This window comes from Suncus etruscus, chromosome 11 (assembly GCF_024139225.1).
Source record: "Suncus etruscus isolate mSunEtr1 chromosome 11, mSunEtr1.pri.cur, whole genome shotgun sequence".
Lineage (NCBI taxonomy): Eukaryota > Metazoa > Chordata > Mammalia > Eulipotyphla > Soricidae > Suncus > Suncus etruscus.
The window spans coordinates 11,334,732-11,454,910 of NC_064858.1; the positions used below are offsets into that span (position 1 = coordinate 11,334,732).

The window sequence follows — 120,179 nt, forward strand, 5'->3', positions numbered from 1 at the left end:
TTGTTCCAGGACCATGATTTTTACCCTGTTTAACTGTCAGTGACATTCCCAAAGACTCTGGGCTCTAAGAGCATATCCATCAAGCTGTCGGTGAGGAATGTTTCATGATGTGGGGTCGCTGGAAATTCTGCAACCTCTTTCTAGCCCCCTTTGTCAGAGCTGTTTGGAATGACTTGGTTCTCCTCATTCCCTCCTGGCAGCACCAGGTTGACCCGCGTGGCTCATTGCGGCCTGGCCTTCTGTTGCGCCAAGCCCTCAGCAAAGCATATGAGGGAAGCACAGAGCTACTGCGGGCTAAGGCCAAGCATGGGCAAGTTGACATGCAGGCCTTGATGCAGGGCTCTGAAACTGTCCCCAGACTTCATGTTCAAGCTGCTTCTCTCACTCACTGTATCAAGGAAACTCAAACAGAAGTCCAAGTCAATAGGGCCACGTTTTTCCGCAGATCTGACTGGTTCAGAAAGCCATCTAGAGCCACAGAGGTCAGGGCTGGGCCACAGCACCCGGGGCCCTTCCACGTGAATTGTGCCATGGCCTTGCATTTCTCCCCCTGGGAGGCAGCGACCGCCTCGTGAGTCACAGGCTGTTTCCAGTTAGCAGGTAACTGCATGGCGAAGTGGAGGGTGGCAGAGTGTATGAGAGACAGCCAGCACACCAGAGCAAATGCTGCCTCACAGCCTTGGGATTTGGGGGTGGGGGGGTTTCTCCCAGAAATGGGCTAGAGGGGCTGGTTTCAGGGAGCTGAGCCCAGAGGAATCTTCTAGTATTGGGGAGTTCCCCGTCCTCTGCTGATGAACCTGCAGGTGTTCCTGATAAGCAGTGAGCAAACATGCCCAGTAAAATGCTGAGGATGAGCCCGGGCCTTAGCCACCTCGTCAGCCTGTGCTGCATCCTGGCCTCCAGCATCACTGTGTGCACATGGCATGGGATGTGAGTGCAGTGATAGATGTGTGTGAGGAATGAGGCAGATAAATGTGCAGGGGTGAGGAGTGCCAGTGGAAGCGCAAATATGGTGAGCAAATGTGATGGTGCAGGGGAGATGGTGCAGGTGTGATGATAAAGATGCGTGGGTGTGATAATGCAGATGTGCAGGTGTGGTGGTGCCTGCATGATGATTGCAGGTGTCGTGCAGATGTACAGGTTTGGTGGTCCAGATGTGATGCAGGAGTGTTGCTGCAGGTGTGTGCATGATGATTGCTGATGCATCTGCAGGTGGGATTTCCAAGAATTTTGGATTGTAGACTTGCTGGAGTCAGTGTTTGTTAAGATGAGTCTACTCATGGGCCAGTCATCTAAAAGGCTGTAAGACAGGGCCAGAACTTAAGGCACCTGTCTGGTTCCCTCACCACACTATGCAGTCTTAACCCCCTATTGTCAGTCCTGCATTGTAAAGTGATACATCTGGAGGTCCCCTTCTGATCTGTGAGAGGGGCAGATCCAACTCATGTCTGCACTGGGAGCTCTGACCTCTGCAGGGACAAATCCTCTCTGCTGATGATGGGACCTTTGAATGGTGAGAATCAAAGCCATTAGCATTTCAAATCACGGATTTAACTGAATTTCTCTTCATCTGTTGAGTTCTGTGTAATAAAACACCACCAAGCGTGAGACTGGGTGTGATTAGCATTAGTGGAATTGAGCTTTAAATCCCAGCCAGCTGATTTCCGGGGAGAACATGGGCCTTAGAGGGCGCCATTCTCACTGATCCTTTGTCTTCGCAGAACCCTGTATCACTCCAGTTTCTTTATAGGACATAGGTACATGCCATACACACACAAATGATCACCAGCAAACACCAAAGTCATGTCTGGAACTGTCAATTGGAGAGAATCGGGGGGGGGGGGGGAGAGAGAGAGAACTAAGTAGCGCCAACCAACCAGGTTGGCCCAAGAGAGAAAGGACTAAGTATCTTTTATCCCAGTCTGAAGGCTGCAGCTGCAGAGGGTCTATAGGTCCTATAGATCCAGGCTTTGAGAGAGAATAGGGATAGAGATGGACCAAGCAACATCTCCTGATGCTTTATTTCTGGCCCCCTGCAGACTGGCAGGCTCATCTCCAGAATCTACCCTGCCCCCTCCCAATAACTGTCAGATTCTTTTTATACTTCTTTTTATACTCTTTAAACTTCAAGGGCTGTTGTCGGTTTCAGAGGGGCTTGTCCCAGTTCAACAGCCACTACAAGGGGTGCTGTCATGTACCCCGTTAGGTACATTGACTAATTGCCTTAAATACATCCACAGTCTCTACTAGGTAAGAATAAGTGGTCCACTGTAAAGAAAGAGCCAAAATGTTCTGCCTGCCCCCTCACCAGGCCTCCTCACTCCCCTAGTTGATTGTTCTTTTGGGTTGTTAGACACCAACACCAACAGCACCAAACCATCTGTTAGGGTCCAGAAATCGAGGGACAAGACCACACAAATTGGAGTAAAGTTTAAACTTTATTCTGCCTGTCAACAGCTCCTAACTGACTGGTCAGGGTTCTCTACCACGAGAGATGAAAGAACCCCGCCCAAGGTCGTGAATGGGATTATATAGGATAGGGATATAGGGAGGTTCTAGCTTTCTGATGATCTTTAAAATAATTGGCTCTTGTCTAGGGGTACCTTCCTATTGCTCCCTTGTCCTTCCCTGATAGGCTACCTAGTTTGGCCAGGTAGACTGAGGCGGGTCTTTGAGTTCCAAATAAATCACCCAGTCTCAAGGAGAAACTAGTTACAGTTTTCCACTACTGAGCCATCTGCTGGTCCCTGTGCTAGGAGCAGAAGGCTTACGCTGGAAGTTCCTGAACCTGTTTTATCTCCTTAACTATGTATGGATTCTTTCCTGTGTTGGCATTTGCTTCCAGATCCATGTCTCCTCCATTCCCTAGATATGAGACTGCCACTTCACCTATTCCTGAACAGGAACCCCATCTACGACTGGTGAGAGTAGTCTCATGATTGCTCTGGTGGATTGTTCCCCCATGAATTTTTAATTTAGCTCCTATTTGGTTCAAAGTTATGATAACAGCTTGACTTTGGGTTGAGGGACCCTAGTCTCTCCTCACATATATTGTTACCTTATTTATTCCAATAGTCAAGTTGATGCATACTCTGGTATTTATTTTTGCCATACCAATGATGCTCAAGGGTTACTCCTGGCTATGCGCTCAGAAATTGCTCCTAGCTTGGGGGACCATATGGGGCACCAGGGATCAAACCGAGGTCCATCCTGGGTCAGCTGCATGCAAGGCAAACATGCTATTGCTCTGGCCCCATCTGGTAGTGATGCTTATGAACAGTATAGTTTATATGTATTATGAGATGCAAAAAAAAAAAAAAATTGGGCCAGGCATTCTGAAACCACACCAACTGTTTCTGAAACACTTTCAACTGTTTCTGAAGCACCCCTGACTGTTTCTGAAAAGTCTCCAACCTCAAAAAACAGAAGTGTTTTCCCAGTAGTCACATGTGCTCAAGCCAAAATTCCTGAGGCAGCTGATAATTTACCACCACCCCCCCCACCACCCCCACTGATGCTAGGCCAGAGGAGCTGCTAGCTGCTCACATTGATTTACTAAATAGAGTGAATACCAAAAATGAGATAGTAGCAGCCTAATCAGAAGCTGAGTCAGGAAGCAGATCTGTACGGGTACCACTCACCGTGCCCCACTCCCCTGACCACAAATCTTTGGGCTTTGAGAGAGAGTAGGGATAGATAGATACAGAACCAGCTTCCTTCCTTCAGGAAGACTATCAAACCCCAACCTATGTGGGTTTAAGTTTGGAATATCTCAGTCCATTTAAGAAAGTGTGCTTGGAGTCTGGTCCACTTTCTCCCTTTCGTGTTGAATGCCTTGCTACCTGGAGTGACGGTGGGTGGTAGACCCATCGGGACTTTAATAATGTGGCTCAAACCTGCCTGAGTGCTTCTCAGCATTTGCAGTTGAAAATATGCTTTGCTCCTCCCCCATGCGTAAACAAACTGGAGAGGCTAGCGCTGGTCTCAGAAGACCCCACATGCCAGGACTTCTCTGTTCCTCTTCCACTGGTATGGCGGGGCCTCTGGGCAGGGCAGCTAGCCAATGGCCCCCCTGTGCTGACCATTAGTACGCCAGACTGGCCTTCAGGGCCAGGCCTGGTAATTGGGGCCCTGGGGGGAGGGGTGGAGAGAAACTCCTCCCCCATGCATACTGGGCCCCCTGCAGGAGTGTCTTTTCTTACTAGTACTCATTTTCAAAAGCGCATGGCAAATTACTTTTTAACCATTATCCAGCAATATTCTTAATTCTAGACTGTTTCTAGGAAAAGAAACAGAATGCCCAAGATTTGGAGGATAACACTCAAATAGATCTCTAAAGTCAGTCTTTATGTGGACAGGACTTTGTATACAGTGGTCCTCTCTGACTGCCAAGCCTAAACCATAAACAATTCATCTATATAATGTATATAGCCCCTCTTATATATTGCCCCTCCCCCACCCAGAGTCCCTTCTACCCCCTCATCCCCCACCCGGATCCGTTATCTTCCCCTTATTTAACCCTTTTTACCCTCAGTTCTTAAGTTGTTAGGTACCAAGACCGACCTCCTGCCTCAACAGACCACCATCCAGCTCCTCAATGAAAGATACCCTCTCAGTCCCACATCTCGTTCCTAGGCAAGAAACCTCAACCAACACACCTTCTGATTCATGTTTTGTGGCCCCTCTCACCCCCATCAAATCATGGACTGTTGCATGATACCAGAATCAGCTTCAACAAAACCCCCAGCTCAAGGACACTACATAATTTCATAAAGCTGCAAATCATGTCTCAAACTCAAGACCAAGGTCTGTGATACGAAAAAGTGCCTTGGCTTTCACTCCCCACAGAATATCTCAAAAGCCCTAATTGGGAGGCCTATATTGCCTATGTAAGCTTAATACCTTTATAATAATGCATCTTAAGATGTGTATTCCTAAATATACAGGTAGCCTCCTCCATCACTTGTTTTCTTCAAATACCTTTTTATTAAAACTCAGTTTTATTTATTCTATTTTTTTACGGGGGATCACACCTGGCAGTGCTCAGGGGTTACTCCTGGCTCTATACTCAGAAATCGATCCTGGCAGGCTTGGGGGACCATATAGGATACCGGGATTCGAACCACCATCCTTCTGCATCTAAGGCAAACACCTTACCACTGTGCTATCTCTCCGGCCCCTATTTGTTTTATACACACACACACACACACACACACACACACACACACACACACACACACACACACACACATTTTCTCTATCCTCACCAGTTTTGGTGCTTCTTGGTATAAAAACCAAGAAAACATCTTGCCTGGGATAAAAGCTCAAAGATCAGAAACAGACCAAAGAGATTGTGTAGCCTGTCATCCTTATCCAGAATAGCACCAGCAGTACAATATGAAACCATATGTTTTTGTATAGGCACAGTAAAAAGGGGGAAACCATAGACACAGAAACAAGATCTTATCTTCTAGGGATAAGAACTCACACTTTTTATAACACAAGGGTGCCTCCCATCCTGGACATGTGTCATATGGATACAACTGTCTCCATGAGATTGGACAGTGTTAGTTTAATCCCAAACCCCAGATCCCAGATGTAGAACTGATCCAGCTCCCTGCAACAAAACCAGGAACTAAGCTCCGTTGGGAGATTTCTAACATCGCTCTGGCACCAACATGAGCCAGTTTTGATATGACGAGGACAACAATCAAATGACAACTTGACCTAAGACCAGGTTGTCCTATTACATCACCTAACAGTAAGTGGAAATCAGAAGATGTATTGTGAAAAATAAGAGCACTAACTACAGAAAACTGACTTTGACAACCGTGACTGGGCAGAACTTACCTTGGGACCAATAAGGAAAACCCTACCCTAGGCTGTAGCCCAGGACTCTTATAAAAATCAAGATTTCTTTTTTTTTTTTTTTTTTTTTTTTTTTGGTTTTTGGGCCACACCCAGCGTTGCTCAGGGGTTACTCCTGGCTATCTGCTCAGGAATAGCTCCTGGCAGACTGGCAGACACGGGGGACCATATGGGACACCGGGATTCGAACCAACCACCTTTGGTCCTGGATCGGCTGCTTGCAAGGCAAACGCCGCTGTGCTATCTCTCAGGGCCCAAAAAATCAAGATTTCTAATTACAGAGGCCCAACTTTGACAACAGAGACTGAGCAGAACCTTTGGAACCATAATATCCTAGGCTTCAGCTTAGGGACTGAGCAAAATCAGGGAGCACTTGTTACAGAAGACTGAACACAACAACAATGATGAAACAGAACCGCTAGCACCATTAAGAGTCTATCCTAGACCTTGTCCTATGACCTCCACAAATACCAAGATCGCTAGCTACAGTGGCCTGATTTTGTCATCCACAACAGAGAAAAGTTTCCTGGCACCACAAAAAAGCCCTTGGGATGTGGTAATGAGTATGTATGGAGCCAGTGGTTGTTCCCATGATGGTATGCTTTAAGGGTGGAGAAACCCTGAATCTCTTAGACCATGGGAATTCCCTTTCTACCCCAATACTTACTGTGCCTATGGGGAAAAAAAGCTAGGGGAACACCAAACCCTGCCACTCTAGCACTCCTTTTTCTTGTTTTGCTTTGTTTTGTTTGTTTTTGATATTATTTTCCTTCTCTTTTTTCCTCCACTTTTTTCTTTTTCACTCTTGTGGTTATTTGGTGATTTTTTTTTTTTTTGGCTAGGTGCATTTTTTTTTATAGTTGCTACCAATTTTTTTCTTCTCTTTTTCTTATCCTTTTTTTTTTTATCTCCAACAGAATTACATAACTTGAATCATTCAGCCTCATAAATTGAGGTGGGGAAAGGATAATACCAGGGCCAGTCATATGAACAGGTAGTGGAAATAAAAAATGATCAGACTTGAACACCAAATACAAAGTCAATGACAACAGAATAGATACCCAATCTACAACAAGCTGTAAAGTGGAGACCAGTTACACTAGCATTCTGGGGGTAAAGGAGGAAGATATGGGATACATGCTGGGAATAGGGGTGGAGGGAGGACAACACTGGTGGTGGGAATGCCCCTCATTCATTGTCACTATGTACTGTAAATAATTTTGTGAAAGATTTGTAATGCACTTTGGTCACAATAAAAATTCATAAAAATAAATTTAAAAAAAGAATTTAGTAGGAAGATAAAAAAAAAGAAAATATGGTTGCTGAAGGAGCTAAAGCTAAGCTTACTGACATCTCTCTGGAAGGATGGTTGCAGGAGTTCTGTTGTCTTATGAGCTGTTCATAGGGGGATGGAACTTCTCAAATACAAACAAGCTGGCAAAATTACCCCATGCTGTTTTGGGACTCTTGAAAGCTCACATTGAAAGCTTGGGGAAAAAAAATTGATGCTGATGCCAAACTTAAAGGTAGTTATACAAAGATTTTCTAAGCCATACGCAGAATTTATGGGGAAAGGCAGATCAAAGACAAGTTAGTACAATAGGTCCTGACAACAGTGTTAGCCTTTAAAAATGTCATTGAAAATTGTCAGGGTATATTAAATCCTTTTAGGGAGAGAAAAAGATGTCATGGGATTTCTACATGCTTGTAGAAATATTGGGGCATGCAGTTCTACTGCCCATTTCCCAACCTGTGCAATAAAAAGGCAAACTCTGGGGGACCAAAATGGACAAAATTATCCTGTTTAAGGACACTGTGGACTTCACCCAACGAGGCCACCGGGACATTGCCTGAGGTCTGACAAAGGATTCCATTGGGCTAGAGCAGTGCTCCTCAAATAGTGGGGCTTTTTTAATTGGGGCCACTGGGTTATAGCACCTGGCACCCATTCCAATTGAATGGTGATCTAATGTTCCAATCTGGGTTCCCCAGTTGACTATGAATACCATAAAATTAGAGGTGCTGAAAAACTTAGTTGATAAGCAGTTAAGACTGGAGTACATTGAAGCCTCCTTTTCTGAACGGAATTCCCCTATATTTGTAATACAAAAGAAATCAGGTAGCTGAAAACTGTTATCTGATTTAAAAGCTGTCAATTCATCCATAGTTCCTATAGGGAAATTACATAATGGCTTACCTACACCAGTAGCCATTCCAAAAGATTGATCTTTCTTAGCAATGGACTTAAAAGACTTTTTGTAATATTCTATTTACCGAAAAGACAGAAAGTGCTTTGCCTTTTCAATTCCTTCTCAACAATAGAGCCCCCATGCAGTGGTTTCAGTAGACTGTATTGCCTCAGGGCATGGCATGCTCACAGTGTGTCAATATATTTGTTTGTTTGTTTGTTTTGGGTCACACCCAGCGGTGCTCAGGGGTTATTCCTGTACTCAAAATCGCTCCTGGTAGGCTCGGGGACTATCTGGGATATTCAAACCACCATCCATCCTGGATTGGCTGGGAGCAAGGCAAATGCCCTACCACTATGCTATCTCTCTGGCCCCATGCGTCAATATATTTTGATGTGGTTCTACATCCTTACCTGCAAAATTTCCTAATGCTTATATTACTACATGGATAATATCCTATTAGTTGCTATACTAACAAAGAATTGCAATGCTTGTATGAATATGCCATCACATACCTGCAGGCTGCTTGTTCAAAAATAGCCACAGAAAAATTCAGAATTTGACCTCATTTCAATACTTGGGTTTTGTATTGGGAGTTTTGTATTGGATGTATGCGGCCCCCCAGGGACCTCAATCCCAACCCGCAGGAGAGGCTGGAGACCACAACAGTTATTCACGATTCACGAAGGGGATCCCAGCCTGAAAGAAAAGAGGGATCGGGAAGACAAGGAGACTCAAGGCAAAAAGTTCCGATCAAGAGTCCGTTTATTTGGGGAGGGGGATAGCCTTTTATAGTCAGGCCAAACAAAGAGAAAGGGGCAAGGCATTCTTGGAATAATTGTAACTTTCCACAGGCACATCATGGTTTTTCAAAATTATCAAGGCTGTACATCACGAAGCTGGCATTCATTAATCATGAGGCCCATACTGTCTTAGAGCAACAAAGTATAAGATCTAATCTCTGCCCAGGCCCACCAGCCTCTATCTTTATGGGAACATCTTGGTGCCTGTGGTTGACTCCCCTAGCTCTGAGGAATGCAATGACTCCCCTTTTCTTTAGGTCCAAGGGCAAAGGCCACATCTTGCTAAGCAGCTCAGGCTGGCAGCCTCTGGTAAATTGTCACGTAGGCACTTTTGCTCAGACTTTCAGAGACTCCATTTTGATTTTAGTATAAAGGGCTTTTAGTTATGCCAAACAGTCTCCAACAGATGTACTTCAGTGTGTCCCCAAAAGATCTCTATTATCAGAAAAATCTAAGCGATTCTAAATCTTAATGATTTTCAAAAACTCTTAGGGGGCATCAATTGGATCTTTTTCTTCCTTGGGTTTTCAAACTCTGAACTCTGCAACTTATTTAGCACACTGGAGGGAAGTCAAGATTAGTTCTGGATGTTTTGTTCAAAAGGCCACAAAACAATTGGATTTTTTCATTTTTCATTTTTCAAACCAGCTCTAAAAGCCCTATTTTTCCAGGTACACACCTGGAGAGGTGTGGCTTTTAGTTTTTATAACTCATTCTATGGGTGCCATTCTCAGCTGTCTGGGTCTTTAGAATAGGTTTATTTACACAATAATTAACCTTGCACATATTTGCCCTACTTAGAATTGATCACTGTTCTTATCATCAAATTAAGGTTCAGAGTGGCTTCTTTGTTAGGTTTTGATCCTTAAATAATAGAATAGTCATACCAATTCCAAAATGTGAAGTAGAATGCATATTATCTATCAGTGAGCCCTTTCCATGAGCCCTATCAGATTTTCCAGAAGTTTCCTCCCATTAACCTGCCTGAAAAGGCCTGGGATTTTTCCAGAATGATGCATTTTGTAATTTCTTCAATTATATATTCCTCACCTATACCTGACATCTCTATGTTTTACAATGGCATGTCATCATCAGGAAAAGGCGGTATCACTGGCCCTTCACTGACCACAGCAATGCCTACAAATTATAAGTCTGCTCAACATGTAGAACTTTCTACCTTACTATAACATGTTTCAGAGCTATGAAATGTAGTAAGCAATTCAGCCTATGTTGTTGACCTTTTTCTCTGAGATTGTTACTGCTTACATAAATGCCATTCAGGAACTGCTTCAGCAATTACAAGCTCTTCTAAAAAACATTCTGAGCCAATCTTCGTCACTCATCATAAGAGACCATTCTTGCCTACCATGGCCAATGGTTCAAGGAAATGAAACTGCTGACTCTTAGCCTGTTCATATTTAAATCACCTACAGAAGAACATGCAGTACTACATACAAACACTTGCCTGCATGTGAACTATATCATATTCCATGGAGGCAAGCAATGCAGATTGTCAGTAAATGTACCATTTGTGAACCTTTGAATAAAAGGACACATGTAGCTGGGGAAAACCCTGTGTTTTACAGGCTAATAAAGTATGGAAAATGAGATTACATGTGTCAACTTCTTTCCAAAGAAACCCATCTCTATGTGATTGTTGATACATTTTCTCAGGGGAACACCAATGACTTCTGAAAGAGCTAAAGCTATTTCTACTTTCATACTATGATGTTTTTCTGTCATAGGTTTCCCCAACCCATAAAAATGGACAATGACCCCACCTATACCAGAATAACTTTTCAATTGTTTTGCAAAGAATGGCAAATCAAACATCACTGGAATCTCCTATAATCCATAAGGACAAGGCATAATTCAAAGAGCTGTATTTCCTCTATTAAGATACAGCAAAGAGGGGCCGGAGAGATAGCATAGAGGTAAGGTGTTTGCCTTTCATGCAGAGGGTCATCAGTTCGAATCCCAGGCGTCCCATATGGTCTCCCGTGCTGGCCAGGAGCAATTTCTGAGCATGGAGCCAGGAATAACCCCTGAGTACTGCTGGGTGTGACCCAAAAACAAACAAACAAAAAAAGATACAGCAAAGAGGGCATGTCACTGACAGACCTTTTATTCTTAACACTATTTTCACTTAACTTCTTGATTTACCCCCAAGGAGAGCCCTACACTGCTGCAGAAAGACATTTTATAGGGGATGCTGGTGGGTGGATCACTTATTTAGATAAAATTTGATAATGAATGGATTGCTGGTTATCTCATTCTAGGAAAATACTATGCTCATGTTTCCACAGATGGCAACCCTGACAAGAAACTCTGGGTCCCGCTATATCTTGTCAGAAGTAGGACTCTCATAAATGAAAAAACTCAAATACCAGTACATGATAAGACTTCAAGCCTCTCCAACACAGTCTACTCGAGAGGTTGAAAGCAAGAAACAAATCATGATCCCTAACTAGTAACTGGGATAATAAGCTGACACCTCACACTGAAGCAGAGACTATTGGGAGTAAAAATGATCAGTTCCAGATCCTCAGTTCTGTAGATAAAGAAACTGATCTTGCTCTCACTGGACTTCTATTATCCCAACTTTTACTGTACCTATGCGAAAAACTGTCACCCCTATATTTTTTGTCTTTTATATAGGGACTTTCACCATTTTCATAGAACCTTGGGACACAAATTATTTTGTTTTACCTCATATTTCTGCATTTTCTATAAAATTAAGGGGGAGATGTTGGAATAACCGGTTTTTATTTTATTCAAGATAATTCTTTGCTAGAAATACATCTGGATTTGTCCCTTACCTTACCTGTTCTCCACCCTTGGGAGTGGTCTTTTGCTTTCCAATAAAGACCTTAGTTCTCAGGGAGGTTTCAGTTTTCGTTTCCACAGCTGGTCAATCCACTACTAGTACATCTTGCTAGAATCAGAAGATTTGTGGTGGAAATTACCTGAGCCTGATTTATTCCTTTCAATCTTGTGAATTAATCCTGTGTCAGTGTTTGCTCCCACACTCGTGTCTCTCCAATTTTTTAGGGCATGAGGCTTCTGTTTTATCTGACCAGAAAGTATATTATTGTTGCAAGTCAGCCCCTAAAGAGGTTGACTGATGGAGGGATGGAGGATGAGGTCTTTCCCCTTCAGCTCGAAGCACGCATCTGCCACCCTGTCTAGCCGACGGTTCTGAGGTGAAACGGCGGGTAAAGAGCTCGCAGAAAGTCAGGCTTGTGGAAATATTAGCTTTATTCAGTGGACAAGACTGAAGTCCAAAGCCTCAGCATCAGTTCCTGCCAAAAAGCCCCTCGCCTTCCACAGACCCTTGTTTTTATCCCCCAGAATCAGGTACCACCCAATGGTGGGATCAGATACCAACCAATGGTGGAAGCAGAATCAGGTACTACCCTAGGGTGGGGGCAGAAGGCCAGGTCACACCGTAGGGTAGGGCACAATCACTGATCAGGTTAGGGTCAGTAACATAATAATCCCCTAAAATATTTACATACACAACATATTATAATAAAAGATATAATAAAATTAAATATATTACTTATATGTGAATTGATCAACCTGTTGGTGTTATCTTGGGCAATGATTAAATTTTACTACAGACTTGCAAGAATTGAATATTCCCCTGTCTTAACAGTATCCTGAAGAATAACCTCCTCATCTCTAGCTAAACACTTTGGGTCCTAAGTTGCTCTCTTGGCCTTTTGGGTCTCTTTTCATAGATGAAGTATCAATGAAGTCTACTTTTTTGGCTTTGACCTAAGAGGGTTTGGGGATGAGCGCAAATTGAATCCCAGATGGTTCAGAAACTGTTCTGAAGGGCTGACTTCAGGGGAGAACAGACCACCTTTGACTAAGGACATACACAGAACCAGAAGTTGACACCTGCATCTCCTAATGGAACAAGGTGCATCCATCAACCATTGTGATTATTCAATGACAATTCACTGCAGTTACAAGGAATTTTTTTCTCCAAGATTCTTAATGGTGAGAAATCTGGAAGAGAAAGAGACGATAGCATTGCACTTTAAGCCTGTGGCACCTCTGGCCCATTTGTGTTAGTGGCAGTAATTGTCCACACAGTTCATGACAGAGTGGACTCAATTCTGGCAATTAGCTTCAGCCCTAAAGAAAACAGTAAATGATCATACTCAGTCCAGTTTTCCAGCTACAGGATTCACAGTAAATGTCAGATGAGGAGCTTTTGAATAGCAACGCTATGTATTGGGAAGGATACAGGAGCTCAGTTTTTCTCAGGGAATTGAAAGAATAATGGAAGGCTCTGTTGTTGGTTCTTGTACTCTCTCCACAGTATTTTTTTCTAAAAAAGTAGGGATAAGAAATAGATTGGTTGGAGTTTTTCAAAGATGGGGATCATATTTCTGGGGGTGGAGGTCAAGTCTTCTCAGGTCCAGCTGGAAGACTGGAAGACTGGTGACCTTTAAGCAGATTTGATAAACACTGATTAGTTGCCAGAAAGTATTAGGGGTGGCTCATAAGTTCAGGTTGACCAATATTTCTTAGGCCACCTGAGGCAGACAGCAAACCCTTTTTACAACTTTTATTTTACAACTTTTTATAACTTCCTTTTTATAAGTTTTTACAACTTCCAATGAGGAAAGAGGACAAATATTTGTATTTCTAAGTTAAGGAAAAATAATTAAAAAATTGATTATACTATTCTTTACATATAAAACTTTGATTCTGTATTCAGTATTCACTATACAGTGAATATTTAAATAGCATGATAAATACAATATTCAAATGAATGAACTTATACATATTTTAAAAAGAAAGTATCATTAGTCAAAGTATTTAATAATTAAACTTTCTTGGAAAAAATTAGTTAATATTATCTATAAAAATATCTACAGAGTTGATATTTTATCAATTTAATTTCATATTTTTGCTTAGCTTCTTTTCACATATATCATATATCCATTACATATATATTACTTATGAAGCTGAAAATATTGCAAAAGAAATTTTACAAAATGCAGAAAGAAAAAAAATCAATTTTATCTACTACTCTAGATGGATTAACGTTTGTTTGAAAATTCTGCCGAGTGTCTCTCATGGATATAACTGTGATTGACTTTCATCAGCAGATTTTCTATCATAAAACAGTTTTGCACTTCCAACTTCTCATTAGAACTCAGAGCAGGGTCCTAAACTCAATTGCATGCAAACTGGGAGCAAAGTACATTTTTAAAATTTTTATCTGTGTCTGTGAGAGAAAGCTCTTCCTTGAAGGCACCGACCATATACTAATCCTACATAAAAGTCACTTCTACATCCTTCTGCCCTCTGAAAAGAGAGTACCAATCACCTGGTACTTTTCTTATTTTTTCTGGGATAATTCCACAGACAAACCATTTTATTTTTTGGTCACACCCAGTGATGCTCAGGACTTACTCCTTGCTCTGTACTCAGGGACTACTGCTGGGATATGGGTGCCGGAGGTTGAACCCCAGTCTGTCACATGAAATGCATCTCTATAGTCACCATTTAACATTCTTTCACTGCTCGCTTGCTTCCCAATGGCAGCTCAGAGCATCTCTTGGGTATGGCTGGTGCCCCATACTGTTCTTGTGTCCGTAGTAAAGTAACAGATATCCCACGCTTGATGGAAAAGGGTCCAATGAAGCTCCATTCTGGGCACTTCCATTGCAAAGGCTGCAGAGGAGATGCTAACCCTGGAAAGAGTCTAACCTGCTGTGTATTTTCTGTGCCCACAGAACAGAATGAAGAGATGTCTGGCCACGGGCAACCACTTCCTCCTGGCATGGGGACACTCAGCAATATTAAATTCCAACACTAGGCGATTTCCTTTGGAATATTCCTTCAGAGACAGTTATTTCCTCACCAATTAGTCATCACTGTGGATATTCCCCCTTTCCTTGCTGATGTCCAACAGTTCACATTTACATCTTTACAAGATGCTTGTAGCTGGTGCACAGAAAAACAATGCTAATTTTAGTCTGAATTCTGGTTATTTATTAATTGCTTATTTTTAGTTGGCTATGTCCTAAGAAGAGGTAAAAATTAAGAAATAAAGTGAAATAATATAGTCCCTATTATGAAAAGTAGAGAATTTCAACTGCCTCTTTTTCTGGTGACATCATTACATTTTATCTGTCATTTTCTTTGTTGTGTTTGTCTGAATGTGTTTGTGTGTGTTCATGACTATGTGTGTGAGTGTGTGTGTTGCGTGGAAGCCTCAATCATGGATGTTGGAGAGATCCAGGTCTCTCTGGTACAGAGTCTTGGACACTTTTGGCCTGTGGTTCAGTGCAAGGATCAAGATTACTGGGCTATTCTGGTCACTTGATACTTGGAAGTACCCGCCTCTTCTTGCAAAGACCACGTGGTGCTGGGATGAGCCAGGAGCAGCTGCAGGCAAGTCACACGCCTCACCCCCGCTCTACCCCTCCAGCCCCTTCAATGGTTTCCAGTTAATGTTTTAAAAACATGTGTTTTGGGGGCTGGCACGATAGCACAGTGGAGAGAGCATTTGACTTTATGTGGTCAACTTGGGTTCTATACCCAGAATCCTATATGACCCCCCACTCTGCCAGGAGTAATTTCTGAGTGCAGAGCCAGGAGTAACCCTTAGCACTGCCAGATGTGGCCCAAAGACGACAGCATCATCATTATCAACAACAACAACAACAACAACACTCTATACTTTGCACCTAGCTGACCCAGGTTTAGCTCCCAGCACAGCAAAGGGTCCCCAGAGAACTACAAAGTGTGTTCTATGAGCCCAGCACCAGGTGTGACCCAAAAACTTAATAAAATAAAGAAAAATAAAGCCTGTGCTTTTCATAATCTTTAAGTTTGACATATTGACTTGACTTAAGCTTCAGTTGCTCTGAACTGAAAAAGTTATTTTTTTTTGAACTGAATAAAGTTTGAACATCCCTAAACTTTGGGTCCCATCACCAGAACCAAGGACAGATTCTGAGTCATCCTGATGAAGAGAAATCCAGGGAATGTATCCAAGAACTTTAATTATAGAGCCTGATTACAACAACCACCTTGAAAAGAACTTTTACTGGGACCTAGAAGAAAGACTCTCTGGGGTTAGGCATACTTAGACTGTCTGAAACCTATAGTTGGAAATATGATCAGATGCTTCCTGGGAAAGGTCACCCTGCTCTTAGGCTAAGTTTTTTTATTTCCCCAGTTTTTACTATGCCAATGCAAAATACTCCTATAGCTCCTCTTTCATATTTAGTAATCACAGTAGGGGAAGATTCTGGATTAATCAGCCTTCACCCTAAACTGTTATAGCACGTCAGCCTTTACTCTTAACCTCGATGGCTTCTTCTTTTACATGTCAAAAACCCACCTAGGCAGGAGGAACTTTACCTTAACCTATTCTTTCATGAAGATGTTCCTATTTTCCCAATAAATACTGTGGTCCCACCAGTTCTTCCTCTTCCTCTTCGTGATGGATAGGTCTTAGGACCCATGGTTCATCTCTCTCCAGCCTGGTTTGGATTATCTCCTGAAGTGACCCTGCTCTAGATCTGCTTCACTCTTCCCTGTGAGATTATTCCATATTATTTACATTGGTGCTCAAACAGGGATCTGAGAAGACCCCAATAATGGTAAGTCATGTGACTTACCATGGATCATCACCATGAGGCTTACTCAAACTGGACAAAATGTGCTGTGCCTTTGACCAGTACATTAGTGCACATTATCCCTTCTGACTTGCTTCATGTTGCTCTGTACATCTACCTACATTTCTCACATTTCTAGTTTGTGTATGCCAGGCTCCTTAGAGCTTCTTTCATGCACATGCACCAAGAGGGGAGGGGTGCCTTCCCAGTGGTGATGTGTTTTCAATCTAAAAGCCTTCCCCGGGTTGATAATTTATCATTAACTATTGGCTTCAAACCAGTGTCTTCACTGGTTTCATATTCAGTGTCTAAAAATTGCTCAACCAGAGATACCCTCTGTGCCCCAAGCCTGGAGTCAGGATGTCAAGCTGGTGCTGGCAATCCAAGTGAAATGGTTCAACGTCCAGAATGGTTACAGATTAATCAACAAGATTGACACCAAAGAGGATGTCCTTGTTCACTGAACCTCTGTGAATAGAAATAATCCCAAGAATTTTCTGTGTAGTGTTGGAGATGTGAAAACTGTGGAGTGTGATGTCATGGAAGGAGAGAACAACACAGAAGGTACTAATGTAACTAGTCCTGGGGGTGCCAATGAAGGGCAACCTCTATGCTTCCAATCAACATAGGTCTTGCTGATTCATTCCCCAGCCTTGCTTAGCTGCCCCACCACCCATGCTGGTAGAGGCCAACTCAGGCAGGACAGAAGCAGGTGAAAGGGAGAGAGCTAAAGACTCTGGGCAGTGTCCCATATACCAATGCCCATCGTCTTTCATCTTTGTTGTTGTTGTTGTTGGGTTTGGGGCCACACCTGATGAAGTTCAGGTGTTACTCCTGGCTATGCACTCAGAAATTGCTCCTGGCTAAGGGGGCCATATGGGACACTGGGGATAGAACTAGGTTTATCCTGAGTCAGCCACATACCAGGCAAACACCCTACCACTGTGCTATCACTCCAGCCTCCCTCCATTGCCTTTCTTATATAAAAGGCATTTTGTGCACAGACCTTGGCCCCTCAACCTGCAGCAGCTTATCCACATCACTGATGGGGTAAAAGTCAAAGAGACCACTCCATTGGAGGAGGACTGACAGCAGGGAGATGAGCTGATCCAACCCCCCAGATTCTAGCTCAGGTACCAAAGGCCTTTCCATCACAGGTGACCTCAGCAGTAAAGATGAAGAAACCAAGCCCAGCCAAAGACCAATGAAAAGAATATTCTTTCAGAACTTCCTGCACTTGGGTCACCTCTAAAAATTAACTTTCCTCAAGGTTAAGCTCCTGATCCTATTTGCATTGATTAAACTGTGTGTTAAACTGTGGTTAAATTGGTTGCTGGTTAAGTTGTGTGTTCTACCTGAATAGATCTTAATAGCTACTCTTTTGTTCTATGCCCCACTGCAAACAAATCCAACTCTAGTGGATATTAGCTTGCACAGTTCTGGAGAAGTGCATAATGTTAGATATTTTTTTATAATGTTAGATTTTTAATGTTTCTTGGTTATCATAGTGAATGTTTCCGAATTGCTATGATACTTGATTGTGTATATCATTTAGCAACATATTCTCAAATTAAGTATGTCTTCAGAAATGTTCTAATATTTTTGTCCACAGAAGTCTATGGAAAAAGAACTTGAATACTATTGACTCTTATTAGAGCACTCATTATGAAGAATACTTCAGCAAGTTTATTTTAAAATTATGTATATCTTCAGAAATGTTCTAATTAAATTTTAGAGAAATCTATGAAAAAAGAACTTGGCTACTCTGGACTCATATTACAGAACTCAATGTAAGAATGTTTAACAATTTGTTTAAAAACTAAGTATATCTGGGGCCAGAGTGGTGGTGCAGAGGTAGGGCATTTGCCTGGCACATGGCTGACTTAGGACAGACCGCAGTTTTATCCCTTGGCAGCCCATATGGTCCTCCAAGCCAGGAGCAGTTTCTGAGTACAGAGCCAGGAGTAACCCCTGAGCGGCACTGGTTGTGACCTAGAAAAAAAACAAAAACAAAAACAAAAATTAAGTATACTGGCAGAAAGGATCTAATGTTTATGTTCACGGGAGTCTATTGGATTTTTTTGTGATATGTATAAGATAAGAATATGGAAAAAATGGTTGCTTTGAGAATAATGTATGCATAATATAACCTATGATGCTTTACAGCCAAGTCTACACTCTTTAACAGTGATTCCTAGAAATTAGCTACTACAGGAATTGCCTTAAAATTCCCTCACCACCTTACTTGCTGCTAAAATTATTTATTTTTATTTTATTTCCCCAACTTTTACTGTGTCTATGCAAATTAATAGCCACTTTTCTAGCTCCTTTTTTGGGGGTTCTTGCTTCTTACAGAGCACATTATAACAAGATTTATGTAACCTTTCTCAATTTTTTGAACAGAAAAGAGTTGTTGAAACACCCGTTTTTCTCAAAACAGCACAGTTCTCCAGCCTCCTCTTCCTTTTCTACCATCCCTTTGACATGTAAAAGTCCACCTAGACGCCCTGTGTGTGACACCAGGCGGGGAAAACCCACGAAAGTACACCGGCCCAGTGGGGCCCAACTGTGAAAAACTGTGAGTTTGACCTGTATATGTCTGTCTACTGTCCTCTTGCGTGAAACTCTTGCGAGTGGGGCAAAAAGAGGCTCCAGCGGAGCACGGCCGCTCCGCTTCGCTACACGGCTGTGCACTCTTTCTAAGGAAAGAACACCATTGCAACAAGAAGGAAAAATTACACTAAGAACGGTGCTATATCACAGAAGCAAACATTTCTCTCCGGACTGTCTTCTCTGTTGCATGCTCGGGCCTAAGATTTGACCCAGTGTGAGGCTTCATCCACGGAGGACTCCCCTCCCTTAGAGGCAAGTCAGCCCATCCAGAAAGGGAGGAGCCAGAGGAGTGTGCTGCCTGCATCATATAGACAATGAATACCACCACAACACGTAGAAAAACCCACAATACAAGTGTGACAATGGGGAAACAACGCAGGCCAGCATCAGACATAGAGAATGAAGGTGACAATTCTGAGGACCAGATAATGACCAACCAACTAATCAACCTCTCAGATAAGGACCTTAGACTAGCAATATGGAAGATGCTCAACGGACTCCAAGAAACCATGGATCGAGTTGAACAGAACACTAATAAGAACCAAGAAAATATGAAGACAGAAATCACAAAACTCCAAACTGAAATAACATGTCAACTAACAGGACTGAAAAAGTCAGTAAACGAAGTGAATGACAAAATGGATAAGCTCTGGGACAGGGTATCAGAAGCTGAGAATAGACTTGGTGCTGTGGAAGATGAGATACATAACAATTCCATACAGCAGGAGAGATTGGACAAAAAATTTAAAGCAAATGAGCAGACAATGGAAAAATTAGTCAAAGAATGGGAACAGATGAAAATAGAAGTCTATGATAAGATCAACAGAAACAACTTAAGAATCATTGGAGTCCCAGAGACCCAGGAAGAAAATTTCCAGGAAGAATCAATGGTCAAGAACATCATTAAAGAGAAACTTCCAGAGCTAAAGAATATATGTGATCAAATCCTGCATGCCCGAAGAGTACCAACCAAAAGAGACCCCAGAAAAACCACCCCAAGACACATCCTAGTCACAATAACAAATCCCACAGATAGAGACAGAATTCTGAAAACAGCAAGATCAAAAGGGGAAATCACGTTCAAGCAAGCTTCCCTGAGATTTACAGCAGACCTGTCACCAGAAACACTCAATGCCAGAAAGCAGTGGTGGGATATTGTGACAAGACTGAATGAAATGAATGCTTCACCCAGAATACTATACCCAGCAAAACTCACTTTCCGGTTTGACGGAAGAATACGTGGTTTCACAGAGAGACAACAGCTCAGAAACTTCACAGACACAAAACCAGTCTTAAGAGAAAAACTGAAAGACCTAATCTAAGACAAGACTACCCAAAAGACACACCAAATTCCGAAATAAAGATGGCGTTAAATCTCAGGACAATTCTTTCTCTCAACGTCAATGGACTAAATGCACCATTAAGAGACACAGAGTGGCTAAATGGATCAAAAAACTCAATCCAACCTTCTGCTGCCTACAAGAAACGCACCTGAATAGTCAGAACAAACATAGACTCAAAATAAAAGGCTGGAGAAAAATTATCCAAGCAAACAACACCCATAAAAAAGCTGGAGTGGCCATACTAATATCAGATAATGCAAACTTTATACTCAGGAAGGTTGTAAGGGACAAAGATGGACATTTTATATTAATCAAGGGGTACGTAGAGCAGGAAGAATTCACTCTCCTAAACATATATGCACCGAATGAGGGGCCACCAAAATATTTAATACAACTGTTGACAAATCTGAAAAATAATATCAACAACAACACAATAATTGTGGGGGACCTTAACACGGCTTTGTCAACACTGGATAGGTCAACCAGACTGAAACCCAACAAGAATATACTAGACCTGAGGAGAGAAATGGAAGAAAGAGGCCTAGTGGATATATATAGGACACTCCATCCCCAGAAACCTGGATACACATTCTTCTCCAATGTACATGGGACATTCTCCAGGATAGACTACATGCTGGCACATAAAACATACCTCCATAAGATCAAGAGGATAGAAATTTTGCAGACTACCTTCGCTGACCACAAGGCTCTGAAATTATTTGTGAACTCCAAAGGGACTCAGAAGAAACACTTTAACACCTGGAAGTTAAACAGCCTCATGCTCAATAACCAGTGGGTCCGAGATGAAATCAAGGAGGAAATCAAAAGGTTCCTGGAAACAAATGACAATAAAGACACAAACTATCAGAACTTATGGGACACAGCAAAAGCAGTACTGAGAGGAAAATTTATAGCTTTGCAAGCCCACATCAGGAAGGAAGAAGGAGCTTACCTGAGTAGCTTAATGACACAGCTAATAGAACTAGAAAATGCTCAACAAAAGGACCCAAGAATAGGAAGACAGAAGGAAATAACAAAGCTGAGAGCAGAAATCAACGAAGTGGAAACCCAAAAAACAATCCGAAAGATCAACGAAAGCAGAAGTTGGTTCTTTGAAAAAATAAACAAGATTGATAGACCACTGGCAAACCTAACAAAGAAAGAGAGAGAGAGAGAGAAACTTGATAACTCGTATCAGGAATGAAAAAGGAGAGATCACTACTGATATGACAGAGATTCAAAGGGTAATCAGAAACTACTTTGAAAAACTCTACGCCACTAAAAATGAGAACCTGGAAGAAATGGATAAATTCTTGGACTCTTATAATCTTCCACGGTTGAAGGAAGAGGATGTAGCATATCTAAACACCCCCATCACCATTGATGAAATTAAAACAGTAATCAAATGTCTGCCGAAAAACAAAAGCCCAGGTCCAGATGGATTCACTAATGAATTCTATCAAACTTTCCAAGAGAACTCTTGCCAATCTTGGCAAGACTCTTTCATGAAATTGAACAAGCAGAAACACTTCCAAATAGCTTTTATGAAGCCAACATCACCTTGATACCTAAACCAGACAGAGATGCTACAAAAAAAGAAAATTACAGACCAATATCGCTGATGAATGCAGATGCAAAGATCCTCAACAAAATCCTGGCAAATAGGATTCAATGCCTCGTTAAGAAGATCATCCACTACGATCAAGTAGGTTTCATCCCAGGAATGCAAGGCTGGTTTAACATCCGTAAATCTATCAACATAATACACAACATCAATAACAAGAAAAATAAAAACCACATGATCATATCAATAGATGCAGAGAAAGCATTTGATAAGGTCCAACACCCATTCTTGATCAAAACTCTCAACAAGATGGGAATGGAGGGAACCTTTCTCAATATAGTGAAGGCCATCTACCACAAGCCAGTGGCAAATATTATCCTCAATGGAGAAAAACTAAAAGCCTTCCCTCTAAATTCTGGCACAAGACAAGGCTGTCCTCTCTCACCACTCCTATTCAACATAACACTGGAAGTACTTGCTATAGCGATTAGGCAAGAAAAGGATATCAAGGGAATCCAGATAGGAAAGGAAGAAGTCAAGCTCTCACTGTTTGCAGATGACATGATACTCTACTTAGAAAACCCTAAAGACTCTATCAAAAAGCTTCTAGAAACAATAGACTCATATAGCAAGGTGGCAGGCTACAAAATTAACACACAAAAATCAATGGCCTTTCTGTACACCAATAGTAATAAGGATGAAATGGACATTAAGAAAACAACCCCATTCACAATAGTGCCACACAAACTCAAATATCTTGGAATCAACTTGACTAAATATGTGAAGGACCTATTCAAGGAAAACTATAAAACTCTGCTCCAAGAAATAAGAGAGGACACACGGAAATGGAAACACATACCCTGCTCATGGATTGGCAGGATTAACATCATCAAAATGGCAATACTCCCCAAGGCATTATACAGATTTAATGCCATCCCTCTAAAGATACCCATGACATTCTTCAAAGAAGTGGATCAGACACTTTTGAAATTCATTTGGAACAATAAACACCCTCGAATAGCTAAAGCAATCATTGGGAAAAAGAATATGGGAGGGATTACTTTCCCCAACTTTAAACTGTACTACAAAGCAATAGTTATCAAAACAGCATGGTATTGGAATAAGGACAGGTCCTCAGATCAGTGGAATAGGCTTGAATACTCAGAAAATGTTCCCCAGACATACAATAACCTAATTTTTGATAAAGGAGCAGGAAATCCTAAATGGAGCAGGGAAAGCCTCTTCAACAAGTGGTTGGCACAATTGGATAGCCACTTGCAAAAAATTGAACTTAGACCCCCAGCTAACATCATGTACGAAGGTAAAATCCAAATGGATTAAAGACCTCGATATCAGCCCCCAAACCATAAGATATATAGAACAGCACATAGGCAAAACACTCCAGGACATTACAGGCATCTTCAAGGAGGAAACTGCACTCTCCAAGCAAGTGAAAGCAGAGATTAACAGATGGGAATATATTAAGCTGAGAAGCTTCTGCACCTCAAAGGAAATAGTGCCCAGGATACAAGAGCCCCCCACTGAGTGGGAGAAACTATTCACCCAATACCCATCAGATAAGGGGCTAATCTCCAAAATATACAAGGCACTGACAGAACTTTACAAGAAAAAAACATCTAACCCCATCAAAAAATGGGGAGAAGAAATGAACAGACACTTTGACAAAGAAGAAATACACATGGCCAAAAGACACATGAAAAAATGTTCCACATCACTAATCATCAGGGAGATGCAAATCAAAACAACGATGAGATACCACCTCACACCCCAGAGAATGGCACACATCACAAAGAATGAGAATAAACAGTGTTGGCGGGGATGTGGAGAGAAAGGAACTCTTATCCACTGCTGGTGGGAATGCCATCTAGTTCAACCTTTATGGAAAGCGATATGGAGATTCCTCCAAAACTGGAAATCAAGCTCCCATACGATCCAGCTATACCACTTCTAGGAATATACCCTAGGAACACAAAAATACAATACAAAAACCCCTTCCTTACACCTATATTTATTGCAGCACTATTTACCATAGCAAGACTCTGGAAACAACCAAGATGCCCTTCAACAGACGAATGGCTAAAGAAACTGTGGTACATATACACAATGGAATATTATGCAGCTGTCAGGAGAGATGAAGTCATGAAATTTTCCTATACATGGATGTACACGGAATCTATTATGCTGAGTGAAATAAGTCAGAGAGAGAGAGAAAAACGCAGAATGGTCTCACTGATCTATGGGTTTTAAGAAAAATGAAAGACACCCTTGTAATAATAAGTTTCAGACACAAAAGAGAAAAGAGCTGGAAGTTCCAGCTCACCTCAGGAAGGTCACCACAAATAGTGATGAGTTTAGTTAGGGAAATAACTACATTTTGAACTGTCCTAATAACGAGAATGTATGAGGAAAATGGAGAGCCTGTCTAGAGTACAGGCGGGGGTCGGGTGGGGAGGAGGGAGACTTGGGACATTGGTGATGGGAATGTTGCACTGGTGATGGGTGGTGTTCTTTACATGACTGAAACCCAAACACAATCATGTATGTAATTAAGGTGTTTAAATAAATTAAAAAAAAAAGTCCACCTAGACTAGATTAGCTAGATAGGTACTTTTGTCTCTCACTCAACTCTTCCCTTCCCAGTTGGATTTGAGCTGGTTAATAAAGAGAGGCTTGGTTTGAGGGTCTGAGAGACCATGAGGCTAGAAACCACCCAACTCCATGCTTTTCTCCCTCATAACTGTCACAGTTTATTAATTTATGCAAATACCCTGCTTCAGACCCACTCACCCAGGGTTAGAAATATAATGTGTGGGACATTTTCATACTTGGTCAATGCTATTTAGTTACTTTCTTTTCTGTTTCTCAAAGATGTAAGTTTTATTGAGATGTAAGATAACATGTTACACTCTTTTGCATTTCTTCTCAAAGAAACAAGGCAAGAGTCTATGGATACAAAGGCACTTGTCTTGTCACTGTCTATTGACCCTGATTCAATCCCCAAATACTTGTGGAGTAATCCGAAGCACAAAGCCAGGAGTGAGTATAACAGACATGACCACTACCCCCCTCATATAAAACAAAAAAGAGAATAAATGCACAAAATCCAATGATTTCTGGTACCCGCTTTACCCAGACTTCCCTTTTCAAAACCTCTGTTCTTGGACAAAGAAGACTTATGCAGTGACATTCTCTGAAGCACTGAGTAAGAATAAAGCTGGGGAAAAATATAAAATGCCACCCAGAATGGAAATGGGCTTAATATTTGTATCCTAAAGTCCTATTTTTATTAATGAATCAGAATCTTTAAAGGAAATTTTATGAAACATGAACACCCAGGAGCACTCTGTCCTATTCATGTGGCCTATGGGTGGATAAATGGCCATGCAGCCCACACAGGCAGGTGCCCACATTCCCCTCAGATGAGAAATTACTTCCCCACCTTCACACCAGCAGAAGCCCATGTTCGTTCTTGAGCACTTGTCTTTATTTGTTGTTATTTTTATTTATTTTTTTTACCATATCCAGTGGTGCTCAGAGGTTACTCCTGGCTCTTGCCTCAGAAATTACTCCTGGCAGGCTTGGGGGACCATGTGGGATGCTGGGGATCAAACCTGGGTCAGCCACATGCAAGGCAAATGTCCTCCCTGCTGTGCTATTTCTCTGGTCCCGTCAGCACTTACCTTAACCTACTTCTCTCCTTTCCTTCCTACCATTGTGCTAGCACTCCAGCCCTCTCTTTTCTTTATCTCACCAATTAACTTGTTTTATATATATAATTTATATATATGAATGTTATACATATTTTATATATATGCCTTGAGCTTAGGGGCATGGGTGCATCTTCTTTGGTGGGAAATTAATGCCCAGGAGAACATAAGGAAGAGTAGAAGGCCAAGGGGTGAGCACCTTTGATATCCTTAGCTTCAATATTCCTAAGGAATAGAAACCCTCTGAAACATTCTGCTTATAGTTTATAGTAAGTAATCCGGCATTTTAAAAAGTTGCCATTTGAACAATACCTATTTCATTCTCATTTCTGATAGGAAAAATATTCAGAAAGACATAGTAGATATGACCAGTGCTCATAGTCTGACTCTGAGCCCAGGTTTCTCCAATCACAATATGCAGACACTTGTAAGGATCACCACAGCGAAATGCCCTCCTGATTTCAGAAGGTGATCAATGATGACACGTGTCATTATTAAATTAAATTAGTTAATAAGTAATATTTCTCTGAGCTAATTCTGAGACATTAGTAGTTTTCTTTTCTACAGATAACAATACTGTCAAGAAAGTTTTTTTTACCTGATATTCACTTCACCACTATTTACAAATAGGAAAGGTATGGACGTGACCCAAGTACTCACTGGCAGATGAAAGCATAGAGCCAGTGTGGTGTAGAGATACAAAATTGAATACTTCTCAGCACTAAGAAAAAAATCTTGCCTTTTGCAGCTACATGGAAAGAACTGGAGGTACATTTCAAGCTACATGAATTAAGTCAGAAGGACAAAGACTAATGTTGGGTGGTGTCATTGGAGAAGTAGAGAAAGGGAAGAGACAAAACCAAATGGAAGCAAATCAGAGGACTGAGACTGCCAACTAGAGACGGCAGAGAGAAGAGTGAAATAGAGAGGAACACAAACCGTGGTGGAGGGATATAGTACAATATTGTGAAAGAAGGAAAATTGTGCCCTTAAATAGACATAACTGTAAACATTACCACTATATTTTTTTATGTGTTGCGAGTACATGAATAATAGAATTGGATCCTGCAATGATGTTGAAGGAAGTTTGTAGTAACAATATCTAGATTGGAATTGGGTTGAGGTGTATATGGGGTACATTTACTGTACCTCCTCTTTCTATACAGTCAGTGTAAAGAACACAGCTTGTGGTAAGACTTGGGAGGCTTTATCTTTTCTTTTTATTATATATATATATATATATATATATATATATATATATATATATATATAATCCTTCACCAGTGCAACATTCCCATGACCCATATCCCAAGTGTCCTTCCTCCCCACCCCACACAGGCCTGTACTCTAGACAGGCTTTCTACTTCCCTCATTCAGTCACATTTTGTTATGATAGTTTTCAGTGTACTTATTTCTGTGACTGCACTAAACATTATTTTTGTTATTTTGAGGCCATACCTGGCAGTTCTCAGGGCTTACTTCTGGCTCTGCACTCAGGGATCACTCCTGGTAGGGTTTAGAAGATCATATGGGCTCTGGGATAGGACCTGATATGCTGTTGCAAGAAGATTTTTAAGTGTCTTTCCTAATGAGGCATAAATAGTTTTAGAGAACTAAATAATTTTAAAACATATGTTTCTTTTTAACCTTATATATTTACTACTATATATCTACTTTCCTAATATTCTGATACTGATATGTCCATAGCATGGTGAGAACGATCCAAGAGAAAAGTTAGCCAGTCTCTAGTTTATCACAGAGGAAGTTTCAATGAAATAAATTATGAAGCACTTTTTAGCTAAAAGATGTCACAGAATGTGGGCAGAATTTGAAAAAGAGAACACAGTTTGAAAGGGCAATTATTTTCCTTTGTGGTGCTGTAGATTCTGATGCATTTGTTACAAATGAGAGCATTTGTTGTATGGTAATAATATGGAAAAGAACCATGCTATTTTGCAGGAGTACTCCATAGTATAAAAGAAGTAATTGGCTGTGATCTCTCCTTGAGCTCAGGTTTATAAAGGAAAATGACCAATGGGCAATCCAGAGAGAAAACTGGGAGAAAACTAGTGGGATAGAATGGGCAGTACAGGGTAGAGAATGAAATTTCTTACAGTCTAGACCAGGGTTTCTTGGACTTTTCCCACTGGAAACCTCTTCATAGCTGAAAACTAGAACTTTGGTAGAAAAACCTCCAATTTATCAGGCCTTGGAGTTGGAATTTATTTTTGGTCATTTAAACCTTTTGTTATTCCCAAATGGCTTTTTTTTTTTCAACCTCCATGTGGAGTGGTGTTTTACCTTTCAAGAATGTAAAGTTTACATTCTTGAGGGGTCCTCAAACTACAGACCATGGGCCACATGAAGCCCATGGGGGACATTTATTTGGCCTGCCCAGTGATTTTGCCACCGCTACCTGTTCTGCTTAGCCTTCAACTAGGCCAGGCTGCAGTACACATTGTGGAGTGTGTGCCTCATTCTCTGCTTCTCTCCTCTCTGACTCTCAGTTATTACTCTCACTCTCAGGCAGGGCTCCTCAAACGGTGGCTCATGGCTCACTATTGTTCTGAGTGATTTTTAAGCTATATTCCAGCCCTTCAATGGTCTGAGGAACAGTGAACTGGCCCCCTGTTTAAAAAGTTTGAGAACCCCTGGTAGACTTTTGGCATCAGTACGAGAGCAAGAAAGCTCAGCTATCTATAGTGCATGCTTTGCAAGCACAACAGTCAGGTTCCATTCCCAGCACTGCATAGACCTTAGAGCTCTAAAAATGAAGCACTTTGGGACCTGAGCAATAGCACATTGGGGTGGGCTGTGAATAACTCCACATGCCATAATCCCATGTGAAAGGGGGTAATGGGTCTGGAGCAGGGCCACTGCTAGAATAATCCAAACCAGGCTAAAGAGAGATGAAACACGAGTCAGGGGACCTTTCCATCATAAGGAGCAAGAGGAAGAGGGTGACCAGAATAGCAGTATTTATTGGAAAGTTAGGAACACCCCCAATGGGTACAGGGAACTAAGCTAAAGAGCCTATCTAAAAGTTCTTTCTACCTAGGCAGGTCTTTGACATGTAACAGAGGAAGCCATCATAGTTCAGGGTGAAGGCTGGTTAACATGACCATCACCCCCTTCTGTGTTTAATAAAATGCAGAAATATGAGATAGAAGCTCAAAAGGTGATGCATTTTTTATAGACACAGTAAAAACTCAGGAAATATCAGAAAAAATTTAGCCTAAGAGTAGGGTGGCCTTTCCCAGGAAGCATCTGATCACATTTTAAACTGTAGGCTTCAGATAGTTTGCCTAACCCCACAGAGTCTTTCTTCTAGGTCCCAGAAAAAGTTTTTTTCATGGTGGTTGTTGTAATCAGGCATAGTACTAAAATCCGTGGGTTCTCACATTGCCAGGGCATCATTATGAAGCATGCCCCTAGAGTCCTTGTTGCAGGATGGCTCAGAACCTGTCCTTATTTTCAGTGATGGGACTCAAAACTCCTGGAGTGTTCAAACATTTTAAGCTCAGAGCAACTGGAACTTAAGTCAATATGAAAAATGTTCAGGTAAAGGCCCACCTGCAACACCTACATTTTGGAGTTCCTATTCCTAATAAAAAAAAAGAGCCCCTCCCTTACATAAGATGTCCCTATGTTATTGGGTCTATGCAGAAGGGAAAAGATATTGCTATAAGGTAATAGTATGGGGGAACCAGGGAATTATAGGTGATATGTATCCCTCAGAAGATGTCATGCTCTATAATTCCTGATACATAGGTATAGTAACAACACTGTTCCCCAGGTAATACATATAAAGACATACACATATCCCAATATTTTCTACTGAATAAGTCCAAAAGAACAATACTGCATCCCAATAAATAAATACACAAATACACATATCTACCCCCTTTGTCTGTTGAATAAACCCAAGGTGGATAATTTGTTGATTGTACAAGGTAATTTGTTGCTTGATGGCAGTCAGGGGGTAGTGGAAATGTCCTGAAGCTGCTGGTGGAATCACAGGCTGATTCTTGAGCTGAGTCTGGTTGCAGGCGGCAGTCCACAGTGATGAGTTGTGGAAAGGCTATGGGGAAGGGGGATGAGCAGTGTTTCATAGCAAAAGAGTTGTGGAGCTGTAGAAGTAAAGGGTTTAATAGGGAAATAAGCAAATCTGGGATAAGTGTGTGTAGGGAAACAAAACAAAAGGTTTTTCAGAGTGGAAGGTGGGGTAGGGGAAAGGTAGACTATGTACAATACGGACATTTTGTACGACACAGATGGACATTAAACTACCATAGATACTACCACACACACAAACACGCATTCACACGCACGTAGTAGACTGATCAATGTTTTACAGCTGTAAAAATTGACCCATCTAGGGAGGTAAATTATAATGGCTCTAAGCACTTCAGAAGTATAAAGCCAGCATGTAAGGAAATGAGGAAAGGGGTTAGAGAGATAGCCTGGAGGTAAGGTGTTTGCCTTGCATGTAGAAGGATGGTGGTTTGAATCCCAGCATCCCATATGGTCCCCCGAGCCTGCCAGGAAATGAGGAAATTTTAAGCTAGTTGCTGTAATGACTAATTTCTAGGAATCACTGCTAATAAAGGTAGATTTGGCTGTAAAAGTGTTGTAGATTAGATTATGCATATAATCATCTTAAATCAATTCTTTTTTATATCCTGTCTTAAACATATCACAAAAGCTTATTTCATCAGTTGCTAAACATCCTAATAATGAGCACTGTAATAAGAGTTAAGAACACTGAGCACTGCAGATCAAATCCAGACCATTCCGTTCCTTTCCCATAGACTCCTGTAAATAAAAATATTAGAACATTTTTGCAAATGTATTTACATTGAAAATGGTGCTAAAACATTCTTATAATAAGCACTATAATGAGAGTTTAGAGTATAGAGCATTGTAATGCATGTCCAGGGCATCCAACTCTTTTATATAGACTTTTAATAGACTTCTGTGAACAAAAACTTTAGAACATTATTGCAGACTTACTTAGATTGAAAATAAGTTACTAAAATAGTCTTACAATAAGCACTGTGATGGGAGTCCATGGCATCTAACTTTCTTCTTCAGAGATTTATGTGGATAGAAACATTAAAACATTAGCTGTCAGGAGAGATGAAGTCATGAAATTTTCCAATACATGGATGTACATGGAATCTATTATGCTGAGTGAAATAAGTCAGAGAGAGAGAGAGAGAGAGAGAGAGAGAAAGAGAGAGAGAGAGATGCAGAATGGTCTCACTCATTTATGGGTTTTAAGAAAAATGAAAGACATTCTTGCAATAATAACTTTCAGACACAAAAGAGAAAAGAGCTGGAAGTTACAGCTCACCTCATGAAGCTCACCACAAACAGGGATGAGTTTAGTTAGAGAAATAACTACGTTTTGAACTATCCTAATAATGAGAATGTACAAGGGAAATAGAAAGCCTGTCTAGAGTACAGGCAGGGATTGGGTGGGGAGGAGGGAGATTTGGGGCATTGCTGATGGAAATGTTGCACTGGTGGTGGGTGGTGTTCTTTACATGACTGAAACCCAAACACAATCATGTATGTAATAAAGTTGTTTAAATAAAAAAATGAGAAAAAAAAACATTACTGCAGACATCTTTTAAAAGGCAACTAGCTGATCACCTGTTTTAATTAATGCATCTGTATCCATTGCTATTGATTCCTTTGAAGTATAAAAGAGGATAGAAGATGCTGAAGATGTCACAGACAAGGTAGGAATATCTGAAATTTTATATTATCTAACTTAAACCAGTGTTGCCTTGCTGCATTTTTACAGTAGGCAGTACAATTGCCTTTGTCTATTTCACCATAATGATTCAAAACAAAAAATAAGTTATATTTTCTCAAGTTGATTTTAGAAACAATAGCCTACTGTGACAAGTCAAGGATTTCTAAGGGGGAAGCCCATATAGGTCTGTAATTTTTGCTTCCGCCTGCCTAGGAAAGTATTTTAGATGTACTAAAGCGCAGGGGGTAGTTTCCAAATTTTTATCTTTTTTAGTGAATCCAACTGAGCTTTGCAGTGCTGCAGTGACTGCAATAAAACCTGTTGTTGTCTGTCAGTTTTTTTTCTTTGGAAAATAACTTGAGGCAATTTATAAAGCGCATTTGCTTGTGGAATCTAGTAGCAGAGATAGATGCATAAATGTCTTAAATGTCTGGGACTGTGTATGAACTGGACTGTGAGTTTGAACTGACCTTGAAAAAGTGTGACAATAATAGACTCATTGAGCTGCTTGTGTCTCTGCCAGGCATGCTCTGTGGATTTCAAGTCATCGAGATGATCATTATTTTCCTCTTTAGGTCTTTTTTGGCTATCAGATTTATTCAGGTCTTCATGGAGACCATTCATCAGATATAGTAGTTGGTGTGAATTTTGTTGGTTTGCCAGAGTCTGTGTGGGGACTGTTGGTACTGTAGGGACTGGGGACCTGGGAGGACTGTGAAGGAATACTGGGGACTGACTGTAGGGGACTTGGAGTGGGACTGTTGGGGATATGGTAATGTTGGGAACTGTGGGCACTGTTGAGGGGCTGTGGGGGACTGATGAGGGGATGTGAGGATATGTGAGACTGTCAGGGACTATGGTGACTGTGACTGCTGTGGGACTTTTTGGGGGGCTTTAGGGGATGGGAGACTGTGGGGCCTGTGAAGGACGGTGGGGCCTGTAGGGGCTGTGGGGGTGTTGGGGCTATGGGGATTCTGGGGGGCTGTTCGGACTGAGGATTGTGGGGTCTGTGGGGACCTTAGGGACTGTGGGGGCACTGGGTGTTGTAGAGATTGTGGGGCCTATGGGGGACTCTGGAGGCTGTGGTGATTGGTGGAACTCTGAGTTACTATGGGTACTAGGGGATGGTGGGGAATATGGAGGACTATGGGACTGTTGGGAAGGCTATGGGATACTGTCTAGCTGCGGGAAATTATGTTCAGAGAAGTCTGAAAATCTTTGTGATATATAGACAAATATATGGAAAAAGCTGAATGTTTTGAGCATGACATCTGCAATTTAACCTTTGACACTATTACAGTCAACTTTTACGGTGCCTATATAAAATAACAATTAATTTTATAAATTTGGATTTGGAGTTCCTGCCTCTGGCAGAGAACAATGGAACAAAACTTTTGTAGGCTTTCTCAATTATTTTGTTTTGTTTTGAACAGAAAGGGTGGGATTGTAAAATAACTCCTGATAAGGTCAGGAATTCCACACGCACCCACTAATGACTTCAAGAGGCAGAGACCATGCAAAAGCAAAAGTTTTATTGTCAAGCATATGCTAGGGCTCTCCACTTGATTAGTGGCTGACCAGAGACTAAGGGTCCCAAGTAAAGCGGTTTTATTTCTTTTATAGCACTCTGGTAACAGTGCAAAATTACAGACCATCATGTGACAGTAAATTTTAGGAAGTTTAACAACAGTTTTATTTCTGAGAACATTAACCTTACCCTAGTTTGAGCAACAGGATATACATTGGGGAGGGGAGTTTGTTGTCTTTTAGCCACAGGGCTGGGGTGGGGACCAGCCTAGGGTGGGGATGAGCTGGGCAGCACAACACATTTGTTCCCATTTTTAAATATTTAAGATGAATTTTATTGTTCCCATATTTTTTTATTAAGATGAATTTTACTGTTCCTATATTTTTCACTCCCATCTATTAACCCCAAACAAAGGCGGTCCCCCAGTTTTCTCTTTCCTTTCACCTAGCACTTTGATATTTAAAAGTACAAATGGATCTTTTTCCACCCTTCTCCACCCAGTTGGATTTTGTACTGAGAACTAAAAAAAAAAAAGTCAGTCTGGCTTTGGCACGAAGAGAAACACCATGAGGTGAGAAGCAAACTGACTTCATGACTCTTTCCTGACTGGCTTGTTTTATTAATTCTTCACAGCTACCCTACATGCATCTGATCCATTCTCCTAGGGGTGGAATAACCATGTAGGATGATTTCACAACGTGGGGATATATTTTACAGAGGGGTACTTTTCTTCCCTCTAACAGGAACCGCTTGGGTTGTATACTGAAAATTGGAATTTCAGTAATGAATGGCAATGATCAGTTCCCTGGCATCAGTAAGTTGCTAAGTCTCTCTCTCTCTCTCTCTCTCTCTCTCTCTCTCTCTCTCTCTCTCTCTCTCTCTCTCTCTCTCTCATCTATGAACTGAGAGGAACAATTTCCAATGCACAATACCTCAGGGAAACATCCTACCTTTGGGACCAAAGAGATTGGAATCCAATTCCAGCTCAGCTCATATTGCCAGCGTAAGTTTCTCTCAGGACTTTGGGGGTTTGGGATCCCTCTGGAAGTCTTAAGTGGGATGACACTAAAGCAGCCTTTAGCAGCATTTAGTCATTCATTCCTTGTCTCCCCATGTGCATGGTTTCAGTTAGATCTAAGGAACTGGCAGGGGACACAGGGGGGAAAGAAGTGATCCTCTGGCTTCTGTGATGAGTGTAGAGGGAGCTAGGGGTCCCTTCCTCTCCAGTAGCAATGTCAGGGGTCAGGAAGGCATTGCTGCGTGGGGATAGTATGCTCCCCTGAGGACCTAGAGATATGTGCTGTTTCATGAGGTCTGTTTGTGCCATGACACAGGACCCGTTGTGAGAATCCACAGACCAGGCTCTCAGGCTGCCCCTGTGGAACAAGGGACTGGGATCAGCTTTGGACTCTCTCCTTTGAACCTGACTCAGAGGGTTTCCTTGTTCTGAGGCCCCTCTACTATTGTGGTACCTGGGTGTGTCATGCCCAGCCAGCCCCCCTCTCTCCCACACGTGCTGGCTCTCCAAAGCCCTTTAATGTGGAATTTCTTCATCCAGCTGAAACATGTTTCTGTGATCATAACTTTGTTCTTTCCCCCTTCATCTTTTCCATTTGCAGAGGAAGAGGCTACAAAGAAAAATCTTACTTGTTTGTTTGTTTTTGGTCTGGGCTGGGGGATGTTGGAATAATTGCATTGTATTTTAGAAGAATAACCCTGTTGGGTTATTTATTATTTAGGATTGGTTTGCCTTTTTGCTATTCCTTTGGGGGGAGGTGTCTAAGCTGTGTTCAGGTGGTGGTCCAGGACTCCTTCGATGATTTTCAACCAACTAGGCTCCTGGTTCAATGCAAGGACCCAAGGACATGCTGGTCTGGCCCTGCAGTGTGGGGTCACCTCTACTCTGGGGGCCCCAAATGCTGCCACAGTCATTCTGGGAGGACCTGGTAGTTTGCACATTGACCACTGTACCATCTCCCTGTCCTGGGACTTGGCCTTGTATTAGAGAAACATTTGGGGGGGGGGATAGGAAGTATCTGGGTAAGCCAATCAGTGCAGCCTCTGGGCAGAGCATTCATATAGAGATGCCTGTCATGGAACATTCTAGGAATGTCTCTATGTAGTGACAGAACGTTCCTGAGGAGATGAGACACAGAAAAGCCTATGAAATATGGACAACAGTTGTATATCACAAGGTTCTTGTTCCAGCATCACTCAATATAGTTGTAAAATGTCTGTTGTATTGTGTACATGTTTGCGCATGTGCATATGTGTATATGTGTCTGCATGCACATGCATGCCTGTAGTAGGAAGGGGAGACAGCGACAGCCCCAGGAATTGCATCAGGGCACAATCCCTGTGTGCTAACCTCAGGCTACTATGGAATCAGTAACCAAGTCATCATTAGAACAATCTGTCCGGTAAAGTGGAGAGATCCTTTAATCCAACTCCATCACCTCCAAGTCACCACGAGAGGTGCAGGAGGCACCAGAGTGTTGGGGACTGTGACTTGTTTGAGGCCATTTTGCTATTCTTTCTGCCATAGTCCAGCTTTTCACCTAAAAGCTGTTTGCAGTCTTGCTGTGAGTTTTTGAGCTAAAGAGAAAGGAATGTGCAGCTGCAGGATATAATCAACTCTAGCCCGGAGGAGAGCAAAACTGTCTGGTACCGTTATCAGAAACTAGGCCTCACTCCTTAAGACCACATTCCGGAGTGAACTAGGCTGTTATCAATAAGTGTATGCTACATTGTCTGTTCAAGATCACTGAGGCAAGCACATCTTGCACCAGCTCCTGATAGTCAAGCAATTAGGAATGCAGCTAGAAGGTCACTAGAAATTTCCATAGAAACAGCACGTTCATCATAACTTGAAGGTCATCCAGCCCCTAGCCCATTGCCCACTTCCTTATTTAGAGCATGATTTACTTTCTTTGTTCCTTGAAACCTGAAATATATCCTTGCCTTGTATGGGCCTTCGCGCCAAAAAGTATGACTGACATCACCTTTGTACTGCCCCCTTCTCCTTCACTATATAAGAAGGAGCTATAGACAAATAAAGTTGCCTTTGAGCAGTGAGATATTGCCTTAGGTCTTTATTATTAACCTCTCTCAGATTTTTTACAGGTGTGGTTGTTCTTCTACCCAGCAAAATAGGAGTGCGGTTGTCTGAGAAGTCCTCCCAGCTAATTCCTGCTGGCCGGGCCCCCCTGGGGGGCTTCAGGACCCCGCACCAGAGGGAAGTCCTCTGGCTCTGTGGTCTAAGTCCTGGGCCCTGAGGAGTGTCTGGAGCACTGTGAGTGAAAGTCCTAAAGCAGGTGCAGGTGTAGAACTTTGAGCACTGATGGGACAGGGAGAGCCTTGGGTAGTAAGTGCACTCAGCAGCAGGTGTAGACCTTTGAGCATTGTGCAATCACCTATATACCCTGCAGCTTAATTCTGTGTTTGCTGAGTCTAGTCATAGGCCCCCAAACTATTTTGGCCCCGCCATCTTGCAGAACCACCCTGCACCCCTAAACTCTAAGCAAACAAACAAGAAGTGCCCCTCAGTGATGCCTAAGGCTATATCATTCTAGTACCCTTAGTACTCATCCTATTATTTATAGTGCCCTGCAGGGTCTACCCCCCCTCCTTTGGAAACACTTGAGTTTAAAGACTTCCTCAGACTTCCTCAGACTCTGAATATTGGAGCAGGAAATGGTTCCATTCCACCCAGTGTGCACTCAAATAACTAGCCAGACATTACCAATCCAGCACTGTTGGTTGAACTGATAAGCAGCGTTACAGGACTAATCAGAGATTTTCTGGAGAACTGGGTGCCGAGGGGTTGTGGGACCAGCCCTACCCTTGTTGGAAATGTGCCTGTGCCCCTCTCAGGCTTCTGGCAACCTTCATGGGCCCTGAGAATACCCCACATCTGCTGGAGGGGCGGGACATACCTGCCAGCCTCAAGGGAAGCAGACTTGCAATTAGGAGCTCAGAGAAACATGCACATGTCTCCAGTTCATGTGACACAGAGCAACTTCACTGAGCCACTCCCAGCATAGCCACCTGCAAGCTGCTTGCTACTTGAAATCACTAGAACAACCCTGCATTCATTGACTGGAATGTCCCCACACTCCCCCCCAAAACGTCTCTGTGGTTGCCCTTTTTTTTGGTCACCAGTTGACTTAGAAAGCAGAAAGTGGGTCAGTAACTAAAAATGGAAGGACCGATTTAAAGAAGCTTGTGCACAAAGCTAAATAAATACACAGGCACTGAGGAAGAGTGTGAAGCCCAGAGCCGGTTTAGGGGTGGCTCTTTCTCACATGCACAGCCCAGTGCATGTGCCGCCCAGTGCGACCAGTGCAAGTCACACCCAAGAAGACCAAATTCACACCATGCAGGTCACACTGGGGAAGGCAAACACATCATGCAGGTCACACTTGGGAGGACCAAACTCACATCATGCAGCAAACCCTCATTTCTGCCATCATGGGATCTTGCCCTTCTTGCTGGTTCCTGTCGGCAAGTGCAGGTCTCCCAGCTGACTACTGACTATTATGTTCCATTCCCACTGGCGCACCAACAATTGTATTCTGGGTGAGCTCAGACCTACCTTTCCAGGCCCCTCTTGCCTCCCTCACTCTGTCTCACAGGCTGCTCTGTGATTCATCTTCCCTGCAGCCTGGGAATACCCCGCTGGGATCTTGGGAAACTCATCTTGTAAGGGTTAAGAATAAGATGGAATAAGTTAGGTGTAATAGGTATAATTTATTAGGACTAACCATATGCTTTCTGGCTTCTGTTTTTGCTTGCTTTTAGAGATTCTTGAGTTAACTCCTACTTGACATAAATTCTGCCATTACAAGCCCTCTGCCATTATGGGCCCTAACAAGGGAGCAGTGAACAACTCACTGACCGGGGTGGCCCCAGCTAGCTACCAGCTGGCTCAGGGAGAAAGGGATGACTGCATGTGTTTATACTAAAAGAGCAGCTACCAGCTGGAAAACATGATTTAAAGTTAAGCATTGGAGAACAATATGGGCACTGTGAGAATTAACAACCCAAGAACACATAGGATGGTGTAATAGGTATAGAATAAGAGTGCGATTGAGATTAATGCTACTTTGCTTCTGTTACTGGCTTGCTCTGAGCTATAGTATGAGACCAGACTCCCTTCCCCTGCTAGGCCTTGTAACTTTGTTATCTCCAAAACAAGGCCTCCACGCTGCCAGAGCAAGACCCTCCCAAGGACCATCTGGAGGGTATAGGCCATATCTTTACAGACTATCAGGATGTGGGCTAGGGTGGCAGACGTCAAAGGGGGGTTGGGATAGTTAAGTTATGCCTTTTTCAGCTTGCATTATTGGATGTTTTTTCATTGTAACAGTTGTGTGAAACAATGAAATGTTTGAAGTTTGAAACCTTATTAGCAGATGGTTTACTAGAAAGGCCCTGGGTTTCTAAGGCTCCGGGTTCCACTAGCAAACCTGCTGTGTCATGAGTCGGTGGACCCCAGGGCTCTGGATCAATAAACTTCACTTTGCTGATTGCATTCTCTGAAGGTTTGTGGTCTTTATTTGAGGCTGTGGGCTTTCCCAGACCCAATAACGGACCAATTTTAACAATCTAAGGGAAGAGGCTGATATACATATGTCGCTGCCACTTTTTCAGCCAGGTTCTTGCTGTCTGAGTGTCAGACATAGGTCAGCATTGGGTGATAGCCTTTGTTGTTGTTGTTGTTTGTTTGTTTGTTTGTTTGGGGGCCACCCCTGGTGGCACTCAGGGGTTACTCCTGGCTCTGTGTTCATAAATCATTCCTGACAGGCTTGGGGGACCATAGGGGATGCCAGGGATAGAACCTGGATCTGGCCCACGTTGTCTGCATGCAAGGAAAATGCCCTACTACTGTGCTATTACTCTGGCCCCTTTGATTTGCTCAATTCATCCAAGCACCATACCCCTTTCCTCTCCACACCTAATGGGCCCTCTGTGAAGAGAGCAGCAGCTGCATGGGTCTGGGACAGCCACACCAGGCCACACACACACTCCCCCAGGGAACTAAACTCACTGGGACAAACATATCTCCTGGGGAATGCTGGAGTCCAACCCCAGGTGAATGGGCTTGAAGTAGAAGCAGGTGGCAAGGATTAAGAAAACAAGACAGACATGCAAGAGAAAAATCATGGGGCCAGAGGCTTCCCAGCCTAATGAACTGAGAGCCCTAACTGTTCTTCACATCCTGTATTTATTGTGCAGGGACAATCAACATGGGAGGAAGGGCAGAAGCCAACAGGCACATGCCTATCTAATACTAATCAAATCTAAGCATATCTTTACATCTCAAAATGGGGGTGTGAAGGGAAGAGGAAGCTAATGCGAAGACTCTGTAGATTGTCTTTGTCCCGGGTGGGGGCAGGACAAAAAAGTGGATACAGAATCCCCCCACCCAGCTGAGCTGTTTCTGCTCTCCTTATATTATCTGCTCCTCTCCTCATATTGTCAACTATCTAGGTAAACTTACTCATTTCTTGGTTGTCTTCATATCTGACAGGGAAGGCTTCTGGGGCTTACTCACAACCTTGTGGGTATCATAGCCCTCAGCTGTGCTGTCTGCTGATTGATCAGACCCTGTTCTGTGCACTGTGCAATGTACCAGAGCATGCCAGGCTGCCCACGAGGTGCCAAGAAGGTCAGAGACAGAGGGAGATGGAGATGGAGTATACTTACAGCATCTCCTGGTAGCCCATCATGCTTGATGGGGACCCCGGGTAGGCCAGGCCACCAAGGACCATGAGTGTGCAGGAAACTGAGGCCTCAGGAACTGGGCTGGCACCTAGGTGGCCTGCAAAGGCCAAGTGTGGCAGCTCACTGCATCCATGGCCCACTCATCCTCTCACAGCAATGCCACCCTATGTGACCCAGGGCTCCCACATCCTTGGAAGATGGTGATATCGTCTCCTAGGCCATCAGCAGTGACATGCATTAATTTGTAAACACAAAGCTACAGCTGTGTATAGCACCACAAGCTTCAGAACATGCTGGGTGCAAATGCTGGTCCTCACGAGCCACAGAGAAGCAATGCCAGGAAATGGCATTTGGATCGGGCAAACTGACAGTCCTACAAGCTATGCTCATTGGCATCTCTTCCTCCTGGGGCTCCTGTATGACATGAGGCACTGATGGAGACACTTTGCACAGTGAGGAAGAGCATTTCTGCTAGTCAATAATGCATCTCTGAGCCCCTGTTTGCTTTCTCCAGGGCTGCTCCCATGGGGAACCCAAAGGCAGTGGGGTGTTGGCCCTCACATGGTGGCCCCAATTCCATCTTCTTCACACACCCACATGCTTTCAACCTGCCCTCAGAGAATAGTATCTGCGCAGCTATTTCTGGAATGAGGGGAGGAGATGGGGAGGGAGTTCTGGGAAGGGGCATTTAGTGAATGTGCAACAGGGAAAGGTCACCCCTTCCACCACACCATGGGGGCAGCCATTCTCTGGCTCTGAGATGGATGAGGGAGCAGTCAGCTTCAGAAACCTCTGCAGGCTAGGCCCACATGGGATCAGCCTGGGATGGCTCCCAGGAAACTCTTAATGACTGTGTTTAAAGTGTCGAAGAAGCACAAAGGCAAAAAATAACCCGTTCAGCAGACAGTGCGCGTCACCGGGAGCCTGTCTGGGCAGAGCTGACTGTGTCAGTGGGGTTTCTTTGGTGGGGTTCCTTCCTGAGCAGTGGTCTGGGGTTCCTTCCTGAGCAGTGGTCTGCCTGGCAGGTACTCAGTGTCCATTTCTGTTTAGAGGCACAATGGCATCTTTCTCGTAATACTGTACACCGGCCCAGTGCTTCAGCAGCTCAACGTGCTGAAATTTCATTCATCGTATGGAAATAGAAATAGTTCCCAGATGGTCAATGAGTCATAAACCAATGAACACTTAGAAAGAAACCTTGAGACAAGAATCCTAAAACACTCAATTTTCTAGACTAATGACAGAAGTTATTGGCAACTAAGACCTCATTTTGAAGAACATCGTAGTCATTTACGGACATATCCACTCAACACGTTTGTGAGGTTCAACTCTGGGTCTGATTAGCCAGAGAAACAGTAATAGAAGCATGAGTAACCTGTGTTCTCGAAGCATCAGACACGCACTCAGGAGGGAACAGGGCTGAATGTGGGGCAGAATTACTGATGAGCTTGCTCTCAGGGTGTGAGAAATGGTGGTGAGGGTGAGATCATAGTAAGGATTTGAAGAGGTGAAGCATTGGTGAGGTATTGGAGAAGGTGAAGTACTGATGAAGTGTTGAAAATGAAGCATTGACGAGGTCTTGAGAAGACTGAAGTATTGAGATATTGAGAATGAAGCATTAGTGATGGTGAGGTATTGAGGTAGTGAGGAGGCTAAAGTGCAGCTGAGGTATTGTTGAGGGTGAGGTGTTGATGAGGTACGGAGGGGGCTGAGGCATTGCTGAGGTATTGATGCAGGTAAAGTACTGACGAAGGGTTGAGGAGGCTGAAGCATTGCTGAGTTTTTGGTGCGGGTGAGTTGTTGAGGCACTGAGGAGGCTGAAGCATTGTTGAGGTATTGGTGCAGGTGAAGTGCTGAAGGTGTGATGAAGTACTGAGGGTACTGAGGAAGGTGATTTTTTTTTTGTTTTTCGGGCCACACCCATTTGATGCTCAGGGGTTACTCCCGGTTAAGCGCTCAGAAATTACCCCTGGCTTGGGGGGACCATATAGGATGCTGGGGGATCAAACCGCGGTCCTTCCTTGGCTAGCGCTTGCAAGGCAGACACCTTACCTCTAGCGCCACCTCGCCAGTCCCGGAAGGTGATTATTAATTCAGTGTTATTGAGAGTCAGTTCTGAGCACTGCAGAGAAGGATGGCCGAGGGCAGCAGCCTTTGCCCCATGCTCAAGTGTCCCAGCTCTGCCCTGCTCTGGCCTCGGGTAGGTTCTGATTCCTCCTTCATCTCATCAGGTGAGCAGAACTGTGTCCCTCCAACTCCTCAAGAGCCCCGTGGAAGCCCCTACTGCCCTGCTGCTCCAGACACTGAGCACTGCGGCCAGGCAGTTCTTCAGAGCTGCAACTGCCCAGCTTTCCTGGCAGCCTTTAACGCCCATCCACGGAGCTGAGTTCATTTGGCACTTTTCAACCTTCCCTCGCAGCGCTGCTGGCACAGAGAGGTTTACGATCACTCTGGGCACCTCTGGCTTCCCTTTATTGTAGCTTCCGGGGCAGGGTTTCTCACCAGCCTAGCAGAGGAGGTCCAGGAGAAAGCTCTGCCCTCGCCCAGTGGGCATACAGCACTGCCAATCATAGAACTGGTGCCTTGGCTCTGGGACCATGGGCAAGAAGGGCATGTAGTCCAGGCACCAAACACTCTTCCCAGAGACAGTCAGTCACAGAGCACTAGAGGGAGCAAAGCGGGGGTTTCAATCAGAGGGTCTGGGTTCTCCAGGGCACAGTGATGGGCTGGAAGGAAAGGGGGCTGTAGGCCTATCATCTCAGGCTTCCTCATTTCATATGAAAAAGGACGGCCAGTGACATGGCCAGACACAAACAGTGTTTGCCCAGACATGCACCCACACATGTATCTGCCACATATGTATTCACGTGGCACCTGGGAAACCATGTGAACATACCCATGTATGTGTGTGCTTAACTGTACATATCTATATATACAGACACATGCATAGATACATGATGAAGACATTTGTGCATTCGTTCATACAAGCCTGTGTGCTTGTATGCAAGCATATACATGTAGCCATGTGCACAGCATTGAAATGCAGTGTAAATATATATACCTACACATGGTCTGATGTGGGCAGAGTCTAAGGCACAAGGGTCTGTGTGTGCAGCCTTCTTCCCCTGGCTGTGCCATTCTCCCTCCATTCTCCATGGACTCTGGGTTGTGGCTGCCCTTTGATCTTCTGCCTGAGGTGAAGTCTTTTCTCCACTCGGATGTGGAGCTGTGCCTGTGGCCACTGTGTGTGGCGTGTGGTGCATTCCGCCCCGAACCAGCTTCTCCTGGTGTCTGATCAGGGCCCTGGCACTGTGGAAGACCCTGTGGAGAATAGGTGGGACTCTAGCGGGTCTTTGGCCATCTTGACAAGTTTCTGGGGCAAGGGTGGGTCCCATGAGGTCTTAGGCTTGGCTTGGATGAGACCCTGAATTTGGCCCTGGCAACCCATAGCCTCCACGGTCAGGCCTACTGGAAGCAGCCCTTCCCTTCATTTTGGTGTTGCAGAGATGGGGCTGAGACTTTCAACTGCTCCCCAAGCTGCCCTTGTGCCCCTGAAGTGGAGAAGCTCCGTCTAGAAGGTTCTGGAACCTGCTGCTCCTACTGAGTCAATCCTGACTCCCTTACACATGCTGGAGTACAGCTCCTTAGGGGTGGGTCATCAGTAGAGTCTGTTCCACGGTCTGGCTGCTTCTTGGGCCTCCAACCCCTACTGCACGTAGCCCAGCAGGACCGGTCCAGCTCCTGGCCACGAGGCTGCGTGTTCTGTTCTGCTTCTCCAGGACCTGAAGGGCACCATGTGGAAGCTGGAACATGACATGCTGGAGATTGGCTGCTGCCCCTTACCCCAGAGAACCTCCACCTGTACTGGTTCAGATGGATTTCCAGGACTGGCAGAACATACCCCACTAGCTTCACCAGGTTAAACAGTGCTGGGCTTCCTGCCCTCTGGGTACTGGCACTGCACATGTGCATGAACCTGGGGCAGGTTAGTGCTGGCTTGGGAGCTGCAGAGGGGAAGAACAAAGGTCGCATTGGCAGCAGGTTCTGGGTGCTGTAGGATGTGTGTGTCTGTGTGAGTATATATGCATATATGTATGTCTTTCTGTACATGTATATGTTTATTACTGTGCATAAGTCTGTGTGTCTGCATGTGCACATGCAGGCGGTATGGGCCACAGAATGTGATGAAGTCACTTCCAAGCAGCTGGATGAGGTGGAAGGAAGATTGTCAAGGGACAGGAGGGGACCCGGGACCAGGGTCTGTTGGCAGTCAGGTGCTGTCTGTTCCCAGGTAGATGTCGCAGTCATCCACTCTGGTCATCCACTCTGGGCCATCCATGACCTCAACATGAACACAGATTCCCTGGGCCAGAGCTGCGATCACAGTCTCTTATTGGGGGGACCTGGGCCATGAGTTCAACTTACAGTGCTCGCCTCCTCCTACCCTTGCTCTCAGCCAGAAACCCATCCTTCATTCCAGAGTGTCCAAATCTAATCTTGCCAAATGCACTTGTGTCTCAGGGCCTGCCTTAATGTATGCTTTTAATATGTTTTTATGGATTTTCCAATACCATGAACAGAGAGAAAGGCAGAGAATAAACACCACATGCTGCCGCTAAGTGCAGGTCAGATGATGCGTACGGAGGGGAATTTATCGCTGACATGTGTGGAGGAGGAGGGAGAGGAGGAGAAACAGTGCTCATAAAAACAGTGCTGAGGCAGATGAGAGAACCTGCTGTGGCGAAACTCAGCTCAGGGCCATGACACAGAGTGATGGCCATTGAAAACACTGGGGGGCAGCAACAGGAGCTATTCCGAGGCTTTGCTGGGCTACCCTGAGACTAAGGAATCAGATCCCAAGCCTGCACTGGTTCAGATGGTTTTCCGGACCTATCAGAACATACCCCACTGGCTCTGCCAGGTTCAGCCCATCTCAAGGGTGCTGGGCTTCCTGCCCTCCTGCACATGAACATGGCCCTGGAGTCTCCACCACCACCACCACCATCATCATCATCATCATCATCACCATTTTCACTATCACCATGGTCCCTGCCTGTGCATTCTTCATGCAGGGCCATTTGCAGAGGCAGATCTGCCTTCCTTTGACATCCATGCCAAGGGCTCCACAGTGGGCACCCTCATGAGACACACACAGCTGCAGGGGCTATGCCAAGGAGGCCAGGGAAAGGGATCTCGGAACAGCGGTGTCTCAGCAGTGCTGCCACCAAATGCTGCCACTGTGGGTTCCTGCATGCATCACAGAAGCACCTCCTAGGGTATCATCGCCCTAAGAGCTGAAAACATCAAGGCAGATTAATTTCCTATCAGAGAGCAACAGGCACCCCTCAAACCTCCGAAGGAAGGAGAAATCAAACAGGCCAATTAGTAGGGAAAAGACGATGGAACTGCCAAAACACGCGTCCAATTACTCAGGCCCAGATCAAAAAGAAAATAGTAATAAAGAAAACAGTAATAAATGCTTCATAAAGAAAATAGTAATGATTCTTGCAGAGTGACATGGAGACCAGAAATGCAAATGTGGACAAAAGTCAGTAGGAAAAAAGAGGAGCGAGGAAGAAGGAAGAGAAGCAAAAGACAAGGGTGGCAAATATCAGCAAGATGAAGTGAAACAGAAATGGCAGCAGTCAGGAGCAAAGGACCCCAAGTTTTCTTTCAGCTCCCACAGAGTCCTGAGTAAGAAGCCTGGTGGAAGCTACCTGAAGAGGATCTCTGGCCGGTGGGCCACTGAGAGGAGTCACTTTGTACTCCTCCCAGGAAGGACCTTGCACAGGCACTGCTGAGACCTTCAGCCATGTGGCCTGCTACATGACACGTTTAGACAGTGAGGCCAAGCAGGATGAGAAGTCCAGCTCTCTTGCGCTCGCTGTATCCACAGTCCTTACTGTGCTCCATCTAAATCACTCACTATAGCACAGCATTTATCCCGTGGAACTCCTTGTTACTTTCCCTTTTTATATATATATAAACCAGCTTATAAATTGTCATAATGATTCATGGAGATTGACTTGGGCCTTGTTGATATCACATTTACCTGACTTGATGACATGAGAATGTCCTTCTCAGAGGGAAGATCTCTTGCACTGTTGGGGTATAACACAGACTGTTGGACAATATTTTCCTAAACTTCTGATAGAGGGAACTGCAGTCTTGTTCCGCACAGTGCAAGCTGCCCTGTGTGCTGATTGTCCCCTGCTGAATTCTAGGGCCACATCAGGGCCCCACAGCCCTGCCCCAGCCTGCCAACTGCAGGGTTTCCCAGAAGATCATAGCTATGTTCACGGCCCACTCAAACACCACATCAAAACTCATTAGGGAGGCTGGAGTGATAGCACAGCAAGGAGGGTACTTGCCTTGCATGCGGCTGGCCTGGGTTTAATTCCTGGCACACCATAGGATACCCCCAAGCTCGTCAGGGCCAAAAGTAAGCCCTGAGCACCACCAAGTGTGGCCTCAAAACCAAATCAAAACAACATCAACAACAAACCCTTTGATCTTGAATCATCCAAAATTCAGTCTGGCCCCATTTAAAAGAGCTGTAAATAATAAGACACATGGTTTCAAATGTTCTCAATGAATATCCAACTTCCTATTTCCTGCTATCTCAGATAACTGAGAGGCAGAGTCATACCCCATACGCACATTACCTAATAACCCATCTCCTATTCCAGCTGCAGTGATGAACACTGTGAGAACCCCTGGAGAAACCCTCATCTTCTGTGACAGGGGAGCGTGTCTCCTACAAGGTCATTAAATAGACTCATAACTTGCTTGCTCTTAAAGCCCTGGAATGGGTCCCTGATGCCCACATGCTGTATTAACCAAAAGAGAGTTTCTCTGCAGACGCTGGAGAATGCTGAGAACAGGATGAGGATTCCCCACCTTCCTTCGGGAAATGAAGCCAGGCATGGAGACCTCAGCAGAGGGAGGAGCATTTGGGCATAGGCAGAACATATACTCACAGAACACCACTGCAAAGGAAATGTCAGGGAATGGAGGAGACAGAGATACTGGGTGTGCAGTGCGGACTCGACTATGGCTGTCCCGTGGGTCTAGTCCGGCTTGCTATGTTGCTCTTCTCCTTGTCGTGGCTGGTTTCTGCAATCTAGTCACTGCCTGGCCTCAGATGAGTCCTCTTTTGTCTCAAGGCCTGTGAGTTCAAGGGCATGCAGAGCGACAGTGGACAGGAACTGGATAAACCTCTACCTCTCCTGCCCCACACTAGGGCCCTTACCCACCTCTGCAGAGACCCTGGGCCAGAACTGACCATCTCCATAATGGGGTGAGGAAGATCCTGGTCCACCTGCCATCTCCCTTGGCTGCAGGACAGAGCAATCCTCACACACACACACACACACACACACACACACACACACACACACACACACACACACACACACACACACACTGCATTGCACTTTTCCCCAATTTCACTACTTCAAATAATGTGACAGGCTCCCCTTCGCCATTCTGTTGAGGGTGCCCATTAGCTCTTCCACAACCTGTCCTTCTGACTCCAGTTTCAATTCTACTCTTCTCTCCTGGAGATTTTCGAGGTTTCTTATTTGTAGATGGAGGCCGGCCGGGACGACCCCTTTTTCTTTTTCCTTTGCCCTCTGTTTCTTCAAGTTCACTCCTAGCATCCAAATGGGCAGTAGTTTCATTAGTTGAATCCCCACAGCTAATATATGGTTGTACTGTTGAGCAAGGAAGGTTCTGACATGAAAGATGGTTAATAAGTGATGATGTAACACTGGTAACTCTGAAGTAATCATTGCTGGAGAGGTCTTTCCACAATGGAGCAAAAGAATTAAGTGTGGTACAATTCAAACCTTCAAAAATAACCTCAATGGCAATCCTTGTATACTGCTGATCCGAGTTCAGTTCCCAGCACCCATATGGTCTCCATACCCATCAGACTCAGGGACCAGCTACCAGACATCAACACACACATATGCACCACATATTCTGTATACCACACACATTATCACCATATATTACAACACATACAGCACCTGCAAATACACTTTGAAGTATCATGATTCACATGCTACCCACATGCCACAGGGCTACCAAACACAGACCCTCCAGAGCTGACACGCATCCTTTCAAAGAGTTTAATACATACTTAAAAATGGACGTGTGTATGTTACACAGTTAGAGAACATGACATGAGCACTGAGAGATAAGTGAAGAGAAATCTCTGTAGAGCTTTCCTTTTCAGTAAAATGGTTTCATGCGTAGAAAAATCACCCTAAGCCAACTTGAGCCAAGGGAGTGAGAAATGGAAAAACGCAGGAGAAAAGGGGTGGGAAGGGACAGAGGCCCAAGCAGCTGTGTGGTGGAAATGGGGAAGATAGACCCGCTTCTCTCGGCATTGAAGGCGGCTCACGATCCCTCCAGGAGCTCTGGGGAATTTAAGGCCATTATTCTAAAGTGCTCCGGGTCACATCGACACAATCTCAGCACATGGGGGGCTCCGGCAGGGACCGTCATGCGCAGCGCTGAGAGGCCTGGGTGGGAGCCGGCAAGTCAGGCACGAGTGTGGCTTCTGACAGGCCACATCACATCACATCATGGGAGATCCCAGCCCGTGTGTGCTGTGTGGGGGTGCGGGAGGGTCTGGTAGGAAACCCAGCAAGAAAGCCCCCGAGAGTACATAGTAGACAAGACAGGGCAGAAGGACAGAGTCCGACTTCTGCTCTGAGACGCACAGGTAGGGACGGGATCCTCTCTTTGGGTGCTCATGTCCGACTGTGCACCTGGCACCCCAGGAAAGGGACTGGGCCTCGTGACCGGCCTGACCAGTAGACCCCCTAGCCACACATGCCTACCACCAGGTGTCCTGCCGGCCTGTCCCCCCTTCCTTCCCCAGGACCAGTAGCCGCTTGCAAATATTGCTCTACTGATTGTGGCTATTGCGAGTGAGAAGACAGTGGATTGGAGAGTCAGATCTTAAGAACAGTTATAAAAGTGCTGAAGGTCTCAAAAGGAGTAACATGTAAACGTCAGCACACGTGGCCAAGGATAGGAGCTGAGCTCAGAATCGCTGTGTCTTCCCCAGCAGCATGCTGGGAACCGGCTGTCTGCCCCCTGCCCCCCAAGACACCCGGAACTCGCTCCAAGCAGCTCAGTAATGTCTCCTGTGGCTCATGCAACCACCGTATTTACAGTTTTGGTCTAGGAAGAAGATTCGGTTTGGATCCAGGAACGCTCGGTGTTCAGGCCCGGGCCAGGCTGGGCTGGTCAGATCTGTGTCTGCAGCACATGTGTTGGGGGTGTGTAGGGGGGCGGTGCTGGCGAGGGCTTGATGCCGTGAGCCCGCATGTAGGCCAGAAACTGCTCCGGGATCTCGGCCAGCACGTCCTTGGCCAGCCGTGCCATGCTGAGGATGTGGTTTCCACTCCGATCCATGTAGTCCCGGAAAGGCACAAACTGAAAGAAAGGAGCTGGTCAGAGACTCTCCAACTGTGCTGCTCCCCACCCACAGGCCTGTCGCCACCTTCAACCATCCTCAGTGGCATGATCTGTGGGGTACCAGGCTCAATATTGCAGGCCAGACGTTGGTGCCCTATCCCACCTAGGGGACATGCTGCCAAGGGGAGTGAACACACAGTTAATACCTACTTCACAACTCTCATGTCTAATAAACACATTTCATGTCTAATGCAACCACCTCACTTCATGTTTAGTGCACACACTTCATGTTTAGTGCACATACCTCATGACTAATGCACATACCTTATGTCTACTATACATACTTCATACTAACACACACCACTTCATGCTAATACACACTACTTCATGCCTATGCAGAGAAGCGTGCCCCAGCCAGGTGAACACATGTGGGTCTCCCAATGGTCTTAGGACCCTGCAGATAGTTCCTGATACTGGCCAGAGACACAGACCAGAGTTTCATGTGGCCAAGGGATCTGTGGCCACATGAGACAACCCTGAGTAGACAAGGAGAGTCATAGGGGTGATGTGACAGGGAAGGGGGTCTGTGAGATGAGAAGATTAGCCCATGTGCGATCCCCTTGTGCTGTGACAGCACTGGGGGGCTGAAATGTACCCCTGCCATTCCCACCCCAGCAGGGCACAAAAGGTCCAGAAGCCGACTCACGGGGCTCAGTCACTCTCTTCCCAGGACAAGTTTTCACTCTTCTAGCATCTGTTTTCCTTCCCACTCATTCTCAAGATACGTTTGACTGACAGGCTCTTTGTACCCTCATGCAATGAGTCACAGGCCCAAGAAATAGTCAGATTATTACACCACCTTATTGTGCCACAGTATTGTTTGAGCTATGCTGATGCAATATTATAGCACACTCTTCCTTGCTGTCTTGGGGTCTTGAGGTCACACCCAGATATGTTCAGAGCTCACTCCTGGTAGGCTATTAGATTACACCTTGTTTCACAAAACAAAGGTCATCCCTGTTTTCTTTGTATCTGTTTTTCTTTTAAACTTGATTGATTGATTGATTGATTGGTTGGTTGGTTTGGGGGCCACACCCAGCAGCACTCAGGGGTCACTCAGAAATCGCCCCTGGAAGGCTGGGGGGGTGGGGTGCATATGGGATGCTGAGAATCAAACCGGGTCCCTCCCAGGTCAGCTGCGTGCAAGGCAAACGCCCTACTGCCGTGCTATCTCTCCGACCCCTCTGTGTTTTTACAATTTGGGTTTACGCCCAAAACAGAGATTGTCTTATCTGTAAACATAGGTGAAACTGGCTCAGAATAGCCTGAGTGTACTCAGTAAAAAACTACAGTTTTGACAGGCATCTAGCTCTCCATATGAGACAGAAGATTGCCATGGTTTGGGTTATTTCATGTGCGACCCTGCATTAGACATGTTCACCTGGGGTTGGAAATACCATATATGGGGTGATTTTACAGTGTCCTTGGAAATACCATACATGGGGCGATTTTACAGTGGGCTCAGGAGATCATATGTGGTCCTAGGTATGGAACCCCAGTCAGATGTGTCCAGGACCCAAAACATAATTTCATGTGTGAAATTCAAATTCTGTCAAACCTAGAGATTCTGAAGTGGAGCTGTCCCCTTTCAGCAAACAACCACACACCCCAGAAATGTACTTCTGGAAGACTAGAGATGACCCAGACCCCATGGCAGCCTCACCTGTACAATGTCCCTCTCGGCAAACTTCCCTCTGGACGACACCCGGACATCATCACCGTCCAACTCCACCATGGCTGGGAAACATGAGAGGACAGTGACCGGGGGCTGGGTCGGGTCCAGACATCAGCCACTCCCCTCCACATCACAAGACCTGAAACCTGCCCAAGGAGCCTCCTGGGGGACCAGGACATGGCCAGACACAGGCAAAGGGTCTGGATCAATCTACAGCTCTGTCCGCCCCAGTTGAGGGTATGTGGGCTAGGCTGGGACCCCTGAAGGGCTCGAGAACCAAGAGCCTCCCTGTGTGCCTCTCTCTCTCTCTCTCTCTCTCTCTCTCTCTCTCTCACTCACTCCACCCCTCTGCCTCTCTCTCTCCCTCCCCCCACCTCTCTCTCTCTCTCTGCCTCTCTCTCTCTCTGTCGTTTTGACTCTCTGCCTCTGTCTCTGAGTTGCTCTGTCTGTCTGTTTCTTGTCTCTATGTCTCTCTGTCTCTATTTCTCCATCTCTGTTGCACTCTTTCTGTCTTCCTGGAGAATGCACCAGCTCACTGGGTGGACTGTGTGTCCTCCAAGGGGAACTAGCTGGGCCCCAGGTTGGGCTGGCATGCCCCTGCAGCTCTGTCTGAGTGAAGACAGCCCCCCCAGGGTCCCCGTGCAGGGAGGGCGAGATGTGGGCACCCATGTTGGCACCCTGAGAGCAGCCCTCACTCACCATCAAACTCCGCAGGTCCCACACCCACAATGATGATGGACATGGGTAACTTGGAGGCCTGCAAAGAGACACAGAGACAGAGACACATTAAGAGGGCAAGAGAGACAGTGAGAGAGGGTCAGTGTACAGGGACTGTGGGTTTGGAGATGGGCTGAATCCCCACCATGCCTGCAGAAGCTCATGCCCATGCAGATAACATAGTGTTGCTCTGGTACAGGACTCCAGACCCAAGGAAGCTGGGAAAGACCTGCCCTCAGCTGGTCACTCCCTACCCCGGGCCCTGGCTGCTGATGGATCAGTCTAAGTGGAAGCCCATAGCCTCTTCAGACATACTTACTGTCCCCAATAGGTGCCTGCACACAAGGCTACGGAGTGAGGGCATCATATCCACACAGCTGCATGAGGTACTGACCCTGTCTGACCTGCCACCAACTGTATACGTATAGAACAGCAAGTGATTCTTGTTTCTACCATCCAGAACCTCCTCCCCCTGCACCAGCTTCCCGGGGTTGACAGGAGAGTGACACAGGGCACTGCTGCAAGGATAGGGGGGACACAAGGAACATGGAAAGAGGGAAGGACATATATGGGTGACCTTCTGGGATAGAAGTCTGAGCATGTTCAGGTGTGTGACCAGGAAAGGTGTGTGATCCTGGTCAGGAGTGAGTCGGGGCAGGTGTGTGACTAGGACAGACTCGGAAGTTGCGGCCCATGAGCTGGCCATGCCTCGGCCTGTGAGTGGCAGACAGGGGACTATTTAGCAATGCTGACTCTGTCACAATCCTCTCCCAGACCGGGACTCACATTCACGATGGATTCCTTGGTCTGTGCCATGTCCGAGATGACGCCGTCTGTGACGATGAGGAGCACGAAGTACTGGGAGCCATCCTTGACAGAGGCCGCATACCTGGCCACGTGGTTGATGACAGGTGCGAAGTTGGTGGGGCCGTAGAGCTGCACGGCGCGCAGGCTGCGGTAATAGGCCTCCAACACGCCCGCGATGCCCGCACAATATGGATTCTGTGGGTTTCCGTTCTGCAACGCAGCCATCTCCGTGTCACGGGTGGCCAGCAGAGCAGCACAGGGCCCCAGGGGAACCACTTACACCCACATGCGTGCTCATACTCATAGTCATGCTTTCAGTCAGTCATGCTCTAGTCATGTTCACACTCACGATCATACACAGTTAATGCGCATACTCGCATTCAATTATGCTCATACTCTCATTCATACCCAGTTATGTTCAGTCAAGTTTGCTTGGGCCGAGCATGGCCAGAAGAGCCAAGAAGGCCTGGAGGCAGAGAGGTGTGAGCTCAAATGTGTGAGCAGAAGGGGTGGAAGGCCTGATCCCCAGTTAGCACAGTAATGAGCTCCCTCAACCTTTCTCTGGGCACTGGCTCCTCGGCTGCAAGAGGAACTTTCTGATCTCTTGCCTCTGAGAGAGTTTAGCTCCTGAGACTGGTAGGGGTAGGGGGCATCCCTCAGCTTCCCTGGGGGTGAGGGTGAGGGACATAAAAGCAAAAACCAAGAGAGAGCAAGGACTCAGCGGCTGCTGCAGACGTTACTGGCCACAGAACTGCCTAAAAGCCTCTAGAAGCACATCTGTTAGCAGGGCATTAGGCAGGCAGGGATCAATGTAGCCTTGCTGGGCCCATGAACAGAGGTTGGGGAAACTAAGCACTGTGGAAACACACAGACAAGGAAGCTTGCCTCAGCTGTGGATGGGACCCTGTGACTGCTTAACGCTGGGCTCAACAAAGATCCTTCTAGACACTGCCTGAAACCTTCTCCGTTTACAGGGGACTCTGCAAAAGCAGGGAGAGGTGGAGTAGCCTCTTATCCTCTCTACTACTCCCCCCTGAGGCCCAGTCTGTTTCCATCTGCCCTGGGCTGGCCCTGGTGTGGGGTTCAGTACAAGAGACCCAGCTTCGGAGCTCAACAGTGGGGGTGTCTGATACCAGCCAGGAAATCCCAAACCGTCAGCAGAGAATGGCAGTGTGAGGTCCAGGGGTGAGGCTGCTTCAACAGCTGGGTGGGCAGGGAGAAGAGAGGTTACTGCTGGGAGCTAGACCCCCAGGATGAGCTGTCTGGGACCTGGGGAAGAGCAGGACCTGTCCAGAACCTCTAACTAACCCCACAGGACTCACCCTGGCACAAATGAGGCAGAGACACAATAGAGATGATGAAGAGATGCAACAGGAAGATGCCAGGCTCAGGCCCTGACAGCAAGCACTTCCATCCCCATTCATAACCCCCACCAGTCCCATGTGCCTTACCAGAGCGAACTCGTGGGAGATCCTCCCATCGGGGGGCAGCTTGGCCCCAAATCCCAGTGCAGGAAACATCTTGTCGCTGTCGTAGTCCTGCACGATCTCACCCACGGCCTTCAGCGCCATGCCGTAGGCATTGAGCTGGTAGGGGTTCATGTAATGCAGCGAAGTGGGCTGTGCGGGGTTCCCTGGGGGACATGCATACATCACCCCTTTCTGCCCACCCACCGAGGTCCATGTCCACCTGGCACAGTCACTGCTTGTGCACAAGGTGGCACCCAGAGATAAGCAAAGTGGCCAAGTGGCTGCTCCTATCTACTTCAGGAGGACAAAGGCAGTTGCCACCCTTGCTGTGAGCCACCGTCAGACCCTGGCTCAGGCTATCTGGGCTTTAGGGACTTTAAGGTCCTCCAAGGCTGTGATGGCACATGGACAGGAAGTACTGAGCCATCACCCAGCACCGTCATTCGAGGGAGAAGGAACCAGTGACATTCTGGTTCAGGTCAATACAGCTGAGTGGTGAGTCTGCAGACACCTAGCTCAGTACCAGGGATCAGAGCAAGTTCCACCCACGATCAACCTGTCCCATGCCCGGGCTTCCTGAGGACAGGGAGGGCTCTGGAGTGGAGCAGTTCTGCCACATGCCAACATTGGTGAGACCCTTCTGGTTCCAAAACTTCCCCCAGGATCCCCCAGATGAGGGGATTGTGGGGTTTGAACTTTCTAGTCCAACTCTTCATTTAGGTAAGAGGAGGGATAGAGTAGGCGCTCACTCTGACCCCCACCCCAAGTCCAATTATTTTTCGAAGTGTGGAAAATGTGAGGTAAGCTCTGAGCAATGTAAGCACCACAACAATTTGAAAAAACATAAATATAACAAAAAAAAAAAAGAAATAATGTCTATGCTTTTAGGAGCATGTGATCACTAATTTCAAGGGATCATCTCTTTGGGACAAAGTTACTCAAATAGATCGGAAGGGGCATTGAATTTTTATCCTGAAAATATGGGCAATGAAAGATTTGCACAAAAAGAATCCTGAGAGAATCCTCTGAACTCATCTGATGTCACTGTCACCAAGAGAGGCCTAAAGAACTTGGTAAGCCAGTTGAGTTAGGGACCTGCACTACTGAAAGCCACAGACTCCTGAGAACAGAAGAGATCTATGATGTAAGACATGAGCAGATAGACGCGAGAAGATCTCAGAGCTGGCACAGACTGAGGAGAGGGGGACGGGGTAGTCACTAGATCTGATGTCTTCCTCCAGCTGCATTTAAAGAAGACTTGCTTCTGCCCACAGTGCTATAAACCAACATCACATCCATAAAGACTCAGAAAGGTGGCACCAAGCGACAATAATCGCACCTTGCACAAGCTTGACCAAAACTACAGATATTTCACTGAATCTTGCAGCCTTTTCTCTACGAGACTACTTCATAATAGTAAAAAAGGAAAGGAAGTTTATAGGACTTTGACATGGAAATAAAATGTCTGGAGTTCATGGAAGTGAATGCATATTTTCACAGAGTCGCTGACACATTTTATCAAGAGGTAACCACAGTACTTACCGTTGGATGCGGTGAAATCAATGGCCACTGTGAAATTAATTTGTGTTCTGGAATAAAGGTAAACAAGAACAGTCTGTGAGGGAGCGAACTCTGATTTCCGGAACCCCTCTCATGCTCACTGGCAAATGTGCCAGAAGGATTCAGATATGAGGATCTTTACTGAAGCACACAGCTGACCTGCTGCACATGGTTCCACTGACCTTATACCCATAGTTTCTCTGGCTGGCACACACATGCTATCCCCCCACCCTTGCTGCAATGGTTGCTGGCACATTTCAGGGAAGATATTGATGGGCCTTGGCAAGAGGATCTGTCTCCTACCAGTGGTCATAGTGCCTGGATCCAGAAGCCCAGCTTTCCTCTCCCCTCTGCTCCCATGGAGCACTATTGTTTAGGGCTCTCTCTTCTGTGCAGCTGTGCCTTCCCTGCTGGCCTCCAGACATACTTCAATCATGACCAGAAACTGGAATAGGCAGAGCATTAGAACAGACTGAGCAGTCTTGAGTTCTCCCAGAGAAGGAAGGCCGGTGGGGACAAGCTCACTGTCCCCCATGCAGGGAGCAGGTGGGGATCCCTGCGGCAGCATCTCTCAGGGCCCTAATGGAGATCTGCAGCCTCTAGATGAGGTCTGATTCTCACTAGAATGGGTCCTGCCCCTCCACCAGGCCCTGCTGCCCTCTCTGCTGAGACATGGGGGAGTGTGGGGTACGAGACAGCCCACCTCATCCAATGAGGTCAGCAGGGTTAGCCTGTCCTCCCCCAAATCTGGCCTGTCCTCCTTTCACTCCCCCACACAGCTTCTCCTGCCTTGTCCTCCTGGTCACTGAGGTGAGCGCAGGGCAGAGAGCCAAGGCCTCTTCCCACCCGACAGCTACATGCACTGCTGAGAAACACCCATGAGTTTTTTGTTCAAGAAACTCCACACCTTCTCCTGGTTGGCCGTGGCCCTGTGCTTCATCTCAGGGATGATGATATCGATTTTACTGAGTCAAGACACAGCTCCGGGGTCTGACACGTCTCTGGTGTTTGCACTCAGCTGAGGTCTGCACAGAGCTATGAATTCTGCACATAGCTCTCTGGGGTGTACATTCAGCTCTGAGGTTTGCACACAGCTCCGAGGTCTGCACACAGCCCTTGGGTTTGCACTCAGCTCCGAGGTCTGCACACAGCTCTGGGGTTTGCACTCAGCACTAAAGTCTGCACACGGCTCTGAGGTTTGCATTCAGCTCTCAGGTCTACATTCAGCTCTCAGGTCTGCAAACAGCCTTGTTATGGACAGGTCTCCCCGCAAAGAGACTTTTCCCCCACACACACAGGTCAGAGCGTGACTCGAGTTCCGAGAGCAGCATGATCCTGCTCTGCTCGACCAAAAATGTCGACAAAATGAGATTTTCATTTTCACAGAATATTTGCATAAAAATTGAATTCTGGCTGATTTAGAAGCAACTGCTTGTGAGCAGAATTCATAACCCTTCCGGTGCAGCAAGACCAAGGACAATGTCCAGAAGTCACAGATAGTCAAAGTAATATTTTTGTCCAAGTACAAGCTGAAGCACAGGCCAGGGAGATCTCCCAGGGAGGCCATAAGAGAAGGCACTGAAGCTCACCCAAACAACTCTGCTCTGAGTTGGGAATTGCCCGCTCACTTCCAGCTGCATGATTCTACCGCTGATCAGATTTTCATCTTTTTTTTGCACAGTTATTTGTGTGAGATCTCACAAGAAAACTGACATTTTACAGTGCAGTCCCTTTCTTTCTGAGGCTTTGATCACAGCAGGTAGTTCTGCAGTCACCCATCGTCCATCAGTCACCTGCCCTGCCTTTCTGACCCTCACCCAAAGACAGCTAGGAAAAGGGTTATGGAGAGCAGAGGAAAGCTGGAGGGTTGGCCCTGAGACAGAAGAGCCAGTGCTCATTGGAGCGCCAGTGAAATTACTGCCAACTGTATTTTAGTTTTTGGGCCACACCCGGCGGTGTTCAGGGGTTACTTCTGGCTATCAGCTCAGAAATAGCTCCTGGCAGGCACGGGGGACCATATGGGACACCGGGATTCGAACCAATCACCTTAGGTCCTGGGTCGGCTGCTTGCAAGGCAAACACCGTTGTGCTATCTCTCCTGCCCGCCAACTGAATTTTAAAAGGATGGCTGGGCACCCTCTTTACTTGTTACTGAAAATACAAACCAACCAGTGTCTGGGAGATAATGCAAGGCTTAAGGTGCTTGCCTTGCGCACAGCTGACCCCAGATTGATCCCCAGCACCCCACATGGTCCCCTCAGTCCCATCAGGGGTGATGTCTGAGTGCAGAGCTAGCAGGAAGTTATGAGCACAGCCGGGCGTGCCCCCAAAATTAAAACACATACAAAGACCAACCAGAGACTCCAAGAACAGGACGCATAGGTGAGAGGACTAAAGTGGTGCCCTAGTGGCTACAGGAATGTTACCGAGGATGTGAACCTGTTTGAGCACATGAGTGCTGCAAGTATAAAGACAGAAGCAGGATACAGGTATGGGACAATCTTTCCCTGAATCCTGAACCAGCCCAAATGCCTAAGGGATCCAGAATCCATCAAGGAACCAGGAGCCCACTGAGAGGCAGAATCTCCAGCCCAGAAAATGTAGTTCTCCTGGGGGGAGGGAGGGAGGCCCACCACGGAGCATAGACCTAAATATCACCCCTGGAACTCAGAATATCAAACAAGAATATCAGCTGCTCCAAGCTCTCCCCCTTGGAAACCACCCTAGCAACAGGCTCTGGAGGTTGGTTTGGGAAAAACAGATGTAACTAACTGGACAGGGGAAGGTGGACGAGTTCACATCTGCACAGACACACAGACTTCTAACACTGGGGTTCTCTGCAGATGTACTTGGATGTGGTGTCTAGGCTTTCCCCCTTCCCTTTCTCTCCCTCTTTCTTCCCTACCTTCCTCTCTCCTTCTCTCCCATTACTCCTCTCCCATACTTTAGAACTTCCAAATAAAATCTTTATTTTTTTACATCACTGCTCATCTCCTGCAATTCTTTTCTGTGAAGGAAAGACTAGGACCTGAAAAGCCTGGGAAGGTTTGGGACTGACTTTCCTTTCCTGGTCACAGTCGGAGGCGGGAGTGTCAGTGCCTATGGGGAAGGGAAGGTCCCTCTGCCAAGAGCCCATTCTGTGCCCCCATATTGGAGTCTGGGCCCCTAATGCCACCCTAGTCAGGCCCTGTCTGGACACACAGACATGAGGGAACAGCTCCAGATCACAACCATCCCAAGGAGATACAGGACAGGGCCGCCCAGTCTGGGCTTCCTCTATATCTACAAATGACCAAGCATAAGCATATCCCCAAGCCATGGGAGACCTGCGAAATAGCACACATGGCTCCCGAGAGACACAAGAAATGGTCTTTACAGGCTCCTGGGAGACATAGGCTATGTCTACATGTTTCCCAGGAGACACAGGAAATAGAGCTCCAGCCATCCAGTAACAACAGATTCTCTCTGGGCCCAGGAGAGTTTGCTTTCCCAAAGTCCACGGCTCTGTTCCAGGATTGATCCGGAGTCTCTCTGAACTGGCCTACAGTCCAGGAAAGGGCTGACTAAATCTACTGTCCAGCAGGATGATCTCCACCCAGCACTGCCCACTGTCAACATCTCACTCACCCGCCCTTGATGTAGTCCAGAAAAGTGACTTCTGTCTCCACCAAGAAGGACAGCAGGGTCACCTGAAAAGGGAACAGAGCCCTATTAGTACTCAGACCTACCTTTCTTGGATCAGAGTAGATTTAGGTTTACTGTTCATAAATTGGAGTGTTACTGGACTTACTATACTTGAATTACTTTATTATCAGACTTCACTGTTCCTGGACCAAGATTCATCAGCGATTTACTTTTCCTGAATCAGTGTTGTTGTGTTTTTTTGTTTGTTTTTTTGTTTTTGTTTTTGGTTTTTGGGCCACACCCGGCGGTGCTCAGGGGTTACTCCTGGCTGTCTGCTCAGAAATAGCTCCTGGCAGGCACGGGGGACCATATGGGACGCCGGGATTCGAACCAACCACCTTAGGTCCTGGATCGGCTGCTTGCAAGGCAAACACCACTGTGCTATCTCTCTGGGCCCCTGAATCAGTGTTTTTTTAATCAAATTTACTGTTCCCAAATTACTATATTCTCAGACTTACTGTTCCAGGACCAGAGTATTTAGACTTACTCTTCCTAAAATAGTATTATGTTATCAGCTTTACTGATCTTGATTCACTATATTATCGAACTTAGTGTTTCTATTAGCATATTCTCAGGTCTACTATTCCTGAATGACTGTGTTATCAGACTTACTGTGTCTGCAGCAGATTATTCTCAGATTTACTCTAGCCGAATTATTATGTTATCAGACTTCCTGCTTCTGAATGACTTTGTTATCAGACTTACTCTTCCTGATTGACCTGTATTACCAGACTCACTGTTGTTGAATGAGATTATTATTGAGCTTGTTGTTCCTGAGTCAGTGTATTACCAGGGTTTATTATTCCTCGATCACTGTATTATTGAACTTCTTGATCCTGATCAGAGTATTCTCAGACTTCCTCTTTCCAAATCAGTGTGTCTTATTGGATTTACTGGTCCTGAATAAGAGTGTTCTCAGAGTTATTGTTCCTACGAAGAGTGTTATCAGACTTACTGTGCCTGAATTGATGTATTTCTTCTTCTTCCCTTTCTTTTTGGGGTTCACCACCTGAGAGAAGCAGAGGAAACTACTGTGTGTTCTGACATTTTGGTCACCCTGCAGCTTCTTCCTGTCCTTCCCAGATGGAATCCTGATGGTCTCTCAGCGCAGCTCCTCTGTAGACTCAAAGGTTATCTCAGAAAACTCTCCAGCACTCTGTGCCATTGCCTGTCGCTCACAGGCTCCGTCACCTGGGCACGCTTCATGTCCCAGGTCCAAAAGCAACAGCTGACTGCATTGTGGCAAAGCACGTCTAACACACTTGAGTAGTTTTCAATTTGGTATTGACACATTTAAAATCTATTTATTTTATTTTATTTATTTTTTTAAACCACACACAACTATGCTTAGGGCGATATGCATTCCTGGCTCTGCACTCAGGAATCACTTCTGGTGGTGCTCAGAGGACCAGACCCAAGTCAGCTACAGGCAAGGCAAGTACCCTACCTGCTGTATTACCTAACTAACCTCCTAACATTATTCTAGCAAAGCAAATCACTGTTGTGTGACTATTTCGGTCTCCACCAACCCCTACTTTATAAGAACAATTGTAATGTCTACAGATATGAGGTGAAGAGCAGCAGGCAAAGATTGGTGTTTGGAGAGCCCCAGGGATGTGTCTCATGCCCACAGGTGTGGAAATCTCCATCTGGGTCTGACCAGGACAAGTTCTACAGCTGCAAGAATCTGGGCTTCATCTTATCTGATTCCATGAGTCGAGAAGACCTTGCAGGGAGGAGCCTTCCACCAGGTACAGAAGGAGAATAGGGGAGAAAGAGGAAGACTGGATGGGTCACACTGTGGATGACAGGTAAGGGACGGCTGGTGGCACAGAGAACAAAGTGACCAATCTACCCATACAGAATAGGTCAGAAGCCACATTCAGTGGCACAGCCTTCAGAGCTGGAGCTGCTCACCTGGCTACAAGATAATCCCTCATCCACATAAATTCCCCTGATTTCTCCCTGGCAGCGGGAAAGACTCTGACAGTGATGTAGGAAAGACTCATCTTGAGAAAATAAAGGAAACCATGGGAAATCAGTGCAAAATGCCACCTCACCTGATGGGTGAAGTCTGAAATCCTGCAGATCCAATCAGCATTAATTTCCTATATAACACACTCTGAAATGGAGTGCAGATTGGAAATGCTTAGGAGGTTCAGTGAGCTTAAAGAAACGATGGAACAGACTGCCAATAAAACATAAGAGATCATGAGGCAGAAATGAAAAAAATACAAAGAGAACTGACCGAACTAAGAAACTTAATAGGCGAAATGAAAAATTCATTGAATTTTCAGAGTAATAGCAGAGTAACAGCTGCTGAGGACAGAATCAGTGAGCTCCAAGAGGAAGTGCAGAAAACCTACAGACAATGGAAAAAAGCCTCAAAATAAATGAACAGATGACAAGAGAACTTTGAGATCATTTCTAGAGAAACAACATATGGGATGCCAGAGATCCAGGAAGAAACCTTCTATGAAGAATTAATAGTCAAAGACATCATTGCTGAGAAGTTCCCAAGGCTGGAGTGTGCTTGCACCCACATCCTGGATGCCTGCAGGGTACTTGCTAAAAGAGACCCAAATACAAGTACCCTTAGGCACATCCTAATCAGAACAATGAAAATCCTAGATAGAAATAGAATACCGAAAACAGCGAGATCACAAAAGGGAATTGTATGCAAAGAAGCAACCGTAAGGCAGACTTAACAAAGGAAACTGTCCAACCCAAAGACAGTGGTGGAATATAGTAAAAATTATCAAAAGATATATTACCCCATCAAGCACTCACACTCTTAAGCATATATGCACCTCTTGAGGGAATAGTACTATACTTAAACAACTGCCAATAGAGTTGAAGGAAGCTACTGACAAGTACACAATAGTAGTAGGAGACTTCAACACTGCTCTGTCACCTCTCAATAGATCAACTAGACAAAAAAGATCAGTAAGGAAATGAATACTTGCTTTGAAGGAAAAAAATGGAAGAGATATATAGATATATATAAAGCTTTTCATCCCTCAAAAGTTAAATAAACATTCTTCTCTAGTGCACATGGTACATTCTCCAGAAGAGACCACTTGCTGAGACACAAAAACATACCTCCACAAACTCAAGAGGATAGAAATTATTCCAACTAGCTTCTTAGAACATGATGTACTGAAAATAGAAGTTACGCACATAAAGAAACTGACCCTAGAAACAGAGAGCTACAAAGAGCACAACAAAGAATTAAAAACAATCAACTCAAGGAAACTTAACAGAAAGCAAGAAATAGAGAAAACCATGCAACAATAAAATGAGAAGCTTGACAAGAAACCGTAAAAGGGCACCAGCAGGTATCGACAGCAAAAGTCTAGAAGGGCAGAATGGAAACAGCCAGGGAAGATGACCCAGGAGAAGAACCTGCCAATCCAAAGGCAAACCATTTGCAATGATTCACCTCCAGAACCCAGGTTAGAAGAAGAAAGGAGAGTTGAAGAAATCTGTCTGATTCCAGGGCACTGTGAGAAAATGAGCCCCACACAGCAGCAATCCCAGGAGCAGGCAGGAGGATGGACACTTGCCACAAAATGATAACTGAAATCGATAGCAAGGGTCATGGGCATCTTGGTCCTGAAGTTGGGGGCTCCCATGCAAAATCTACCCAAATGGCAATGTGCCCCACATGCACCAACATGTCAGGGAACCACAGGGTCACCGGAGTCTGGAAAGTAAGCAGAGAAAAGGCAGTGAAGTGAGTCAGCGGGCAAGGGGATCCCTGATTCCAGGACTGAAGTAAAACCCAGAATAGCAACACGGTTCAAAAAGTAAGTGAGAGACAACAGGTAGGGCATTCGCCTTAAACATGTGGCCGATCCAGGTTTGATCCCTGGCATCCCATTTAGTCCTCCAAGCCAGGAGTGATTCCTGGGCCAGAAGTAACCGCTGAGCACTGCCAGGTGTGGTCCCAAAACAAAACAAACAAAAAAGAAAATGAGAGAGATAAAGTAGTGCCTGATGCTCAGCAGAAGGTCCATAGACCCTGCAGAGCATGTTCACAGAGTCCACCATCGACTCCGCAGATATGCTGATCTTATAATGTGTTGCCAGAATGGTCAAGATAATACAAGATATTAACTAAAGTTTATTTTTTTTAATTTTGAAAATTAAAGGTTGGTTTATTTTGTTTTATTTTTGGCCACACCTTACTGTGCCTAGAGCTTACCTCTAGCTCTGACTCAGGCAGATAGAATAGGCCCCAACTCAGCACACCTAGCACCCACTGATGAGATCTGCCATATAAAAGTAGGGAATAAGGGACAGGATGGCCATGGATATGGGAGTTTGTTGAGGAGCAGAGAAAGTAGAACTGTGAAAAGTTAAGACTTTGAGAGTAGAGGGCATGGAGGGCATGGAGTGGAGTTGGTAGAAAACTCAAATTGTCACCAATCTCACACACTTATATTTACCAAGTGTCTTAGGCAGCCCTCAAAATAGTCACAAAGAATAGGCAGAGAGTGACAGAGACAGAGAGACAGAAAGAGAAAGAGAGAGAGAGAAAAAGAGAGAGAAGTGATGCTGCTAGAGAAAATAATTCATTAAGGAAGCCAGCAAAGGGAAATGGAGAAAGCAACTACAGTTGATCATACTTGCTCTATAGAATCAAGAGGGTCAGTGGAAGGCCAGGGTGAAGCAGGATAAGGCAGAGCCACACTCAGCTGACAGTACATACAGGACTGAGGTGTGTGGGAAAGACACTGGCCAAGAAATAGAGCCATTGGTTCCTCTCAAGCACCTGCAGCTGCCAGCCCCAGTGCCTGACGATAGTGTCTTGGACATTGCATGTCCACTGGCTGGCCTGTGGACCAGGATCTTTCTCCTGATTCCCTTAAAGTGGGCAGGTTTCAGTGGAGGGCGGGGGGTTCTAAGCATGGGTCTGCTGAGAGCAGAAGGCCTCAAGTAGATCCCCAGGTTTCTCAAGGGGGAAACCTAGAGGCTGTGTAGTGGCCAGACCTCCTGAGCACCTCCAAGGGATGCCTTACAGTGTCCTCACATTGTCCTATCACCCCTTGAAGCTGCAGCTCAGAGGCCCACTGGCCACCGGCAAAAGACCAAAATGGAGACAGAGCTAAGCTGTCTCCACTTGGAATTAATTGCTCCACCTGCAGGAATTGGCCCAGCTCTGAGTAAACAGGAGCCCCCAAGCTTCTGGCTGGTCCTGCCCAGACATCATCCTGTGCTGCACTCCATCTTTCCTGCTAGAAATCAGCACTTAGGGCACTGAGAAGCACCCTAGGACATGCCTGTGGTCCACCCTCCTCTCTTGTACATAAACAAACAACTACACACACACCTACACACACGCGCACGCGCTTCCTACCTCATACACATTGAACTGCGACTGCCCTCTGGAGAGTTCCCTGTAGCTCGTTGTGAACTCGCCGATGAAATCGTGACTGGAGATGAGGAGAAAGAGACATACCCTTAGCCTGCACCCATTTTCCACTGAGAGACACAAAACCCTTCTGCAACGTGTGGTTTCATTGTGAAAAACAAACATTCTTTGGAGCATCTTGTAATGAAACCCATGTTTAGGATTCATGCATAATTCCATTGTTCCATACCCACAGTGATGGACGACCACCTTCACCTGTCAGTATTCAAACAGCATTTAATGTGCTCCTACCAACATCAGCCGTGATAGGAATATTTTAAGCAACTTTATTCACTTAGTGACCCAACTTGGAACATTCTCATCTGTGCTAACCAAATTATTACTTATGAGTATCCAGACAAAGGCATTCAAACCTCCAGTGCTGCCCACATGAGTGTTCCTGCTGGGGGGGGTAAGGGGGGACAGCTTCCACAGAGGACAGGCATTCATGTCTCCTACAGGACCCTCCTATTGGTCACCACATTAAGGAACCCACATGACCTGGGTGATGTGGCCAACCCTCAAACCACAGCTTTCCTGTTGCCCCAGATCCACTAGCACCCCACAAGGATGATGCCCAGAGTCCCTCCTAGGGTCCCTACACTGCAAGACAAAGGAAGCGTTTGTCTACAGGCCATGAGCCCAGTGCTGTTGGAGATGGGCTCCAGAAAGCTCTACTCAAGAACTAAAATGGGAGGGCCAGGAGAGATAGCACAGCGGCGTTTGCCTTGCAAGCAGCCGATCCAGGACCTAAGGTGGTTGGTTCGAATCCCGGTGTCCCATATGGTCCCCCGTGCCTGCCAGGAGCTATTTCTGAGCAGACAGCCAGGAGTAACTCCTGAGCACCGCCGGGTGTGACCCAAAAACCAAAAACCAAAAAAAAAAAAAAAAAAAGAACTAAAATGGGAGCCAACAGGGCAGGTCCTGGGTTTTCTCTGCCCTGCAGATGTCCCACTGTGCCCCAGCGAGCCTGTTCCCACATTGACTATTCCTGGGTCGTCAGAGCGAAAGGAAGAGCAAGTTGGTGTACTTTAATATTTCATACTCCTAATGGGCAGCCCTGTCTCGGCGGAACAATCCCGGCGGGAGAGAGGCAGGAGGGCAGCCGGGCCATGCATTACCTCCCACTATTTCCTCGGGATCCAATAACGCTGTTTTGCTATTTCCCGCTAATTTAATCATCAGAGAAATAATTGCCCCACAACACAGGCCCCAAGCAATCCTAGTGCAATTACAGAACACAGGTTGCCAGGGGGCCGCGGGGGCGATTGGGGTTCATTTCCATCAAGGGGCTTTCTACCGCATATGTAGGTGGCTAGAACCAGCACTGGGGCTCTGGGGACCACAGCAGACTGTAACCCAGTAAGAAGGGAAAGCGGACGATGGCACAGAGGACTGGAGCGTGGCATGCAGGAGTCCTGGGTCTGAACCGAGGACTGCATTCTCTGTCAGGCACTGCCAGGAGCAGCTCGTGAGCAAAAAAGCCAATGGGAAAAGGAAAGTGAACAAGTCCCCCAAGACTGACAGAGCATATGGGCATTCATGCCCTTCCAGACTCAAGCCTGCAGACCCCGCTGCCACCCAGGCGCTCGCTCCCCCTCAACTGTGCTCCCTCTCGCCTTGCTTCTCTGCAGCTAAGCTAACCCACACCAGACCTCTTGCCAGAATCCTGAGTCCTCAAGGCCCTCCCTCGCTTCCTGTATCCAGGCACTGGGGTGGCTGGCCGGATACAGGACAGAGACAGATGCAGGTCTGTGGACTCAGTACCAGGCCCACATACCTCGGCAGCCTGAAATGCACTTTTACTTTGCTTCTAGGCAAGTCTTGGATATGTGGCCTTATCACTAAAAAGTTTTCTGAAGCAGGTGACACCATTTGATTCCTAACAATTTCTGGGACCCAAGCACAGAAGGGAGGGTGTTTGTTGGCCTTGCATGTGGCTGATTGGATCCCAGGTATCCCACATAGTCTACCAAGTACCACCAGGAGTGAGTCCTGAGTGCAGAGCCAGGAGTAAGACCTGAGCAACACCAGATGTGGCCCCCAAACAAAAATAAACCTAAAGGAATTTTCCTCCAACTCTCAGTCCAGGATCCCAGCAGAAAGGGGCTTTACTTAGAAGCCCAAGTGTTCTCCTTCTGTTCCATGGAGCTGCCAAAGTGAGAACCCAGCCCTGCCCAGAGCTGCCTCAATGAGGACCCAGCCATGCTGAGAGCTGTGCTCACAGGACCATCCTCCAGGGCAGGAGGAATCAACACACAAGCCAGCCTGTCTTCCCACTTCCCTGCAATGTCCCATCATTTTAAGAGGCCAACCTGGCTTCATCCCTGTGAATGTCAGGGACCCCTGAGGGTCTGCTGGGGTGAAGCATGGCTCAGTAACTCAGTCACTCAGCAGGAGAAAAGGCCTTGGTCACCTTACCCCTGGCTCCCACTCCCTCCCATATAGTCAAACTCTATCCATGTAGACACTGAGTCCACTGTACTTCTAGGTAGAAACACATATGAGTTTACACGTCAAATCACATTTTTCCAACCATGCATCTCTAAATAATATGTTCCTGTGATTACTTCAAATTGGATTAACTTGATTCCGCTCAGTGTGCTGACAAGGACCTGCACCGACTGTATTTTCTAAGGTAGAGAATAATGTATGTTGTGGCTGATGTCAACCTAGCAGCTAATTTGTGCTGTGAGAAGGAAAATGTCATCTGTCATTACTTATCTCATGGAAGTCCAATTTTTATGTCTACAAATCTACTTCAATTTTTTTTTAAATATGAGGCACAGACATAATTTTCTAGATTTTTAAAATTTATTTTAATGTTTGGTTTGGGAGTCACATCTGGCGATGGTCAGGCATTACTCCTGGCTTTGCACTCAGGAATTACTCCTAGCAGTGCCCAAGTGGACCATATCACACCTCGGTCAGCCACGTGCAAGGCAAACACCCTCCCAGCTGTGCTATCTCTCCAGTCCCTTCCTATTGCTTAATACACCACAATGTTGTCAAGCAAAATGTCCTCATACACAATGAAGCCTGCCTGCTCTGATAAGACCGTTGGCACCAAGTCCAGGAAGGCCCACATCCTTCCTGGAAATCACATTCTGCTCAGCTGCTCTCCCACACCCAGAAGGGAGGGTTGCAAACCTGATGGGTAAGGGATCCCCAACTTGAGAGGTCATATGCCTGGAAGATAAGAGGTCGTGCATCCTATTGGTCAGGGCTATGCTATCTGGCAGATCAAAGTCTTGGGGAAATTTTCCACAATTACTAGAATAACTGAGATCAAGCCTGAAGCTGAAACCTTCTCCAGTTTGAAGTCCTGTGACCTATTCTGTCACCTGTCATATATGACCCTGTAATTCCTAAGGAATGTTCCATTTAGCTGGAACATTCACCCCAAGTAAGCAGTCCTTATGACTTGGCATCCCCCCTGCCCATTCCTAGAATGGACAACGTTGGCTGTGGTAGAGATCTTTTCAGATTCATGATAATCAATCCTTCCAATTAGCATTGTTACAACATACAGACCACCCAGGCAGCGTCAGAAGAAAATGAGCTAATTGACAGAGTCAATACTGAAAAATGGAAACATTGAACATCTCTTTGGGCCTCTCATCTTCTCTCTCATCTTAGTCTCTGACTAAATAAGCATATCTTAGGGGATCACCTCTCCCCTACATGACAGCCACAGAGATTGCAGGTCTCTCATCCCACACTCTTACCATGTGTCACTGTGACAGGAGCTGATGGAATATTCTGGTTATTGTTAGTAGCCTGGTGAGCACTGACTTTTCCTCAGAGGAGCCAACTCTCTACCATCAGCACTGGGGTCTCACCCACTGCTGCTGTCAAAAGATAATAACCCCCGGAGGGGGGTCTTGCCTACCCCTGGGAGTGAGTCTGAAATGATGGATTTCCGTTACAAAAGCTGGGAAACAGAACATTCTCCAGCACAGAGGAGCAACGAATGATTTGAGTGTTCTCGTGGCTTCTCTCTCATACAGATGCATACACATACACATACATGTGTATACATGTGTTCGCATACACACATTCATGCATAGACTCTCAGCTCACACACACCTATGCAGTTTCATAACACACTTGCTTTCACACACTCATGCAGACTCTCACAGTTTTACACACTCTCATATATACATTTGCTCTCATTGACACACTCTTATTTACTTATTCTCACAGTCTCACACACTCAGATACACTCTCACACACTCACACACTCATACATGACACATCTGCTTTCACACACAGCTCAGGATTTCATCAGGCAAGCACAGAATGTTCCCAGCACAGAAACTTCTGAGCAAATGACAACTCAGGGCAAGATCGGCGCCCCAGTACCATACTGTAAAGAGAGACACTGGAGTCTCAGGCCTGCCCAGGAGATCCGTAAAGGGCAAAGTCAAAGGTTAGGCCATTTTCTTAAAATCTTCTGTTTGTTTTGGTTTTTGGGTCACACCCGGCAGCGCTCAGGGGTTACTCCCGGCTCTATGCTCAGAAATTGTTCCTGGCAGGCTTGGGGGACCATATGGGATGCTGGGATTCAAACCAGCATCCTCCTGCATGCAAGGCAAACACCTTACCTCCATGTTATCTCTCCAGCCCCCTTTTTCTTAAAATCTTACTGAAGGGAGAAGGGCCCTAGACAGTGCCAGGGGGAAGGTGCTGCCAAACCTGGTTTGATCCCAGCACCACATATGGTCTCCCAGCACCACTGGAAGTGATCTCTGAGCAGTACCAGGAGTGATCCCAATTACTACGGGAGCAATCCTTGAGCTCCACCAGGAAAGCTTCCTGAGTATTATAAGAGTGATCCCTGAGCACCACCAACGTGTTTCCTGAGTACTATTGAGAACGATTCCTGAGCATCAATGGACCTGATCCCTGAGCAACACCAGCATGTTCCCTGAGTACTACTGAGAATGATTCCTGAGCATCAATGAAGCTGATCCCTGAGCAACACCAGGGTTGATCCTTAAGCAGAGAGTCAGGAGTGGAACCTGAGTATAGCCAGTATGGCCCAGACCAGGCCCATCCTCAAAATAATCTGGTAGAAAACAGGGAGTGTGGGTCCAGAGAGATAGCACAGTGGTGTTTGCCTCGCAAGCAGCCGATCCAGGACCAAAGGTGGTTGGTTCAAATCCCGGTGTCCCATATGGTCCCCCGTGCCTGCCAGGAGCTATTTCTGAGCAGACAGACAGGAGTAACCCCAGAGCAACGCTGGGTGTGGCCCCAAAACCAACCAACCAAACAAACAAACAAACAGAAAATGGGGAGTCTGTTCTCCTCAAGGTGCACATCTGAGAGGATCCCAAAGCCTCCCAGGAAACATAAACCCTGGTGAGGAAGATGGAACCATCCTTGCTAAGCCTCACAGACTGATGCACGAACAATTTTCATGGGACAACCTGAGAAACAAGGCACTGAGGAAACACTGATGGTCACTCTCCAGACCTCAAAAATCTTCCTCAGGACACCTCAGGGCCAGTGCAGACACGGTTCTACACCACAGGTCAGACACAAAGATCTCAGCTCATAGATCCTACATGGGTACCAGCACTCATCATAGATAGATCTCAGTTCATAGATCCAATGTGGATCCAGGCATTAAGGATGTAGATCCCAATCACAGATCCCACGTGGATCCCAGAACTCAGATCATAGAGCTCATCTCATAGATCCCATGCAGATGCCAGCGGGTATTATATATAAAACCAGCTCCTAGATCCCATGTGAATTCCAGAACTCATATCATAGATCCCAATCAGCTCCATAACTCAGGTCACATAGATCCCAGTTCATAGATTCCCACATGGATTCCAGCACTCAGAGAGTAGATTCCACATGGATCCCAGAATTCAGATCATAGTTCCCTGCACTCAAGTCATACACACACAGATCCCTGTAGCCCAGATCAGATCAGAGTACATACAGACCCCAGTACGCCAGTCCCCCAGTCCCCACAGCTCTGGATCTTACCTCCCATCTCGGTCCCAGTCGAACACTTCCACCTTGATGGTTCTGGCCAGGAAGAGAGACAGAGCAGGGTTCAATTGGTGCACTGTTGAGGGTGGGGGGCAGCTGAGACGTGGATGTGTAGGGAATGTGAGATCCTACTTAAGGTGCAGACAATGAGGGGGAACCCAATACTGAGATGTAGGTGTGTGGGGAGTGTGAGACCCGACACTAAGATGCCTTCTTTTACTGGGTGGTGTTGGCTCTTGGGGATCCTCAAAACTAACTTTGCTGACCTGACAACTATGGTCTTCGAGAAGGTTCTAGTATCTGAAATGACCCTTCCCGGAGATAAGGGACCCTGTGGAATAGCCATATGTGGTCCCCATCACACCTCTGTGAGAGGCTGGGAACAGGTTCCTTGAGGTTTGTGGAGCACACAGGGAGGGCTGTTTGTGAGAGAGCCAGGCATGAGCACTGTATCCATGCTGAGCAGAACCATGAGCAACAGCAGCTACTTAGTGGTATGTGAGTTCAAGCCTATGACACTGTTGCCTGACTCAGCCACAAAGAAGCGGGGGGCTCAATTTAAAGGGACAGATCTGATCCATGCTCCTTCCACAATGCAACAACTCCCATGTTTCCAACATCCAGTATTTCATGACTTCCCCAGCTTGGGTCTTCGCTTTCTATTTGGAAGCAGGGAGGGTTTTCTGTGGGATAACCTAGAAGAAAGTGTGGGCGCCTTGAGAGCTCTCATGGGTCAGGTGAGCCAGCAGCCTGGGAAGCTGCATCTGCAATGGGCAAGGGGGAGGGTAGCTGGGGAGATCTGAGGGCTCCTGATGCCCTGTGCCAGGCCAGGTCTTTCAGGATCTCCGAGGGGCTCAGCTTACATCGACTCACCAAGTTGTCTCAGATCTGGTATATCTCATCCTTGCAAAATCAGTTCAACCAAACCAGAGTGAGACTGTCCCCCTTTCCCAGACTGACCAAATCCATAGGCCTAACTGGAGGGTTTGTTCTGTGTCTACATAATACAGTAGCAGCCACCTACGGTCCCTGCCCCTCCTGGTGGCAGCCCAGTGCCAATGACCCAGAAGAACACTGGCACTGACCTGTCATGGTCACCGTTGCATAGCGCCCGCACTGAGAGCTTGAAGGCTTGCCACACGGGGTTCAGTGTGTTCTTCACCACTTCAGTCTTGTGGCAGATCGTGAAGCTGTGAAAAGGAGGGAGACATGCCAGTCAGCTGCAGGGCTCACTTGGGCGTGATCGTCTCTCTTCATACTGGAGAAATGCAGTTGGCCCCTTTGACCCTGCTGCTTTGTTTCCTAAAGAACCTTATGCTCTTCTGGCTGAAAAGATCTGCCCAATGGTATAAAGCAAGGAGATGGTGTGTCTGATTTACAGGACCCATCTTCAGATTTGGGCTGTGGCTTCCTCAGCCACAGTGTCAAACCTGAGCTCTCAGAGCTGGAGGCATGTGTGTGATATGCAGGCTTCAGGACCAGGGAACACATGAGAGAGACCAGGGGGCATGCAGAATGAGGGGGCATGTAGGACCAGGAGACATGCAGGACCAGGGGACACAAGGGACTAAGGAACACGTGAGTTCAGAACCTTTTGACAGCCATGACCTATAAGGTGCAGAGTAAAGGAGCAGCAGCTCTGAGATGTGGTAGCATCTAATCTACTGGGAGATAATCCAGGAGGGGTGTGGGTGCAGTGAAGACCCCACAGGTGTGCAGATCTGATGCCTGAGGCATGGAGATACTAGAGTTCCGTCCAGAGGTGAGGGCAGAGAGGACAACAGGACACTCTGAAAGACTGTTGGGACCTGCAGGGATACATGTTGGGGAGCACAGAAGAGTAGGGTGCATCCAACGCTGATCTTCCATGAGGAGAAGCAAACAAGAGCACAGCTCACATGGGAGTGGTCAGAATGGCATGTGGGGAAGTCAGAGTACATGAGGGTAAGGTCAGAGTGTACGAGGGTAAGGTCAGATGTACAAGGGTAAAGTCAGAGTGTATGAGGGGCAGGTCAAAGCACATGAGGGGACAGTCATTGCGCACATGTATGTCCTCATCCATATTTACAGAGGAAAGTGCCAGAGTCTGGAAGCAGCAGAGCCAGGATCTCCCACCTGCCACTATACCAGCAAGTCTCCCCTGAGGTCCCAAGGCTCCCTCCAAACTGCCACAACCTTCTAGGACCCTATTCCCTTCCACAGACCAGCATGCAACATGACCTATGCACTATACACTATGCACTATGCACTTTCCTGCTGCACTATCCATCTATGTGCATCAAGCTGCTGCAGGTGCCTGGTCCATCTCATCTCTGCCCTCCACTTGCCCCTTCCTCTCTGGACAATATTTTGCATTGCAGCAGTAAAAAAAAATACAGAAAACCATGGAAACTATTCAAGAAAACTAAATTTAAATGTCTATGTCTGAGGCAAGCTTCTTCGTGTGTGTGTGTGTGTGTGTGTGTGTATGTGTGTGTGTGTGTGTGTGTGTGTGTGTGTGTGTGTGGTTGGTTGGTTGGTTGGTTGGTTGGTGGGTTGATTTCTGAGCCATACCTGCCACTGCTCAGGGCTGACTCCTGATTCTTCATTCAAGGATCACTCCTGGCAGGGCTCAGATGACCCTTGGGGTTACAGGGAAGCAAACCCAGATTGGCGGCTGCATGCAAGGCAAGTGCCTCCCTGCTGTGCTGTGTCTAGCCCACTCACCACTGTTTCTGTGTCATCACTCATCCTCTAATGCTCTAAACAGTCTCGGGAGGGATTCATGATCATGAGCCTCTCATAAATGGGAAACTGAATTTCACATGGTCACAAGAGTTCCCAAGACCCACATAGAAATCCAACTGCAGGATTAGGACTCAACTCCTCCCCACCCATCCCACCCACACACACAGCTTAGCCCAGAGTACTAAGTTTTCTGCTGGCTGCAGACTAGAAATATGATTCAGACAATAATAACCCAAAATATCTCCTGGCAATCACAGGCATTCAATTAGGTGCTACAAGCCTAGGATATAGTTTGAAATCACACCGAAACGAAGTTAAACACTAACGCAAATATTAAAATGACTAAAGTATGATGGGACTTGTTACTTGATGGAAGAGAGAGGTGACTGGAAATTCCCAGAGTATAAAGAGTTGCCCTAAAATTCTCATCTCTCCGAAGAACAATCCGGCAGGACAGATACATTCAGTTCATCATCTTAGACTGCTACAAAGAGAATTCTTCAGTAATATTGGGATAGCATAGTCTTATCAATGGTAAAGATGAAGTGTTTCTATGGAGATGAGAAGCATTTTAATTATCAAACCAAACAGAAAGAGTTGATAAAGCGAAGCATTGTGATTAAAGCAGCTGGGATCCTAGCTGGTGAGTAACTCACATCCATTTCGAAAATGCCAAAACCACAGTGCTCTGTTCATAAATGTAATGGCCTCTGGAAAAAAAAAAGATTCCTTACCACAGAGCTAAAATGCATAAAAGATAAATGTACCTTCCATCTTCATTACTCCGGTAGAATACAAGAAAAGGATCAGATTTCCCAAAGAAGTCCTTTTTGTCCAATTTGTTTGCACAAAATTGCATTAGAACGGCATCCTATGAAAAGAATGAGTTGAAATGGCTCAAAACCTGGGTCATAACAGAACCAGAAATGACAAATTATAAGTGACATTTCACGGCAAAACAAATGTGCCGTTTTAATGCCAACAGGCACGTGAGGAGTCCCGGATAACCTCAACTCGCTTTTGGAGAGGCTGGAGATTGGGCCAAACTGCCTGAGATGTTTAATTCCTACTTGGTCAAAGACTTCACATGGGGCTGTGAGGGTTGCTCATGTACGATGGGTGTGAGAACCAGATTTCCACTGATAGCTCATTGTCCAAACTCATATTTCATACATGCAAACTCTGTTTCTCGGGAACTGACCTCTGCAGAGTGGGTTGTGCCCAATCCCTGCCCTTCCATTAGGAGCAGCCGAACAGAAGTTATAGGGGTCCTGCTTCCTCATCTCTAAGAGCAGCTCTTTGGTTTCATGGACTAAGTCCTCTTTGAGCTGTAAAGATGTTTTCTTGGGAAAGAGGGAAATGGTCTATCAAGACCCTGGATTCCAGATAGCAGGGACCCCAATTTCACACAACAATCCATGGACATGGTGTTACTCTGGTGTCACAGAGTCAGGGAAACTCCAGCATCCTCAGAAAGGCTCTGGGGACCACCTGATGTTGCGGATCCTGCTCTGTGCCTTCTCCTGAACTACCTGGAGACCCCACCATGTCTCGCAGACAAATTTCCCAGAGCAGTTTCAGAAAAGCTCAAACCTCACTGAAGAGGGAAGAGAGCACGTCCAGCCCTGCTCCTGACCTAGCAGGAGGAAGGGAGTGGGACAGATTCTGGGGGACCAGGATGATGCCAGTAAAGGTGCAAAGCACTCATACTGTATTAGGACCACACTGAAGAGGTACCTGAAAAGGGCTGGGGATGAATCTCCCTAGACACCCAGCACTGACCTCCCATCCAGCAAGGTATGTCACCCCTCTTCCAGGGCCTGTCACTACTAGGAATGAGGGACCTGCTTTGAGCCATAACTCAAATATGGGAAACCTCTGTCCACATGTTTGGCAGGTCCACGAGACCCACATGAGCCCCAATTCCACAAGAAGATGCTCCAGAGTCTGAATAGTTCCAAGTACTGAAAGACCCCTTATGCCCCTCAGTCTCGGGTCTTGTCTCCCCATTCCTAAAGTTCTATCCTAGCATCCCCATCCATATGACAATGTGTAACCCATTTGATGGGTCACAAAATCACTGAGCACCCAAGTTCTATTATTTAGGCTAAAATGATTCCATAATCATTTTTGTCTCAAAGCCACTATTTCAAAGATGCGTTGGAAGTGCTTTTTTTTTTTTTAAGCCACAGAAATATGTACTTACCCTGCAACAGTTTAACTCCTCAGCTGTAAGGATTATGGTGCCACATTTCTTGCCTGGAATCCCCCTAAAACAACAGAAGATACATTTGTGCGCACAAATGTTGTATGGGGACTCTGAAAATAAACACACACACAGTGTGTCTCATACCAGCAGACAATGAGCAGGCTCTTTCCAACTAATACAATTTCAACCCAGATTCGATCCCTTGGCCAGATGGCCCCAGACATATCTGGTCCCCACCTGTCTTTGAGGCCCCCCAGAAACCTGCCTTCTTTAAGCAAATGAGGGAAGGGTCCCAACTGCCCTGAGGTTCCCCTACACCCCCATCTCTCCAGCACACCCCAGTTCCACATCTTTGGTTTGGAGGGAGGGTTGTTTGTTTGGACAATGCTTACATCCAGCAATGCTTAGGGCTCACTCCTGCCTCTGCACCAGGGATCACCCCTTGTGGTGCTTAGGGAATCATGTGGGATACTGGAGATTGAGCCCAGGTTGGCCACATTTAAGGCAAGGGCCCTCCCTTCTGTGCTATTGCTCCACACCCCCCAGTTTTCCCTCTTTGTCTCGGCCACCTCCCGATAAAGCTGAATGTGGGTCAGGGCAGCACAGATCAGTTCCGAGCTGACAAGACACTGCATTTCACAGGGTGAGGATGACTTCTGGGCTTCTCTCCATCCCATCAGACCTGGCCTTCAAGGTGCTTCTCCTGATCTCCCCTCCTGCTCACCAATATAAGCTGCTTTCTCAGCTTGACACAGTCTCCCCATCTGCTGAAGTCATGGAAACATGACCCTGATCCCACATAGGCCCCCTACACATACATGGTCATCCAAAGGCCAGAACCTCAATACCTGCACCCTCTGAGCACACATGGGCACCATCTGACTTGCTTGTGGAGCCTTCCTAGGCTGTACTCTCTCCTCTGAGCCCCCAAACTTGCCCCCACACTAACTAGTGCTGAACTCTAAGCTCAGGCCCCACAGTGTCCAGACCTGCCTGCATTTCAGGGCACCATGGTCTGATGCTCAGCACACTTCCATGATGCAAACACACATGCACATGCATGCACTCAATGCCTGGCACTGTAGACACGCATGCACAGTAACACACAGCAGCTACACGCATGCATAGACTTGCAGACAAACCCATGCACATGCTCCAACAGCTCTCTCCATTCTCCCCTTACCGCCCAACACAGGACAATGGAGGTAACATCTCAGTGCTCTGGGGAGTGAGTAAATGACAACTACCCCAGGAAGGCACTATAGGGTCATGGACCCCATTTGCCAGCACGCTGAGCACCAGGGTGAGCCGCAGAGGCCTCAATGAATAAGACCATCAGTGGCAGCTTCACTGTCCATTCAGCTGCCAGCTGGCCTGGCCTCGGGCAGACTTGCAGGCAGCACTCAGGGAGGAAGTTCTCGGGGACCCCCAGAGAGCTCCTGGGCTCAAGGGTACAAGTGGCAGAGACGGTCATGGGTATGGGTACAAAGCAATGTGGCACTGCATTCTGAGCATGTGGGCCCTTCCCAGCAAGTGTTACTCACAGATTCTCCTGGAAGTACTCTGGGAGCCTCAGACCTGCCCCAGACTGCACAGCCAAGCTCAAAGCCCCACCCTGTGCTGTGTCTAAGTCCCCACCCCCTACTACTATGGCCTACAGTGTGCCATGAGAGGACAGGGACAACATTGGTGGCACCACACCCCGTGCCAACAGCCTAGAACTCTGGAAAAGTCACAGATGGTCTCCCTGCTAGGCTGAGTACTCAGATCAGAGGTGGCCGCATGGGTTTGCCCAGTGCCTGTACAGCAGGCAGGCAGAGTCCTGGCATGGGCACAAAGAAATTAGCAGAGAGCAAGGGCACCTACCAGCTGCCCCCAGCTCTGCCCCACCCAGGGAGGCAGTGTGTCCCTCCATGGGAGATGCCCCGCTGGGCTGTAGACCTTCTTTCTCCTCACATGCTCCCAACCAGGAAGCGCTAGTGCTGACATAATCAGGGTTGGGTTTCCTGCTGCTCATACAAAGGCCACTAACATTTACTCACAGCCATGTGACCTCACAGTCGCAAGAATGTTTTCAGGCTGCTGTTCTTTACCTCCAGGTCACATTTCGCAACTGCCTAGGAATTTTGGTTCCGGGGCTGTAAAAATTCGGAATGTTTCCAACACAACAACAAGACTATCTTATGAAACCCAAGTCAGTGAAAAGCTTTGATTGTTCCGCTCTGTGCTGAGAATAGACAGAATAGCTTTAATATTTATATAGGGTGAATGATTTGCATAAATGTAATCAGGTTTGGTTCAAAATTACTCTTTATATGAGCTTGCTGAATTCCAAAACAGCTCTCAAAGGAAAGTGGAAGGAAGGAAGGAAGGAAGGAAGGAAGGAAGGAAGGAAGGAAGGAAGGAAGGAAGGAAGGAAGGGAGGGAGGGAGGGAGGGAGGAAGGGAGGGAGGGAGGGAGGGAGGGAGGGAGGGAGGGAGGGAGGGAGAGACGGAGGGAGGGAGGGAGGGAGGGAGGGAGGAAGGAAGGAAGGAAGGAAGGAAGGAAGGAAGGAAGGAAGGAAGGAAGGAAGGAAGGAAGGAAGGAAGGAAGGAAGGAAGGAGAGGTGGAGGGAGGAAAGGAAAGGACAGAAGGAGAGGAAGAAGAGAAGAAAGGAAGGTCATGCATACTCATTCACACATACATTTGCATAAATGTTCTCATATTCACATGCAGACTCGTGCACACACGCGCTCACACTCACACACTCTCTCACCCCTGCAGGGATCTAAGGGAAGGAAAAGGCTGCCTCCACTCTCCAGCTCTGTGCCCAGTTGTCCCTCTAAGCCAACTTCCTCCTGTTACCCCTAAAGGTTCCCTCTGGAACACTGAGTCTGAGCAGGGCCCCCGAATCAGTCACTAGCTCCAGGTCCCAGCATCAGCCACTTGCTACTGGAACAGAAGATGCCACTCTGGTCTCATTTTCATCTGATGGCCCAGGCAGCCTCCTGCTGGGACCATGTTGGAGGGAGCTGTGCTGGGGCTCTGCTGGCTGCATCTCTGAGACCGCAGACAGGGGGTGCTGTGCATTGGCAGGGGCTTGAATGAGCCCCTCAGGAGACATAGGGCAGGGCCATGCATGACTCAACACACACAAGACTAGCCAGGCAAGGCAAAAGTCACCATGCAGGGACACACAAGGCAAAGGAAGATATACCCCAAACTGCAAACAGGCTGGAGTAGGAAATGGTGACGCCCAGAGTTGCTACTAAGAGTCTCTGTAGGGGCTGAATGGCAGCACAACAGGTAGGAAACTTGCCTTGCACATTGCCAACCTGGGTTTGAATCCCAGCATCCCATAAGGTTCCCTGAGCCTACCAGGAGTGATTTCTGAGCACAGAGCCAGAAGCAACTCCTGAGTGCCGCAGTGTACCCTCCCTCCGCCCCCCAAAAAAAGGAAAAGAAAATTCTATAACATCCATCCCTCAAACTTTGAGCTGAGTCTCCACAGAACATCAGAAACCAATCATGTTTCACTTATTAACCAAGCCAGAAAATAGTACCAGACACATGGCGCATATGAGAAGGTTGAGCTAAACTCCCTTTGGCTTATATGGTAGAAGGGCCAAGCAAACAAGGTCCCCTACCATGAGCCAGGGACACCTGGAACCACTGTCCCCAATGCCAAAAGGGCACCTTTGTGCACATATAGGAGCTGGGGCATCCAGTAGAAGCCCTGGGACCATGGGGGGAGTTGGAGGAGCAGCAGGAGGGCACACTTGAGTCTCTTGAGTTTCCCCAGAAACAGAGCAGCAGGCTGGGAGAGACGGATAGAGGCATGACCCAGGAGTCCTGGTTGGACCCTGGGGCAGTCCTCGAAAAAGGATGAGGCCCAACTGAGGGAGCAATTGGAGTGTAGGGGGGGAAAAGGGGGTCTAGGGAGTGGAGCATGAGACTAGGGGAATTGCAGGCTGACCCCACAGCCCAGAGGGATTGGTTGCTTCTGCCACTGTCCACGGCTGGCATGGTCTAGTGAGGTGTTGGGGGGAAAAAGAGCTACCATGAGGTCACACAAGAGGCCCAAGCTCAGACCAGAAGATACTCACACGATGGGTTTCTCCAGGCGACTCCCCTGAGACCCGACGATCTCTCCCAGGGTGCAGAATACTTGTCCCAGGAAATCCTAGAACAAAAGTGAGGGTCAAGCTCATTCATACTTGGAATGCCTACAGCAAGGAGACGTTAATTGTCTCTATGTGGTTCTCATACTCAAACCAGGATCTGTGGGCTCCATTAAGAGCTCATCTACTTCTGAGATGTACCGCTGAGGACGGAAGTTGGAAAGGCCTGCCTGGCTGGCCCCTCAAACAGGTGGTCTGCCAGGTCATGTCTTGCCCCTGCAACAACCCGCATCAGGGATTCCATCTCCAGCCCTGAAACCTCCAGAGTCAGGTCACCTGCCTCTGACGCAAGACCATATACTACCAGAGAGCTTGAAAATCACAGATGCAATGTGGCTGTCCCTACCATGGCTCCCCAAATCCACCGCTCCCACAACACCAGACCTCCCACAATGGCACAACACCCACAGAACCATAACATCCACAAAACCAGTGACTACAAAACCACAGTGCCCACAAAATCACAGCACCCCAAAACCTACAACAGCCACAAAGCCATAGCACCCACAAAAACTGCAGCACCAACAAAACCATAACACCCATTAAATCAGTTCCCACAAAACCATAGCACCCACCAAACCCTGAGGCAGGAGAGACCAATCCTGGGGCTGCCCATGTGCCAACATGCACAGGAATAATCTGTGGAAACAGTGCTGCTGCATGGGGGTGACACAGGGCCAGAAGCTGCTTCTGAACATTCAGCTCATCACTGGGACCCTTCTGGTTTGCAGGTGACAATATAGGACACTTGCGCAGGGCACAGCTCAGAGGATGAGGTTCAGGCCCCCTCACTGGCTCAGCACGCAGTCATTGAGTGGAACACACATACACAAAAACACAACACACACACACACACACACACACACACACACACACACACACACACACACACACCTTTGCAGAACCTGAATGAACATCTGCTCTCCCAGAAGACAGAAAAATCATTGCGGGAAAGTATAGCACATGCCAACCCCACCTTCGCAATCTTCCGCTTTCGTGGCGAGTACAGCCGTGGGATTCTCAGCAAGCCAGACAGGCAGCTGAGGATACAAACCAGCAGGGGCAGCTCACTCTAGGCTCACAAGTGCCTTCCACTGAGTGGAAGTGGACGGGAGCAGGATAACGAAGCCTAGAATTTTCCAAGCAGCACTAGAGCAGCAGAGGACAGAGGTTCTGAAATCTGCTTTTTGTGGGGGATGCTGAATCCTGGCCTACTGCCTGGACAATATGTCCAAAGCTACACAAGGACCATGCATGCAAACACCAAGAGAAACAGAATAAAACTCAAACCAGGTCCTGTAAACCAAGAATGAGCACACGCTGGTGGGCACTTCTCTCTGACACTCCACATCTATGCTCCCTGAATACCTCCTGTCTGTGCTCCCCAACACCCTAGGCTTGCTTTTCACCTGAGCACCTGCAGAACCATTTCTGGGCACTCCACGTTTGTGTGTCCTGTGTTCCACTCTGTGCAAGACTCTGTAGCTTCCCTGGGATTCCCCAGTCACATCCTAGGAACTGTCAATGCATTTCAGAACAGAACCAGGCCCTTCATAGACCCCTGGACCGTGACCTACGTGGGTGAGACAGAAATAGCCACACGCTGCCACCACCACAGGAGCAGATGATTCATGAGACGGCCACTGTCTGCCATCCAGTCCAAGATGCTTCAGACCCAGACCAATTGAGATAGGCCTCTACTAGATACAGCATAGAAGAGGGACACAAAGCTGGCCCCAAAATGACCATAGCATCAGCAGACATTTTCCAAATGAGTGACTGGCACTTTGTCAGAGCACTGGGGAGACAGGATGGCCATAGGTAAGGCCAAAAGTGATGGGGCATGATCCTGAGGATGGGACCTTCAAAATCCACCAACCCAGAAACACACAAAATATCCTCCACACTCCAACAAGCACCTGGGTACAGATTGGCCCACTCAGGACACCTGGGATCCAGGTACAGACCGACCCCCACTCTCCACAATGCACTCCTCCACCAGCCTTGTTGAGTCGGGTAAGGGCTCTGCTGGATCATCTCCCCAGAATCACACTCACACACACTCACAGGTGAGTGCACATGTATGAATGCATTCATACATACATGTACTCACACACGCCTTCACACGCATGTACTCATGCACACTAGCATGTACTCACACATGTTCACACACTCTCACACATTCACACACCCTCGCCCTCTCACACACTCACATCCTGGCCCCTTTGTAGGTTCTGAGGGTACCGCAGCTCCTCCTCATTCCGAGAGCTCTAGGGGCTCCAAGGCATCGTGGTCTGTCTAGTACCAGGCAAGCCCAAGGAAGAGGCAGTGGGGCTCACTGGGCCCCTCCTGAGCCCACAGCTGCCTCTCTAAGCCTCTGACGGGCCATTTCACACTACAGCGATCATGGAAACACGCAACCCCCCACAGACCAGAGTCAACAGCTGTAACGTACAATACGCTACTGAGCAGCAAAAGTGTCACTGAATATAAAAAGGAGGACTTACGTGTTTGGACAAATTAGGACTCTTGGAATCAACATCATACCTAAAAAAAAAAAAATTTAAAACATGAAACTCAAATTATTCAAAAGAGCCAAACCACGTAAATGAAGCAAAATGAATCCAAGCCTCTGACCCATCAGGGTTTGCTCACAACATGACCTTTGTGTGCTGCACAGATTCCCCAAGGCTGAGCCCTGAGTCCCAAACACCCCCACACAGGGCCTTCCGTCCAGGATTTGGGGGGGCACTTACAGGTCAAAACGCAGGTTCTCCCTTTCTTCAAAGAAGTAGTCCAGAATGAACTTCCTGACGAAGTCGGGGTTCAGCGTGTTGTCGATGACTTCTGTTCTCCCAAACTGAGAGAGAAGGAGGTCAGTGCCCTACATCTGCATTCCCCGAGTCTCTGGGCTCACACAGTACCTCCACCCTTCCCAATTTTGTGCAAGCCCTCTCTCAGCACTGTACCAGCTAATCTCCCACGGGACACACTCTGGTCCTTAGGGTTCCATCCAGGAAGACCCTGCATACGCTCTGACCAACCCATGCCCATCTCCCAGCTGGTGTCCACAGAGCCACAAAGAAAGTTCTAAAAAGGCAAGCCCGGTGCTTAGTGAGATCTACTGTTGGGGGCAGCTGCAATCCATGGCCAGGATGCCTGAGTGCCTTTACTATCAGAATGGGGCCTGAGCATGGCCCCGCACTTGCACACAGAGGAGAGAAGCTCCTATCCCGGTACCACATGGTTGTCTAAGCATTGTGCCAGGCACTGTAGCCCCCGAGCACCATTGCATTTATGGGCAACCCTCAGCCTTCAGTTGTCCTTGCAAGTCTGTTTGTTCACAGAAGCCCAAGGCACACAATGTACACACATTCACACACCCATGTCCGATAAATGTACTCTCATACATGGGGTCATATTACATGAGTGCAAGTACTTTCACACACGAGGGGTACACCTATGAGCCACATTCTGTGGAATCTCCATGTGTCCAATGACCACGTTTCGTAACCCTCAGTGTCACTGGGACAAAGCACTTGCACACTGAGAGGCGTTGAAAGTCACTGAGCGTCAGAGAGTCACTGAAAATAAGTGAGAGACTGAGAGTCACGGAGTCCCTGAGTGTCAGTGGACTTCACTGGGATTCTGTGCCGATGCAGAAGCTCTGGATCTGCCTGAGACAGTCCAGCAGAGGTGGCCAGTAGTCAGAACCAGGCTCTGCATCCACCAGGGCTTCAGCCCAACTCTTTCCAGGCAAAGTATAAAAACTGCCCTAGAAGTTGCTGAGAACTAGAAAAACTAGAGAGCTGTGGTTCTAAAGCTGGAGAAAAGTAACGGAAGAGATCTGTGATGTTGTTTCTAAAAAGAACATGCAGACAGAGATTATGGGCCCCATGGATTAGAGAAAAAAGAGATAAAGGCATCCTCAGTTCTCACAGTGGGCCTGGAGATGTCCCTTGTTAGGGCTACTGTCTGGCATACGCCCAACCTAGTTTGATCCCTGGCACTACTGGGCTCCCCAAGCATGGCCGGGTTCAGCCCTAAAGAACCCCAGCCTTTCAGTGTGGACCTGGACTCCAGGCACACAACAAATGCCAACAAGGAGGCTTAGAGAATGCACAGGCCAGACTAGGAGCTGAGGCCACTGTAGGACACAGAAACTGGGCAACTCACTGGAGACAGTCCTGCAAGGTGCTCAAACCTGGGTCTGACTCAACACAACAGACTGCAGAGAGAGAAGCCAAACACATGAGGAGCTGAATGGGCAGAGGAGAGCAGGCCCAGAAAGCATCAGAGCTAGGGGGAGGAAAAGGCATCTCGGGAAAATAAATGCAGGAAGGGGATTAAGGGGAGATACACAAGATCGCCTGCCACTCACCCCACAAACACACCTGAATGCTCACCCCAACGCACGCCTAGATGTTCACCTTAGACACACACACCTTGATGCTCTTCCAGAATCACACACCTGGATGTTCACCCCAGAAACACACCTGGATGCTCACACAGTCCCACATATGACCAGAGGCTCCGACTCACCAGTTCCAGGCCAGGGCAGCTGCTTGGTGCCTGGGGGTGAGGGCACCTTGTCACCAGCAGGGCCCTCCAGCCTGCCCATCTCTCAGGTCAGTCTCCATGCTATGGCTTCTAACGTCTCACATCCCAACCCTTTGCATCACCCTCATAAAGGACCAGACCAGACCTGACTGACAGAGACAGAGTGAGGTTCACAGCTGGAATGAAAGGAAGGGATGAATCCGAGATGCCAGCACAGTGGGGTCCTGGGTCAAGGCAGGTTGACCAGCATCCATGTGGCCACAGGGACCTGCAAACTGGCCTCAGAATGAGCTCTGCACCCCAGCAAGGGTCAGGCTCTCTCCCAGACAGGGGAGGACACAAATGCATATGTCTTGGCCTGGCTCTGGCCTAGATTCTAAGCTGTCCTCCCTACACTCATGGGCTCTGCTTCGGAATGCAGCAACCAACCAGTGTCGAGTTCTCGCAGACAAGAGACAAACAGTAACCAAAGCTGCTTCCAACTATTCACAGTCCGAGGGTTGATGGGTATCAAGGCTGGGCACAGCTAGAGCCACAGCCCTGTATTGTCCCCCAATCATCAGGAGCAGCCCAGAGCCTGAAACAACACTGAGCACAGGACTAGGAGCAGCCCTGAGCACAGTATCAAAGCAACCCTGAGCACAAGACCAGTAGCAGCTCCTGATCACATGGCCCACAGCATTCCCTGAGACTTTCAGGTGTGGCCCCTAAGTGGATAGGACCTCCCTGAATCGTGGCACAGAGGAGCAGACTAGCCTTTACAGAACTCCTGGGGTATACTCGGAGCCAAGGCTTGGCTTCCCCTGCCCGTGAAATGGCCTATCCGCCCTCAGTTCACAGCACTCATGCTTCATTTGTACCTCCCAAATTACTAGGCACTGAAATATCATTTCACTTTTTAAAAATTTAATTATTTCAAGAGCTTTTGATGATTCACAACTGCTGGAACTTATTTGAAAATATGGAGGCAATTTTAATGGTGTCAGGATCTTTCCGAATTCAACAGGCCATTCAGTTAAAATATTTTTTGAATTCTTTTATGTCGAGCATTTGTTTCAATACTTCAAAGTCCTTCTCTCCCCCACTAATTCCTGCCTAACAGTCGTTCCTCCCAGGACGGGAAGTGCTAGGGCAGGCCACTCCCTCAAATCCAGACAGCCCCAGGGTGATGCCACAGCCATTAAAAACCAGCAGAACATGGTCTGCGCTGGGCACTGAAACAGGCAGAAGAGCTGCAGGAAACTCCTAGAAGCACAGCACAGATCCTCAGGGTTGACACACCTATAAACAGACCGGTGGCACTAGAGTTAAACCCACATTCCTCAAGCTCTTCCCAGCTTGTCTCATTGCTGTGGGGTCCCATTTCCAGTCTGCTCACCCCTGGGCTTGTGCCTGCCCCTGGTAATGTGATTTCCCACTGATGCCCCTCAAAACACCCCGGAAGCCCCAAGAAGAGACACCAATATAACAGGGACAGGGAAGGTGACAAAGGGACCCAGGATTACAAATGGCTTGCAGCAGTCTAGGCACATCCAGCACAGGACTAAAGCTTTGATTTGCAAAGCAATAGAAAATGGTGAGGAGAACTCAGCCATCATACACTGGCACACACATGGATGATCACCAACAAGGGCCAGTACCTTCAGGTCACCCTCCAATCCCTAGCCCATGCTCCAGCTCCTTAGGCTCTATGGAATCAAGCACATGCTTGTCCCCTCGTACGAGGGCCAAGAATAGCTAAGAAAACTAAATCTAGGGTTGATCCTTGACAGCATACTTGAATCCTTGAGCACCACCAGGTGTGACCCAAAAAAAAAAGAAAAAAGAAAAAAGGGAAAAGGATTTGAGGGTCCAGAAAGAGAGCAGAGGGGCAGGACACATGTTCAGGTCCCTTCCCTGCCACTGCATGGCCCTAAGCATTTCCAAGCAGATCAGGTCCAGGAATGGCAGGTGGATCCCAGCAAAGCACCAGCTGAGAGAAGTAACACAGGAATTCTGAGCTGTATCAAGGCCACTTCAGCATCTGCACTTCCCACCCAGAACTGTGCAACATGCCATGTGGTAGCATGTCCACCCCATCAGCCAGCCATGCCATACCCGAACACCCCTGCATGTCTGTGTGCAGTGGGAGCTCATGTAGGGGGACCTGCAGACCCCCCCTACTGCTCAGCACAGCACATGGTTGGGGCTGCAATACATAGTCTCTGGGGGCATGTGCGTGGGCCTGTGCCATGGAACATGGTCACAACCCAACCACCACTGAGGTCACAGGACAGAAACCATGTTTCAGCCAGGACTACAGTAGGACACAACCATGTTCCAGCCACCACTGGGACCATGGGTCACAGCCATATCCCAGATACCACCAGTGCCCTGTCCAGTCTCCTCTCCACACTGAGTTTGCCTACTGGGGATAAAATGTGTCTTGTGGGCACCATGCAGGGTGTGGGGCGAGAAGTCACTGCAGCCTGAGAGTTGAAGACACAGCACCGCTCAGGGGCCCATCTCCCTATATCCCACAGGCCTCTGAGAATCTGCGCCAAGTATGTTCTGGCCCAGCTTCGCCTCCTGGGCATCTGTGTCCCCTCAAATGGCATCGGGAGTAGCAGGAGCAGGTCAGGGGCATGTGGGCATCAGGCCCGGGTGGTTGCTGACAGCCACAGATGGTGCAGACTTTAGTGCAGCCACAGCTGTGCCCTGTGAAGCACCCCCACTCACTCCAAGCAGGGAAACACACGCATCTGGCTAGAATATTCCAAGAGGCCCTGACCCTCCAGACATCTTGGCAATCAAAAATGGTCACAAAGACCACAGAAATGCCTTCCGCAAAAGAAAGAGATGTCTGGCCCAGCTCCAGGGTCCCCAAGACACCCACCTGCAGGAATACCTGCTTACCTCTCTCCATTCCTTATTGCCAATTCCTTGGACATACAGGACACAAACTGAAAAGGGGGAGAGAATGCAGATGGAATCAGAGCCTAAATTCTGTCTGAGCTGCCAACAGTAACATTAAGACTGACATCTGTCTACAGCCATACCACCCTGAATGTGCCTAATCTCATGTGATCTCAGAAGTTAAGCAGGATCGGGCCTGGTTAGTGCCAGGATAGGAGACCACATGGGAATACCAGTTGCTGTAGGGTTGGGGCCCAGAGTGATAGCACAGCGGGTAGGGTGTTTGTTTGTCTTGCACGCAGCTGACCCAGGATTGGCCAGGGCTCTATCTCCCGCATCCCATATGGTCCCCTGAGCCTTCCAGAAACAATTTCTGAGCACAGAGCCAGGAATAACCCCTGAGTGCTGCTGGGTGTGGCTCAAAAAAAACAAGACTGAACCCTCGCCTTACTCTCACAAGAAAATGACCACTGAATCAACAGTGAGAGAAACATCCAGAAGAAACCAAACAAACAGGAAGTTGCATCTTGGACAGGAACGATTTAGTCATCCTTGGTTAAATTCAGCCTTGCTTTATGCTGCATGTGGGCCATCAGAAAGGACACAGATGCAGGGTCCCAGCCACAGGGACTGAGCCACGCAGTCTCACAGCTGCAAGGACTGACAATGTGGGTTCCAGCCCAAAGTCAAGAGTGTTAGATGGGGCCCGGAGAGATAGCACAGTGGCGTTTGCCTTGCAAGCAGCCAATCCAGGACCAAAGGTGGTTGGTTCGAATCCCGGTGACCCATAGGGTCCCCCGTGCCTGCCAGGAGCTATTTCTGAGCAGACAGCCAGGAGTAACCCCTGAGCACCGCCGGGTGTGGCCCCAAAACAAAAAACAAAAACAAAAACAAAAAAAAAGAGTGTTAGATGTTGACCCGCTGCTTTCTCCTTCTGAACTCAGCCAGATTCCCTCCGGCCATGGGAGGATTGGCTCTTGATATCGCTCCTGCTCTCTATGGCCCTGACTCCTGGGAGCAGAACAGGCCTCAGGATCTGTCCCTGATCAACTTGGCCCTACTGGGTGGCTCTCAGACACAGTGTGACACCCCAGGCCTTCTCTGGCCCTGCAACAAGGTTGGCAGGAGCACTGCAAACCTGAGCATATGCCAGAGGAGTGGCCAAGGCCCAGCATGGATACTCACTAGGGTCCGACTTGGAGAAGGTGTCTCGGTCAAGGAGATTCCTGGGGATGAAGCAGAAAAGCTGGTGAGCACATCTCTGGGAGTGGGGGCTGGATCTAGTTCTGAATGCTTAGTCTCTGAGGACTGCAAAGGGAGCCCCAAGGAAAGAATTTAAAAAATCCACAGGGAGAAAGCGCCATTTGGGGAACTCCAGTTCCTGAACTAGAAATCCAGAACGCACCAGACCCATGAGAACTGCAGCCATGGGGATTAGGGCCTTGAGGAGAGAGTTCCATATTGGGCTCCATCACCTGGTGACCCTGAGCACAGAGCCAAGAGTAGCCCCCCAAAGGACAGAACTAAAATGAGGAGCAGACCAGGCCACAGGCAGCTCATTCGATCCTGACTGGGGCCAGAAACTTGTGCTGGGGCCACCACCTAAAACAGAGCCCATGACTGCAAAACAGCAGGAAAGAAGGCATCTCTTGAAGGAAGTTAGAGATATACATCAAGATCTGGCCCTGTGTGCACCCCATTTGTGGAAAAAAGATGTGGGGACATTCTCAGGTCCAACCAGCCCCCTGAGCTCAGCAGAGGCTTCCTAGGCAGGTGATCAGGGAGGTTCCAGCCCAGACAAAAGGTGACCTCTTACCTCTGACCTCTGAGGCAGCAGGGCCTGGAAGAACCAAGTTCCTGCTCTGCCTGGCACCAGGCAGGGAAGGGGAAACCCACGTTAAAGGCAGAGAGAGAGAGAGAGAGAGAGAGAGAGACAGGAAATTGGGCAACCGCCCTGACAGCAGAGAGAGACAGGGACAGGAAACGCGCCTCCTACCCAAACTGTTATTCACACAGCCTCTAATTCAAACTATTATCCATACAGTCCCACGCCCCAGGCCTGTGCCCCAAGAACTCCAACTTGGGACTGTTGCCATAGTACAAAGCTTGCCTTGCACATGACCGACCTGGGTTCCATCCCAGGCAGCACACGGGGTCCCCTGAGCCCCCACAGGATGGATCAATCTCTGAGCACAGATCCAGGAGAGGCACCGAGCCCAGCCAGATGTGACCCTACCCAATCCACCAAACTCAGAAAATAAAGAGCAGCAGCTTCCATTCTGGGGAATCCTTTCTTGGCCTACTCTGGGCTTTGTAAACTGCACAGTGGGATGGAAGAGAGAGCACAGAGGCAGGACGCCAGCCAGCCATCAGGGGCTCGTTGGTCCTCGAAGACACCCAGCTAGGGGTCCACATCCCTGTTGACCCTTTACAAGCCTGGGTGCCTGCCCACTGCCCTTGTACTGCCTGGAACTTCTCCCCAGCCTGCTTCTTCAGTCACCTCCCTCTATCTGACCATGCAGACTCAGACACACAGATTCTGTGACTTGTCTACCTCGTTCAGGGTCGCTTATCTGTTCATGTGTCACCATCCTAGCCATGACATGCTCAGTGAGCACCGAGCAGGCGTCCTTCAGAGCCAGCTCTGTGCTACCGACAACAACATCCATCCTAAACGCTTCTTGCTCTCTTGACCAAAGCCTGACTCTGTTTGCTGGACTATACAGCTGAATGACAGGGACTGTATTAGTGCTGCTGGTAGACTGAGTGACTGTCGTAATCGTAAACTATCGTTCTGAGGAATGTAACACTACAAAATCAGGGGTTCCTTATCACCCCGTTCTTGAAAAACTTCTGTGTGCAAAGGAAGCATTCCGGTGTGGTCAAAAAATCAATGCTGAGTCAAATATGTACTCTGAGTGTTGGTCTGGGGGTTGGGGGCAGGCTTGAACACCCGAATGAGACAGGGCAGATCAATACAGTAATCATTTGGCAGCAGAAGTGCAGGAAAGTACAACGCTGTGGGTGGGCGCGGGTGGGGACCGCTACTCGGTAGCTGTGGGAGCCGGAAGGAGCCAGAAGCCATGGGGGTTGTGTGGGCTGCAGCAGGGGAGGGTCAGACTGGGGAGCAGCAGGAGAAACCAGTCAACAGTGGGCCCAAACGGGCAGAAGGTAGAGCGGTGTTCGCAGGGCACCAGGACACAATCGTGACCAGGCTTCCGGCCCTCTGGGACTCCTCTGTCTGCAGAGGGAAGCCTCCAGCCCCCAGCACAGGGAGGTGCAGAGAGAAAATCAGTCCCATAGAGGTAGGGACATCAGGAGGAAGATCAGACCATCCAGATCTCCATCTCATCACTGAGCAGCCAGAAAGTATAAGGGCCAGGGCAGAGCCCACCTGACAGTGGGCAATGGGGCCAGTTTCCCCAGACTTCGTGGGCCTGAGGCCCCCTTATTGCAGTGGGGCTCTGAGCTGGGCTGGGCTGGGCAGGGTATGGCTTGGTAAGACAGGCAGAGCTAGGCTGAGCAGGGCAGGATAGGGCTGTTCTGGGCAGGGCTGGGTAGGATAAGGCTGGACTGGGCAGAGTAGGCTGGACAAGGTGGGCAGGACAGAGCTTGGCAAGGTTGGGCTGGGTAGGGCAGGGCTGGGCAGGGCTGGGCTGGGCTGGGCTGGGCTGGGCAGGGCAGGGCTGGGCAGGGCTGTGCTGTGTTGAATTAAATAGGGCTGGACTGGACAGGGATAGACTTCCCAACCTAGCTGCCAACCCTCAGAGCTATGCCCCATGAGCCAACCACATGGGAATCTATGGCAGTCCCATCCTGGCCCTTACCCCAGCAGGCTCTGCTCTCCTGGAAAGAACCACAAGGTATAGACCCTGCTGGCTCCCATGTTCCCACAAGGTGTCCTGGAATCTTCCAGAAGTGGCTGCCACTAGCCATCATTGAGTAATCCAGACCAGGACCACCATCCAGTGATCCCCAGGGAGCCTTGAGGCCCAGCCACAGGAGACCTGCTCCCCATCACACCACACAACAACCACGTAAGGTAGTGTAAACAGCAGCAGAGAGTGGGCAGAGGGATGGATGGAGAACAGGTCTTCCAGCCTGCCTGCTGGCTGGAGATGCACCACAAGAGACAGCAGCCTCCCGGCCTGCAGAGACAGACTATGGGGTATAGCAGGACAGTGTCCCTCAGGCTGCAGGGATACAGACCATGGGAGAGAAGGCAGACAGCACCACCAGGCTGCAGGGACATCCGTGGTCATCCTAAGGGGCCATGGGCACACTTGTGCATTTCAGGGCAACCCACAGTCTGGGGGATCTGTCATCCAGAGACTGCACAGGTTGGCGCTGCACCCTAGTTCCGTCTCAGGCCTGTCTCCCTGTCTCTGAGTCAAATGCCAATGTCCTTTGGCACCAAAGCTGGGTACAGAGCCCCCACTTGCTGCCCTTCCCCAGGAGGGTCTGTTTTCCAGCAGCGCCATAAACCAGGGTGGCTGTACCACAAACTACCAGCACCGGGCAGCATCCAAGCACAGGCTGATGGGGCCGGGGAGCCCCACCCGCACCACGCCCTCTGCACCCAGAAGTCTTTCAGACCTGTATGTGCAGTGGCGAGGAGGAGGGGGGCAGCACTGGGCCCAGCAGATGCCTGTGTCTGCTTCTCAGTGCCCTGCCCCTTGGTCCCTGGGGGAAGTCCAGGCTAGAGATGAGGGACTGCCCAAGTTCCAGGTGGGAGAACTGTCTCCTGCTCCTCCTGGGGCCTAGGAAGGGCCAGGAGCCCATCGTACTTTTGTGAGGCCAGTTTGGGCTCCGGGCACTCATTGGTTAACCTAGCTGACCTAGAAACTCATGCCAAGTGGGGCGAGTGGGACAAGGAAAAGGGCCTTGGCCTTCAGAGGCTGGTGCCCACCTGAGTACTTGCCAGTCCCAGACCGTGGGTGCTCAGACATAGCCCCCCAGTCAAGGTCCCTTAAACACGGTCCCTTCCAAAGGCCCGAGAGCAGTCTCAGTTTGTGGCAAAAGAAGATAAAGCCCTGCTGGGGTGTCTGCTCAGTCCCCCAAATCTAGAGTTCCTGGGTCCCCTGCCTGCTTCACACGGTGTAGGAGCACCTCCTAACCTGGGCACTGGAGCACCGGCAGATGAGCCTCTCTCTTGGCACCACAACTGTCCTGACAGCCTCCTGGTACCCACTAAGGGCCCGGGATTGTGAGGACTTGATGCAGGGGACCCCACCAGAATCCTCCTTGAAATGATGGGTGCCATGAATGCCCCAGAATCTGCTGACTCTGTTGCACAAAGCTGTGGAATCTGGGTAGCAAAAACAAAGCTGGAGGCTTAGGGTCCCCCATGGCCTGGCCAGCATTTCTGCGCCCTCCGTGTCTCTGTCACTCCAGAGCCTCCAAAAGCTCAAGGCGCTGGGGAGGAGTAGGACACTCCATTCCGAGGATCCTTGGCCTGTCAGGCTGGGATCAGCACAGAGACAGCAGGAGACCCCAACCTATGACCCTGTCGGGACCCCAGGCGCCTGCACTTGGGAACTGCCCTTCCCGCCACGTGGCCCCTCAATAACAAACCACCCACGCCCCGAAAATGGCTCAGCGCATCAGGGAGCCTAACAGTAAACTGGCAGAAGGATGCCTCATCCACAGTTTGCTTGCCCCAAGTTTGCAGGGCAGAAGGGAAGGGGGCACTGGGGGGGATCCCCAGGAAAGCGCCGCGTCCCCACCTCTCCACACCAAGGTTTGCGCGCAGGGATGGGTGGACGGCCACCGCAGGAGCGACATTCCCCGGGGCGCGCACAGCAGGGTCAGGAATGGGGGGGGGTCCTCCCATGGGGAAACAAACCCCGCTTGTCCCTCCAAAGGTCCCCAGCGCGCGCGAAGAACAGAGCACCGGAGGCCGCGGGGGGAAAGTGGGCACCGGGAGAGACAATTGGGGTCCCGGGCCCTGGGGTCTGTGGGGTCCCCTTTGCGCTCCGGACGCACCCCCAGATAGATGGGGACCGGACTGGCCGCTGAGTCGCCTCCACCAACTTTTCCGCAGGTCCGGGGCCGGGAAAACAGCCGTGCGCCCGCCCTGCGCCCGCGCGCACCTCCGTGCGCCTTGGAGAGGGAGGCCTGGGACCCTCCCTTCCCTTCCTGCGGCCGGCGGGGCAGGGCGGCCAACTCGGGGCGCGGAGCTCTGCGGGGCCAGCGCTCACCTGCACGACACCGACAGCTCCACGCGCGTGGCGGGGATGGCGGCCGAGTTCAGCGGGTTCAGGTCGCCGAGCCCCGCCGCGCCGCCGAGACGACTGTCCATCCCGGGCCGGCGGGCGGGCGGGCGGGCGGGTTGCGCGCACCTCCCGGCGGCGGGCACCGAGCGAGCGGGTGTGGGGCGGGGAGCGGGCGGGGCGCGGGGCGGGGACAGTGTCAGGGAACCGGGGCGGGCCTGGGGCGGGCAGAGGCGCTGGCAAGCCTACGGGGAGGGGTTCGGATGCGCCTGGACACCCCTGATGGAAACCAGCCGGGATCCCGCTAGGTGCGTCCCGGACCGGCCCTTCCTCGGGACCACGATTGAAACAGATCCTCAGCCTCGGACCCGTGCAGAGCGCCAACGCGGGCTCAGGGTTCGGCCTCCGTCTCTTCTCCCCCGGCCCGGCCCGGCCCCTTTGCCCGCGGCGCCGCCCAGCGCTGGGCAGTCCCCGGAGGGCGCAGCTTCTCCAAAGGCGCGGGGTCACGGGTTGGGTCGCGTCGGAGCGCAGCCCAGATTAGCCTGGCCCCCAGCCTGGGCACGGGACCTGCTGTGGCCCCTTTTTCTCGCTCTCCGATTTAGGGAACTTGAACGTGCCTGGAAACACACCCCCCACCCCGCATTTGTTCTGTGCCCAACGAGGAAAAGGGCGTGCGCATTTCCGGCGAACCCAAACTGGCAAGTAGTTCAGTCCCCACAACTCCCCAGACAGAGCACTCCCCCAGAAGGTTTGGGGCGCCTAGAACCACCCCCACCACCAGGAACCATCAGTCTCCTCCATCCCCCGGACCAGCCCACCTCAACAGACGCACGCCTATGAAGGTGTTGTTGGAGAAGCTGCCCCATGCATGCCCATAGGTCCATGCAGCCAGCGCTGGGCTCCTTCTCCAGGTATGGGCTAAGGTTTGACCTCAGGGCACTGGGCCAGCTGCAGGCAGCATCTGTGTAGTCTGTGGGCTCCTGGCAGGGCCACTCAGATGAGAAAGCTCTGCTCTGACCTGTCCTGAATGTGCTTACCTGTCTGCTGGGTGCTCACCTGTCTGTGTGCTCACCTGTACGCTGTGTGAATTCACCTGAACTCTGTGCCACATGTCTGCTGGGTACTTACCTGTCCTGTGTGCACTTACCTGTCTTATGTGCTGCATTTTCACCTGTCCTGCCCACCATGTGGCTCGCTGTTCACTCTGAACTCCTCTCTAACCTGTCTATCTTCCCCCTTCCCAGGAGAGGAACTCAAGTCCCATGGTGTGTGTTTGGGGGTGGGGGGGAGCCATGTGGCCTTGAGTCTCTATGCTCCCCTCTCGACCAACTCTCCTGAGTTCCATAACATAATATCTAGTCTGCACTTCTCGGGTCTCTGCCCAGCTGAGGGGTGTCCTAGAGTGGCCCTACCTGTGGCTTCTAGCTGCTTCATCAAGCACACATCTGTGTGTCCTGTCTTGTGGCATGTGTGGTATGGGCAGCTCGGGGCACATCTTTGCCTCAATTTTCCCATTTTCATTGGTTGTAGTTTGGCTCCTGCATCTGAGTGCTCCATCGATGCTACATGAGTTCTGCCACAACTACAGAATCACTTGCACAATAAAAAAAAGCCACTTTGTGGTGGTTGTTTACATTTTCTTAAGTACTAAAGAGAAGAATTTTGGGATTATGATTGATTTGGCTTTTAGATCATGATTTCACTGTGGAGGAAATCTTCCCCTGATCTGAAATAGCACAAATTGCCTGTATATGTTTCCTTCGAAAATTTTCATAGTTTTCGGTTTGACATTTAGATATCTGATTTATTTTTAGATATTTTTATCCCATGTTCTTTTTTTTTTTTTAGTTTTGCAAATTAGCATTAAAATTTCCCAGCTCCGTTTGCTGAAATATTCTCCAAGGTACAAGGAAACTCGTACCTTTCAAAAAAAATCAATAGTTTGTGTATAATCATGAATTTCTGTGTGTCTGTATGAATGTATGTATTGAGTGTCTCTGTTTGAGTGTCTGTATGTGTGTTTGTATGTGTCCGTGTGTCTATCTCTGTGTTTGTATGTGTGTTTATGTGGCAGTTTATCTGTATGTCTTATTTGTGTTTATGTGAACATATGTGTTCATGTGTCTGTATTTGTTTGTGTGTTTGTTTGTGTCTGTGTGTCTGTGTGCTACCTTGGCAAGTTCTCACCCATGCACAGAGCTACCTGGATACCTCATGGCACTGGACAGGACCCAGAGAAGGAGGAAGGAAGGGCAACCTGTCACCCTCCTCTCCCTCCAGGATGGCCAGCTGGTGAGAGAAGTACTAGCAAGGACTCCCAGGCCTGCCTTGTCCGGGTCTTTCCACAGGTTTGGGGGGACCTAATAAGTATCCCTCGCAAGGAAGGCCAGCCTGCGCACAGAGAAGGGTTAGGGGAGCATGAGGGCAGTAAGGCAGGGTGGGTGCTGACCCAGCATACTAGCACCTCCAGGCACCTGTCTGGCTCCCTTGGCCCAACTGCACAAAGCAGCCCTGATGCAGAAGCCCGGGCACGCACCCCGGAACCCCACTGGCATTTCACAGCCTGGATGTGTGGGCGCAGAGCCTGACTTAGATCTGGCTGGATTAATCATAGGTGGGCCGGGCCAGGCCGGGCAGTCAGGGCGGACAGCGAGGAGGTGCAGCCAGGCGGAAGGAGGAACGTCTCTCAGGAAACCAGAGGCCAGCCAAGTGAAGAATGTGCATGTCTGCTGACTGCCTGGCACTTGTGTCCCTCCGGGTAACCCAGCCCAGGACTACCTTTGCATGGGGGCCCAAGGAAAGAAACATTTGCATTTTGTAGGACTTGGTTGTCAGGGTCCCAGTGCTGTGAGCCTGGCTTCGTCATTCCCGGGATCCCATTTCCTAGCCATTCTCATGCTGTGAAGTTCACTGCGACTTATTGCAGGAGATAGTTTCTCCAGTTCAGAATATCAAACCATTGGTTTTTCCAGGTCCTCCTGCAGCTGGAGCTGGGTTGACCAGCTCCTTGCATGGAGGGAGATCATGTGTGGACACTGATGGTGGCTATTGGGTTTAGAAGAAATTTAGTCGGTGATGCTGGGTTTGCTTCTGGGGTTTGCTTCTGCTCTCATGGATGGGTCACTGGCAGCATTGGCTAAGTTTTTCCAATCTGGCACTCATGTGCCAGAATCATTCTGCAGATTGGCATCTCTGGGTGTCCCTATGCAGTAGAGAGGTCCAAACCTACTGCTGACTCCTGCTCCTCTAAGCACTGACAATTGCCATCGATGTGGCCCCAGTGACATCAGTCAGTGATGGGATAGTTGGTTTGCAGCGACAGGTGGTGAGAGAAAGGAGGATGCTAGCCTGAGCAGCCTCTGCGTCTACCTTTCACCAACAGTGGTAGCTGATTCATGGTGATCTACCCACAGCAGGGAAGCACCTCTCCACAGATTCAGGGATGTAACTTCATTCAAAACTATAATTTCAAAGACTGAATGGACAGGGCAGTGGGGAAGGCACTTGTTTTGTGTACAGCTGACCTGGATTTGATCCTGGGCATCAGTGTGGTCTTCTGAGCCCACCTGAGAGTGACCACTGAGCACAGAGCTAGAAGTAAGCCCTGGGCAACATCAGGGCATCTAAACCAACACAAAACAAAAAATATTTGAACTAAAAGTTATGTTCTTTTTCAAAGAGCTGTTCCTACCATCTGAGATGCATATTTGGAAAGGCATGAAACATTATTTAAGTCCTTCTGTTAGTTGTTCCAAGAACAATGGCCAAAAACTCCACAGGAACAAGCAAAAATGTGGAGGTGTAAGGGTACTAAGGCAGTGGGGTGCAGGAGGATGTGAGAGGATCAGGATGTTGGGGGAAGAGTGTGGGGGATCAGGGTGTAGGGGAGGCTTGTGGGGGGGCCAGGGATTCAGGGAGGGCTGCAAGGGAAGGTAGGGCTGGCACCACCACATCTGTCCCTCTCCCTCTCCCTTCACTGGGTGAAAGGGCACCTGGCATGACCCAGCCATAATTACTGAGTGTCTGTTGTCTATCTGTCTACTAGAGAAAAGAATAAGTTTTAATCTTAAAGGTTTACCCAAAACATGTCCTTGGCCTTGACATGAAATCTAAGATGGTAAAAATGATGGAAACAGATGTGAGAGGAAAATTGTATAGCCTTGAGTTAAAGATTTTGTGTATGAAATCAAATCCGTGATCCACAAAAGAACAATAAAATCAAAGAACAAGGGGGGGGGGGTCATAGAAATAGTGGAGGGGAAAATGCTTGCCTTGCACATCAACCCAGGGTTGGTCCTTGTACCCCATAGGGTACCAGGAGTGATCCCCTGAGCAAAGAACCAGGAATCAGCCCTAACACTGCTGCAGCCCAAAACTACCACACACACAAAAAAATTTACAAAGGCCTGGTGCATTTCTATACTGACTTAGAAAGACACAGTACCGGGCCCGGAGAGATAGCACAGTGGCTTTTGCCTTTCAAGCAGCCGATCCAGGACCAAAGGTGGTTGGTTCGAATCCCGGTGTCCCATATGGTCCCCCGTGCCTGCCAGGAGCTATATCTGAGCAGACAGCCAGGAGTAACCCCTGAGCACCGTCGGGTGTGACCCAAAAACCAAAAAAAAAGAAGAAAAAAAAAAGACACAGTACCCAAGAATGGAAATGTATGTTTGTGACTTGTTTCCAGAAGTTTCCAAACACACAAGACACACAGCAATGGAAGAAAGCGCCTGGGCCAAGGACTAGAGCAGGACTCGGGCCATGCTCTCAGACACATGACGAGGAAAGTCATCAGGTCAATGCAGACCCAAAAACAGCTGGTGATGGGTCTTCCCAGAGTGCCCAGGCAGGGGACAGCAGCCAGCCCTGGGAAGACCACAGCCATGTCTTAGTGGGCTGAGTGTACAAGCCACACCATAAGCTTGAGGAAGCCACTCATCCCTACACAGACTGGACAGAACAGTGCAACTGCCTCACTGAAGCACAAGCAAACGCACACTTGGAGCAGCCACAGTGGGATCCTTACCCACCTGCTGTGTCTTGGTGCTGAGGTCACCTCTGGGTGCCCCGAAGGCTCTCTGCTACTGAAGAATGACTTTCAGTGACACCAGCCCTGGCCATTCTCCCACAAGTATGGTTGGCATTCCTGAAACATTGGGGCTTTCTGATAGGAGAGAGAGAGAGAGAGAGAGAGAGAGAGAGAGAGAGAGAGAGAGAGAGAGAGAGAGAGAGAGAGAGAGAGAGAGAGAGAGAGGAGAGAGAGAGAGAGAGAGAGAGAGAGAGAGAGAGAGAAGAGAGAGAGAGAGAGAGAGAGAGAGAGGAGAGAGGAGAGGAGAGAGAGAGAGAGAGAGAGAGAAAAGACAGGAAATCATGGACAGGCAATGCAATGGAGATTTTACTTTCAATTTCTCAGAGGAAGGAAACATCCTTTCTTCCAAAGTCATGTTGGACTCTGATTGGTGGATTCTGGAGCTCTAAGAGGGGGACCATGGTCTGTTTCAGATGCTGTTCAGTGGGGGTGCATTGACTCACATGTGTATGGCTGAGGAGTTATCCTGGTATTTGTTTTTAAACCTGTGGTGTATGCTATAAAACACATCTGAAGACTATGGATACAGGCAACAACTTGGATGAGTTCCTAATAAGGACCTTAGTGAACAAGGCCAGAAACAAAGATCATACATTATAACATCCCACCTTGAGCCCTATTAATAAAAGCCAATCACCCTGACCGAGACCCATGTTGCCTGAGAACTCGGAAGGAGGAGGAAAAGGGAATGGCGCCCCTGTGTCATCTGCTGGTTTTGTGCCTGATAGCTGTCCCTCAGGTCAGATAAACAAGCCCTGAGACTGCAGGTAGGCAGCTGCATCATTAGCTCAATAAAGCAGCTGGGACAAGCCTCTGCTCTGTCCTGCCTAGAAAGCTCCGAGTGCCTCTTCCACTGTGGTATTTGCAAGTGCGTGAAATTGCATTTGCCTGGGGTTATTAATGCACCCCAGTTGCCAATGCCAAACGCCTGCAGACAAATGCTGGTCCCAGGGGAAATCTTGGCAAAGAAATGGGTCTCCCAGGGTGCTGGGCAGACACGACAAAGGATGCATTCTCTGCCTCCCATGAGGGGACAGGCCCCTCGGGATTGAAAACTTCTGGCAGAGCCAGGGGCATTGTGCCGACTTTCAGACTGAAAAAAGTTAGACACGTGTTCTTGCATGTGCACGTCAAAGCAGAGAACATATGTTCGTGTTTCAGCGACGCACCTACCATAGTCTGCGTCAAGCTGCTACTTCTTGCTTGTTCCATGCCTGCAGCAGGAACGACACTACGCCATGTCTAAGATTGGCCACCTCCATGCAATGCCTCGCCCAGCTACTGTATCCAACCTGTAATAAGGGTGTGTCCTTGTGTAAACTAAAAATCCACAAGTGATGAGAGAGCCCCCAGGCACCATATTTCTAAACCTCATACATCCGGCTCTGAAGAAGCAGAGTAGTGGTGAAAGATGCATAAACCAAGCCAATCAGGAGAGAGTCATTGGAGTCCGTCTGTTTTTCACCTCATGGCTCCTCTGCCTCGGTCTCAAGCCAGAACTGCTCTTTCTTTATTCAAACCAATTCTCAGTATCAGGAGGGGGAAGTTGAGTAATGCAGGTGGGCTTTTACTTATCAATGGAAGAGGTTGGAGGAAGAGGAAGTTGTGGGAATACCTTTGTTTGGGGTTGGTAGCCAAGTATCATCTTACATCCTTGTTTCTGGATCTCCTCCAAGGCCATTGTTGGCTGATCTGAAGAAAAATGTTGATTCACTGGGGAGAACACAGCTGAGGTAGGAGAGAGGAGGCCATGGGGCCCAATTGGGCTTGAATCTACAGTCTTGTTGATGTCAGGGCTGATGTCAGGCTACCTAGACCCTCACGGACCAGGGACTACCTATGCTCAGCCTTGGATCACCAAGGGTTCTGGGCACCTGCAGCTCCCCCCACCCCATGGACCACCACCTTCTCCAAATTTGGAGATTTCTGAGGATTAATCTTAGAACCCCCCAGTGGGGGTTCATCTCCAGTGAGCATAATGTCTCCTCCAAATGCAGAGTGACAATTGTAAAATAAATCCCCGCATTGTGAAACTACCCCACACATCATGTTTCCACTCCCAGGCAGATGGGTCTGATGAAGGGTAGTTGCAAAGAATTAATAATTCAAGTCAGTCAGAAAAGAGTCATGGAGTCTGTAGCATCTCACCTCATGGTGTCTCTGTGTGCCAAGCCAAAACTGACTTTTTTTTTTTTACTAAACCAGTCCCCATTTACCCAGGGAGAGGGAAGTAGAGTGAGATCCAAATGAGCTTTTATATATCAAAAGGAGAGGTGTAAAGGAAAGAAGAACAGGGGGGAATGCCTTTACTTTGAGTTAATATATGGGTTCATCTTACTATTTCAGCCTTTTATTCAAAACAAAACAAAACAAAAAAATTAAGAAAAGCTACAAAACTTTTGACCTACTGTTCTCTGCCACAGGTGGAACCCCCAGATCAAAATTTATAATAGTGGTTATTTTATATAAGCAAAGTAAAAGGCTGTAAAAGTGCTGAAGGTTAGATTCTCAAAACGATCAACTTTTTCCATATCCTTATCTTATACATAACAGGTGTTTTCTTTTGTTTTGTTTTGTTTTGTTTTGTTTTGTTTTTGAGTCACACCCGGCAGTGCTCAGAAGTTACTCCTGGATCTGCGTTGAGAAGTTAGTCCTGGGCCCGGAGACATAGCACAGCGGCATTTGCCTTGCAAGCAGCAGATCCAGGACCAAAGGTGGTTGGTTCAAATCCCGGTGTCCCATATGGTCCCCCGTGCCTGCCAGGAGCTATATCTGAGCAGACAGCCAGGAGTAACCCCTGAGCACTGCCGGGTGTGGCCCAAAAACCAAAAACCAAAAAAAAAAAAAAAAAAAAAAAAAAGAGAAGTCAGTCCTGGCACGCTGGAGGACCATATGAGATGCAGGGATTTGAACCAGGGTCTGTCCTATGTTGGCCACGTGCAAGGCAAACGCCTTACCACTGCATAACACAGTTGTGTTTTTTTTTTATAAACTTCTCTGAAACATAAACATAGAAACTTACTGGGGCCGGAGAGATAGCACAGTGGTAGGGCATTTTCCTTGCAAGCAGCCGATCCAGAACAGACAGTGATTAGAATCCTAGCATCCCATATGGTCCCCTGTGCCTGCCAGGCACAATTTCTGAGGACAGAGCCAGGATTAACCCCTGAGTGCTGCTGGGTGTGACCCAAAAAACAAAAACAAAAAGCAAAACCATAGAACCTTTCTGCAGATATACTTAATTTGAAAATTCTTAAACATTCTTACACCAAGCACTGTATTACAAGTCTATAGCATCCAAGCTCCTTTTCCATAAACTCCCCTAAACAAAATCACAAAAACATTTCTGCAGATATATATGTATATAGATAGATGGTTTGAAAATAAGTTTGCTAAAACATTCTTATAATGAGCACTGTAATAAGAGTTTATAATACCCATTTTCCTTTTCCATTGACTTCTGTGGACAAAGAACATTTTTGCAGACATAATTTGATAAATTGCCACTTAAAGTACATAATCAAGCATCACAACAATTGGGAAACATTCCCAATTGGATGGCTGAGAACCATTAAAAATCTAACAACATTATGCATTTCCCCAGAACTGTGCAAACTAATATTAAACTACTAGAGTTGAATACAAAATTACAGTATGTTTGCAGTGGGGCATAGAACAAACGAGTAGCTTATTAAGATCTATACAGGTAGAACACACAATTTAACCAGCAATGTAATGACCAATGCAAATAGGGTTTAGAGATTCATCTAGAGGAAAGTTGCAGAAGGTTCTGAAAGCAATTCTCCTCAGTAATCTGGGCTTGGATTCTCCATCTTCTCCTCCATCTTCACCTTCTGTAGTCAGCTGCTAAGATCATCTGGGACAGAAAGGCTTTCCTGAGTTCATGGGTGGGAATCTGGGTGGGGAGATCTGCTTATTTCCCTGCTATTGGTCCCCTCCAATGAAACTTTCTCTTTGGCTTCCATCCCATCAGTAGCCTTGCTAAGGGTGTTGTAGGTTGGGGGACCAAAGTCCTCACACAAAGCACCTTTGGTAAAAAAAAAAAAAATGGCAGTGGGCCTCGGCCTCTGGGACTCTGCTCAGTCTTCAGCTCTCTTCCCCTCACTGCTTACTTCTTTCCCACCTGAGGGCCCTCTGCTACATTCAGAACAGGGGCCATGTGCACCAATGTTCTGGGAAGGGCACTCCACACATTCAGTGTATCTGAAGGAGGCTATAATGGGGATTAGCTAGCAGAGGATCAAATCACTCACCATTGTTGGGGGTCTTCTTGGGTCTTCAGGTCTCTGAACACTAGTTGTAAAATAAATTCCCATGTTGTAAAATCACCTTCACATGCCATGTTTCCACCTCCAGGAAGAGATGGGTATGATGAAGGGTAGTTGCAAAGAATTAATAAACCAAGCCAGTCAGAAGGAAGTCATGGAGTCAATGGCTTCTCACTCACGGTGTCTCTGCACACCAAGTCAAAACTAACTTTTATTAAACCAGTCCCAATTTACCCAGGGATTGGAGGGTAGAGTGAGATCCAGGTGGGCTTTTAAATATCAAAAGGAGAGGGGCTGGAGAGATAGCATGGAGATAAGGTGTTTGCCTTGCATGCAGATGGATGGTGGTTCAAATACCGGCATCCCATATGGTCCCCGCAAGCCTGCCAGGAGCAATTTCTGAGCATAGAGTCAAGAGTAACCCCTGAGTGCTGCCAGGTGTGACCCAAAGACCAAATAAATAAATAAATATCAAAAGGACAGGTTTAAAGGAAAGTTGGGAGAACACTTAATAGCTGGGTGTCATCTTACAATCACCCAAGACAGAGGGAAATTGGCTCCAGGCAGACCCTGACTCCCTGCTGGGCCCTTTTCTGGCAAAAGATTCATACAGGTGCCTGTTGTTTCCATCAATGTTCACCCTCTTTCTGGCCTCACCCGGTGTCACCTACAGTCCCAGTGGAGGAAAACAAGAGAAAAAGGAGAGGGAGCAAGGGAAAGCAAACTTAACTTCATCCCAAGTGATCGAGTGGAGATATTTTTACAGGAACTTGGGTTTCTATAGTAACCTCTAGTGGGGGCTCAGGAAATATTGTGTAAGCATCGTGGCAGTCGCTGTGGATGACAAGGGATCACTGCAAATCATAGGCTTGAATTCCAACATTTGCTGCCCCAAATCACAAAGGCCTTTCCCTCTGGAGCCCCAGAACAGGCACCCACAGAATGCGAAGGGGCTGGGTTCCCAGCCAGAAGCCCCATTGTTGGGCGAGGATGATGCAGTGGGCCGTTCTTACGTGGCGGAGGGTGCCAACATCCATCCTTCGCCCACAGGCCCTGCATCTCGGCTGGAAATCATTCATTAACGCAATGTGGGAACTATTCGTGACTCAGAGGCCCAACAGCCTAAAAATGCTGATTTGGGGGGAAGGCAGAGGAAAAATGTAAGATAGATTAGTGATCCAACCATTTCTGGGGAAATGTAAACACGTTAGGATCCAAGTCTCGCCATTAGAAGAGTATCAACAGGGGCCAGAGCGGTAGCACAGTAGTAGGGCATTTGCCTTGCAGTCGGCCAACCCAGGACAGATCCAAGTTCGATTTCTCGCATCCCAGAGACCAAAGGCAGCTCCAATATTAGCAGAAAGAAATTTCTGTCTATAGAAAGTCTTCTCAGGAGTGGGGGCATCTACAGGGGACTCTGATGTGGTACTGTTTTCCTGGCGTTCAAAGCTGAGTGAGTTCCCATGCCATGTCCACGGGAGCCTTCAAACAACCTAACAGCACACACACACACACACACACACACACACACACACACACACACACACACACACACACACACACACACTCTAGATCCAGGGATAGTGGTCAATTGACCCGAACTACTCAGCAGCCTCAGAAAGGGGTATAAGGTCAAGCATTAGGGGGTCAGGATATTCTCCTAAGCCAGCCCAGACCCTAGCTCTTCCTGGAAAGTGGAGCTCAGGCTAAGTAGTGTTGAGAAATAGGGGTATTACACCCAAGAATGGCAATGCCAGGGAGCAGAAAGGACATTGTGGCTCTGTGTTGGAAACCTATGCAGCTGAGAGTTGCCCCACTCTATGTGGGAACTCACTCTTGGGTCCCCTGGCCCCCTGCTGCCCTTCCCAGGTCTATAAGAACCCAGTGCAGCTGGATTGTGAAGCACCAGAGGTTGCAGCTGATGCTACACAGTGGACCTGCCCAGCAGGCAGGAAGACAGAGGAAGAGCATGACCAGGAGGATGAGAACCCCAGAGACCCCAATGCATGCTGGGTCTGGATGGATTCCTTGTCTGTGACACCTACAGACCTCAGAGGCAATGTGAGTCTGAGTCCCTGGAGTCCTTCATGGCTACCCAGAAAGGCCAAGAGCAGATCTGAGGATGGGGTGGGGCTTCCCAGTGGTCCCCATTTTGGGCACTGCTTCCCTCATTTCTCTGAGACCATCATAGTGGTCTCTCTCAGCAGGCTGCTTCTCTTTCATGAGCACTAACTCAGACCTCGGAAGGAAACCAAACATTTTCCCACTTGTCCTCTGCTCCCATGTTTCTGATAAAGCTCTTGGTCACCCACATGTGGCTGCTTTTCTATTTGAGGGTACAATGTCCCCATGCCACACCCTGTACCCCAGTGTGTGCATTCCCACCCTCACTGCCTCCCACAACCCCGTTGGTGTTATGCAGGTCCTGGCTTTGCCCCTCACCCTACCTGAGGGACTTGGGCACAGGTTTGCCCCCAACCCACCTCCCTAGTGCCTCCGTCCTTCTGTCCATGCTATTGCCCAAACAGGCTCCCATGCTCTGTCCCTGGAGCGTCGTTTACTGCTGTGTACACCTTGACTTCTTCATGCTCCCTTGCCCTTTCCCTCCACCTGTGACCCACTGACCACACCCCCATTCTTGCTCTGGGAGCCAAGCGGTGAAGCAGACAGTGAACCCTTCCTACCCAGGCCCCAAACTCAGTAGTGAGCAATCTAGTAAATACTATCTGGTCCTCCCTCTTTTCTCCTCACCCCTGCCCTCCCTCTCACTTCCTCTTCCTGGCCCAGGCAATGGGTGCTGTAATCACAGTCACACCCTGGTCCGTGAGGATCCTGCAGAGGAGCCTTCTTCTCTCTGGGGGGGGGGGGGGGGGCAGAGAGCCTGGCATGCACAGCTGGGAAACTCAGCTTTCTGGCTAGAGTGATAGCATAGCTGGGAGAGTGCTGGCCTTGAATGCTGCTTAACCTAGGTTCAATCCCCGGCATCCCCTCTGGTCAACCGAGCCTGCCAGGAGGAACGCCTGAGCACTGCTGGGTATGCACTGAAAACGAAGACTTAGTTTCCTGCCTCCTAAAGGTCCTTGTGTGAACCATGCTAAGAAAACCTCTCAGACACAAAGCTGGCACAGTAGGAGCCGCACCCCACACAGTCCTTTCTGCTATTTCTCCCCCAAGCCCTGCTCAGCTCCTGGCACCACCCCAGCCATGACTTCCAATGTCCACCTGCTCTATAGCCCTCTCAGTGCCTTCAGCCAGGTGGGACAAGCTCTTGCAGCTCAGGTCCCTCCAACCTCACTTCTATCCACTTGGATCCCCACCAGCAGACCATGATGCACCATCACTGCCCTGGGAGGGCTCGTAAACCACATCATTCAGCCACCCTCATTGTGTCCAGCAGCAGGAGGTGCGTTACTCCGTGAACTTGCCAAGAAGAAAAGCAGAGACAGAAGCCGAGCGTGTGCTTCCATCACTACTGTGCTTTGCTGAAAAGTCAGGGCTATAGAGGAGCCTCTCTAACTGGGCCAGGGCACACTGGGGAGTTGAGCAAGCAGCTCTCTCCTGGCCTCGCGGCAAGGGGACACTGCAGGGAAGAAAATCACTGTGGCATGCAAGGGGCATATACTTTAATCACATCTCGAGCGAGTTATCTTAGCATCTCCATATTAGACTAGCCTTTAAGTGTAGTAGAAAAAATGTAGTACGATGCGGCACTTTGGTTGGTACTGCTCAGATCTGCCGCTTGCTCGAAGGCAATAGTTAGCTCCTGGGAGAGGGGAGCAGATATCCATACGCTGATTTTCTGGAACAAAAAAGAGGGCCTGTCAGTGCACACTGGAGCACTGTGGCGGTGGTTTGGCATGTGCTAAGGACTCCATTAATTGGCTTCATGTTGGCAGGCAACCCATGCTTCTGCAAATAGCCCAGCAGTGCACAGTTGCCAGGACCCCATGAATCTCCAAGTGCAGACTTCCTCCAGCTCACAGCCATGTCAGTCTTCACAGCACCAAGTTCTGGGATCTCAGGGCACGTCATAGACATGCCACCAAAATGTGGGGCACCAATTCCCCAGGGAAGGCCCTCTGATCTTGGCTTCAGAAGCGCAATAGATCAGGAGGCTCTTCACTGTTGGCCAAGCCCTGACAACACACACTGCTGCAGAAGTGAGCAGAAGCTGAGGTGGCTTTCTCAGCACCCCAAGAACCCTCTCTGTCAGGGTTGCGCAGTCCTCCATGGAGCAGGGTGGATGTCGGGAAGGGCTCCTCTGAACGACCCACATTTCCAGCAAATGCCATTAGTTCTTAGGTGGGTTTCACATCAACATGAATTCAGCAGAAGAAGTGGGTCTGAGACCAGCTGCCCCTTCTTGAGGGGGCAAACACCCTGTAGCCTGCCCATTCTCAGTCTCTCCTAGGACCACATGGTCCATCCCCCATCTGCATCTTGAGCCCCAGAGCCCCCTAGCTTACTGACTGTCAGCCCCAGGCCACTTACCCCATTCTTGCGGTCATACTGGATCCTGTTGTCAGAGATGGTGTTTCCATTCATGGACACCACTTGGGGCCTGGTGGTGAAGCCTAGGATTTGGATGGTGCCGTAGGCCAGCGTGGTGATGCCTTGAAAGCCATTGTTCAGCACCTTCATCTTCAACGTGTACTGTGAAGAGAGTGCGATGGCTAGGAGCCTGGGTCTGTGAACTCTCAGGGGACAAGGTCCCACAGGCCCCATAGCATTGTGCACTTACTTGACTGAACTTGTAGTCTACATAGAAGAAGTCCTCCTTCTCGATGGAGTCTGTAGAGAGACCCCATGTGGAAAGAGCTGCTTCTTCTAGGAGGGTCCTAACCACTACCAGGCGAGGAAGAATAGCTGGGCTTGACCCTCAGCTGAGTCTCTCTAGGACTTTCATGCAGAGCAAGGATTTTGTTTGTTTAACTTTTGAGGTCACAACTAGAGATACTCAGGGGTTATTCCTGGCAGTGCTCAGGGATGCCAGGTATCGAACCTGGTCGGATATATGCAAGTAAGCTCCCTCTCCACCATGCTATGACTCCAGCCCCAAAGTGAGGCATTCACAAGGAGGAGAAGTGGGACACTCGGCCACGGGACCCACCTCCATTTCCTACCTGACTTTGGGAGAAGCCTAAAGAGGTGCCTGAGTGGGTCCGAATATTGACACTGGTCAATATGTGATGTCCACATCCAGCTAGCACAGGGCCCTGCCTCCCCCTCCCACACACATTCACACACTCACATACACTCTCAAAAAAGCTAGAATCTGCCCCAGGATCCACCACACTGTACTGTACTTTAGGGGCCAGAGCTGCCATCCATCTTTCTAATCTCAGTGGGGTCCAGAACATTCCTCTGCACTGGAGTCACTTACCAATGGATTCACCATCATCCCAGAAAAGGGAGCCAGAAGCTTCTCCCTGATCATCGAGGGCAATTATGAGACCGAACGGGTTCAGACGGCTAGTTAGAGAGGGGGGGGGGGAGAGAGGGAGAGAGAGAGAGAGGAGGGAGAGAGAGAGAGAGAGAGAGAGAGAGAGAGAGAGAGAGAGAGAGAGAGAGAGAGAGTGAAATTGTGCTTCCCCGTCACAGAATGCTCTAGAAAAAAGGGGAATCCTTGGGCCCGGAGAGATAGCACAGCGGTATTTGCCTTGCAAGCAGCCGATCCAGGACCAAAGGTGGTTGGTTCGAATCCCGGTGTCCCATATGGTCCCCCGTGCCTGCCAGGAGCTATTTCTGAGCAGACAGCCAGGAGTAACCCCTGAGTAACGCCAGGTGTGGCCCAAAAACCAAAAAAAAAGGGGGGGGGGAATCCTTTCTTAAACACCTTGTCCAAATGTAAGTCCTGATATCGGCTCTGTCTGCCTCAGGACACAGTCAGGGCTGGGCTGGTCTAGCACAGGGCCAGGGAGAGCAGCAGCACCCAGCACGGCCAGGAGCTGGTTACTGGGGCTGCTCTGGCAGAGAGTCTGCTCTGAGGGAAGCCAGGCCCACATGGCAGATGCCCACTTTTGCGATGCTAACACAGGAAAGGGTGCTGAGAGAACTGGGCCTGGAGAAAGTGGGTGTCGAGAGGGGCCTCCTTTCTGAGGAGGAGGCAGTGGGGGCAGGAAAAAAATCATCCGCGTCTCACATGAACTGCAGTCACAGCGTCAGATGTTTGTGAGTGAGGTGAATGCAAGGCCTGAGAGCCTCTTGTCTGCTGCCCTGAGAATGGACAACCTCCCTGGCCACTGGCCGCTGAGTGTGCGACTACTCCTCTCAGGGACACTTCCCTTTCAAAGACCCCAACATTTCTGATGACAATGCACATTCAAGGCATTTTTCTTTTGAATCAATACTGATTAGGGGCCCTGGTTTGCAATTTTGACTTTTTGGCGGAAAATAGAAATATTAGGGCCAGAGCTATAGCACAGCGAGTAGGGTGTTTGCCTTGCACGTGGCCAACCTGGATTCAATCCCCGCCATCCCATATGGTCCCCCTTTCCCCGAGCCTGTCAGGAGTGATTTCTGAGCACAAAGCAGGACTAAACCCTGAGTGCCATCGTGTATGGCTCAATAGAATATTGCTGCTTGAAAAATATTGCTGCTGTTTGCTAGAAATGCCTTTTGAGCATATAGCATACAGTGGAGGAAATAGCCAATTCATCATAACCACATGGGCAAGAACTCATGTCATGGACCCAGCCTCCTGGAGACCTGGGAAAAATTCATGTCTCAGAGCCCACTAGCTGTCCTGGAAGAAAGAACACAGAGGATCTCGGGAAGAAGACAGAGAGTAGCTCAAAGGGTCCACTAAAGTCTTATCACTCACTCAGGTTCTTCTGTCCTTCATACATACATGCACAAACACACAGAGTCTCTCACACAGTCTCTCTCAAACACAGAGCCACAAAATCACACTTAGAGCTGTACATACTGTCATGCACAGATAGTGCCTTTAACTCATGCACTGTCTTGCTCATATGCATTGCCTTACAAGCACATGACCTCACATACTCACGCTCACAGACTACCTTGCTTCACACACTCATGTATTGTCTTACAAGTCCACATATACTTTATCTCACTCCCACATGCACACAGACCTATGCTGCCACACTGTCTCATACTTGCATATACGCTGCCTAGTAACCAAGCACGCACTATCTCATTCACAATACAGTTGCGTAGAGAGCCTCCTTCATGCTCGCAGACTCCATGGTCTCACACACATTCATACACTCCATGTTCCACACACACAATCCACAGTTTCATATACACACACTTCACAGTCTCACACACATACACACACACACACACACACACACACACAGCCTTGCATGTACATACCTGGCCCTGTGGAGGCCCCTAGTCCAATATTTTGCCCTCACCCAGCTCCCAAACTTAGGAGTAGAAACTGGCCTCGCTTGGGATAGACCCCCCCAACAGTGTGTTACCTCAGCGATGTGGTCCTGTCGGGGCTCTGTGTGGGCAGGATGTATCCTCCGCGGATAAACAGAGGTATGATATTCAGGGGGGCTGGGACATCTGCAAACTTCCCAATCCATGTAGATGGGATGCGCTCCCCCTGGAGTGAGAAGGAACACTGAGGGTTCAATCTGGGCTGGGAACCAAACTCCAATCCAGAGTGCATGCCAGAGCCTCGTCTGTCACACCCATATGGGCTGTGAAACTGGCCACACGCAGGAGCCAAGCAGTGCTTACTGCCAAATGCTTTCTCTAGCTCACTGCACAACTGTGGTCTGGGAACACAGAGTCATTTATACCTGAAATGACAGCTTTTAGTGAGCACCTTCCTTCTCTTCTTTTAAAAAATGCTTTTTAGGGCCCGGAGAGATAGTACAGTGGCGTTTGCCTTGCAAGCAGCTGATCCAGGACCAAAGGTGGTTAGTTCGAATCCCAGTGTCCCATATGGTCCCCCGTGCCTGCCAGGAGCTATTTCTGAGCAGACAGCCAGGAGTAACCCCTGAGCACCGCCGGGTGTGACCCAAAAACTAAAAAAAAAAATGCTTTTTATAGGGTGTGATCTTCAGGAACATCTGGCTGGAAGGCAGCTAAGTGCCTATATAGAAGCACTGGAAACCATGGATGTCACTGTTCCATTTGGCCACATGGCTCTGTACTAACACATCTCCCACACACAGCTCACTGGTCCCCAACAAGAGCTCACAGAGGCAAGTCTATTCCATGAAATTGCATTGCCACCGAATAAAGTTCATTAAACAACAGGGGGTACCCAGTTAAAATCTAGCACTGAGGGCAAGGGAGCTCATGGGTAAGGCCCCGGGCTGTAGAGATTTGATCGATGATTTTGGGTAAGATCCTGCACAATAGAGAGGAATTGTGTGTAAAGTTCTAGAGAGAGGGTGATTGTGGGTAAGAAGCTCTGTAGAGGGTGATTGTGGGTAAGGTTCTCTGCACATTGGGGAAGACACAGCCAGGCTCCCCTTACACTGCAGAAACAGAAACCAGGTTTCCACTTTTCTGAGAACAGCTTCTGTTCAGGTGGAAAATAGCTTTGTGGAAGATCCACGCAGTCTTCCTTTTGAAACTAAACTAAGAAATATGGCACCTAGCTCGTGGCCAGTAAACCTCCTGAGGGAGGAGTGCCCATCTGAGTCCATGGGACACAGTGGTCTTGGGTCCTCAGCCTCTCACACCTGGGCCCACTTTCTACCCTACTCCACCTTCCACCCTAAGAGGTAAACTGAGGCCTTTGAAATAGTTCCCATTTGTATCAAACAGTTCTCATTTGTATCTTAATTATTTTCTGTTGGTCTTGTTTTCCCATTGCCTTTCATCCGGCTTTTTCCCCTCCCCCTGGGGAGGGGGGCTTTGTTTAGATCTCAATAAATGGGAGGCAGGAGAGCTAAGGAGTGAGCTGCCATCTAGGTTTGTGGTTCATGTGATGGAGCAACTGGCTTGTGGATGAACAGCTTGCAGTGTTGAGTTTTCTGCTATAACTCCATATCTGTGTGGATTACTTATTAGGGAGAATTGTTACCAAACCAGCTTCTCCTATCTTCCCCGGATAGGGAAAATGTGATATCCCTTCCCCTTCTGGAAACTGTGGGATAACCAAACCTCAGCCCAACTCCCAAAGAATGACTCAGTACACCACCCAACTAGATCTCCTACCTGAGCTGAACCCTACCAGGTGTGGCCACCAAATCCTTCTTTATTAGCATTCAAGTCTCTTGCTGTGCTTGGGTTTCCACCAGATTTCCTTGCCCTCTACTGTGAGTCCCTACAATGGCCCACTTCAAAGAGTTGTTTCAAGGAAGATGAAGCACTCAGCTCATGAATTAAAGTCTCTTATCTTCTCTTCTAAAGAAATATCACTGTGGAAAGTCGTGTACTTTAAAGAGTTCAGATCTTCACATGAAATGTATTGATCTCTGCTTGTAAGAATCCATCATTGTACTTTTTAAATATCAGCTAATCTTAGCCCAATTCTATTTTTTGAGAAGGGCCAATTATCATGAGCAAAGAGTTCAGATTTGAGCCAGCAGAGTGATATAGTCCCAGGCTCCAGGTGTCATCAGAAAACAATAAAAAGTATATTATCTAATTTATGTTGTTTCTCTATGAAATGTCTAGAACACATACCGTATAAAAGTCAAACCAGGATGTCTCAGGGAAATACACGGACACAGTTCTTGCACCCTTTAGAGAACAGAAAATATTTCATCCTTCAAAATGATTTCTATCATTAACGTTTCAACCCAAACTCATTTCCTTTGGCTCTCTGGTATACTAAATAATAACCATGATGCTATTTAATAGTCAAAACAAGAGCTAATCAACTCACACACGATTGTCCAGAAAATGTAGAGAATAGATGAGAAAATAAAGCTCCCATGCTTATATCAGGGAATGCTAGAAGATACTTCTCATAGTGTTTTCTATAAATCTGATTGCATTTGCTATTGGTATGTCAAAATGTCAGCGAGCCTCATGAAATGTAGATTTATTCTAGAAACAAGGGTGGCATCGCTCTGTGGTGTTCTTGTGCAAAGGCAACTGACAGTTATGCAAAACTGTTCCCTGAAAAACACTCCTCAGTGTCTCTAAATACATTTGTTAAGCCCCTACTGAGAGATGGGCTGCACTTTCTCTCGTGGCGGGGCCTACACAGAACATATTAAAACACTCATCTATTTCTATGTGTTAGATGGCAATAAAGGGCAACAAGCAAACGAGCATTGACTATCAAACCCCTGAACTGGGGTAGACTTGTGATGAGCTCAAGAAAGGGCTGGAAAAAAAATACGATGCTGTCGCTCTGAAGAACCCCACCAACAATGCTTCACTCACACAGGTAGTACATACATACATAGTACATATATAGACGCACATATACACATACAGACGCACACACACATGCAAGGCACACCCATAGGCACAGAGGGGTGCACACCTGCAGGTATGCAATACATGTACTAGGCACAGACAGGCAGAGGCATATATGCAGGTACATTTACACAGGTACACAGCTTACATGCACACGCAGGCAGACACACTGCAGGCACATTCCAAGGCATGTCCATGCAAGCACCCATACGGGTTGCCACTGCCACGCTGCCTGGCCCGCATCCCTCACTCACCTCTTCGAGAACAGGGGCAATCATCAAAGCTGGCCCCCACAGGAATGCTCGGTCAATTTCGTGTGTCTGAGGATCTGTCGGAAATCTAGGTTTTTAGGATAAAAACCATTAACTTCATCAAATCGGTGACCTTGATTCAGTAGCTCAAATTCTTACTCTACCACCTCATAATCCGGGTGAACGACAAGACAAATGAGGATCAGCTCTGGGTTTCAGGACTGAGTCTGTCCCCAGGGGCCCAGTCAGGTGAGGAAAGGGGCTACTGGGCAGCCAACAGGCACCAAGCACAGAGCTGGTGACTCTCTCCATGGGCCCCTCGATAATCAGACACTCAGGCCCACTCAAGGGTGCTGTCCCAGGCTCAGGCTGGTGGGCTCTTACTCATGCATAAGCCCTCGGACCACTGTGCTCCCAGAAACATGGGAATGGTAGAAGAGCGTGTACAGGTAGGGCAGCAGGAAATATCTGTTCCTCAGAATCGAGCGAGAAATCACCGCAAACTCTTCTCCAAACACTCCAGGGTCCTGCTCCTGGAAAACACACGCCAGTGCTCAGAGCTGATGTAGGGCTGGGGTTGCCTCGGCCTTCCCAAGGGTGGGAGGAGAGGGGGGCCAATTGCTTCCACCAGTGCCCACTCGATCATCACTGCAGGATCTCCATGAAGTGGCAGGGCTAAGGCCCTTGCATATTTTCTGAAAAGTCACTCACTGGGCACAGATGGCTGTGCTGCTGGGACCAGTGGCCCATCCCCTTCGAGCCCAAGAGCTAAGCTGCTGCCCCCACCGTTCTGCAGGAGGAAGACTTGGAGGCTTTACAGACCCCCAAAGTGCATCTTCAGCCAACTGGGAAGAGCTAGGTAGCAAATAAAGAGTCAGCAGCTAGTGTAATGTCTGCTCTGCCCTTGAGCCCAGCCCCCAGTTCCAGAATTTCTTACCTTCCCTTAGAGTTCAACAGAAAGTCTAAGAATGTGTTGAACTTTTTGTTGGTTTTTGGCCACACCCAATGATGTTCAGAGGTTACTTCTCCCTCTGTGCTCCCTCTGATATACACCAGACATGTGATGGGATGCCAGGGATCAAACCCAGATCAGCCACATACCAGGCAAGTGCCCCACCTGCTGTGCTATTGCTCCAGACATGAAGGTGTTGATTTTAAAAAACCAGTCATTTGTTTCAGTCCATTTGGCTCTGATTTCTCATTTCCTGGTTCTCTAGAAGTGTATTTGATAGCCCGAAGAGTACACGGGGCACCTGTCACTTCCTGGGCTCACCTTAGTCCTTGCGGCATTGTGGTTCCTGGAATAGGGGTAAAAGGCCCCCAGCTGCATCCAGCGCAGACACAGTTCGTAGGTGGCGTCTTCATTGAACCCACAAATATTAGCTCCAGTCTGGGGAGAGGTGCGGCATGGTAAGTCCTGCTTTGACCATACCCCCAACTCTCCCAGGCCTCAAAGTCTCTCTCAGGCCTTTCTGCCTCCAACAAGGACATGCCCCTCACCACTCCAGATGTTGTCAAGTGGTGGAGTCCAGGCAGGTGCCTGCCTCTGTTCCCAAAACACAGATGAGCTGCCTATGAGCACTTTTCCTTGTTCCTGAGACACAGGTAAGCTGCCTCTGTGCTCTCATGCCACATCTCTGGCTTCAAACCCAAGGTACAAGCCATAAGGAGACTGGTACCAGCTGCCCCACCTCTGTGTGTGGCAACCATTGAGACTTGCCCAGCCCTGCTACGGTGCCCCCAGCTTCCTGCACCATTTGCTTTTTTCCAACTGTCTTTGTCCCTAATCCAAGTGAGAAGCAATTCCTATGAACCTGGGACATCTACAGTCTTCCCATGCTTTGGGGGTATCTGCCTGGCTACACCCCTGAGAAATCTCCTAGGGTAGAGCCAGGCTTCTGAGGCACATAAGAGCAGGGCCACTCACATAGGGGATCCCGAAGAGGTTGAACTCCAGCATCCCAATGATGGACATGCGCATGTCTTTCCACTGCGAGAAGTTGTCACCCAGCCAATGGCCCGTGTACTTGCCGCTCCCCACGAAGGTGGACCGGCTCACAACGAATGGCCGCTTCCGGGTGGCGTTCTGACAAGCACTGCGAAGACAGAAGGATATGGCTGCATCTGAGCCAGGTGAGGCAGCCTCCAACAAGCACAGTTCTGGGCTGCCCAGGACTCAGCCACAGCCCAGCTCACTGCCCACCAGAGCTTGGGCCGGATGCCAACCACCTGCTCAAGGGCTGCTGTGATCAAGTAAAAACAGTCTGAAAGCAGGGAGAACACCAACAAAAAAGAACAATGCAGCAAATTGGTTTCGGAGGAGGAGGTGGAGGTCAGACATTATCCTTGCAAAATGAAAAATCTTCTAATGAGACAGAAGGTCTGGGCCAGGGACCTAGGTCCCCAAGGCTGGAGAATGTGTGTGGCTTCAGGTCCAAGCCTGACCAACCTCAAACACTGTGTGGCTTCCTGAGAACTGAGGATGACCTGCAGATCTCCATAGCAAAGGGCCTGAACATTGAATCCATCAACCTAGTTCCACAAATACCATATAGACTGGTGCCGGGTGTCAAGAGCATTGCTTGGGAGTCCCTCCCCAAATTCTAAAATAAAATGCCACCTCCACTTTATTTGTTTTGTTTTGGGGCTATACCTGGCAGTGCTTGGGTTACTCCTGGCTCGACACTCAGGAATCCCTCCTGCTAGTGTGGGGACCCTATGGGATGCCAGGAATAGAGCCTGGGTACCTATGGATGGTAAGCACTCTCCCCGCTGCGCTATTGTTATAATCCTGTGACATCCACTTTAAATAGATTCCCTCCCCCCATCTCTTAAAGGCCACTTGGTAAATTTGGGGACATTAGAACAGCCCATATGATACAGGTCTACACACTTACAAGAAGGTCGATACTGCTTGCGACCAGCCATACAGAGAATGAGTATCATAAAGATGTCCGAAGAAAGACTTGGAATCAGGACATAAGGATTTCTCAGCCAAAAAGCCACCGGTGATATCTAGAATGAAATGAAATAAGGGTTTGTTCCCTGCTGGTTGGCCAGTGGTTGGGGTTCTTCCTGCCTCTGGGCTGGGGGATCACTCCAGCAGTGCCTGGGGTTCCGTGTAGTGTCAAACTCAGGGTTCACTGTTCCAGCACTAAAATGTTCATGTTTGTAATTAAAATATTCTAAAGCTTTGATTTATTTGCTTCAATCTGGCATTGGACACCCAGAAAGACTCCCTTGATCTTGACTTTGTTAGATGCACTTGATGTCAATGCCCAGACAAATCTGGATGTCTCATAAATTAAAAAATTAACATTTTAAAATTAACTAGTAAGTCATAAATTAACACTTTAAAAGCAGCAAATAATCATCTTGAATTCTAAAAGTCCTTGGTAAAATTCGGTTCCTTTCAGAACATCTATAAATCAGCAATAACATCAAACTTCCTCAAAGTAGTTTGGTTTTTAGAGCCAACTGACGCTTAGCTGACAACTAGAACATCCTGGAACCTGGGACTGACAATCACAAGTTGCAGCTGCTCATCCACAACCACCCTGCACAGGCCCAAATCCCTATAAACCGCAATGAGGAAAGAACAGGAATCAAACTCAGAGCAGAACGGAGCATGATTCCTGCAGAGAACTGTGTGCACGAAACAAAGTGTGATCCGCACAGGTGGGACTGTCAAATGGAGCAAGCAGAGTGTGACCCAGACAGGGGGGTCTGCACATGGGATAGTGTGACCCCACACACAGATGGGACAGTCACATGGAGCAGTATGACACGCATAGGTGTAAGTGTCACATGCAGTCTCTATTTTTTTTTTTTTTTTTGCTTTTGGGTCACACCTGGCAGCACTCAAGGGTTACCCTGGCTCTATTCTCAGAAATCGCCCCTGGCAGGCACGGGGGACTATATGGGGTGCCAGGAGTCGAACCACTGTCCTTCTGCATGAAAGGTAAACGCCTTACCTCCATGCTATCTCTCCAGCCCACATGTAGTCTTTATCAGTCTTCATGAGCAGGGAGAGCTAAAGACACCGTGGATCAGCCGTGTGTCTGGGACAGGCCTGCACTAGCCACAGCCCTGGGTCAGAAGCTGCTGGAGGAGGAGGCCTGGGACACTGGCAAGGCTGGTATCTGGGAGCTTTTCTCCAGAGCTGTTGCCTCTCACTCCTCACAACCAACCTCAGTGTGGGGCCTTGGATCACACCAAAGCCTGCTCCGTGTATGCACCTACCCGGTATAAAGGGCGGGTAGTTGAGGAGATTCTCCCGACAGCCTGGTTGCTGGCCTGCACGGAAATTGGCTGGTTCGTTCATGTCCTACGGAGCACAGGTGTACAGGGAGGATGTGAGGGTGGGGCTGTGGTGCTCATGCACCGACCTCACACACACAATCTCACAAATGTACATGCTCTCACACCTGCACACACTGACACATGTGTACATGCATTCTTACATGTGAATACTTTTACATGCATGCATACTCACACTCTGACATACGCACATATTCACACACTCTCTTGACATACTCTTACATGCACACAATCATACATGTAGAGTCACACTTTCATGCATGCAAACAGTTTTATGCACATTTTGACATATGCACACACACATTTTCCAGAAGCCCAGGGAGAGCAGAGCTGCCTCCTGAGGGCACAGAGACCCGAGACACCTGTCCAAACTATCTTGCTGGTCTCCTCACTAACACACTCAGGCTTGGGCTGAAGTGGTGGCGCAAGCATTAAGGTGTCTGCCGTGCCCACGCTAGCCTAGGATGGACCACGATTCAATCCCTTGGTATCCTATATGGTCCCCCCAAGCCAGGAGCAATTTCTGAGCACATAGCCAGGAGTAACTCCTGAGCATCATCGGGTGTGGCCCCAAAACAAAAACAAAACAAAACAAAAAAACAACAGCAAAAACCTAACATACTCAGACTGAGAGGTCTCAACCCAAACCCATCTCCAGCCCCCAGGAATTGGGAAAGGACAGCAGCGAATCCCGCAACAGAGGGAGGGGCTCCCCACTCACGATCACTATGCCATCGAAGTCCAGGATGCTCTTGAACTCTGTGCACAGCTGCACCCACCAATCTCTTGTCTTGGGGTTGGCAAAGTCTGGAAACACGCAGTCCCCCGGGGGCCAAGCCTACAGACAGTGAGGATAAGAGGAGGTTGAAGGTCTCCACTGCCCAGGGAGTGGCTTTCATAGGATTCTGAGCAGGGCCGTGGGAAGAGCAGGTGTTGTGAAGATGTCAAGTCACTGCAGGTCCAAACTGAGAGTGGTTCCTCTCACATATCTGGTGGACTATCTGGAAAGCAGATCCACAGCCCCAGTGGAAATAGGGCATTTGAGAAAATGTCTGGAGGCTCCTGAGTAGCAGAAAGATTCGAGCAGGAGCAAGAAGATGTGAGCAGGAGGTGGAAGGTGTGATTGGGAAGAAGACGGTTTGAGTGGGAGCAAAGAGGTGTGAGCAGGAGGTGGAAGGTGTGAGTAGGAAATGGAAGGTGTGAACAGGAGCAGGAAGGTGGAAGTGGGAAGGCACAGCTGAGAGGAAGGTGTCTCTAAGGGACACCCAGATTATAGATAGCCCCCACTAGAATGTATCTGGAGGAGTGGCCAGTGTACTGCATTCTGAGGACTGGGTGAGAACTGCCTCCTCTCGCCTTCTGTGAAGTTCCAAGGTCGAGTGGAGACAGAAATTTCTTCGTTGCATTTCAGTCTGACCAGGCCCCTGGGACACTGATCCCAAGGGAACATGTAGCAGGACAGCCCCTGAAGAGGTTGACTGATGGAGGGATGGAGAATGAGGCCCTTTTCTTCCAGCTCGGAGCACGCGTCTGCCACCCTGTCTAGCCCACGGTTCTGAGGTGAAACGGCGGGTAAACAGCTCGCAGACAATCAGGCTCGTGGAAATATTTGCTTTATTCGGATGGACAAAACTGAAGTCCAAAGACTCCGATTCAGTTCCAGCCAGCAAAAGCCTCTCGCCTTCCACAGACCCTTGCTCTTATAGTCCAGAGTCAGGTCCCACCCAATGGTGGGATCAGATACCAACCAATGGTGGAAGCAGAATCAGGTCCTACCCTGGGGTGGGGGCAGAATGCCAGGTCACACCCTAGGGTAGGGCACAATCACCTAATCAGATTAGGGTGAGCAACATAGTAATCCCCCAAAATATTTACATACACAACAATTCAAAGGGGGAAATGTGGTGTACCCTAAGACCCACCCATTTCTGGGAGGGGTCTTAACCGGATAATAGGTGTGACCCTACCTGCAAGACCTCCCATTCCTGGGAGGGGTCGGGAAAAAGGTAGATAAGGCTGGGACCAAGGGAATTCGGCCCCTTTTTTGGCTCTTTGCCCCTTTGGCCGTTTCTCTCTTGGCCCGGCTTGGCTTCTGGCTTTTGAATCTTTGGGCCGCATGGAGCCCAAAGGGAAGATGGCTAACAGGAGATAAGATGCAGGGCTAGCAAAATATAGCTGAATGCTTGAAAGGTTGACATAGGCCACACACCTGTGGTGGCTAGGGCATGAATAAAGATGATTCTTCCTGATGGCTGCGTGTGAGTGAGTGATTTCACCTGGGCCTGGAACTTGCCGGCTGCATGGAGATTGCAGAGCCATGTGGGCTGGATGGTATCCTCCACCATCCAGCCTCATCGTTAATTATTTAATGCAACATCTGGCGCTCCGAACTTTGACCTGAATCCTGGACCCAAGAAACCAGCAACAATGGTAATATTTCTGCTTTTCAGTTTAATTTTGGCTCTTTTCGGGTGTGTAGCAGGACAGCCCCT

The 120,179-nt window shown here is 47.8% G+C and overlaps 1 protein-coding gene, 1 long non-coding RNA gene and 2 pseudogenes across 2 annotated transcripts; 1 reads left to right on the forward strand and 3 right to left on the reverse strand.

The window, feature by feature from the left end:
* Positions 1 to 26,856: 26,856 nt before the first annotated feature.
* LOC126023266 (uncharacterized) lies at positions 26,857 to 26,967 on the reverse strand (annotated as a pseudogene).
* A 20,932-nt stretch (positions 26,968 to 47,899) lies between these two features.
* Positions 47,900 to 93,467, reverse strand: CPNE8 (copine 8). The gene is made up of 19 exons (XM_049783962.1): positions 93,362 to 93,467; positions 88,347 to 88,387; positions 87,162 to 87,208; positions 82,463 to 82,566; positions 82,214 to 82,253; positions 79,632 to 79,708; positions 75,544 to 75,607; positions 74,105 to 74,208; positions 71,696 to 71,800; positions 70,605 to 70,646; positions 64,548 to 64,623; positions 60,141 to 60,194; positions 59,129 to 59,190; positions 55,484 to 55,530; positions 53,924 to 54,105; positions 52,452 to 52,682; positions 51,648 to 51,705; positions 50,937 to 51,010; positions 47,900 to 49,231 (listed from the first exon to the last, which is right to left on the reverse strand). Exons 1-19 carry the CDS (start codon positions 93,460 to 93,462, stop codon positions 49,043 to 49,045), a joined length of 1,698 nt encoding a protein of 565 aa, XP_049639919.1. The 5' UTR covers positions 93,463 to 93,467; the 3' UTR covers positions 47,900 to 49,042.
* LOC126023341 (uncharacterized) lies at positions 87,291 to 87,409 on the forward strand (annotated as a pseudogene).
* A 13,811-nt stretch (positions 93,468 to 107,278) lies between the features above and the next one.
* LOC126022359 (uncharacterized) lies at positions 107,279 to 108,170 on the reverse strand. The gene is made up of 3 exons (XR_007500264.1): positions 108,135 to 108,170; positions 107,493 to 107,542; positions 107,279 to 107,404 (listed from the first exon to the last, which is right to left on the reverse strand). It is a non-coding gene; the product is annotated as an uncharacterized LOC126022359 (long non-coding RNA).
* Positions 108,171 to 120,179: the final 12,009 nt, after the last annotated feature.

Excerpts from the sequence above, each read along its gene's own strand:
- CPNE8 (XM_049783962.1), bottom strand. The coding sequence starts at position 93,462 with ATGGACAGTCGTCTCGGCGGCGCGGCGGGGCTCGGCGACCTGAACCCG. Across the intron at positions 60,195-64,547 it reads CGCAGTTCAATGTGTATGAG|GTGGTGAACCCCAAAAAGAA; the intron begins GTAGGAAGCGCG and ends TGCTTCTCTCAG. Across the intron at positions 51,011-51,647 it reads GGGACCTGCGGAGTTTGATG|CCATGGTGGAGTTGGACGGT; the intron begins GTGAGTGAGGGC and ends CATGTTTCCCAG.